The following is a 118,756-nucleotide window of genomic DNA, read 5'->3' on the forward strand; positions in this document are numbered from 1 at the left end:
AGGAAATGCAGAGCGTCCATACACACAAGCTCTCCCTGTCGAAATAAGGGGTCAGCAAAGCCCCAAGCTGCTCCCTTAAAGGGCCCCTCCCAGACACACTTGGCCTGCACAGCACGAGATCCACAGACCCGACAACTGGTTGCAGACCCTGCGCACTCAGCATGGACCCCCAGCTGCAGCAGCAGCAGCAGCCTCCAGAAGCCCTGAGCTAAGGGCTGCTGCACGTGGTGACCATAGAGCCCTGCAGGGGCTGGATGGAGCATCTCTCAACCCCTCAGCTGATGGCCGCCATGGAGGACCCCACTATTTTGAAATAGCGGGATGTGGATCATCTACACACACCCTACTTCGACGTTGAACGTCAAAGTAGGGCGCTATTCCCATCTTCAGATGGGAATAGCGATTTCGACGTCTTGTCGCTTAACGTCGATTTCAAAGTTGAAATAGCACACGGCATGTGTAGACATGACGCGTGCTATTTCGACTTTGTGCCGGCTACTTCGAAGTAGCTGGCTAGTGTAGATGCACCCTTGATGTATACTACCGATGATGGGCCATTTCCACCCGACTGAATAGACCTTGTCAGCTCTAGCCCTTCCCTTTACTGAGACCTCCCCCTTTAAACCCTCCTCTGAACTCCTCCCACTCATGGATCTGATGAAGTAGGTCTTTGCCCATGAACGCTTATGCTCCAAGATATCTGTTAGTCTGTAAGGTGCCACAGGACTTCTTGTTTTTCCTTTCCAGGCTGCCATCTCCCCTGCCTGGGCCACAGGTGTAGCCCCCCGCAGCTCGGTGTGCTCTGACGAGTGGACAGGCTTGTTTTGTTGTGTGTGTGAATTGGCAGGACCTGTGGTGGAAGGAGCAGCAGGATTGTCGCCAGGTGTGGGAAACTGCCCATCTTGGGGGAAGTTTTCACTTTCCATTGCTGCCCCGCTTGCTTCCCTGACCTTCATTCGCAATTGCCCTTACCCCCAGACCAGTGCTCCAATAGGTTCTTGGAGGGCTGGTCTTGTCTCCAGAGAAAGCAGGGCAAGCAGAAGGCCCGGGATCAGCACGTCCCCCTCAGTGTGGTGTGTGAGGGACCCCTGTAAGGCCAGGAGGGACCATTGTTACTGAGCACCCATTCATACTTCTGCTAGGGCACAACCACTAGAGCTGGCTGGGAAAATGGTGGCTGCCATGCAGGGAGAGAGAAGTGGCATATCACCCCTGCTCAGGAGTCCCTCCATGAGGGGTCCTCAGATGATGTCCCCCACCTCCTTGTCACCTACATCCCCCATCAGCAGCAAGGTGAATACTGATTTGGTTGCTAGTGGGGAGGATCCTGGTGTAGCTGGTGGGGATTTCTGCTTCACCTTTTGAGAAGACCAAGGCTGTGGGTCTGACCCCAGTCATCCAGGGGAAGGATGATCTTCTGCCAGTAGTCCTCGATCTAGGTGGTAAACCCTCCAGATTGCCCCCTCCTTTCCTCTTTTCCCTTCCCCCTGCTGAGAAACAGTGACTACAGTGTCCCTGCTTTTATTCCTGGAGTGCCCCTAAACTCATCCACCTGCCCAGCCCCACTGATGGCACTTGGCTCACCGCCACCAAGTCTGCTGAAGCAATGGCCAGTGCCAGATGCCTGGGCCCTGAGCCATTTGGTGCAACCCCATTGATGCAGGGCGGCTGCTCTTTCTTTTGGTTGGGGCCCTACTATTGACATCCTGTGTCCTGATACCATGACTGCAGATCTCCACATGGAGAGAAGTCCTACGTGATGGGCTCCAGCATTTTGAATTCGCCACCAAAAAGCTGAGGTGGACAAGAGACATGGGAGCAAGGAGAGATGGGCTTTCAGTCATGGTCAACAGCCTCCTGCCCTACCTGGAACCATCTGTCCCCCCTGTAAGAGACCTTGTGGTTCAAGGATAGGCCTTATCAGCCGCCTGAAGAGCCACACCTCCCATGGAAGATGATCACGCTTGACAATGAGTGATGGCCATCAGACTGCAGGTGCTCAATCTGGTATGGTGTAACCCATGTATCTAATAGGGAGAAGTCTCTGTGATAGCCCCACGGGCAAGGGTAGGATTAAGTTGTCTGGATCATTGTTGCTGGGCAGATTTAGCACTTCACACCCAGAACCTTCTGGAATTGGGTGTGGCAGTTTGGGGTCTGCTCCAATAGGTTCTGCCTGTGTTGCTGGGGTCAGACTCCATGAGGACAAGCAGTAAGGCCAGCTGCTTTTAAGAACATAAGAATGGCCATACTGGGTCAGACCAAAGGTCTATCTAGCCCAGTATCCCGTCTGCCGACAGTGGCCAACGCCAGGTGTCCCAGAGGGACTGAACCAAACAGGTAACGATCTCTGAGGGCCATGTGCTCTGTGTGAGCTGGAAAAAGCTGAGCTCAAGATCATACAATAGGCTGGTGTCCCTCAGCCTGAAGCACTGTGCAACATGTCAGTGATGTTGTTAACTCTGTAACAGGGAACATGGGCAGTGCTGATCATAGCAAGGGGAAACAGGGAGGGAAAAATAACATCTGCTTTAATTTCATGCTTTAACTATTGTTTTGATTTTACCCAGATGGTTTTAGTTAACTTTATCAGCTGGTGTGATTCATCAACTTGTCTTTACATGTAATAATGGAGAAAGGGTCATTTCTATTTTGTTATTTTCAGTTTTTGTATTTCCATGTAACAGGGTTTCTTTAAATTTGTGTACTTGTGACTTAAGTGGGGCAGGTCTACACTAGACCTTAAAGTCAATCATAGATACTCTACGCAATTCCAGTTACAACAATTGAGAAGTTGGAATCAACACATCTACGATTGACTTATCTGGCTGCCCTCACTGTGGGAGGTTGACTCCTCATGAGAATGAGGAGCATGGGGTCAACTGTCAAACTTGATAGTTTTATTTTGAGTCCCCAGTAGGCATGCAAGATCAATCCCCGGAAGATTGACCCCGACCAGTTTGATCTCTCGGGTAGTGTCGATGAACCCTGAGTGACTGGTGAATCTGTTCACTGGCTGTCTAGCAGTGATCCACAGTAGAGGAAAAGTTTCATGGATTCTGACTGAAGATTCCAACAAGCAAATAGATTTGGTGATCAAAGACACTAACTGTGACTTAGGTGGACTAAACCGAAGCTTCTGGAATCTCTCCTTTTCTTCTTACTGTGTTTTGTGTGCTCTGAATTGTTCACATTGTACTTGTTTTTCCTCTTTACTTCAGATTATTATAACTGAAGACAATATCTGTGAGTTATAAAAGTTATTTTTGAATTTTTTCAAATTGTTTCCCTGTGATCTAGTCACTGTTCCTGTCTCCTAATGTGTTCTGTAACCTGTTCTAATTTTCCTTCATTTTGTTTACCAATTCAGTAAAAATACTGCTTGCTACTTCTCTGTCCTGGGCACTTACTTTTCCTGTTCTGACAGGCACGAGTCTAGGTCTCAGTTTAACTGGAACCTGGCTTTTATTAATGGTTGTGGTTGGAGAGGAATGCAGTGGACCCTGTATCATCTTTTCAGTTTGCCTAGGTCACCTTTTTCCATTTCTGTCTCCATTCTTCTGAAGCCTGTTGTTGACCACCAGTATATTGTAATGGGATGGCAGGTGTCTGATTTGTAGGTTTCTTACAGGTGTGTCCTGTGTTTACCGCTGTTCTTGTGCTTGCTGTCTCTGGATTGCTTGCTGCCCTGTTAGGCAAGCAGGAGCATTCCAGGGCTCTATTATTTTCCTTGATGCTTTTAACTCTCTTTGTTTCTGTTACTTGAGAGGCTAGCAGCATGACATGCAGCTTAAGCCATCTTTCTGCCAGAGGTCTTAGTGGCAGAGTTCTAGATTTTTGCTTTTATTTCTATTCCTTGGAACTTCAGTTTCTATCTCCTAGCTTTACAAATCCCAGTCCATATTTCCCCACTCCATTTATTAAAATTCAAGTGGACGCCCTTTACTGGCAATTTGAGAGGTCTGTGCTTCATAACGCTCCATGGGGATTTGAAGGGAGGGGATAAGGAGGTTCCCTAACATCACTTTCTGTCATCTTCAATTGTGATTCCAACAGAGGCACAGCTTGCTTGCTTAGCAGATCAGTGGTCGGGATCAGCCAGTGGTTTCAGGCCCTCATCCCCCTGCAGACGGTCGAAGCTTGGATCACCAAATTCGGTATGCGTCTTCCTCTTATCATAACTTAAGGCTCAGAAAAGGTTTGGATGTGCCAGGAAATGGGAGGTGCTCAGAATGGGATTGCTTATCATTGAACCATACAGAAAAGAGAGACTCACCAGGCAGGTGAAGGAGCTGGCTGGGGGCAACCCTCTACCCTACCCAGGACTGCCTCAGCCCTGAGCCACAAGGAAAAGTGCAGCATTTGCTGAATTCCTCACTCTGACTAATGAGCTCAGGGAACAGGTGAACCTGGACCTGCCCCAGCTGGGCCGGTCATACACTCCTTCCTGGGTTGTGCCCACTGGAGCTGGAGCACCTCTGGAGAGGCACCTCTCACCTGGCCCCAAGCTGCTGTCGTGTGAGATTGCTGAGATAGTCTTGTCTCCCTAGGGTAACCTGCATCCTGACCCCCTCATACCCACCTGAAAGCAATGATTTGAATAAACTAAACCAAAAAGTAACCAAGTTAAGGACTCGAGCAATGCTGGGTAATCTAATATAGGCAATTGAAAAGATTATTTTCCTCTGTAAGTATATCACAAAGAGGTCTGATCCCTGCCCCTTGAGCTGAAGTCACACCCGCAGAACCAGAACTTGTACAGCAGCATTTCCATGGATGGCCTACCCTTCTCATGGTATGAACTGCCATCCGCGAAACCAGCCTCCTTTTTTCTCAAGTCAAAATGCTTCATCTCCTGACAGTGCTTTTCCAACTAATTTCAGTTCAGTTTTTGGCACTGGACATTCATGTTTTTCTTTTCTCCTTCCATGAGGAGGCTTGTGTGGTGATGTCATTGCTCATTTGTTATTCTCATAAGCAACTCTGCTAGTTTATGTCAGGGTCCGATGGGACTTTCTGATACTTGAAACGCCCTTCTCCTGAAGTTTTCTTGATGACTTCAGGGAAGAGTGAGGGGTCTGTTTTACCATAAGGGCTGTGCCAGAAGTTTAAGCAAAAGCTGCAATGGCCCACACAGCAGCTAAGCTTTCTCTTTCACACATCCCAAACTGTACATGTATGCCACCCATATTGACCTTCTCTGTCAGTTTCCTGCATTAAATCTGCCGCAAGTCATTGTTGGGACATTCCCAATTTAATCATAAACTTAGTGTCAACAGTACGCCCTTGGGAATCTGGATGCTCTGCAGGTTGTGTTGACAAAACAGCCATTGTGTTAACAAACCCTCTAGTATAGACATAGCCTCTGGGTACAGCTATTTCTGTTAAATGATGCTTCTTTCCTGACACTCCTTCTCCAGTAAAGGATGCAGCTGTAATGATCTCAGACACATATTGAGTAAGCTCACAACTTTTATTTGTAATGTTTCCAGCAGCCCCACTATCCAGTATGGCATCTTTAGGACCGTTGTCCCCCAGAATGACAGTTATTCTAGGTCTCTGTCATAGATCATAGGGCTGGAAGGGACCTCAGAAGGTCATCTAGTCCAGCCCCCTGCTTCAAGCAGGATCAACCCCCGCCAAGTCATCCCAGCCAGGACCTTGTCCAGCCGGGACTTAAAAACCTCAAGGGGTAGAGAATCCACCACCTCTCTAGGCAATGCATTCCAATGCTTCACCACCCTCCTGGTGAAGTAGTTTTTCCTAATATCTAACCTACACCTCTCCTTCTTCAACTTCAGACCATTACTCCTTGTTCTGCAGTCTGACACCACTGAGAACAGTTTCTCACCCTCCTCTTTAGAGCTCCCCTTCAGGAAGTTGAGGGCTGCTATTAAATCACCTCTAAGTCTTCTCTTCCATAAACTAAACAATCTCAAATCCTTCAGCCTATCCTCTTAGGTCTTGTGCTCCAGCCCCTTAATAATTTTTGTTGCCCTCCGCTGAACCTGCTCCAGCAAATCCACATCCTTTTTATACTGGGGGGCCCAAAACTGGACACAATAGTCAAGATGTGGCCTTACCAGTGCTCAATAGAGGGGAATAACTACTTCTCTAGATCTGCTCAAAATGCTCCTCCTAATGCACTCTGGTATGTCGTTAGCCTTCTTGGCTACAAGGGCACACTGTTTACTCACTGTTTATCCCTAGGTCCCTTTCCATCGTACTGCTGCTGAGCCAGTTAGTTCCCAGCCTGTAACAATGCATGGGATTCTTCCACCCAGGTGCAGGACTCGACACTTCTCCTTGTTGAACTGCATCAGATTTCTTTTGGTCCAGTCCTGCAATTTATCCAGGTCATTCTGGATTCTCTCTCTACCCTCCAACGTATCTACCTCTCCCCCTCGTTTTGTGTCATCTGCAGACTTGCTCAGGGTGCAATCCAGTCCCTCATCCAAGTCATTAATAAAGATGTTGAATAACACTGGCCCCAGAATCAAGCCTTGCGACACTCTGCTTGAAACCGACCGCCATCCAGATTTTGAGCCATTTACCACTACCCGTTGGGCCTGACCCTCAAGCCAGCTTTCTATCCCTCTTATAGTCCAAGGATCCAATCCATATTTCCTCAACTTATGGACAAGAATGTTGTGGGAGACCGTATCAAAACTCTTGCTGAAGTCAAGGTATATCACAGCCACTGACTCCCCCATGACCACAAAGTTTGTTACCTCATGAAAGAATGCCTGCCTGTAAAGGGTTAAACCCAAAGGTAGTGGGTTCTCTGTTGGCAAGCAGCCGGGTGAACCAGCGGGCCAGAGGAGAAAGTCACAGAGATGATTTAAATCTGAACGAAGCTTGGAGGATTTCAGTAAACATCCAGGCCTCAAGGAAATCTGGGCATACAGATATGTAAGTAGAAAGGAACTGTTTAGTTAGATGTGATTAGATTATTGTTTATTTTGTGTTTGGTGTGGGACTTCTCAGGCTGGCTGATGTACCACCCGGTACACTAACTTTTAAACTGAATCCCAGGGAATTAATTCTCTGTGATTTAATCTACCTTCGTGTTGCATATTGTTTTTAGGTGCTCTGTTACATGTAGAAGCCAAGTATGCTTTATCACATACATCTTTTGTTTTGTTAATAAATTACCTTTTTGTAATGCAGTTATTTGATTCCTGCTGATTGTGAGTGGGGAGTGAAGGCTGACTTCTGCTACTGCTTCCACCAGTCGCATTAGTCTCCATTTTGTACCATCTGAGGTAGGGGACTTAGGGAAGGAGGCAGGGAGGGGATGAGAGAGGGCCTGGGGTAGAGTGGTCAATGTCCCAGCCCACCACTAGGTTAGGGGTGTCACAGGGAGGAGTCATGAGGGCAAGTCATGTGACCAGTGCCCCCTCCCTAGTATGTCCTTCCTGCCCAGTTGCCCCTGCCCATTTCCTCAGGGTTGCTGTGGTTTTCTGTCACCAACTGTAAGAATCACTCGCAATCAAGTTGTTAGATTACAAATTAACTCTCTCGTTCCTACCACTAGATTTATCTAATTTGCCTTCGTCTTTTCTCTTTCCAGCACTCTCTTTTCCAAGTCCCTGTTTTGTTTTCCTGTTTCTTCTGATGGAATTGGCACCATCTGGGCCTGCCTCATTTGAACTCTCTTGTAATGGTTCAAGCTTGGTACACATTTCCCCCTCACATGCAGCCACCTTCCTTTCAACCTGCCGCAGTAGCCACGCTATGGACATTTGCATTCAACTGACATTAGGCTTGTACAGCTCCACATATTTCTCAAACGTGTATTCTCTGGTATCAAATGTTACACCAGGTTTCACTGCACCCGCTATCCAAGGGCATGTCCCAAATGCAATATTTTCCTTTTCTAACAGAGACGAACTATCTTTTTAGCTCACTGGGGTCCTTTCTCAGTCCCTTTACTCTTCTTCTTAAACAGCGTTATAAACATAGTTACAGTAACACCACGTGGTATCTTTCATCACATACTCACTGATACTTATGGTAACTAGTTCTCCATGTGGTATGTCCCCACACATTTTTTTTCCTTCATTAATTCCACAATGAGGAGTCATCCTTCCTCAGTTAAAGAAGGACTTCCCCCTCATGGCAAGATCCAGTCTCAAAATCTGACACTCCTGAATACCACCCCTACCCCCAGAATTCTCTATAGCAGGAGCCTCTCTCCAGAAATGGGGACCAGGCAGATACCAGATGCAGTGCTGGTATATAATATCCTACAGGACTCCTTATTGCTTATAGAACGAACCTCATGCACTCCACATTCATATCCCAAATTGTACTATACTAAGGTCTTCGGTCAGCGGTCCAGCTGGTCAGAGGCTCAGTCCCATGAAAAGGTGCGGGGAGTCTGCAAATACCACCCCATAGCCACACCGGGCTTTGGATTACCGAAAAAGTCCATGTTGCAAAAGTGTGTGGCCTCCATTTATAACCCATTTTGTGACATTGTGAGTCTTTTCTCCCTGTGGTCTGGGCCTTCACCCGCCTTCACACCAAAGAGACAGTCCTACATTGGCCACTGTGATCCAAGGCATGCCATTTCCTCCAGTTCCAATACAATTTCTTGCAGTCCCACCTGGTGTTTTCATAGCTGCTCATTTTTCCTATCTTCCGGAGACAAAACAAAGTTGTTTTTGTACAAATAGCTCTTGACTGCTTGAAATCTTGTCCTCATCTTGGTTGACAACACTCAACGCACACACTCATGTCCAAACACACTTCAGCCACACTAGTCCCCATGGCCTATAGCATTTGACATGGTTGTTTGGATTATATAGTACAAATGCCAGCAGCAAGAGCTACTGGAACTTTCCTCTGAGTGTAATTCTGGGTATGGAAAGGTAAAACTTTCCGTGAAACTTCTACGTCCTCCACGTACAGATTCTCCACTCCGGTGCAGGACATTCCTCAGTTCCTGAAGTGGTGTAACTGGATGTCTCACAGGTTCACCAAATGATACTAGTATATATCAAGGGGGTGAAAGAGTCAACAAAATTCAAGTGACCCAAGCAGTGTTGATCAACCAAATGTTAATCAGTGCCCACCAGAAGAGGCTGGGTCTCTTGAATTTATTATGCCAATGTAATTTTAGGCAGAGGTGCAGGAATGGCATCCCTGGGCTATTGCCTCTCTGTTTTAACCTAGAGATTACTATGGCACAGGCAGTAGGTATGACACTGCCTTATCTTGTCCCTAAACAATCGCCATATGTAAAGGCGTTTCCTCTTCATTCTAACATAGAGAAGATCTCCTCCCTCTTTGCTCTGCTTGTCACTGGTTTCCCCTTCTGAGAGGACACTTGACTCCACCTCCTGCTCAGCTACTCTGGGACCTTCCTGTTCTATCTGCAGACAGCTGCTACTTCACTGTGGGTGTCCTCTTCTAGCTCTCCTGCAGTTCCTGAGGCTCAGTCTCTGACTCCACTCCTGAAGGCGCTGTGTCAGCTTCAGCCTGAGGTAACTCTCTCACCCTGCTTCTAGTTATTAGCCCCACAGGTTGCTCTCTGTCAGCTCCACCATGCCAATGCAGATGGGAACCAACGCTCAGTCCTCCTCTAAGGTGACCCTGTCTCGATGTCAATCTGTGTCGTACCTCTTCACTTGCTCTTCCTCACAGGGAACTTGTGGTAGGAGACATTTCTGCAGCCAGGGCCGTCCTGAGGCATACGCAACTGCACAGGCCCCACTAATTTGGAACCAGCACTGCTGAAATGGGATGTGTAAGAAGCAGGTAAGAACAGAGTTGGTCAAGCTGAAGGTGTTGGCATGGCACATTCTGAAGGAGGGTACTGGTGGGTTGGTGTCTCTCTCTCTGGGAATGGTTGGGTGGGGAAACTCTCTCCCTGCCACCAGGATGAGGTGAAGAGGGCCAGGCAGCTCCAGCTTTGATGATAGTGTTCCCTGTATGCTGAGCGCTTGGGTGGCCACCCAGGAGAGAGTCAGGTTCCCAGCTGATTAGCAGAGCGCCCATTGTCAGCAGCCCATGTTTGTATTGGTGGTGCACATTCTCGTGTGCCTTGGTGCACATAACAATGTATTCTGCCCATGGAAGGAGGAAATCAGAGGGATGCCTCTTCCCCATGGGAAGTAACAGGGAGGTGCTTTTTTTCTCCCCCAGTCCTGCTAAGTGGAGCTCACCTGCCCCTGCCTCCCAGTGCCGCCATAGCCCCACAGATGGCCCTACTGCCAGGAAATGGGGAGCTAGGAGATGGCTGGCTGCCCACTGAGAAAGTGAGTGACTCCCTTTCATGGCAGCCAGCTTGAGTGCCTCCAGCCATCTGCTCCACCTGACTCACTGGCTCTCAGCTGCCTGAAAGCAGATCAGAGAGCAGCACGTATGGCAATGGATGAGGGAGTCAGGGACTCCACCTGCCCTGCTCTGAGTGCCACCCCTTGGAGAGCAGCCACCCTCCTGCCTCCTACGGGGGATGCAGGAGGGCACCAGTTTTATTGTACTGTGTACAGCAGCATAACTCCTTAGTCCTTAGCTTACACTATTTACCCCTTCTCCCTCTGTGTCTAATGCATCACAAACCCTTTCCAACTCCAGACCACCCGGAGATCTAAAACTGGCAACTGCTCATTCTTGCTCCATTTTCTCCCCTGCTTTCTGTACCTGATACTGTCTCTGTTATAACTTTGTCTCTAACTCATGCGTCTTTTAGAAAGTAACTAACCATGCTTCTGGCAATACATGTCGCTGATTTGTTAACTCATGAATGGCTTTTCCTTTTTCCACTACAGTGTGCTGGGCTTTCTTGAGTAACTAATTTCTCACTCAGCTTTATCCCCAAAGCCCCACGGCCTGTGAACAGAAAGTCGACTGTGATTCCTTTTCCCAGTTGAGACTCTTTTCTTCTGTTCTGCTTCCAGATCAAAGAAACTGTCTCACAAAATTTCATCTCCCTATCTCTTAGTCCTAGTAACTTTCTCAGTGTTTCTGAATGTGTTTTCTGGCAAAGTTTTCCAAACTCATACTGAGAACAAGACTCACAGATGCTATTGTTGCCTTTTTCCATTCATCTGAACACTTAAAGTTCTTGCATAAATTATAAAATAAAAAACTTAACTTAACCCACTGGTTGGCCTAAGTTATAAAAATACAGAAAGTTTCTGTTCAAAGAAACGCAAAGAAAATAAGACCCCGGACCAATTTTCATGTCAAGCAAGTCCCTAGGAAAAAACAGAGGGATGGGGCAAGTTCCGCTCTCTTCCCTCGATGGCTACTGTGTTCTTAGACGATGGAGAGGTCTCTTTCCCCTGTCAGGGCCTAGCAAACTATTGGTGTACGCTGAGGCAGACAACTCAGGTGTTCACTGGGAGAACTAATGGGACTGAACTGCTGTGGCCTTTCTGGCAATTTAACAACAGCTTAGATCAAGGACTCCTGGTGCTATGGATTCCTCTGTTATTGGACCTCATGCTGCTGTTGAACTGGTTAAGCTCAAAAGACCCTTCACAGAGGTGTATCACTTTAAACAGTCCTACAAGATGAAATAAAGCTCTGGAAAAAGAAAATAAGTCAAACACAAGTCAAGCTCAAAAAATAAATGGCACTCCAGAAAAGGAGGTGCTGGGACCACTGGCAAGAAGCAGTTACAGGAAATCACATTTCTTATGCTCTACTCAGCTAGACACACACAGCTTTTTCTTCTTTTGCTTCCTATAATTTAAACTGTTTAATTTTTGCCTCAGGTGAGTAACCTAGGTGTCTAAAACTGCCTTGAACATTCTCCTGTCATACACTCTGAGCCTCCTGGTTGGCTTGCCAGTCTGTTCTTGATTTTTAGGAGGTTCAATACTATTATTGAAGAGAATGTTGATTCTAGGCCAACCAGTTAATCTGATCAGAAGGCAATAAGGTTCTTGTCCCAGAATCAGTCTACACACAGTTTGCACTGGGACCTTCAGGATATATAAAGACTTTTATTGAGACAATTAGAATGGTAATGGAATAGTAATCAAGTGGTCAAATAATCACTTACGAAGGCAATAATATATTGTTTTAGAGAGAAGTGTGGTATTATATACCATAAAGCTTTTAATTAACATACTTACACCCTTCCTTGATAAACTGATGGTTAGAGACAAAGGGTCAGCCTTATCTTTGGCATGCCAAGAGAGTTCAGGTCCAGGTACCTCAGCTCTTCAGTGGGTGGTGCAGAGCTTGGGAGAAATTAAAATGCTACCAGCTATAAAAGACTAAAGAAGTTAAGTAAAATTCTACAATTAACTGACTTAACACTTACCGTTACGAATGTATAGACTCATAGATAAAAGAAAAAAAATTAAAAGTTAAAAAACCTTGAAGCTTCCTTGGCATGGTGGGCTGCCCCTTCTTACTGAGTTTGAGTACCTGAGCCCTCCTTTCCACTCCAAACTTAGTTTCCTCACCCACAAAATGTCTGGGTGCACTTACTCTTCAGGCTGGCATGTTTGTCCCTCTTGGTGATCTATATGTACATACTAATAACACTGGCTCAGTCTCACATCCGTTATTTCTGTCCCAGCTGACATTTCAGTTCTTTCTTTGTGGTGTACCACTGAAGTTTAAAACAGGGTGTGAACTTAGATAGTTACCCTATATCATCAAATTTCAACAAATCCTTTATTTACTGACAGATATCCACGAATTCCAGACCTCAAATAAATTTGGGGGACAACTAAATAGAAAAAGAAGCACGGCAGTAGAGGTCATAGAGCCAAAATGAGGGAGCTGGAAGGGGACAGTGAGCAGAGAGCACTGGATGGCACACGCTGCTCCCTGAAGATATGGAGGGAGCCATTGGACACTGCCCAAAGGAACACTGCTTGGGTGAAGGGAGCAAGGAACGAAAGTAGGCCCCACAGTTGCAGTCCCCCTCCTCAGCCAGCCTCCAGTGACAGGGAGAAGGTGAACCGTGCCAAGTCTAGGCCCATGTTCACCACTCCATGGAGGATAGGAGAGTGGTGGAAAGCAGGTACATTGGCCTCAGACTAAACAACTCCCTGTTTCCCCTGGTAAATGAACAGAGACTACAATCATGTGGTGGAAACTCAGGGCTGGGGCAGAGGCTAGGGGTGCAAAAGCTTTGGCTGTGGTTGAGCTCTGAGATGGGGTTTGGGATGACAGGTTTGGGGTGTCACTGGGGGGTGCTGGCTGTGGGCTTTGGGGTGGGACCAGGGATGAGGGCTTTGCGATGCAGGAGGGGGCTCAGGGCTGAGGAGACATCCCCAGCAGCTCCAAGGCTTGAGGGGAGGCATCTCCACTACAGCTCTGAGCCCTGGTGTGGGGCTTATTGGGAACCTGCAGAGCCATACAGCTTAAGGGGAATTTAAATCATGACCCATTTCTCCCTTTCCCACAGCCCAAAGTCTGTTACTGATGTCCTGCAACAAGATGTGTTATTTCAAACGTGTTCATGGCGCTATCGAATCCCAGCCCTGCTCTACATACAGCAGCACAGCACCATCCTGGCATTTGCCGAGGAGCGGGAAGGTGGGAGGGATGAAACGGCCAAGGTGATAGTAATGCGCAGAGGCACGTATGATGGGGACAAGTGCAGAGTTGAGGTAATGTGTGTTTCAGTAAAGCTACTTTGCTTGGTTCGGTTTTTACTTGGGAGGCTTTCAACTGGGTACAGGGCTGGGACGGGACCAGAGAGATGAGTTGCAGCAGGCTTGCTGGGGCAGCCCCACTGTGCTTCCAAAGCCAGCTAAAGAGAAACAGGGGAAGAGGGTCTGCTGGCAGGATCCAGAGATCAAAGACAGAAAGTGGAAGGCTGGCAGGTAAACCTAATGGGAGGTGGTGACAAAGGAGGCAGGGTAAATAAGAGCTTTTCATTCTGGCAAAACAGATGGCTAGTTTTAGAAATTGATGCAAATCTCTATGGTCCCCAAGAATGTTTGGATTGGTTCATGTATTAAGCTCATCAAGGTGAACTGGTAACTTGGAGTACGTCTACACTCGGGAATAAAGTTGAATTTAGGCCTGGTCTACACTGGGAGATTAAGTCGACTTTAAGGCACCATGGTCAATTTTATAAACTATCTTGTCTACAACCCAAGCATGCAATAAATTGATCTTAAGGAGCTGTTACACCAACTTCTGTACTGCTGACTTCCCCTCAGAGTAACTTGAGAAGTTGAATTTGCAATGTCGATTATACCAGTGAAGTAGTAACAGTAATAGCTGTGTTAGTCTGTATACTATCAAAACAAAAGAGCAGTCCAGTAGCACTTTAAAGTAACAAAATAATTTATTAGGTGGTGAGCTTTCAAGGGATAGACCCACTTCTTCAGACCATAGCCATACCAGAACAGTAATATTGAGTCTGTTCTGGTATGGCTATGGTCTGAAGAAGTGGGTCTATCCCATGAAACCTCACCACTTCATAAATTATTTTGTTAAACCAGGGGAGATTAACCATGATTAAAATCAATTTTATTAGCCTCCATAACTGTCCCACAATGCCCCGCAATGCACGCTTTCTTGTCATCACTCCACCCTGGCTGCTCTACAGGTCGGCCAGAAGCAGGTGATAGCAAATGCTTGGGAATTTTGATTAGACTTTTTTTCCTCTCTGGCTAGTGTGGTGAGCAGACATGTATATCACATCTCTGTAGCACACCTAGCACAGCTTCTAGCCATGAATTTCCAGTGTTGTAAATGGGGCCCAGCATGGAGCCATCAGGTGATCTTGGAACTCATTTCAGTGTGGGACAAAAAAGACATTGTGAGCCACCTGAAATGCAGCAAAAGGAATGCTGATATTTTTGAAAAATATTGGAAGGCATGATCAAGAAAGGGTGCAGCAGGAACACTTAACAGTTACATGTGAAGATGAAGGAGCTGAGGCAGAATTACCATAAATGCAAGACAGCCATCTTCTCAGAAATGCCAATACTACGAGGAACTTGACACTATTCTGGCAAGAGACACAATCTCTTCCCCCCAGAAGGTGACTAGACTCCTCCAATCAGAGTTCCTCGAAAGGATGAGGAAATGCATCCTGATGTGGAAGATTTGAATGACAGCGGAGTACAGCCGAGTGCAGAAGCAGATCCTGAAAGCCAGGAGCTTTCTCTCAACTTGGTCCCCATCTTCTTAACTCAGGATGCAGCTTTGGGGCAAACCTGGATCCTGGATAGAGCACTTCTGGAGAGTATGCTTCTTTTCTACTGTATGGTGTAATTGTGGGGTGGGGGGTCTATGCCTCTTTCCCTTAGGACATCTTGTTAATATTTCTGGGGACCAAGCACTGATCCTGTTTGCATGCAAAGCTGAAGGTCTTAGACAGGCACTTTTGGATTCTCCTCATAAGATTTTTGGGAAGACTTGACTTGGTCCTTCTTCCATGGTCAGACACCTTACCGCGCCAAGGCACCAGTAAGTGATCTGGAAGCATGGCTCCACAGAGCATTCTTGCAAATTTACCAACATGGTACCAGGACAGAACAAGCAATCTTTCCTTATCTCTTTTTGTTCATTTGAGGAAGCTAATGTCTCGTTTGGCCACTTACAATGCATGGGAAGTTTTACAAGTCACTAATGATTTTTTCTCTGTGACCTACCTGCTGCAGAGTCAAACTCATGTATCTACTGCAGTGGCTGTGTTAAAATCCGCTGCTTCATTGCCCCATAAAATCAGTGCCCACCAGAAGGCTAACCTTTGACTAACCATGGCCTCATTATCCATTTTTTGTCTAGACCCACTACTCTTCCATTTGTGCCCCCCAAAAATAAAAATGTTATTTTTTGGAAACGGAGCTTCATTTGTTCGTTAACATGCTGTGGTGTTGTGTGTGTGGTGATGACTGTCTTGCAGTTGATGGGGTTTTCATAAAGGGCAAGAAAACAGCATGGCTGGGGAAGGAAGCCAGTTAGCATCCTAAATACTCATGCACAAACTTGGTTTTCAAGGCATCCCTGATTTTCAATGCCTCCTTCTGGGCTTTCCTGCTTTCCCAAGGAGTTGGTTGCTGAAAATTTCTTGCCAGGATCTCTGCCTCAGCCCCCAGCTTAGGCATGAAACTTTTCTCCCCTTGACTCGCAAATATTATGAAGAATACAGCAGGCTTCAATGGCAAGGGCAGTTTTTTCTTCAATGCATTCTAAGTGGGTCAAAAAAGCACCTGAACTTGGCTTTTGAATGGCCAAAGGCATGTTCCACTGCCATTTGCCAGCTGCTGAGACTGTAGCTAAAGAGCTCCTTTCTGGAGTCCAGGGCACCTGTGTAGGGCTTCATGAGCCAAGAGAACCATGGGTAAGCAAGGTCACCCAAAATCACTATGGGCATATCCGCACCCTCAATGTTAATTTTCCGGTCTCTGAAGAAAGCTACACTCTGGAGTGTTGTAAACAGACCAGAATTCTTAGAGTTTCATACGTCGTGCACCCCTTCCCAACCACCCCACGCTGATGTCAGTGAAATGACCTTTGTGATACACCAAACCCTGCAACACCATAGAGAACTACCCATTGCGATTAATGTATTCTGAGGCCTGGTGGTCTGGTGCCAGGATGGGGATGTGCAATCCATCTATGGCCCCACCACAGTTAGGGAACCCTAGGGCAGCAAATCAGTTCACTATCTCCTGCACATTCCCCAGAGGCACTGTCTTCTCTGGGAGAAGCATGTTGATTGCCTTGGCTACCTGTATGACAGCAGCTCCCACCATAGATTGGCCACTCCAAATTGATTTTCCACTGACCAGTAGCTCTTCTGGCATTGCAAACTTCCAAAGAGCAATTGCGACACTCTTCCTGACTGCCATAGCAAGTCTCATTCTGGTATTGCTGTGCTTCAGGGCGAGAGACAGCACTACACAAATTTCCTTGAAATTACGGCTGCAGACGTATTGAAGCCACTGCTGGTCATCCCCTGCCTGCAAAACTATGTGATCCCACCAGTCTGCGCTGGTTTTGTAGCTCCAGAACCATCGCTCAACACTGTACATTGACTTTAGTGCTGCCAGAAACTGAAGTTCTTCTCTCCAGAGATTCATGTCCCTCAATGTCCCCAAAAACAATGAGCTCATACTGAGTGGGCATTAGGTTTACAAGATACTTCATCGTTGTGTGGAAACTGAGCACAAAACACTACAGCAAACTTTGAAATGTATCAGATCCATCTTAATGCTTGAAATGGCAGCTGGCAATCAAGAAGAAAAACGGCACAAAAATGCCTTCATTTTTCTAGTCGGAAAGGAGGAGGTGCAGGAAATGCATTCTGGGAGGATGTCATCAGAAACTCAGAATCACTTGTGGTGACATTTTTCCCATAAGACACTGACACAAACTCCCAAAATGCAACAGGACTGCGGGAAATGTGAGATAGGTGCCCAGAATGCACTGCTTCCACAGTCAGACTCAGTCCTTGTTGGGGACACACTAAATCGACTTTCTGAGCTGCGCAGGACAATAGACCTCAACTTTATAAAATCTAGTGTTAAGTGTGGACATCCTTATTAAAGTCAATTTTTAACACTAGATTTTATAAAGTTAAAGTTGAGTGTCCACACCTTCTCACAAACTCCACTTAGTGTGTCCCCATTAAGCTTGACTGTGGCAGCAGTGCTTTGTGGGCACCTCTTCCACAGTTCCTGCAGTCCTGTTGCATTTTGGGTTTCTGTTCCAGTGTCTTGTGTGGGGAAAAAAAAATCACCACAAGTGGTTTTAGGTGTGTGATGTCATCATCCCAGAGTGCATTTCTCTCATTTCCCACTTTCCATGAAAAAACAGCGAAAGGAATTTTTGTGCCTCTTTTACCTTGCCTGCCACATGCCATTACAAAGGACAACATGGATCCACAGAGGCTTCAATCTTTTGCAGTGTTTCCTTTTGTCTTCCCACAATGTGCTTCAGTATCTTCTAAATCAGTGTTTCCCAAATTAATTTGACCACGGAACACTTTTGGGCTTGGAATATATTGACGGAACGCATATATGATGATGGGGGGTGGATTTCGTGCTGAAAAATTGCTACACGTAATACTCAAAAGTTGATTTAAAAGAGTTAGTTTTTCTTCGAGTGATTGCTCATGTCCATTCCAAGTTGGATGTGTGCAAGCACACACCCAGTCTCTGGAAGCTTTTTGCCCTAGCCAGTACCCATAGGGTCGGTGTGATGCCCTGGAATGGCACCAATATATGCATTGCCCAACACCCCTCCCACCTCCCTGCTCAGTTCCTTCTTGCCGTGTTGGAGCTCTTGCTTTCTCTGCTCAAATCTTTAGCTAGTAGCTTATGTCCTCAGCGCCCATGGCATTGGTGCTGACTCTGATGGCCCCGCTGTGGTCATCTGCTTCTGAATTGGCATCAGAATCCCACCCCTTCTATTCAAGCTCCAGACAGAGCAGGAGCTTGAAAAGGTGGCACCATAGTCATTGCTCAGACAATAGAGGTTGGCTGCTGGCTTCACAGGTGCTGTCAGCAGTGGCCCTTCTGGACCCTGTGGGCATTTCACCAGGTGCAGGGCCAGGATGTTGAAGTGCCTTTAACAGTGCTGGGGGCCCTGCGGATCCCACGCTTGGCACCGTCGGCATCACTGGGCACCCCACCACTGGAACAAAGACAGGAAGCAACGATCATCGTGGAGCCACCTGCTTCTACCTCGTCAGCATCAACCTTGGCACTGGCCTCGTTGCAGGGGGACTGGACCCCTTCGGTGCCAGCGCCATCTGTAATTGTACCTCCGGTGTGAATAAGTCAGGTACCAGCCCAGGCACCGGCACCGATTCAAGTGCATGGAGTGGTAACAGTGCCGTCTATGCTTCCTGTGGCGGGGTTTTGGGGCCAGCCAGTGCTTTTGCCAGCTCGGCCTACAGTGCCCCCCAGATTGCCCATAATTTCCATGGGAGCCCTAGCTCCTGAACAGGTCACTACTGCCCTTTCCCTCCAAATGGAGGCACAGGGGCTATCATCGTCTTCCTCCCCGGATGAGGTGGTGGCAGGCTCGTAGGCCTCATCTGTTGTGGAGGATGGCAGGCTTTTTCAACAGTTCCTTAGGAGAGTGGCCTAAACCTTGAGGGCACAAGCGGAGGAGGTCTGGGATGAAATGGACCCTGTCATGGACATCTTGTCCTCCATGGGCCCTCCCGTGGTGGCTCTGCCCGTAATCAAAACAATTGCCATTACGGCTAAAACGGTCTGGCAGACTGCTGCTTCCGCCCTTCCTACGGCCAATAGGAATGAGAAACCATACTTTGTCCCATCCCAGGGCAATGAACATTTGTTCATACACACCCCCACTGGACTCCTTGGTAATGGACACCGCTAAGCATAGAGAGCTTAGCTCTGTTACTACTTCACTGGTAATTTATGAAGTTCTATTCAATGGGATGGTTGCAATTAAGAATACCTGGTTAGTAGGAATGCCTATAATACAGTCAGTGCCCTGTCTAGGTTCTCTGAAATGGTGCCACCTGAAGCCAAGCAGAATTTCACAGTCATGGTGGAGGAAAACAAATTGATTTCAAGGGCGGCCCTGCAGACAGCATTGGATGCTGTGGATGCTGCCATGAGTGTTATGGCGTCCAGAGTGCCAATGCGCTGTGGGGGCTTGGTTGCAGGTTTCTGGCTTGCCTCATGAGGTCCAGCAGACAATCCAGGACCTCCCCTTTGGTGACCCTACCCTATTTTCAGATAAGACAGACAAAAGACTGCATAGTCTGAAAGACTCGAGGGCCACCTTCCACTTCTTGGGTCTGCATACTCCTGCCAACCAACACAGGCATTTTAACCTCCGTCCTCAGCAAAGACAGTTTCCGCAGCCACTAAGGGATGGCAGTAGAATGCGGAACAGGACGGGCAGGCACCAGTCAGGCCAACAACCTCAGGGTCACCAGAAGGGCCTACAGGACCCAAGCCACAGTTTTGATGACACGGCTGGGAGAACTGAATTGATCTCACCCACTCCAGCATGCCCACTGTTTTTGTTCCGTCTGTCCCCTTTTTACCATATAAGGTGCAGGATCACCACAGACCCGTGAGTCCAGCATACTGTAAAGAGGGGATACATCAGTTCTCTTCATACCCCTCTTCCCACCCCCCTTCCCTGCCCCTCTTCAGGGACCCCTCTCACAGGATTCTGTTGCAGCAGGAATTACAATCCCTTCTGGGTTCTGGGGCCTTAGAAGAAGTTTCGTTTAGGGGACAGGGGGTTTTATTCCCAGCATTTCCTAAATCCAAAACCAAAGAGAAGCCTGAGACCCATCCTGGACTTAAGAGATCTTAATGAGTTTGTGAAAAAGATAAAATTTCATATGATATCCCTGGGTCTCATACCTCAGTGTTGTAGGAGGGGGATTGGTTCATGGCTCTTGACTTACAGGACACATATTTCAATCTACCTTCCTCACAGGAAGTTTCTCAGGTTCATGGCTGAGGAGAACCATTATCAGTTCAAAGTCCTGCCTTTTGGTCTGTCTGTGGCCCCAAGTGTCTTCACCAAATGTGTGGCACTAGTAGCAGCGCACCTACGAAGGCAAGGGGTGCAGGTGTTCCCATACCTGGATGACTGGCTAGTCCAGGGAGCAGGTGATTCAGCATGTACAGTTGATCCATCAAACCTCTGTAAGCCTCGGTCTCTTGATCAACGAGGCAAAGTCAGTATTGGTCCCACCTCAGTCAACAGAGTTTGTAGGGGCATGACTGGACACCAGAGCCGTGTCTACACGTGCACGCTACTTCGAAGTAGCGGCACTAACTTCGAAATAGTGCCCGTCACGGCTACACGTGGCGAGCGCTATTTTGAAGTTGAAATCGACGTTAGGTGGCAAGATGTCGAAGCCGCTAACCCCATGAAGGGATGGGAATAGCGCCCTACTTCGACGTTCAACGTTGAAGTAGGGCACGTGTAGACGATCCGCGTCCCGCAACATCGAAATAGTGGGGTCCGCCATGGCAGCCATCAGCTGAGGGGTTGAGAGACGCTCTCTCTCCAGCCTCTGCGGTGCTCTATGGTCACTGTGTGCAGCAGCCCTTAGCCCAGGGCTTCTGGCTGCTGCTGCTGCAGCTGGGGATCCATGCTGCATGCACAGGGTCTGCAACCAGTTGTCGGCTCTGTGGATCTTGTGTTGTATAGTGCAACTGTGTCTGGGAGGGGCCCTTTAAGGGAGCGACGTGCTGTTGAGTCTGCCCTGTGACCCTGTCTGCAGCTGTTCCTGGCACCCTTATTTCGATGTGTGCTACTTTGGCATGTAGATGTTCCCTCGCAGTGCCTATTTCGATGTGCTGCTGCCCAACGTCGAAGTTGAACGTCGACGTTGCCAGCCCTGGAGGATGTGTAGACATTATTCATCGAAATAGACTATTTCGATGTCGCTACATCTATGGTCACCGTGTGCAGCAGCCCTTAGCCCAGGGCTTCTGGCTGCTGCTGCTGCAGCTGGGGATCCATGCTGCATGCACAGGGTCTGCAACCAGTTGTCATAAGCTATTTCGATGTAGCGTGCACGTGTAGACGTAGCCCAGGTGTGCAGGGGTGTTCCTGCCAGACAACAGGTTCAGGTCTATGGGGGCCGTCATCCGAGACATCCTGGCAGTTCCCATCACGACAGACAAGTGCTGCCTGTGTTTACTGGGTCACATGGCAGTGTGCACCTTCATGGTACAGCATTCCAGGTTAAGGATGCACCCTCTACCTATGGTTCTCCTGGGTGTATTGCCCTGTAAGAGACTGTTTAGACTTGATGGTTATGATGCTGACATGGATTTGGTCAAACCTACACTGGTGGTTGTACGAGGGGGTTGCCCTCACAGGAGTCCCCTTTGCCCCTCAGCAGCCCTCACTTTCCCTAGTAATGGATGCTTTGGACCTGGGGTGGGCAACACACCTGGGTCAGCTACAAACACAGGCTCTTTGGAGTGTGTCAGACCTTTGGCTCCACATAAACATGAGGGAGCTCAGGGCCATCACACTAGCATGTGTGACTTTCTAGGCCAATTTGGCAGGACATTGCTTGTCAGTCAGTACAGCAACATCTCAGAGTATGCGAAATCAGAGTAGGAACCCCGCTCTTATGCATCTGACCCTGCCCCACCCCTCGGCCTGGTTTAAACCACCTGCAAACAGCTCGGGTTCAAGCTGCTCCTGCCACCCCGCATGGCTCCAGTGTGCCCCCCCGCCAGCTCATTAGCTGCCCGGCCACTCCCCCACTGTGAGGCTCCAGTGCAACCCCCACTGCCAGCTCACCACCCAGGCACAGCGCTGGTTCCGGCTCAGCTCCTCACCCACCCCTCCCACAGCCCAGCTCCACCCTTCACGTCCCGGCACTCCTAACCCACCCCAGTCTTAGCCCCCCCACCCGCATTCCACAGCCCCAACCCACCACCAGGCTTAACCCTCCCCAACGACCACCCCCAGCCCAGGACTTACCTTCTCTGCTTCCCTGGATGCAGAATGTGTTCTACTGTGGAAAAAGCTGAACCCCAACTTGCGCGAAATCCGGGTTTACGCGAGGGCGCGTGGAAGGGAACCCTTACATACTCTGAGACCTTACTATACAGACAACACAGCAGCAATGGACTATATCAACACACAGGGGGCTGCACACTCCTCTCCCGTGTTATGAGGCCAGGATGCTCTGGGATTTCTGCAAACAGCACAACATCATGCTGTAGGACCTTATCTGCCAGGTATGCACAATTCGCGGGCAAACCAACTCAGCAGGTCCTTTACAGATCACAAGTTGTCTCTCCACCCAGAAGTCATTCATTCTGTTTTCCAGAAGTGGGGATATTCCCAGGTGAACCTGTTTACCTCCCACCTCAGTGTGAAATGCGGGAAGTTTTGCTCCTACCACAATTAGAGCCCAGGGTCCAGGGCAGACGCCTTCAGTGTCTTGTGGTTGGGCAGGATGATGTACGCGTTCCCTCCGATCCCGCTAATTCACAGGGTCCTCCTCAAGATTCTCTCTTAAGGGGCGTTGATCACCTTGGTGGTACCAGCATGGGCCCGTCAGCGCTGGTACTCGACAAGGGAGTGAGGACTTGTGAGATTTGTATCACAGGTCTGCTTCTGACTTGCTGTGTCACTTCAGGTGAGTCACCAAGCCGAGGTTTTCCATAGGGGTGACTAAAGCCAAGTATCTGATTCCATATTCAGGCAACACAGTGACTTCAGTGCGCTTCCTGAGTGTTTCGTACCTGTGAAAATCAGTCTTCTGGTTTAGCTCTCCGAGTAACACAGTTAATCAGTGGCAGCACTGGGACATAAGCCATCGGCTTCCAGTTCCTTGCTCCAATCACCAGATTTGTTTCTTGTGCCTCTCATTTCTGGTTTGTATGTTTAACACAAATATCCGTCCTCTGTAATACTGATTTATTTGAATTCTTTGTTTTGTTCCCTCATCCCCTTTGCACTCCCAAATGGCAGTGGGACCTCATGAAGAAAATTGTCGAAGCTCAGCTGCAAGGCTACCGCTCCATGAGCCCATGTCCTGTGTATGATGAAGTAGATAAAAAAGTCATCCTATTCTTCATAGCTGTTAAGGGAAACATCTCTGAAGGACAGCAGATCAAAGAGAGGAAAAACAGGGCACGTCTCTGCCAGGTCACCAGCAATGACTGTGGACGCTCCTGGAGCGGTGTGAAGACTCTTACTGAAGAAGCATCCCAGGAATGGGTCACCTTTGCAGTGGGACCAGGCCACGGTTTACAGTTAAATAATGAGACTCGGAGTCTAGTGATTCCAGCAAATGCCTATTGGCTACTTGATGATAAGAATGACCCCTCCCAGCACCCCTTCTGCTTTGTTAGTGATGACCATGGGCAGACCTGCACATGGGGGAAATATTTGGCCAAGGAGGTTGCTGGGGAATGCCAGGTGGCTGAATTGAGCAGTGGAAAAAAGAGAATGCTGTATTGCAATGCTAGAAGCCAAGGGCCATACAGAATCCAGGCAGTGAGTGACAATGATGGGAAGAATTTTGACAGTAGTCAAGAGATTAAGGAGCTGGTAGAACCTACAAAAGAAAATGGCTGTCAGGGGAGTATTATTGTCTTTCCAAGGGCTTCTAATATGATGTCAGATCAGGACAAGTGTATGCTCTATTCTCATCCCACAGGTAAGAAATGCCGGAGATGTTTAGGACTGTACCTCAACAAGGATCCCTCAAAGCCAGAAAAATGGTCAAAACCTGTTGTCATCTACAAGGGCTACTGTGCTTATTCAGATCTGCAACACATGGGGGTAGGCCCTGATAGCTCACCCCTGTTTGGCTGCCTTTTTGAGTTTGGCTGCCTATCACAATATGAGAAGATTATCTTCTGTATGTTCACTTTGAAACAAGTCTTTCCATGTGAGTGTTAAGCCTCAGAGGACAGGCTCTCAGTGTCCCTCTGAGAACTACCTTACCTGATACATCAGAGCCACATCTCACCTGACAGCAAATGGTTTCATAGCCTGCCTTTGTCCTGGCTGAAAGGTCATATTGAATGGATTGTTTTTCTTTGGCATAGCTTCTCCTCCACCTCTTCCCACCTTGCTCCCTTTTTCAGCACCAAATAACAAAAATGAATATTTGCACCTGAAAACCATTTTGCCCCAATCCCTCCCTTGTCCTGTCTCTGCTGAAATCCCTCTCTGGGCCATCAGCACTTTTGGTTCTAAAAATTGCACCTTTGTGCTGTCTCACCTCCTGCGGTGCAATTCTTCTTTCTCAGACTATGCACTATGCCACCCTCTGCTGTCAACGATGGCTTCTTAATCACTTCTAGCTCATAGAGTCATAGAACCTTAGTACTGGAAGGGACCTCAAGAGGTCATCTAGTCCAGTCCCCTGCAGTCATGGCAGGACCAAGTACCATCTAGCCCATCCCTGACAGGCATTTGTCTAACCTGCTCTGAAAAATCTCTAGCGATGGGAATTCCATGTGCTCAGCCACCCTGAGAGTTAAGAAGTTTTTCCTAATGCCCAAACTGCTCTTGCAGTTTAAGCCCATCGCTCCTCATTGTATCTTCAGAGGTTAAGGAGAACAATTTTTTTCACTCCCCCTTCTAATGATCTTTTACGTATTTGGAAACGGTTATGATGTCTTCTCTGTCCTCTTCTCTGTTCAAGACCACGCAAAGCCAGTTTCTGAAATGTGGCACGCAGAACTTGGCACAAGGCTCCAACTGAGGCAGAGTAGCGTAGACATATTACTTCTCATGTCTTCCTTACAACATTCCTGGATCCAGTTCAGGATTGCTCACCTACAATTCTAGACCTTCCATAGATTCACTCCAGCCTAGCTAATATCTACGAACTGCTTGCATAGGCTCCTGCAAATGTAGCCACCTCTCCTAGGTGGCTCATTCTCTGGCACTTCCCTGGCAGCTTCATTTCTCACTGCCAAGCAAGGCTCAGTCCCTCCCTCTCTCGTAATCACACACTGTCCAACCTGATTCCTTTCAGACTTGGGGGATCTTTCTTCAATAGCTGACATGCATGCAGAAGGCCAAGTCTTGAGGGATGGGCGGGGAAATTTTGCCTGCATCAGAACTACAGTGTGAGGCCCCCTAAGTACAGTCAGTAATGGGAACTTCACATTTACTTTGTAGGGAAGGGAGATGTGCGAATATCCTGTTAACACAAGAAGTGGGCCGTGACCCATTGGAATTGCAGTGTTTTCTGAGGATTCTAAAGGATACAGGCTGGAGACAGCTCTTTGGTCTCTGGAAAGCCCAGGTGGCGAGAGAGCCTCCTCGCAAAGCATCCTCTGCGTCCGTGGCACTGTAAAAGTGGAGCAGTGTGCCAATGGAGATAATGGGTCCCTGCCCCAATTGTCTCAGTAGCACAACGTGTAATACACACGCACAGTTGTGAGCCTGTCTTGCCAGAAAGGTGTGTGGAGTCGATGGATCTTTGGGAGTTTTTTGAAGAAGTCAGCCTGGCCTCAGGAGAAGCCTAGGTTTGGAAGGCTCAGAGGGACAGATGGGTTAGTCCAGGGATCAGTAACCCCCAGCATGGGTGCCAAGAGTGGCACGTGAGCCAATTTTCATCAGCACGTGAGATGGGAACTCAGCCCCGCCTCTCCTTCCCCATGCAGCTAGGAGCTTGCTCAAAGCCATGCTGCTTGTGGGTTAACAAAAGACCAACTAGTGCTACCAACCGCCACCTAAACTTTGTAAGTAGAGCTATTTGTGGCTTTAAGAGGTATCACTGGCACTCGGACCATACATACAAAAGGACAAATTTCAGCACTCCGCCTCAGAAAGATTGCTGACCCCTTGTGTAGCTGATAGAGCTAGTCTGCTTGCTTGCCTATATAGCTTTTCCAGTGAGTTTTTTTTAAATTTTCTTTTGGACTTGATTTGTTTAAGTATTAGACGTTCATAAACATACAATAGTATATTTAGTAGCCAGTATGGTTAGCATATGTTTTGGCTGTAACGCAAGGGACCTACAGGCCACATCCTGTATGTTGAGCTAAGGCTAAGTTAGCGTACATATCTTTGGGACCTTTCACTTAAGTAAGGGTGATGAGTTAAACCATAAGGGTCATATGTGGTTACCACATTTCACACAGATAAAGAATGGTGATGTGCAGGTGGTGGGTGGGGTTGGTCCCCTAAGTTTATAGACTCTTCAGATGTAGCAGGTACACCACTTAGAAACATGTAGGATAGAAGTAAGAGATGTGAGACTGAGACCATGTCATTCATATGTGTGCATATGTCATCAGTCAGGGGTGCAAAATTGGAGGGTTCTAAGTTTGCACATAGAAACAGGACTCAAGTGTTCCCATCACGCCCAGTAGCTCCAAAGATTCTGAGCTTCTCGGTTTCTTTGTTTTAGTTCTTTGTTCATTATCATTTTCTTTATTACTCTATTAGTCTGTTGGTTTTTAATTTTGTTTACATATGTTAGTTAAGTCAAGCTCTCTTAGCTTTAGGCTGGCAGAGCTCCTGTATGTTCGGCTTCTCATCAGCTCTGCACATCGCACTCATGAGCTGAGGGACGTGAACCTGGACTCTTGGCCTGTCAGAGGCAAGGGTGGTCCTTTGTTCCTTTCTACCAAGACAGAGTGTGCGTATATTAATCAAAAGCTTTATAGTATATGATTTCACATGTGTCTCTAGAACAGTATGATTCCCTTTGTAACTGATTATTTTGCCCTTTGATGACTTGTTTGATTATTGTTCCATTTATCTCAATAAAGTCTGTAAGCCTACCTTGGTCTCAGTGTAAGTGTCCTTGTCAAACACCTGAGGGTCCCTGAGAAAATTCTGTGTAGCCTTATTCTGGGACTAGAACATTATCTTCTGATCGGATCAACTGCTGAGCCGAAAGCCCATATTAGACACAGAGGTGCGGGAGGCTGATTAAGAAACCGGTTTCCAGATCCCACGTAATTTCCCTTGCTGTTCTAGTTCTGCCTGAAGGTATCTGGAGTAGGAAGGCCCAGTCCCTCTTCGGCACAGTCTGGGGAACATTAAGGGAACAAAGTATGAGAAGAGCTATGGAATCTCATGGCCATCCCAAAGAAATCTTCCATTTCCCCCTCCCCTGCCCTCCCCAGATTGCAGAGTAGCTGACAGGCTGGGCTGGAGTGGCTACTAAGTGAGGTATTTCGTTTGCTTATAACATAATGGCATTTGGCAGGTTCCTTTGCAGATCCAGGCCAGGGGCCAAAGCCCCCTTCTGTGGCCAACAGCGTGTTACTATTGCCTGGCCAGCTGGCCTCTGTTTTTAGACCCTGCCCTGGTTTGGAGTCTGCCCTTCAGTTTAACCTCTCTTGTCAGTAACATTATTAAATGCTTTCTGCTCTATGATGTGTAGGATCCTCTGTGGGCCCTTCCCATCCATCCATATTAGGCATGTAGCCCCTGAGAGCAGGTGTGAGGCCCTTGTTAGCAAACCACACAGTGTGTCTTCCCAGTGAGCGACACACAAGCCCCACTCTCATTCACCATGGTGGTAGGAGCTGAAGCAGCCCCACAGCCTCTGAACTGTGCCCCACTGCCCTCTCCCAGCTCACTAAACCCTGCTTCTTTGCACAGCCAAGAACGGAGCACCCGAGCCCCAGGGTGTTCTGCTTCCTGCTGCCGCAGAGAAGCGGGTTTAGTGGGCTGGGAGGGCATTGCTGCAGAGTGGGGCAGGGCAGGGCAGGGCAGGGCAGGGCAGGGCACCTTCTGCACCATGTTATCTGAAGTCTGAGTGAGAGCAGTTCAGCTGTGCATCCCATGTGGGAAGTTTCTGGGGGCACCTCTAGCTGGACAGGGATCACCACACATTTGAAGGAAGAAGCAGCTCCGAGACTATCGACAGCTGACGTCTCACTGAAGTGACTGCAGGAGCTTTTACAGCCATAGATGAACATTAAAGACCACCGAACGTTTTGACTGAATCAGCGGGGCTGATGCCCTTTCAGGGAGTGTCACAGCGCTGAGAATTTAAAGTCTCTTATCACCTCGCATGAACTTCCAGGAAAGCAGAAGGAGCTGCATTGTAAACCAGCAAGAGTAACCTTGCCTGCTAGTTCCACTCACTCGGGCTCTGCTTGTGTGGTTACCGCACGGAAATCTCCTCCCAGCCGTGTCAAGCAGTGCTTTACCAAGGCTCTGACACTTGGAACTGTGCTGCTTCCTGCATGCAGCAGCTGTGTCTTGTCAGCCTAGCTGAAGGAGGCACGCCCAACCAGCAACTTCAGCAGTGACCTCCCCAAAGCCGCATCTGTTCCTTAAATGCGTTGCTTGCTCAGGATAATTAGGCAGGTGCATATATATTAAATATGGGGTATAAGTCAACAAGCAGGACTTGTGATTTAATTGCAGTGTCAGGCTACTCAGATGCCTTGCTGTCTCCACAGTGAAATGCAGTGCCAGAAAGTATAGGTGAGGCTCAAACCCTGGTACAGGCAAGAGTGCCTCAAGACACTGCCTTGTTACCATGGGAACTTACCTCACCTAGAAGTCTCTTTATGAGAAAATGCAGCAACCACAGCTTGGTGAGACCAAGGCAGGATCTCACCAAAGGCCTGTTCCCACAGCTGGCCTGCACGGGCCTCCCTCCCAGTCCTGCAACAGCTGCACCGCTCAGGGCCCCAGAAATGAGGGTGCAAGGTGTGATGGATGGAGGCCACAGGGAACTGCAAGGAGGACAAGCTTCAGGGACAGCCACTCTGCTCCTGTACAGTTCCTGCCCAGGGATGGCCTCCACACTGCTGGCAGCTGAGAAGAGGGAGCAGCACCACACTAGCTGAGCTCAGGGTTCCCTGCACAGCTGCTGGGCTGGTGACACTGGATCCCTGCAGACACAAGGTGCAGTGAGGGGACTGCGTTCCTAGCAGACCACACAGACACAGGACTGGCCTGATCATGCAGATGACTTAGGGGGACACCTAGGCTACGTCTACACGTGAAGCCTACTTCGAAGTAGCCTATGTCGATGTGGAGACATTGAAATAGGCTATTTCGATGAATAACGTCTACACGTCCTCCAGGGCTGGCGATGTCGATGTTCAACATCGACGTTGCGCAGCACCACATCGAAATAGGCGCAGCGAGGGAACGTCTACACGCCAAAGTAGCACACATCGAAATAGGGGTGCCAGGCACAGCTGCAGACAGGGTCACAGGGCGGTCAACAGCAAGCCGCTCCCTTAAAGGGCCCCTCCCAGATACACTTGCACTAAACAGCACAAGATACACAGAGCTGACAACGAGTTGCAGACCCTGTGCATGCAGCATGAATCCCCCGCTGCAGCAGCAGCAGCCAGAAGCCCTGGGCTAAGGGCTGCTGCACACAGTGACCATAGAGCCCCGCACGGTCTGGAGAGACAGCATCTCTCAACCCCCCAGCTGGTGGCCGCCATGGAGGACCCCACAATTTTGATGTTGCGGGACGCGCAACGACTACACGGTCCCTACTTCGACGTTGAACGTCGAAGCAGGGCGCTATTCCCATCCCCTCATGGGGTTAGCGGCTTCGACGTCTCGCCGCCTAACATCGATGTTAACATCGAAATAGCGCCCAACACGTGTAGCCGTGACGGGCACTATTTCGAAGTTAGTGCCGCTACTTCGAAGTAGCGTGCACGTGTAGACACGGCTCTAGAGTGTCAGGCTTTCAGGGACATCAACTAAAAGGGAAGTGAATTTTTTTCTCTACTTAAAAATATAGGGAATGTGGCAGAAGGAATGCAGTGCTGCTGAAGGCTGGGAGGAATGAATCTCCCAGAGGTCATCTGCATGAGAATGCAAAAGGTGTGCATGTGTGATACCTTTTCAGGCAAAGCCTAATGGGTAGCAAGTAAGCCATGAGATCTGGTCTATTGTAAACATGTAGTTGTAAAATCACAATTTAAGCTGACACTTAATGCGGGAGTTGTGAGATCTCACCAATGCTCTGGGTTGTTGGGGGGGACAGGGCAGTCGCCTTAGCTGTGTAAGACATTGATTACACAGGGCTCCCTGGTTTAAAGCATTGTGAGAGAGAGGGGAGGAGTAGTGGTTGAGCCAGCTTGCTGAGTGCCTTGGCCCTGCCTATGCCTTGGCCATATAGCTATAAGCCTGGCTTGACTAACCCTCCCCACCTGTTAAAAGATAGAGCTGGATACTAGGGTATTTGTGAAACCCCACACTAGAGATACCAAGAGCTGCAATCACAGAGTGGCAGCTGAGGCCGCACAGAGCTGAAATCACTGGGTTCTGCCTTAGGGCAGTCCCAGGCAGTGGGGTTAGGACTGGCGGACAACACCAGAACCAGCAGGCGGCCGTTGGGAGCGGCGGTAGATGATGGCGAGTGGCGGCAGCGGTAGATGACGGCGGGCGGCTGGCTGGTAGGAGCGGCAGCGGATGATGGCGACTGGCAGACGGCTGGTGACAGCAAGGGGAGGCTACAGACAAGTGGACAGCTAGTATTGCCCTGGTGATGTATCTCTGGGCTTTGAGTTTGGGACTGCACCGCAGAGGGTACACCCTGTAACTGTGTGTGTGTGGAAAAGGGCCAAGAGCCCCAGCAAAAGACTGGGTTCTACTGCATATGGGGATGGTATCTGGGTAAAAGGGGTTTTGTCTCTTCTGTGCTGAGATATACTGCATCTGTCGCTGTAACCCTGGGGTAGGTTACGGTCATTAAACAAGCCATTTCTATCTCAGACTCTGTGCTTGCGGGGGGGTGGGGGGGAGAACCGCCTTACAGGCACCCAGCACGGGAGTGAAATTGTCCCAGGCCACTGGGTGGGGGCTCGAGCCGGTTGGTTGTATCCTTGATAGGAAAACCCCACAAGAGTTGAACCCAGCCCTTCTGGCAGGCATCTGGCGTTAACAGAAGGGTTACAAAAATAAATCATTATCTTTAACAAACAAAAGTATCAAATGTTGTCCTTGTAAAACAATGCATCATTGCCATGTCTGAAACTGAATTATGCAGTAGTAGTGCAGTAGGCATCCTTCAGTCTGCACAGCCTATGGATCGTGCCCTTTAAAGTTTCAATTGAAGACTTCATTTACAGCGTCTATTGTGACTATAAAGACCCACACAAGAGTGACAGTCCTTGCTTCATCTTTGGCAGATGTAGTGGGTGCCTGGCAAGTCCTTATTGTGCTTTCTGTGTGCTCGCTTCTCCTCTGCTAGCTGTCTGATCTTCAACTCGCCTTTCTGAAGGCCCTTGTGTAAGCCCTGCCTCCATCTGCCGCGGTCGTCTGCTAGTTCTTTCCAGTTGTCCAGCTCGATGTCTACCTCTCTGAGGTCTCTCTTGGAGACATCTTTGTAACGCAACTGGGGGCATCCGGGGGGTCTTTTGCCAGAGGCTAGCTCACCATACATGATGTCTTTTGGAATCCTTCCATCATTCATCCTGTGGACGTGGCCAAGCCAGCGGAGCCAACGCTGCCTGAGGAGGGTGTGCATAGTTGGGATTCCAGCTTGCTCGAGGACGGCTGTGTTGGTAACTCTGTCCTTCCATGATATTCCAAGGATGCGCCTGAGGCAGCGCAAGTGGAAGATGTTCAGCCTCTTTTCCTGGCGGGCATACAGGGTCCAAGTCTCACTGCCATAAAGGAGGGTGCTGAGGGTGCAGGCTCTATAGACTTGCATTTTGGTGTGCGTATACAGCTTTTTGTTATTCCACACTCTCCTGCTGAGTCTGGACAGAGTTGTGGCCGCTTTTCCGATCCTCCTATTTAGCTCAGTGTCCAACGACAGGGTGTCAGTGATGGTGGACCCGAGGTAAACGAACTCGTGGACAACCTCTAACGTATAGTTGTCAATGCTGATTGATGGGGATTCAGCAACATCTTGACTGAGTACATTTGTCTTCCTTAGGCTGATGGTAAGCCCAAAGTCCTTGCACGCTTTGGAGAACCAATTATTCTGCATTGTGGAGCCTGCCCGTGTACGTAAATAAAGCGGTGTCACGGCATAGCTTCAAAAGAGCACCACCTGCTTTTGCTGCCTGGGAGCAGAGTCTGGCAGTTGTCATTTTCAGCAGCCCAGTGCTGGCCAGTCATTCAGCTGAATCGCTGTTGCTCACTGCTTAGTGAAGGCCAGTAAGTAATGGGCAACAGCTCTTCTGACATTTTAGGAGCCGTGATCCTGAAGAACACTTTGCCCATCAGGCATTTATGTTGTGTTGGATTTGAAAAAATGGGTAAGAGGTTATAACAAAATTGTAAGAGGAGAATCAGAAGTATTTGTAAAATTAAGATGGTGCATTTGTTGTAGACTGTTACAGTTCAAGTAATAATATAGTCCTGACTTTTGAAGAACTGACTACTAATGTTAACAAATTCCACTTAACACATACATTCCTTTCCTTCCGAATAGCAAAACTGTTTGCTAATACTAGAAATTCAGGCCTTCCATGCTGAAAGAGAGACTTGTTGGGCTGGCCACAATCTCTCCAGAACATAATATAGGTTCAAAACTTTGTCTGCCAGAATTTATTGCCCAATTTGAGAAAGCATGTTTTTAAGGGGGTGAAATTCGCATCACCCAGACAAGGCCCAGATCTGTAATGAAAAGAAGTTGCAAATATTAACACAAATCAGTGGCCCTGTGCAAAGGAATTATAACTCAAAACCAGACTTCATTCAATGTCAAGGAATAAGGATTTTCATCCCTTCCTTTGATGGGGTTGCACTGGGCCTGCATGGGTTAACCCTGGTTACCTGGCTGAGAAGACCCTGCCCCCTCGGCCCTGGTGGGCATGCTCCAGCTGGATGCCAGCTCTGAAGACCTGTGGAATAGCTCAGCTGGGGCTGCTGGACACTGGAGAAGGAGGGGAGGTGCTGTTGGAGTTCCTGAGGAAGAGCTGTGGATGGACCAAATTGCAGGGGTTGAGTCTGTGAGGACTGGCTGGAAATGTCCCTGTCTGGAGAAAAGTGGTAAGAAGACTGCAATGGTGAGTCTGGTATGAAGTAGCCCAGGGCAGGCAGTTACCTTCCCCGACAGCTCGACTTGTTCCGAGTGGATTCCAGTTCATACTAATGGTAGGTCACTCCACCGCTACGGAGCCCTGGGTTGGGATCCAAAACAAAGTTTGCCTCAAAGGCTGATTTGCAAACTGTGCCCAGCCTGCATGGGAACAAGTCCCACGTGACACCCAGCTAGATTGTCCAGTCAGACTGTACTGAAGATTGAAGCCCCAATACAGCAGATAAGAAAGGCACACTGAGGCCAGCAAGCCTAATGCTAATAAGCTTGTTGTTTATTCTCCTAGCGGTTGGAGCCCTGGGTGGGTAAGAAGGGATATAACGATCTCTAGTTCTTACACAGCACGTTTCGTCAGTAGATCTGAAAGTGCTTCACAGCCTTCAATGTATTTATCTTCCTGTATCATCGACAGGTGGAACCCAACCTGAGACTGCTGGAGCTTAGTGAAGGAGCCCCTCCCTCGTGATGCAGCTGCCTCTCAGCTGAGGCTGTAGAGGAGACTCAGTCTTTCTCTCTGTAAGTGGGCTGAGTGACCCTACCTGGGGCCCAGTAGGCGTGTGGGTGACATACTTCCCCTGGCTGAGGAAGCGCATCCGGAGTGTCAGAGACCCAGCTGAAATCGCAGACAAGCCTGTTCCCTCCCCCCAGTATAACCCTCCTGCCAGGTGAAGCCAGCAGCAGCCAAGGCCAGGTTCAGTATCAAGGGGTTTTTCTCCATCCCTCCCACACAGAACTGGCTTGAGGCCCTACCCACTAACCTGAGAAATTCACGTACCACCCCTGGGCACAATGCTTCCCCACTCACAAGCACAGAATTTGGGTTCAGCAAAGAAACTTAAAAAAAGGGAGGGAATTAACTTTGCATTTGTTTGGGAAGACACCACAAAGTGAGTTCTGAAACAAACCACGAGTACTCGTCCTGAGGAAAGGGAGTGTCGGTAATGACTCTGGCCATTAGTCCCAATTACTCTGCAAGAAGTGTGTGTGAGACAATGCTTCCCCACTCACAAGCACAGAGTTTGGGTTCAGAAAAGAAACCTAATAAAATGGGAGGGACTTAATTTAGCAGTACTTCGGGAAGACACCACAAAGAGAGTTCATAAACAGACCATGAGTGCTGATCATAGCAAGGGGAGACGGAGGGAAAAATAACATCTGCTTTAATTTCATGCTTTAACTATTGTTTTGATTTTATCTAGATTGTTTAAGTTAACTTTATCAGCTGGTGTGATTCATCAACTTTTTTTACATGTAATAATAGAGAAAGAGTCATTTCTGTTTTGTTATTTTCAGTTTTTGTATTTCCATGTAACAGGGTTTCCTTTAAATTTGTGTACTTGTGATTTAACTGAGGGCATGTCTACACTAGACCTTAAAGTCAATTGTAGATACTGTACGCAATTCCAGTTACAGCTGTTGAGTTATTGGAATCGACACATCTACGATTGACTTATCTGGCTGCCCTCACTGTGGGAGGTTGTTTCCTCATGAGAATGAGGAGCATGGGGTCAACTGTCAACCTTGATAGTTTTATTTTGAGTCCCCAGTAGGCATGCAAGATCAATCCCCGGAAGATTGACCCCGACCAGTTTGATCTCTCGGGTAGTGTAGATGAACCCGGAATGACTAGTTAATCTGTTCACTGGCTGTCTAGCAGTGGTCCACAGTTGAGGAAAACCTTCATGAGTTCTGACTGAAGATTCCAACAAGCAAATAGATTTGGTGATCAAAGACACTAACTGTGACTTAGGTGGACTAAACCGAAGCTTCTGGAATCTCTCCTTTTCTTCTTACTGTGTTTTGTGTGCTCTGAATTGTTCACATTGTACTTGTTTTTCCTCTTTACTTCAGATTATTGTAACTGAAGACAATATCTGTGAGTTATAAAAGTTATTTCTGAATATTTTCAAATTGTTTCCCTGTGATCTAGTCACTGTTCCTGTCTCCTAATGTGTTCTGTAACCTGTTCTAATTTTCCTTCATTTTGTTTACCAATTCAGTAAAAATACTGCTTGCTACTTCTCTGTCCTGGGCACTTACTTTTCCTGTTCTGACAGGCACGAGTCTAGGTCTCAGTTTAACTGGAGCCTGGTTTTTTTAATGGTTGTGGTTGGAAGGGAATGCAGTGAACGCTGTATCATCTTTTCAGTTTGCCTAGGTCACCTTTTTCCATTTCTGTCTCCATTCTTCTGAAGCCTGTTGCTAACCACCAGTATATTGTAATGGGATGGCAGGTGTCTGATTTGTAGGTTTCTTACAGGTGTGTCCTGTGTTTACCGCTGTTCTTGTGCTTGCTGTCTCTGGATTGCTTGCTGCCCTGCTAGGCAAGCAGAAGCATTCCAGGGCTCTATTATTTTCCTTGATGCTTTTAACTCTCTTTGTTTCTGTTACTTGAGAGGCTAGCAGCATGACATGCAGCTTAAGCCATCTTTCTGCCAGAGGTCTTAGTGGCAGAGTTCTAGATTTTTGCTTTTATTTCTATTCCTTGGAACTTCAGTTTCTATCTCCTAGCTTTACAAATCCCAGTCCATATTTCCCCACTCCATTTATTAAAATTCAAGTGGACGCCCTTTACTGGCAATTTGAGAGGTCTGTGCTTCATAACGCTCCATGGGGATTTGAAGGGAGGGGATAAGGAGGTTCCCTAACATCACTTTCTGTCATCTTCAATTGTGATTCCAACAGAGGCACAGCTTGCTTGCTTAGCAGATCAGTGGTCGGGATCAGCCTGTGGTTTCAGGCCCTCATCCCCCTGCAGACGGTTGAAGCTTGGATCACCAAATTCAGTATGCGTCTTCCTCTTATTATAACTTAAGGCTAGGTAAATGTTTGCATGTGCCAGGAAATGGGAGGTGCTCAGAATGGGATTGCTTTCATTAAGCCATACAGAAAAGAGAGACTCACCAGGCAGGTGAAGGAGCTGGCTGGGGGCAACCCTCTACCCCACCCAGGACTGCGTCAGCCCTGAGCCACAAGGAAAAGTGCTGCATTTGCTGAATTCTTCACTCTGACTGATGAGCTCAGGGAGCAGGTGAACCTGGACCTGCCCCAGCCGGGCAGGTCATACACTCCTTCCTGGGTTGTGCCCACTGGAGCTGGAGCACCTCTGGAGAGGCACCTCTCACCTGGCCCCAAGCTGCTGTAGTGTGAGATTGCTGAGATAGTCTTGTCTCCCTAGGGTAACCTGCATCCTGACCCCCCCATACCCACCTGAAAGCAATGATTTGAATAAACTAAACCAAAAAGTAACCAAGTTAAGGACTCGAGCAATGCTGGGTAAATCTAATATAGGCAATTGAAAAGATTATTTTTCTCTTCAAGTATATCACAAAGAGGTCTGATCTCTGCCCCTTGTGCTGAAGTCACACCCACAGAACCAGAACTTGTACAGCAGCATTTCCATGGATGGCCTACCCTTCTCATGGTATGAACTGCCATCCGCGAAACCAGCCTCCTTTTTTCTCAAGTCAAAATGCTTCATCTCCTGACAGTGCTTTTCCAACTAATTTCAGTTCAGCTTTTGGCAGTGGACCTCATGTTTTGCTCTTCTGCTTCTATCAGGAGGTCCACGTGGTGATGTCATTCCTCATTTGTTGTTCTCATAAGCAACATCTCTGCTAGTTTATGTCAGGGTCCGATGGGACTTTCTGATACTTGAAACGCCCTTCTCCTGAAGTTTTCTTGATGACTTCAGGGAAGAGTGGGGGGTCTGTTTTACCATAAGGGATGTGCCAGAAGTTTAAGCAAAAGCTGCAATGGCCCACACAGCAGCTAAGCTTTCTCTTTCACATATCCCAAACTGTACATGTATGCCAACCATATTGACCTTCTCTGTCAGTTTCCTGCATCAAATCTGCCGCAAGTCCTTGTTGGGGCATTCCCAATTTAATCATAAACTTAGTGTCAACAGTACGCCCTTGGGAATCTCGATGCTCATCACTCTCGTTTAGATATAGCCTTTGGGTACAGCTATTTGTGTTAAATGACGCTTCTTTCCTGACACTCCTTCTCCAGTAAAGGATGCTGCTGTAATCATCTCAGACACATATCGAGTCAGCTCACAACTTTCACTTGTAATGTTTTCAGCAGCCCCACTATCCAGTATGGCAGCTTTAGGACCATTGTCCCCCAGAATGACAGTTCTCCTAAGTCTCTGTCATGAAAGCATACCTGTAAAGGGTTAAACCCAGAGATAGTGGATTCTCTGTTGGCAAGCAGCCCAGTGAACCAGAAGAGAGAGTCAAAGAGATGATTTAAATCTGCACGAAGCTTGGAGGATTTCAGTAAATATCCAGGCCTCAAGGAAATCTGGGCATACAGATATGTAAGTAGAAAGGAACTGTTTAGTTAGATGTGATTAGGTTATTGTTTCTTTTGTGTTTGGTGTGGGACTTCTCAGGCTGGCTGATGTACCACCCGGTACACTAACTTTTAAACTGAATCCCAGGGAATGAATTCTCTGTGCTTTAATCTACCTTCTTGTTGCATTTTATTTTTTGGAGCTTTGTTACATGTAGCAGCCAAGTATGCTTTATCACATACATCTTTTGTTTTGTTAATAAATTACCTTTTGTAATGCAGTGATTTGATTCCTGCTGATTGTGAGTGGGGAGTGGAGGCTGACTTCTGCTACTGCTTCCACCAGTCGCATTAGTCTCCATTTTGTACCACCTGAGGTAGGGGACTTAGGGAAGGAGGCAGGGAGGGGGTGGGAGAGGGCCTGGGGTAGAGTGGTCAATGTCCCAGCCCTCTGCTAGGTTAGGGTTGTCACAGGGAGGAGTCATGAGGGTGGGTCATGTGGCCAGTGCCCCCCGCAATATGTCCTTCCTGCCCCGTTGCCCCTGCCCGTTTCCTCAGGGTTGCTGTGGTTTTCTGGCACCGACTGTAAGAATCACTCGCAATCATGTCGTTAGATTACAAATTAACTCTCTCGTTCCTACCACTAGATTTATCTAATTTGCCTTCGTCTTTTCTCTTTCCAGCACTCTCTTTTCCAAGTCCCTGTTTTGTTTTCCTGTTTCTTCTGATCAAATTGGCCCTGTCTCGGCCTGCCTCATTTGAACTCTCTTGTAATGGTTCAAGCTTGGTACACATTTCCCCCTCACATGCAACCACCTTCCTTACAACCTGCTGCAGTAGCCACACTATGGCCATTTGCATTCAACTGGCATTAGGCTTGTACAGCTCTACGTATTTCTCAAACGTGTTTTCTCTAGTATCAAATGTTACACCTGGTTCCACTGCACCCTCTATCTAAGGCCATATCCCAAATGCAATATTTTCCATCTCTAGCAAAGAGGAGCTTTCTTTTGAGCCCAGTGGGTCCTTTCTCCGTCCCTTCACTCTTCTTCTTAAACAGCATTCTATACACAGGTATGGTAACACCACGTATTATCTTTCTTCACATACTCAATGATATTTACTGTAACTAGTTCTCCACGTGATATGTCCCCACACAATCTTTTTTCCCTTTATTAATTCCACAATGAGGAGTCATCCTTCCTCAGTTAAAGAAGGACTTCCCCCTCATTGCAAGATCCAGTCTCAAAATCTGACACTCCTGAATACCACCCCTACCCCCAGAATTCTCCATAGCAGGAGCCTCTCTCCAGAAATGGGGACCAGGCAGATACCAGATGTAGTAAGTACAGGCCCAGTATGAGGCCTTAAGCCTGAACCAAAGTAATGGTGAAAACTTTGCTAACAGAAAGCAAAGTGCGGCTGTGAGCTAAAGGAATGCATTGCTCACAGAAGTTGGCAAAAAGAGGGTTGATGTTGCATAAACATATCTGCCTAGCATATTGAAATAGAAACATGGTACCAGAACACCCGACCCTGGAACATGCCACAGATAAGAAAGAACAGGCCGACCCATCCCAATGACAGGGGCAGAAGGGTAATATGATGGATAGAGTTGTTTTGTTCGAACCAACATGTACAAGGTGAGAGGCGGCACCTGATTACGTAGAAGGGTTGTACCTCAATACGTCAGGAGTGTTGTGTAAGTTGTTTGTACCTGTGTATAAGAATGTACTTCTGGGATGTGGTCTGGGTCAGGCTGAGGGGGCAGTGGAAAGTCCTGCCACTGACTGAGCCGAGTCCATTGACCGTGGGTGCATATTTGTAGTATGCCCTGACTTAGACTAAGAAATCTACAGGGAACTACTATTGTATCCAATACGGCAATAAACCTGGCCGACGTGCCTTCGCACCCTACTAGACTCTGTGGTCATTGGGGGTTCTCCTCGGGTCTGCTGTGTCAGCTATCTGCAGAGCTGGGGCAGCACAGAGAGGGAACACACGCACGCAGCCGAGTGATACCAGCATTGGAGAGAGCAGAGCACCACACTGGTGGCATCTGACAACACTGGTGACCCCGACCGCTGAGCTGGTGAGTAAGCGAGCTGCCTGCTGTTGGAATCGCGATCTAACATGGCAGAAAACCTCGAGCTAGGGAACCCCCTGATCCCTTCCCTTATGATCTCCACGGAGTTTGATAACTCTTGGACCCTCTGGATTGCCAGTAAAGGGGGCCCATACGAATTTAAAAAAGAGAGTGGGGAAACATGGACTGGCATATGTAGAGCGATAGCAGAAACCGAGTCTCTGAAAAATAGTAATAAAAGTAAAAAAGCAAGAACTTTGCAACTTATGTCTATGGCCGTAAGATGGCTTCGACAGCATGCTGGCCTGCTGGCCAAACAAGTAATAGAAAAAACAGGGGAAGTAGAAGAGTTAACCCAGGCAGTCGAGCACTGGAAAGCCCAAGCTCTTTTAGCAGGGCAGCAGGCAATCCAGACTCATGATATGCTCTGCCGTCAGAGTTGCCACCAGCGTGGTGCTCTGCTCTCTCCAATGTATCACTTGGCTGCGTGCGTGTGTTCCCTCTGTGTGCTGCCCCAGCTCTGCAGATAGCTGACACAGCAGACCCGAGGAGAACCCCCAATGACCACAGAGTCTAGTAAGGTGCAAAGGCACGTCGGCCAGGTTTATTGCTGTACTGGATACAATAGTAGTTCCCTGTAGATTTCTTAAGTCAGGGCATACTACAAATATGCACCCACGGTAAATGGACTCGGCTCAGTCAGTGGCGGGACTTTCCACTGCCCCCTCAGCCTGACCCAGACCACACCCCAGGAGTACATTCTTATACACAGGTACAAACAACTTACACATCACTCCTGACGTATTGAGGTACAACCGTTCTACGTAATCAGGTGCCACCTCTCACCTTGTACATGTTGGTTCGAACAAAACAACTCTATCCATCATATTACCCTTCTGCCCCTGTCATTGGGATGGGTCGGCCTGTTCTTTCTTATCTGTGGCATGTTCCAGGGTCGGGTGTTCTGGTACCGTGTTCCTATTTCAATATGCTAGGTAGATATGTTTATGCAACATCAGCCCTCTTTTTGCCAACTTCTGTGAGCAATGCATTCCTTTAGCTCACAGCTGCACTTTGCTTTCTGTTAGCAAAGTTTTCACCATTACTTTGGTTCAGGCCTAAGGCCTCATACTAGGCCTGTACTTACTACATGCTCGAGCAAGTAAAGCAGGAAAATAAACAATTGGAAACAGCTGTAGAAAACCTGCAGAAGCAAAAAGTGCTGTCCCCTGGTATGCAAAGTAATTCAGGTGCTGTTACAGTGCCTGAGGAATGGGGACAGAAATGGAAACAGGTGGCTCTTACCAAATTATGAGATGGAACTTGGGACAGCTGGGATGGGCGTTGCACTGGGGACCTGTGGAATGGCCCTGGTGACCCACCCTTTTGTGACCCGTGGGCAGGGGCTACCGCACCACAACCGCCACCTTATGATGTAAGCCAGGTTTTGGATAAGCCCTCCCCAAAACCTAGATCAATTCCTTTAAAAACAAGAGAAATGGGTGAAAATGGGGAAGAAATGGTACCCGATGCTACCCCGCGGTCACAGACCCCCCTGCATTAAAGTTATGGGATGAAGTGGAAAATGTAACTAAAAACTTAACTGAGCATTTGAGGAAGCCCTGGCCCCGCCGTAACTATCCAGACAGGGAAAGAGATCAGGAACCCATCGCCCATCCCCCACGTGTGAGCGGCTCTGCAGCCAGGCTCGACGCTTTAAAGATTAATGAACTAACTGCGCTAGCTGGAGCTGTTGGACCTCCCCCCTCTGAACATTTCAGTGAGTTTCTGGCATGGCTCCCTAGAGGCTCTCGCAGTTACTCAAAGCAGTCGGGATTGACATGCTGCAGGAACCAATCTTGGTGCAAACCCTGTTGGGACCCCTGAACTGTCACACCCTCAGTTTTGATGATGATGTGGCACAAATGCTTAAACGTGTGGTTCAGAAGCACTTTAAGTTGTCCAGTGAGTTAGCTACTCTCAGAGGAATTGCAAGATCACTGGGGGAGGCTCCAGCCAAACTGGCAGACAGAATTCAAACGTATCTCAGATTAACAGCAGGGTCTGCTAACGTGGAAGATTTGAAGCAAATTGTTTTGGAGGTGCTGCCTCCCAGTGTGTTAGACTGGATGAACGCTTGGTGTAAGAATGGAGGTAAAGAGGTACCCTGGGACGAATGGATTGCAAAGGTGGAGACGGCAATTAAGCAGCAGGAAGGAACTCCTGTTAATGAGCTGCGTACTCAGGACAATGGAAGACAGAGGGTCCTGGATACTCTCCCCATGGTCGTGGCCGGGGTTGGAGAGGTCATGGACCAAGTAGAATTAGAGGAGGTGATAGAGAGAGTTTGTGGGTACCTCCTGGAGTTCTGAAACAGGAAAACTTGAATCTGAAAGGAGAGATTGAGAGGCTGCAGGCACAGCTGCAGGCATGTATGACTGGCAAGGAGTCTCAACAGGAAAAAGATAAGACAGGGACGAAGGTAGCCAGGGTGACGGTCCTAACATCAGGACTGAACGACCCAATCGCTACTCATATTGTAGCATAGGACAGCCCTATCCTCGACTCAGAATGCATCTTTCAGCAACCCATGACAGTAGATGTATGGGGACACCCCCATTTAAGCATTCGAGTTGGGGAAGGGCTAGTAGATTTTCTATTGGATACGGGGGCTGGAATTCCTATAGTAAAAGACAGTTTTGATGCATATCCAGTTGGAGAGTCTGTGCAAATACAGGGAATATCTGGAACTAACCAAACGTATAATGTTAAAACCCTTCCCCTCCAGTTTGGGATGCATACCGTTCATGAGAAGTGCGCTATTGCAGGGAGAGAGAATCTAATTGGGGCAGAAACCATTAAACGACTGGGATTAATTCTGGATTTCCCAAACATGTGTATTAGACAAACTCTCACTGTAATGCAAAGTACAACTGATACCAATCTCATCCCTATGGGACTGGCTACACAGACAGTAAAAGCAATAAAGCCTAAACAACCGCCTCCCACACCAAAAGGCTGGGAGAGCTGGTGGACTGAAATTCAGACCGTCTGGGCAGCAGACTCCCTACAGATGGGTAAAATGCAGACCTCTGTTACATTGGAGGGAGATACACCCCCATTTATAAAGCAGTACCCAATACCTCAGGAAGCAAAGGACTCACTAAGGCAAGTAATAACAGAATTGGAAAAACGAAATTTAATCAGGTGGTGTTCAGCGCCTAACGCAGCACCAATTTGGCCAGTCAAAAAACCTGATGGTACATGGAGAGTAACTATTGACTATCGGGGGTTAAACAAGACTGCAAAACAGGGGGCTCCTGTGGTGGCAGCTCACTCCGAACTGTTGGAGGTGGTCACCCCTGACATGAAGTGGTTCTCAGTACTTGATGTGGCAAGCAGCTTTTGGAGTCCACCTTTAGACCCAGAGTCTCAGTATCGAACAGCTTTTGTATTCCAAGGTATGCAATACTGCTGGAATGTTTTGCCAATGGGGTGCTGTGACACACCAACTATTTTCCATACAGCAGTGAGAAATATGCTGGAGACAGAGGGGCTATTACAAACGGGAAGAATTGTTCAGTATGTAGATGACATATTAATAGTCAGTAAAACAGAGCAAGAGCATGAAGAGTTACTGAAACGGCTGTTGCCTAGCTGCCAAGTTTACGGCTTAAAACTTAACCCCTCGAAGTCTCAGATTAAACAGAGAGAAATGCAGTATCTTGGAATTCGACTCAGTTCTGGGGTAGGATCTTACTCTAACATGCATTATACAACCACACTTGCTTCAAACCAATACAGTATATCTGGATTGGTTTCGAGCAGTAAGCCCAGTAATCAAAGGACAGGTAAAAACATATGGGGATTGGCTAAATAGGGTGGAATTTACAAATGTGCAAAATAAGTGGAGTGCATCTATTCGCATTCGCAATATACAATTAAGGGATGCAGGTACATACACAGGGACTTGGTCTATAACCCCGAGTACCAGTAAATGTATTTACCATGTGCAGGTCTGTGAGGCCTGTCCTACAACAGCCCCAACACCATCCCCTTCCCCACCTCCACACATTAGCCGCGTCTACACGTGCACGCTACTTGGAAGTAGCGGCGCCAACTTCGAAATAGCACCCGTCACATCTACACATGTTGGGCGCTATTTCGAAGTTAACATCGACGTTAGGCGGTGAGACGTTGAAGTCGCTAACCCCATGAGGGGATGGGAATAGCGCCCTACTTCGACGTTCAATGTCGAAGTAGGGAACGTGTAGATGATCCACGTCCCGCAACATCGAAATTGCGGGGTCCTCCATGGCGGCCATCAGCTGAGGGGTTGAGAGACGCTCTCTCCAGCCCCTGAGCTCGATGGTGGCCGTGTGGAGTGGCCCCTTAAAGCTCCCCGCCCCCTCCCTTCCTGTGCAGGAAGCTGAGAGAACGTGCAGGCAGCAGCCCAGACATGCGGCCAGCCTGCATGTCCCTCAGCCGCCACAGGCACACCCCCCCAGCTGTGATGGCCGCACGCCAGCCCCCTAAGCGCCCCCAGGGGACCCCCCAAGGGGAGCCAGGGCTCCCACCCCAGCAGCCAGGCGGGGAAGCAGCATCAGGGCCCCTCCTGGGCGGAGGCCGAGCTTCGGGACGTGCTGGGGCTCTGGAGCGAGGAGGAGGTGCTCCAGGTAATGGGGAGCAAGAGGCGGAATGCAGATGCGTTCGCTCGGCTGGCCGAGGGCCTGGCCGCCCGGGGTCACCCTGCCCGCACTCCGGATCATGTCCGGAGTAAAGTGAAGGAGCTGCGGCAGGGTTACGCCTGGGCCCGGGATGCGGCCGGCTGATCTGGGGCCGCCTCTGTCACTTGCCCCTTTTACAGGGAGGTCAGGGACATCCTGGGCCCCCGGCACACCTCCTCCCCTCCGGCCACTCTTGATACCTCGGCCAAGGAGCTCCAGCAGGCCCTGGAGGTGGAGTCCGCCCCGGCGGCAAGCCCCACACCCCAGGGGCCTCCCCAGGAGCCCACCCCCGGGGCACCGGAGGAGGAGGAGGAGGAGGAGGGGGAGTCCTCCTCCAGCGACGCCGGCCTGAGGATCGCCATCCCATCGCGGAGTTCCAGCCGGACATCCGCCCCCCGGGTGTCCCCCGAACGTGGGAGTGGACCGTTAGGTATGTACCCCCCCCGGTGCTCACCCCCGGGGTTGAGGGGCGGGGGTAATAGATATGACCAGGGCCCTCCACATGCCCAGATGACCATGGCCCCAAGGACAGCGGTGGCACGTCCCTCAGAAGAGTGCATCAGCCCCTGCCCACGCCCCCCCCAGCACGACAGTCCCATGCCCATCCCCGGGGCCGGGGGGAAGGGGTGGGACACCCAGCAGCAGCAGCAGCAGCAGCAGCATGTGATGGAGTGGGTGGGGGGAGTGCAAATGCGAGACTCAGGCTAGATATGAGAAACAAGCTGAATAGCTCCCAGTGGCTAAGGATGACCCTGGGGCTACAACTGGCAGGTTACACCTCTGCCTTGAACAAAGAGGAGGGAGGAGCCGAGCTGGGTTTGAATCGGGGGGCGGCAGTTAGAGGCTAGGGGAAGGGAGAGCTAGAAGGCAGCCAGCCCGAGGAGGGGGAAAGCTACACCCCAGAGGGGCACCCCTCGGGGTCTTCTCCCCAGGACGGATTGGAAGGACTGTCTCTGACTGCTGTACTGATGCTTCTGTGAGAAACTGGGCATCTGTTGCCTAATAAACCTCCTGTTGTACCTGCTGAGTGAGTGAGAGTCACTCCTGCCAGCGGACAGGGTGCAGTGCAGGGGGACCCCTGAACCCCATCACAGCAGCATCTCACGGGGATGGGGACCTGCAGCAGAAGGGTGGGGGGACAAGGGCCACGGCTCGGGGCCCACACTAACGCCTGTCTCCACTCTTCTTCCCCCCCTCCTGTGTTCCGCAGCTGCACCATTGGAAGGACCAGAGAGTGCCAGCGAGGTGTCAGTGGTCCCGGACAGCCCTCGGGGCCATCACTCCAGGCCAGTCCCTCGGTGGAGGACCGACCAGCCCCACGGCGGGGAAGACGGCGGACCCAGCACCACCAGCCGACGGCGACGGACCCCCAGCTGCTGGCCCTCCACCGTCGGCAGCTGGAGGTCGCCAAGCAGCGGCTGCGAGTGGAGGAACACCTTCTCCAGCTGCAGGAGCGGGCGCTGGCCTGGCGCCAGCAGGCATGGGGGGCCTTCATGCGCACCTTCAACCGTATTGCGGACTACCTGGCCCCCCCATGCTGCGCCGGCTGCCACTGCGCCCACCCTGCCTGCTCCACCTGCTGCTCCAGCCGCTGCGCCGTCCACCGTCGCACTGCCACCTGCCACCGAGGGCCCTTCCGCCGAGGGGGACCTGGGGCCAGCTGACACTCGCCAGCCGTATCTCCCGGTCCGCCCGGCCAGCCAGCCCCGGGCAGGGCTGAGGCCGAGGTGGGGATCCCGGCCGCCCACTCCCAGCACTGGACTTAAGGGGTGTGGGGCCCAGGACGTGGCCCCCCCACCCTTTGTATATATTCCCCCCAGCTTTAAGTTAGTTTGTTGTAAATAGTTTGTATATTTGACCCGTTACAATGCTGATCCTTACCCCCCCATGTAAATAGTTCTCCCCTTCCTTGTCTTCCCCTTTCATCTTATTCCTATTTATAATATATATATATATATATAAGTTAGATTTTCCCTGTAGCTAGTCAGTCTTTTGTTGATAATAATAATAAGTGTTCTAAAGATATTTGAGTTGACAAACAACTGTCTGCTTTTATTTACAAGAAAAGTGGGGTGTGTGCTCTTGGGTGCTCTGTGGTGTGGGCGTAGGGGCAGGGAGTGTTGTGGAGGATGGGGGGGCAGTGTGTGGGGGGGCGGGTGTCTGCCAGCGTTCACCCCACGGCCTCATCGAACTGGGCCCGCAGGGCCTCCCGGACCCGGGTCCCTTCGGGGTCCACCTGGTGACTGGGGGCAGCGGGTGGCTGCACATCGGCCCTGCCGGCCTCCACAGCCCAGCCCTGAAAGAAGGCCTCCCCCTTGCTCTCCCTGAGGTTGTGTAGGGCGCTGCACGCGCCCACAATCTGGGGGATGTTGGTGGGGCCCGTGTCAAGGTGGGTGAGGAGACACCTCCAGCGCCCTTTGAGGTGGCCAACTGTGCGCTGCACCACCTGGCGCGCGTGGTTCAGGCGCTGGTTGAAGCGCTCCTGGCTGGCAGACAGATGGCCCATGTACAGGTGCATGAGCCAGGGCCGGAGGGGGTAGGCCGCATCTGCGATGATGCAGAGGGGCATGGTGGTGTCCCCCACAGGGATCTCCCGCTGGGGGGTGTAGGTCCCCGCCTCCAGCCGGCGGCACAGGCCCAAGTTCCGGAATACCCGGGCGTCGTGGGTGCTGCCAGGTCAGCCCACATAAATGTCCAGGAAACGGCCCTGGCTGTCCACCAAGGCCTGGAGGACCACTGAGTGGTAGCCCTTCCTGTTTAAGTAGCGTCCTCCACTGTGTTCTGGGGTGCGGATGGGGATGTGAGTCCCATCCAGAGCCCTGAAACAACTGGGGAAGCCCAGGGTGGCAAAGCCCACGATGGCGGCATCCGGGTCCCCAAGCCTCACGAGCCTGTGGAGGAGCAGGGTGTTGATGGCGCGGACGACCTGCAGGGGAAGCACATGGGAGAGCACCAATGAGGGATGTGCAGGGTGTGTGGGGCCCTCCCCTGCCAGGGCCCCCCTCCCCCCTCACCAGGGCTGTCTCCCCCTCCCCCTGTGGGTCCTCTTACCTCCATGAGGACAGCCCCGACGGTGGCCTGGCCGATGCCAAACTTCTGGCCCATGGATCGGTAGCTGTCTGGAGTGGCCAGCTTCCAGACAGCGATGCTGACCCGTTTCTCGACGCTGAGGGCACGCTGCATGAAGGTGTCCTGGTGCCTGAGTGCGGGGGTGAGCCACTGGCATAGCTCCAGAAATGTCTGCCGGCTCATGCAAAAGTTCTGGAGCCAGCGGTCGTCATCCCACTCGCCGAGCACCAGCCGCTCCCACCAGTCGGTGCTCGTGGGGTAGCTCCACAGCCGGCAGCGTGTGCGGTGGTGGGGGGAGGGGCGGGGTGCTGCAGGGTTGGGGGTTGTGTCCTCCTCCCCTGCGGGCAGCTCCTCCTCTGTGGCAAGGAGGTGCTCAGCTGCCTCCTGCATGGCATGGAGCAGGGCGAGCACTGCTCCTGCAGGGGTGGCTGGGTGGACCTCTGGCTGCTGCTGGGGGCCCATGACTGCGTCGCTCGAGGTGTGCGTGCCTATGGCTCTGCAGACCGTGTGCTGTGCAGGCTGCGTGTGTCTGGGAGGGGCCCTTTAAGGGAGTGGCTAGCTGTTGCCCCGGAAGCGCTAGTCTACCCTGTGACCCTGTCTGCAGCTGTTCCTGGCACCCTTATTTCGATGTGTGCTACTTTGGCGTGTAGACGTTCCCTCACTGCGCCTATTTCGATGTGGTGCTGTGCAACGTCAACGTTGCCAGCCCTGGAGGATGTGTAGACGTTATTCATCGAAGTAGCCTATTTCGATGTTGCTACATCGAAATAAGCTACTTCGATGTAGCATTCACATGTAGACGTAGCCATTGATACTACACCAAAGGAAGGATGCCCATTTACACAACCATGGCCCACATCAGGAACCTTCCTACACTCCACAATGGAATATATGGTGGAGAATGTAGGATGGCTGTATATGCCACTTAGACTGGATTTTGCAGGTATGGACATGCCAGGGCAATGTCCCAGCCATTATAAGGATTGGTTTAACACGGAGATGCAATTGCAACTACAACTTTGGAAGGGCTCCCAAAGTACCCCACAACAACATACAGACAGATGGGATATATTGGGAACAGCCCTGGGAGGGTCTAGCCTTGGCATGTCCCTATGGAACTCAGCAGATATTGAAAATCTCAATTTAAAAATCAACATTGTGGTGAATGGAATAGGCAAAGCAGTGAAAACTGGGGGAGGGATTAGTAGTCTACTGCTGGATCAGCATGCAATCACTATTGACAATATGCATTTAATTGCGCAAGGGTTTAAACACCTAAATGCTACTATTTTGTCTCTTATCAACAGCATACAAAACAATGACATTTCACTGGCAGTTGCCTGCAAAGCCTATGGCAATAGGGTAATAGAGATTGTACAGCAAAGTTTGCTACAGCTACAGCTTCAGAATTGGCCACGTATCTTAGACCAGGCCTCCATCATGAACCAAATATAACAACCGGGCATAAATCACATGAGGCCTATCTTTGTGCAATTTGCTAAATTTGACAAAATCCCAAGACAGAAGCATGAGGAGGACGAGAGTATAAACCTCATGATGGCAGTGCCTAGATGGGTACAAGAGCCAGTTAAGGTTTACAACGCGAATAGTGTAGGGACGTTGGTAAATAAGACATATGTGCAACATTACCCCACTGCGTGCTTGGTAACTGAAACTGGCTCAGAAGTTAATCAAGCGTGTTGCGAGAAACATAATGGATGGTGGTTGTGTGAGTGCTATGCCAAAATTGACATTAATGCCACTACAAAGGGCCGGGCACGATTAGTACAAAAGGAATTAGTTGCAGAGGTGGTGCGAATTCAAGACATGGCTTGTGCCAAAGGGTTTCATAATTTCTCCATAAATGGCAATATCTGCCCCACAAGTGAGGCAGGATTCTGTGTGCCTGTGACAAGCACCATTCAAACAGGAGCCCCTGCCTTTTGGCCAACAAGAAAGGGTAATGCTGTCAGTGAAATGATCATCCCACGTGAACGCTTACAAAACTTGTTAATTGACCCGTTTCCCCCCGTGAAGTTCTTACAGCTAGATATACATGACTTGGTTGCAAGATCTGAGGAATCTCTAATACCAATAGCCCAATTGATTCAACAACAGATAAATGAAATTGATGCGGTGCACCGAGAGGTGGAAACACCCTGGTGGGTGATTCCAGAGGATGTGACTCTACATCCAGTGGTCTGCACTCTAAGCGTATTCCTAATGGGGATCCAGGCACTAACTGTTGTTGTGTTGATAGGAATGTGCTGCTACATGATCCGTCAGACCAAGAAAGCTAAGTTACAAGGTCGGGTAAAAAAAGGAATGGAAATGGCAATCAACACTGCTGTGGTACACCCAAACACTCATTTCATGGAGTAAGAAGTTAAAGCATAATAACCTACATTGGTATATCACAATGTTATAAGACCTATATACTATATATTCCATATAAACATTTATTCTATAATACACATTTGTATCTTTGGGATAGTCCCTATATCCCCACGAAGCCCTCAGTAGGACAAAAGGTGCCTGACTCCCCCACCACGAACTCAAGGTCCCGGGCCTAACATTCCCAGGCCCACCATAAGGGACTAAAAAATAATTGGATAATAAAATCTGCCTAATAGTCGTACGAGGGAATGTGCAGACTAAAAGACAGATGGGGCATGAATGTATGGATGGTGTCATACTGGGTTATCTTTAGTCCATACATTATGCTTTTCCGGGACGATAGGTAAATATCCTCCCCATAAAAAGACAAAAAGTGGGGGAATGTAGTAAGTACAGGCCCAGTATGAGGCCTTAGGCCTGAACCAAAGTAATGGTGAAAACTTTGCTAACAGAAAGCAGTGTGCAGCTGTGAGCTAAAGGAATGCATTGCCCACAGAAGTTGGCAAGAAGAGGGTTGATGTTGCATAAACATATCTGCCTAGCATATTGAAATAGAAGCATGGTACCAGAACACCCGACCCTGGAACATTCCACAGATAAGAAAGAACAGGCCGACCCATCCCAATGACAGGGGCAGAAGGGTAATATGATGGATAGAGTTGTTTTGTTCGAACCAACATGTACAAGGTGAGAGGCGGCACCTGATTACGTAGAAGGGTTGTACCTCAATACGTCAGGAGTGATGTGTAAATTGTTTGTACCTGTGTATAAGAATGTACTTCTGGGATGTGGTCTGGGTCAGGCTGAGGGGGCAGTGGAAAGTCCTGCCACTGACTGAGCCGAGTCCATTGACCGTGGGTGCATATTTGTAGTATGCCCTGACTTAGACTAAGAAATCTACAGGGAACTACTATTGTATCCAATACGGCAATAAACCTGGCCAACGTGCCTTCGCACCCTACTAGACTCTGTGGTCATTGGGGGTTCTCCTCGGGTCTGCTGTGTCAGCTATCTGCAGAGCTGGGGCAGCACAGAGAGGGAACACACGCACGCAGCCGAGTGATACCAGCATTGGAGAGAGCAGAGCACCACACTGGTGGCATCTGACAACACCAGATGTAGTGCTGATATATAATACCCAACAGAACTCCTTATTGCTTACAGAACAAACTTCATGCACTCCACATTCATATCCCAAATTGTACTATACAAGGGTCTTCGGTCAGCGGTCCAGCTGGTCAGAGGCTCAGTCCCATGAAAAGGTGCAGGGAATCTGCAAATACCACCCCATAGCCACACCAGGCTTTGGATTATTGAAAAAGTCCATCTTGCAAAAGTGTGTGGCCTCCATTTATAACCCACTTTCTGATACTGTGAGTCTTTTCTCTCTGTGGTCGGGGCCTTCACCCGCCTTCACACCAAAGAGACAGTCCTACATTGGCCAGCGTGATCCAAGGCATGCCATTTCCTCCAGTTCCAATACAATTTCTTGCAGTCCCACCTGGTGTTTTCATAGCTGCTGATTTTTCATATTTTGCAGAGACAAAACAAAGTTGTTTTTGTACAAATAGCTCTTGACTGCTTGAAATCTTAGGTCCTTATCTCAGTTGACAACACTCAACGCACACACTCACGTCCAAACACACTTCAACCACACTAGTCCCCATGGCCTATAGCATTTGACATGGTTGTTTGGATTATATAGTACAAATGCCAGCAGCAAGAGCTACTGGAACTTTCCTCTGAGTGTAATTCTGGCTATGGAAGGGTAAAATTTCCCATAAAACCTCTACGTCCTCCACGTACAAATTCTCCAGTCTGGTGCAGGACATTCCTCAGTTCCTGAAGAGGTGTAACTGGGTGTCTCACAGGGACACCAAGTGATACCAGTATATATCAAGGGGGTGAAAGAGTCAACAAAATTCAAGTGACCCAAGCAGTGTTGATCAAACAGATGTCAATCAGTGCCCACCAGAAGGGGTTGGGTCTCTTGACATATATTATACCAATGTAATTTTAGGCAGAGGTGCAGGAATGGCATCCCTGGGCTATTGTCTCTCTGTTTTAACCTAGAGATTACTATGGCACAGGCAGTAGGTATGACACTGCCTTATCTAGTCCCTAAGCAATCACCATCTCTAAAGTCGTTTCCTCTGCATTCTAACAAACAGAAGATCTCCTCCCTCTTTGCTCTGCTTGTCACTGGTTTCCCCTTCTGAAAGGACACTTGACTCCACCTCCTGCTCAGCTACTCTGGGACCTTCCTGTTCTATCTGCAGACTGCTGGTAGCTGCTACTTCACTGTGGGTGTCCTCTTCTAGCTCTCCTGCAGTTCCTGAGGCTCAGTCTCTGACTCCACTCCTGAAGGCGCTGTGTCAGCTTCAGCATGAGGTAACTCTCTCACCCTGCTTCTAGTTATTAGCCCCACAGGTTGCTCTCTGTCAGCTCCACCATGCCAATGCAGATGGGAACCAATGCTCAGTCCTCCTCCAAAGTGACCCTGTCTCTATCTCAGTTTGTTCCGTACGTCTTCACTTGCTCTTCCTCACAGGGAACTTGTGGTAGGAGACATTTCTGTGGCACCACTAATTTGGAACCAGCACTGCTGAAATGGGATGTGTAGGAAGCAGGTAAGAACAGAGTTGGTCAAGCTGAAGGTGTTGGCATGGCACATTCTGAAGGAGGGTACTGGTGGGTTGGTGTCTCTCTCTCTGGGAATGGTTGGGTGGGGAAACTCTCTCCCTGCCACCAGGATGAGGTGAGGAGGGCCAGGCAGCTCCAGCTTCGATGGCCGTGTTCCCTGTATGCTGAGCGCTTGGGTGGCCACCCAGGAGAGAGTCAGGTTCCCAGCTGATTAGCAGAGCGCCCATTGTCAGCAGCCCATGTTTGTATTGGTGGTGCACATTCTCGTGTGCCTTGGTGCACACAACAGTGTATTCTGCCCATGGAAGGAGGAAATCAGAGTGATGCCTCTTCTCCACGGGAAGTAACAGGGAGGTGCTTTTCTTCTCCCCCAGTTCTGCTAAGTGGAGCTCACCTGCCCCTGCCTCCCAGTGCCGAGTGCAGCCACACCCCCACAGATGGCCCTACTGCCAGGAAATGGGGAGCTGGGAAATGGCTGGCTGCCCAATGAGAAAGTGAGTGACTCCCTTTCATGGCAGCCAGCTTGAGCGCCTCCAGCCATCTGCTCCACCTGACTCACTGGCTCTCAGCTGCCTGAAAGCAGATCAGAGAGCAGCACGTATGGCAATGGGTGAGGGAGTCCCTGACTCCCCCTGCCCTGCACTGAGTGCCACCCCTTGCAGAGCAGCCAGCCTCCTGCTTCCTCTCTCTCTAACGCATCACAAACCCTTTCCAACTCCAGACCATCCAAAGATCTAAAACTGGCAACTGCTCATTCCTGCTCCATTTTCTCCCCTGCTTCCTGTACCCGATACTGTCTCTGCTCTAACTTTGTCTCTAACTCGTGCGTCTTTTAGAAAGTAACTAACCATGCTTCTGGCAATACATGTCGCTGATTTGTTAACTCCTGAATGGCTTTTCCTTTTTCCACTACAGTGTGCTGGGCTTTCTTGAGTAACTAATTTCTCACTCAGCTTTATCCCCAGAGCCCCACAGCCTGTGAACAGAAAGTCGACTGTGATTCCTTTTCTCAGTTGAGACTCTTTTCTTCCGTTCTGCTTCCACATCAAAGAAACTGTCTCACAAATTTAATCTCCCTATCTCTTAGTCCTAGTAACTTTCTCCATGTTTCTGAATGTATTTTCCGGCAAAGTTTCCCAAACCCATACTGAGGACAAAACACACAGACACTATTGTTGCCTTTTCCATTTATCTGAACACTTGAAATTCTTAAATAAATTGTAAAGTAAAATACAGTGTTCTCGGTTTTCATGAGTAACTCTAATTTCTTACTCAGCTTTATCCCCAGAGCACCACAGCCTGTGAACAGAAGATCCTGAAAAGCAGTGGGGGGTGTCCTGTGGCACCTTATAGACTGACAGAAATGTATGAGCATAAGCTTTCGTGGGCAAAGACCCACTTCCTCACGTGCAGGTTCTGCATCTGCCGAAGTGGGTCTTCGCCCATGAAATCTGATGCTCATACATTTCAGTTAGTCTGTAAGGTGCCACAGGCCCCCTCATTGCTTTTTCTGGCAAAATTTTGCAAACACATACTGACGACAGCTCTCACAGACACTTTTTTTCCTTTTTCCATTTATCTGAACACTTAAAGTTCTTACATAAATTGTAAAATAAAAAACTTTACTTAACCCACTGGTTGGCCTATGTAATTAAAAAAACCAGAAAGTGTCTCTTCAAAGAAATGCAAAGAAAATAAGACCTCAGACCAATTTTCACATGGCAAGCAAGTCCCTAGGAAAAAGGAGAGGGTTGAGGCAAGTTCCCCTCTTTTCCTTTGATGGCTACTGTGTTCTTAGCTGATGGAGAGGTCTCTTTCCCCTGTCAGGACCTGGCAAACAATTGGTGTACACTGAGGCAGACAACTCAGGTGTTCACTGGGAGAACTAAGGGGACTGAACTGCTGTGGCCTTTCTGGCAATTTAACAAGAGCTTAGATCAAGTACTCCTGATGCCATGGATCCCTCCGTTATTGGACCTCATGCTGCTGTTAACTTGAACTGATTAAGCTCAAAAGACCCCTCACGCAGGTGTATCACTTCAAACAGTCCTAATCTTTATCCAACAAGATGAAATAAAGCTCTGGACAAAGAAAAAAAACCAAACACAAGTCAAGCTCAAACAATAAATGGCACGACAGAACAGGAAATGCTGGGACCACTGGCAAGAAGCAGTTACAGGAACTCATAATTCTTATGCTCTCCAAAGATAGACGCACACAGGTTTTTCTTCTTTTCCTCCCTGTAACTTCAACTGTTTAACTTTTGCCTCAGGTGAGTCACCTAGAACATTCTCCTGTCATATACTCTGAGCCTCCTGGCTGGCTTGCCTGTCTATTTCTTGATTTTTAGGAGGTTCAATATGACGAGTGAAGAGAATGTTGATTCTAGGCCCACCAGTTAATCTGATCAGAAGATAAGAAGGTTCTTGTCCCGGAATCAGGCTACACAGAGTTTGCACAAGGACCCTCAGGAAATATAAAGACTTTTATTGAGATAATTAGAGTGGTAATGGAATAGTAATCAAGTGGTCAAATAATCAGCTACCAAGACAATAACATATTGTTTTAGAGAAGTGTGGTATTAGATACCATAAAGCTTTTAATTAACATACTTACACCCTTTCTTGGTAACCTGATGGTGAGAGACAAAGGATCAGCCTTTTCTTTGGCATGCCAAGAGAGTTCAGATCCAGGTACCTCACTTCTTCAGTGGGTGGTGCAGAGTTTAGGAGAAATTAAAATGCTACCAGCTGACATTTCAGTTCTTTCTTTGTGGTGTACCACTGAAGTTTAAAAGAGGATGTGAACTTAGATAGCTACCCGATATCATCAAATTTCAACGAATCCTTTACCTACTGACAGATATCCACGAATTCCAGACCTCAAATAAATTTGGGGGACAACAAAATCGAAAAACAAGCACGGGAGTAGAGGTCATAGAGGTAAAATGAGGGAGCTGGAAGGGGACAGTGAGCAGAGAGCTCTGGATGGCACACGCTGCTCCCTGAAGATATGGAGGGAGCCAGTGGACACTGCCCAAAGGAACTCTGCTTGCGTGAAGGGAGCAAGGAACGAAAGTAGGCCCCACAGTTGCAGTCCCCCTCCTCAGCCAGCCTTCAGTGACAGGGAGAAGGTGAACCGTGCCAAGTCTAGGCCCATATTCACCACTCCATAGAGGATAGGAGAGTGGTGGAAAGCAGGTACATTGGCCCCAGGCTAAACAACTCCCTGTTTCCCCTGGTAAATGAACAGAGACTACATTCATGTGGTGGGAACTCAGGGCTGGGGCAGAGGCTAGGGGTGCAAAAGCTTTGGCTGTGGTTGAGCTCTGGGATGGGGTTTGGGATGACAGGTTTGGGGTGTCACTGGGGGGTGCTGGCTGTGGGCTTTGGGGTGGGACCAGGGAGGAGGGCTTTGGGGTTGAGTAGGGGGCTCAGGGCTGAGGAGACATCCCCAGCAGCTCCAAGGCTTGAGTGGAGGCATCTCCACTACAGCTCTGAGCCCTGGTGCGAGGCTTATTGGGAACCTGCAGAGCCATACAGCTTAAGGGGAATTTAAATCATGACCCATTTCTCCCTTTCCCACAGCCCAGAGTCTGTTACTGATGTCCTGCAACAAGTTGTGTTATTTCAAACGTGTTCATGGCGCTATCGAATCCCAGCCCTGCTCTACATTCAGCAGCACGGCACCATCCTGGCATTTGCCGAGGAGCGGGAAGGTGGGAGGGATGAAACGGCCAAGGTGATAGTAATGCGCAGAGGCACGTATGATGGGGACAAGTGCAGAGCTGAGGTAATGTGTGTTTCAGTAAAGCTACTTTGTGTGGTTCGGTTTTTACTTGGGAGGCTTTCAACTGGGTACAGGGCTGGGAGGGGACCAGAGAGATGAGTGTGTATCAGGCTTGCTGGGGCAGCCCCCCTGTGCTTCATAAAGCCAGCTGAAGACGGTCTGCTGGCAGGATCCAGACATGAAAGGCAGAAAGCAGAAAGCTGGCAGGTAAACCTAATGGCAGGTGATGACAAAGGGGGCAGCGTAAATAACAACTTTTCATTCTGGCAAAACAAATGTCTAGTTTTAGAAATTGTTGCAAATCTCTATGGTCCCCAAGAATGTTTGGATTGGTTCATGTGTTAAGCTCATCAAGGTGAACTGGTAACCTGGATAGTAACAGAGAGGAAGCCGTGCTAGTCTATACACTATCAAAACAAAAAGCAATCAAGTAGCACTTTAAAGACTAGCAAAATAGTTTATTAGGTGAGCTTTCGTGGGACAGACCCACTTCTTCAGACCATAGCCAGACCAGAACAGACTCAATATTTAAGACACAGAGAACCAAAAACAGTAAGCAAGGAGGACAAATCAGAAAAAGATAATCAAGGTGAGCAAATCAGAGAGTGGAGGGGTGGGGGGAAGATCAAGATTATGTCTACACTCAGGAATAAAGTTGAATTTAGGCCTGGTCTACCCAAGGAGATTAAATCGACTTTAAGACTCCATGGTCAATTTTATGAGCTATCTTGTCTACAATCCGAGCATGGAATAAATTGATCGTAAGGAGCTGTTACACCAACTTCTGTACTGCTCACTTCCCCTCAGAGTAACTTGAGAAGCAATGTTGATTATACCAGTGGAGTAGTAACAGAGAGATAGCTGTGTTAGTCTGTACACTATCAAAACAAAAGAGCAGTCCAGCAGCGCTCTAAAGTAAGAAAATAGGTGGTGAGCTTTCGTGGGACAGACCCACTTCTTCAGACCATAGCCATACCAGAACAGTAATATTGAGTCTGTTCTGGTATGGCTATGGTCTGAAGAAGTGGGTCTATCCCATGAAACCTCACCACTTCATAAATCATTTTGTTAAACCAGGGGAGATTAACCATGATTAAAATCAATTTTATTAGCCTCCATAACTGTCCCACAATGCCCCTCAAGGCACACTTTCTTGTCATCGCTCCATCCCCACTGCTCCACAGGTCGGCCAGAAGCAGGTGATAGTAAATGCCTGGGAATTTTGATTAGACTTTTGTTCCTCTCTGGCTAGTGTGGTGAGCAGACATGTATATCACGTCTGTGTAGCACACCTAGCGCAGCTTATAGCCATGAATTTCCAGTGTCATAAATGGGCCCCAGCCTGGAGCCATCAGGAGATCTTGGAACGTATTTCAGTGTGGGGCAAAAAAGACATTGTGAGCCACCTCAAATGCAGCAAAAGGAAGCTGATATTTATGCAAAAATATTGCAAGGCATGATCAAGAAAGGGTGCAGCAGGAACACTTAACAGTTACGTGTGAAGATGAAGGAGCTGAGGCAGAATTACTGTAGATGCAAGACAGCCATCTTCTCAGAAATGCCAATACTACGAGGAGCTTCTGGCAACAGACACAAGCTCTTCCCCCCAGAAGGTGACTAGACTCCTCCAATCAGAGTTCCTCGAAAGGATGAGGAAATGCATCCTGATGTGGAAGATTTGAATGACAGCGGAGTCCAGCCGAGTGCAGAAGCAGATCCTGAAAGCCAGGAGCTTTCTCTCAACTTGGTCCCCATCCTCTTAACTCAGGATGCAGCTTTGGGGCAAACCTGGATCCTGGATAGAGCACTTCTGGAGAGTATGCTTCTTTTCTACTGTATGGTGTAATTGTGGGGTGGGGGGTCTATGCCTCTTTCCCTTAGGACATCTTGTTAATATTTCTGGGGACCAAGCACTGATCCTGTTTGCATGCAAAGCTGAAGGTCTTAGACAGGCACTTTTGGATCCTCCTCCTAAGATTTTTGCGAAGACCTGACTTGGTCCTTCTTCCATGGTCAGACACCTTACCGCGCCAAGGCACCAGTAAGTGATCTGGAAGCATGGCTCCACAGACCATTCTTGCAAATTTACCAACATGGTACCAGGAAGGAACAAGCAATCTTTCCTTATCTCTTTTTGTTAATTTGATGAAGCTAATGTCTTGCTTGGCCACTTACAATGCATGGGAAGTTTTGCAAGTCACCAATGATTTTTTCTCTGTGACCTACCTGCTGCAGAGTCAAACTCATGTATCTACTGCAGTGGCTGTTTTAAAAACCGCTCACTTCTTTAAGCAGCCCCTCCTCTCTCAGTTTGGTGTGCTTCAAGATTGCCACGATGGGAGGAAGACCCTGGACAGCCCTGCTTCATAGCGCCATAAAATGAATGCTCACCAAAAGGCTAACATTTGACTAACCATGGCCTCATTATCCATTTTTTGTCTAGACCCACTACTCTTCCATTAGTGCCCCCCAAAACTAAAAATAGTATTTTTTGGAAACAGAGCTTCATTTATTGGTAACATGCTGTGGTGTTGTATGGATGGTGATGACTGTCTTGCGGTTGATGAGGGTTTCATTAAGGGCGAGGAAACAGCATGGCTGGGGAAGGAAGCCAGTTAACACCCTTACTGCTCATGCACAAGCTTGGTTTACAAGGCATCCCTGATTTTCAATGCCTCCTTCTGGGCTTTCCTGCTTTCCTGAGGGGTCGGTTGCTGAAAATTTCTTGCCAGGATCTCTGCCTCAGCCCCCAACTCAGGCATGAAACTTTTCCCCCCTCAACTCGCAAATATTATGAAGAATACAGCAGGCCTCCATGACAAGGGTAGTTTTTTCTTCACTGCAGTCTAAGTGGGTCAAAAAAGCACCTGAACTTGGCTTTTGAATGGCCAAAGGCATGTTCCACTGCCATTTGGCACCTGCTCAGACTGTAGCTAAAGAACCCCTTACTGGAGTCCAGGGCACCTTCACCTGCACCTTCACGAGCCAAGACAGCCATGGGTAAGCAGGGTCGCCCAAAATCACTATGGGCATTTCCACACCCTCAATGTTAATTTTCTGATCTGGGAAGAAAGTTCCACTCTGGGACCTTATAAACAGACCAGAATTCTTAGAGATTCATACGTTGTGCACGACCCCCCACACTGATGTTGCTGAAATGACCCTTGTGATCCACCAAACCCTGCAACACCATAGAGAAGTACCCCTTGCGATTAATGTATTCTGAGGTCCAGTGGTCTGATGCCAGGATGGGGATGTGCAATCCATCTATGGCCCCACTGCAGTTAGGGAACCCCAGGGCAGCAAATTAGTTCACTATCTCCTTCACATTCCCTAGAGGCACTGTCTTCCCTGGGAGAAGCATGTTGATTGCCTTGGCTACCTGTATGACAACATCCCCCATCATAGATTGGCCACTCCAAATTGATTTGCCACTGATCAGTAGCTGTCTTGCATTGCAAACTTCCAAAGAGCAACTGCCAGGCTCTTCCTGACTGCCAAAGCGAGTCTCATTCTGGTATTGCTGTGCTTCAGCGCGAGAGACAGCACTACGCAAAGTTCCTTGAAAGTGGCTTTACACCTGCAGACGTATTGCAGCCACTGCTGGTCATCCCCTGCCTGCAAAACTATGTGATCCCACCAGTCTGTGCTGGTTTTGCAGCTCCAGAACCATCGCTCAACACTGTACATTGACTTCAGTGCTGCCAGAAATTTTGCAGTTCTTCTCTACAGAGATTCATGTCCCTCAAGGTCCCCGAAAACAACAAGCTCATACTGAATGGGCATTAGGTTCAGAAGATACTTCAGCGTCGTGTGGAAACTGAGCACAGAACACTACAGCAAACTTTGAAACGTATCGGGATCCATCTTAATGCTTCCAACGGCAGCTGGCAATCAAGAAGAAAAATTGTGCAAAAAAATGCCTTCATTTATCCAGTCGGAAAGGAGGAGATGAAATGCATTGGGGGAGTCCTGGCAACAGGACTGTGGAAAATGTGAGATAGGTGCCCAGAATGCACTGCTTCCACAGTCAGACTCAGTCCTTGTTGGGGACACACTAAATTGACTTTCTGAGCTGTGTAGGACATTAGACCTCGACTTTATAAAATCTAGTGTTCAGTGTGGACATCCTTATTAAAGTCAATTTTTAACATGAGATTTTATAAAGTTAAAGCTGAGTGTCCACTCCTGCTACAAACTCCACGTAGTGTGTCCCCATTAACCTCAACTGTGGCAGCAGTGCATTGTGCGCATTTGGTAATTTCTGTCTGTATTCTGAGGTTTATTAAAATAAAAACATTCAAATCCCACAAAGCAGATAATAGTTAAAAAATTCAAAGTAAAGGCAAGAGCTAAAAATCATCAACCAGCAAATCAGGGTATCAGCATTCATACAGATAACCTTATTAGAAAATCATGCAGCTTCTCTAGCCATTTCATTCCCAACTAGATGGCTGTACTTGCACTGCAGGTGCTACAAAGACTAGGTGACTTTTGCAATCTCTTCTAATGCTCTGATTTGACAGCCATCCTTGGTGCTATTAAATATAAACAAAAGACAAGGGAGTGAGGACTTGTGGGATTTGTACCACAGGTCTGCTTCTGACTTGCTGTGTCACTTCAGAGCTGTGTCTACACGTGCACGCTACTTCGAAGTAGCTGCACTAACTTCGAAATAGCGCCCATCGCGGCTACACGCGTCGGGCGCTATTTCGAAGTTAACTTCGACGTTAGGCGGCGAGACGTCGAAGTCGCTAACCTCATGAGGGGATCGGAATAGCGCCCTACTTCGACGTTCAATGTCGAAGTAGGGACCGTGTAGACGATCCGCGTCCCGCAACGTCGAAATTGCCGGGTCCTCCATGGCGGCCATCAGCTGGGGGGTTGAGAGATGCTCTCTCTCCAGCCCCTGCGGGGCTCTATGGTCACCGTGGGCAGCAGCCCTTAGCCCAGGGCTTCTGGCTGCTGCTGCGGCAGCTGGGGATCCATGCTGCAGGCACAGGGTCTGCAACCAGTTGTCGGCTCTGTGGATCTTGTGGTGTTTAGTGCAACTGTGTCTGGGAGGGGCCCTTTAAGGGAGCGGCTTCCTGTTGAGTCCGCCCTGTGACCTTGTCTGCAGCTGTGCCTGGCACCCTTATTTCGATGTGTGCTACTTTGGCGTGTAGACGTACCCTCGCAGCGCCTATTTCGATGTGGTGCCGCGCAACGTCGAAGTTGAACATCGACGTTGCCAGCCCTGGAGGACGTGTAGACGTTATTCATCGAAATAGCCTATTTTGATGTTGCTACATCGAAATAAGCTATTTCGATGTTGGCTTCACGTGTAGACGTAGCCCAGGTGAGTCACCAAGCCGAGGTTTTCCATAGGGGTGACTAAAGCCAAGTACCTGATTCCATATTCAGGCAATGCAGTGACTTCAGTGCGCTTCCTGGGTGTTTCATACCTGTGAAAATCAGTCTTCTGGTTTAGCTCTCCGAGTAACACAGTTAATCAGTGGCAGCACTGGGACATAAGCCATCGGCTTCCAGTTCCTTTCTCCAATTACCAGATTTGCTTCTTGTGCCTCTCATTTCTGGTTTGTATGTTTAACACAAATATCTGTTCTCTGTAATACTGATTTATTTTGATTCTTTATTTTTTTCCCTCATCCCCTTTGCACTCCCAAATGGCAGTGGGACCTCATGAAGAAAATTGTCGAAGCTCAGCTGCAAGGCTACCGCTCCATGAGCCCATGTCCTGTGTATGATGAAGTAGATAAAAAAGTCATCCTATTCTTCATAGCTGTTAAGGGAAACATCTCTGAAGGACAGCAGATCAAAGAGAGGAAAAACAGGGCACGTCTCTGCCAGGTCACCAGCACTGACTGTGGATGCTCCTGGAGCAGTGTGACGACTCTTACTGAAGAAGCATCCAAGGAATGGGCCACCTTTGCAGTGGGACCAGGCCACGGTTTACAGTTAAATAATGAGACTCAGAGTCTAGTGATTCCAGCAAATGCCTATTGGATACTTGATGCTAAGAATGACCCCTCCCAGCACCCCTTCTGCTTTGTTAGTGATGACCATGGGCAGACCTGCACATGGGGGAAATATCTGGCCAAGGAGGTTGCTGGGGAATGCCAGGTGGCTGAATTGAGCAGTGGAGAAAAGAGAGTACTGTATTGCAATGCTAGGAGCCAAGGGCCATACAGAATCCAGGCAGTGAGTAACGATGATGGGAAGAATTTTCACAGTAGTCAAGAGATTAAGGAGCTGGTAGAACCTACAAAAGAAAATGGCTGTCAGGGGAGTATTATTGTCTTTCCAAGGGCTCCTAATGTGCCATCAGATCAGAAGTGGATGCTCTATTCTCATCCCACAGATAACGAATGGCAGAAATATTTTGGGGTGTACCTCAACAAGGATCCCTTAAAGCCAGAAGAATGGTCAAAACCTGTTGTCCTCTACAAGGGCAAGTGTGCTTATTCAGATCTGCAATACATGGGGGTAGGCCCTGATAGCTCACCCCTGTTTGGCTGCCTTTTTGAGCATGACTACCAAACAGAAAATGAGAAGATTGTCTTCTGTATGTTCACCTTGAAACAAGTTTTTCCATCTGAGTTTAAAGCCTCAGAGGACAGGTTCTCAGAGTCCGTCTGAGACCTAAGTTACGTGATACATCAGTGCCACGTCTCACCTGATAGCAAATGGCTTTTATAGCCTGCCTTTGTCCTGACCAAAAGGTCATATTGAATGGATTGTTTTTCTTTGGCATAGCTTCTCCTGCACCTCTTCCCACCTTGCTCCCTTTTTCAGCACCAAATAACAAAAGTGAATGTTTGTACCTGAAAACCATTTTGCCCCAATCCCTCCCTTGTCCTGTCTCTGTTGAAATCCGTCTCCGGGCCATCAGTAATTTTGGTTCTGAAAACTGCACCTCCGTGCTCTCTCAACTCCTGCGGAGCCAGGATGCTGTGGCCAATTCTTCTTTCTCAGACGATGCCACCCTCTGCTGTCCACCATTGCTTCTTAATCACTTCTAGCTCATAGAGTCATAGAACCTTAGTACTGGAAGGGACCTCGAGAGGTCATCTAGTCCAGTCCCCTGCAGTCATGGCAGGACCAACTACCATCTAGCCCATCCCTGACAGGTATTTGTCTAACCTGCTCTGAAAAATCTCTAGCGATGGGAATTCCATGTGCTCAGCCACCCTGAGAGTTAAGAAGTTTTTCCTAATGCCCAAACTTCTCTTGCAGTTTAAGCCCATCGCTCCTCATTGTATCTTCAGTGGTTAAGGAGAACAATTTTTTTCATTCCCCCTTCTAATGATCTTTTACGTATTTGAAAACAGTTATGGTGTCTTCTCTGTCCTCTTCTCTTTTCAAGACCACTCAAAACCAGTTTCTGAAATGTGGCACGCAGAACTTGGCACAAGGCTCCAAATGAGGCAGAGTAGCGTAGACATATTACTTCTCATGTCTTCCTTACAACATTCCTGGATCCAGTTCAGGATTGCTCACCTACAATTCCAGACCTTCCATAGATTCACTCCAGCCTAGCTAATATCTACCAACTCCTTGCACAGGCTCCGACAAATGGAGCCACCTCTCCTAGGTGGCTCGTTCTCTGGCACTTCCCCAGCAGCTTGATTTCTCACTGCCAAGCAAGGCTCAGTCCCTCCCTCTCTCGTAATCACACACTGTCCAACCTGATTCCTTTCAGACTTGGGGGATCTTTCTTCAATAGCTGACATGCATGCAGAAGGCCAAGTCTTGAGGGATGGGCGGGGAAATTTTGCCTGCATCAGAACTACAGTGTGAGGCCCCCTAAGTACAGTCAGTAATGGGAACTTCACATTTACTTTGTAGGGAAGGGAGATGTGCGAATATCCTGTTAACACAAGAAGTGGGCCGTGACCCATTGGAATTGCAGTGTTTTCTGAGGATTCTAAAGGATACAGGCTGGAGACAGCTCTTTGGTCTCTGGAAAGCCCAGGTGGCGAGAGAGCCTCCTCGCAAAGCATCCTCTGCGTCCGTGGCACTGTAAAAGTGGTGCAGTGTGCCAATGGAGATAATGGGTCCCTGCCCCAATTGTCTCAGTAGCACAACGTGTAATACAAACGCACAGTTGTGAGCCTGTCTTGCCAGAAAGGTGTGTGGAGTCGATGGATCTTTGGGAGTTTTTTGAAGAAGTCAGCCTGGCCTCAGGAGAAGCCTAGGTTTGGAAGGCTCAGAGGGACAGATGGGTTAGTCCAGGGATCAGTAACCCCCAGCATGGGTGCCAAAAGTGGCACGTGAGCCAATTTTCATCAGCACGTGAGATGGGAACTCAGCCCCGCCTCTCCTTCCCCATGCAGCTAGGAGCTTGCTCAAAGCCATGCTGCTTGTGGGTTAACAAAAGACCAACTAGTGCTACCAACCGCCACCTAAACTTTGTAAGTAGAGCTATTTGTGGCTTTAAGAGGTATCACTGGCACTCGGACCATACATACAAAAGGACAAATTTCAGCACTCCGCCTCAGAAAGATTGCTGACCCCTTGTGTACCCGATAGAGCAAGTCTGCTTGCTTGCCTATATAGCTTTTCCAGTGAGGTTTTTTTAAATTTTCTTTTGGACTTGATTTGTTTAAGTATTAGACGTTCATAAACATACAATAGTATATTTAGTAGCCAGTATGGTTAGCATATGTTTTGGCTGTAACGCAAGGGACCTACAGGCCACATCCTGTATGTTGAGCTTAGGCTAAGTTAGCATACATATCTTTGGGACCTTTCACTTAAGTAAGGGTGATGAGTTAAACCATAAGGGTCATATGTGGTTACCACATTTCACACAGATAAAGAATGGTGATGTGCAGGTGGTGGGTGGGGTTGGTCCCCTAAGTTTATAGACTCTTCAGATGTAGCAGGTACACCACTTAGAAACATGTAGGATAGAAGTAAGAGATGTGAGACTGAGACCATGTCATTCATATGTGTGCATATGTCATCAGTCAGGGGTGCAAAATTGGAGGGTTCTAAGTTTGCACATAGAAACAGGACTCAAGTGTTCCCATCACGCCCAGTAGCTCCAAAGATTCTGAGCTTCTCGGTTTCTTTGTTTTAGTTCTTTGTTCATTATCATTTTCTTTATTACTCTATTAGTCTGTTGGTTTTTAATTTTGTTTACATATGTTAGTTAAGTCAAGCTCTCTTAGCTTTAGGCTGGCAGAGCTCTTGTATGTTGGGCTTCTCATAAGCTCTGCACATCGCACTCATGAGCTGAGGGACGTGAACCTGGACTCTTGGCCTGTCAGAGGCAAGGGTGGTCCTTTGTTCCTTTCTACCAAGACAGAGTGTGCGTATATTAATCAAAAGCTTTATAGTATATGATTTCACATGTGTCTCTAGAACAGTATGATTCCCTTTGTAACTGATTATTTTGCCCTTTGATGACTGGTTTGATTATTGTTCCATTTATCTCAATAAAGTCTGTAAGCCTACCTTGGTCTCAGTGTAAGTGTCCTTGTCAAACACCTGAGGGTCCCTGAGAAAATTCTGTGTAGCCTTATTCTGGGACTAGAACATTATCTTCTGATCGGATCAACTGCTGAGCCGAAAGCCCATATTAGACACAGAGGTGCGGGAGGCTGATTAAGAAACCGGTTTCCAGATCCCACGTAATTTCCCTTGCTGTTCTAGTTCTGCCTGAAGGTATCTGGAGTAGGAAGGTCCAGTCCCTCTTCGGCACAGTCTGGGGAACATTAAGGGAACAAAGTATGAGAAGAGCTATGGAATCTCATGGCCATCCCAAAGAAATCTTCCATTTCCCCCTCCCCTGCCCTCCCCAGATTGCAGAGTAGCTGACAGGCTGGGCTGGAGTGGCTACTAAGTGAGGTATTTCGTTTGCTTATAACATAATGGCACTTGGCAGGTTCCTTTGCAGATCCAGGCCAGGGGCCAAAGCCCCCTTCTGTGGCCAACAGCGTGTTACTATTGCCTGGCCAGCTGGCCTCTGTTTTTAGACCCTGCCCTGGTTTGGAGTCTGCCCTTCAGTCTAACCTCTCTTGTCAATAACATTATTAAATGCTTTCTGCTCTATGATGTGTAGGATCCTCTGTGGGCCCTTCCCATCCATCCATATTAGGCATGTAGCCCCTGAGAGCAGGTGTGAGGCCCTTGTTAGCAAACCACACAGTGTGTCTTCCCAGTGAGCGACACACAAGCCCCACTCTCATTCACCATGGTGGTAGGAGCTGGAGCAGCCCCACAGCCTCTGAACTGTGCCCCACTGCCCTCTCCCAGCTCACTAAACCCTGCTTCTTTGCACAGCCAAGAACGGAGCACCCGAGCCCCAGGGTGTTCTGCTTCCTGCTGCCGCAGAGAAGCGGGTTTAGTGGGCTGGGAGGGCATTGCTGCAGAGTGGGGCAGGGCAGGGCAGGGCAGGGCAGAGCACCTCTGCACCATGTTATCTGAAGTCTGAGTGAGAGCAGTTCAGCTGTGCATCCCATGTGGGAAGTTTCTGGGGGCACCTCTAGCTGGACAGGGATCACCACACATTTGAAGGAAGAAGCAGCTCCGAGACTATCGACAGCTGACGTCTCACTGAAGTGACTGCAGGAGCTTTTACAGCCATAGATGAACATTAAAGACCACCGAACGTTTTGACTGAATCAGCGGGGCTGATGCCCTTTCAGGGCGTGTCACAGCGCTGAGAATTTAAAGTCTCTTATCACCTCGCATGAACTTCCAGGAAAGCAGAAGGAGCTGCATTGTAAACCAGCAAGAGTAACCTTGCCTGCTAGTTCCACTCACTCGGGCTCTGCTTGTGTGGTTACCGCACGGAAATCTCCTCCCAGCCGTGTCAAGCAGTGCTTTACCAAGGCTCTGACACTTGGAACTGTGCTGCTTCCTGCATGCAGCAGCTGTGTCTTGTCAGCCTAGCTGAAGGAGGCACGCCCAACCAGCAACTTCAGCAGTGACCTCCCCAAAGCCGCATCTGTTCCTTAAATGCGTTGCTTGCTCAGGATAATTAGGCAGGTGCATATATATTAAATATGGGGTATAAGTCAACAAGCAGGACTTGTGATTTAATTGCAGTGTCAGGCTACTCAGATGCCTTGCTGTCTCCACAGTGAAATGCAGTGCCAGAAAGTATAGGTGAGGCTCAAACCCTGGTACAGGCAAGAGTGCCTCAAGACACTGCCTTGTTACCATGGGAACTTACCTCACCTAGAAGTCTCTTTATGAGAAAATGCAGCAACCACAGCTTGGTGAGACCAAGGCAGGATCTCACCAAAGGCCTGTTCCCACAGCTGGCCTGCACGGGCCTCCCTCCCAGTCCTGCAACAGCTGCACCGCTCAGGGCCCCAGAAATGAGGGTGCAAGGTGTGATGGATGGAGGCCACAGGGAACTGCAAGGAGGACAAGCTTCAGGGACAGCCACTCTGCTCCTGTACAGTTCCTGCCCAGGGATGGCCTCCACACTGCTGGCAGCTGAGAAGAGGGAGCAGCACCACACTAGCTGAGCTCAGGGTTCCCTGCACAGCTGCTGGGCTGGTGACACTGGATCCCTGCAGACACAAGGTGCAGTGAGGGGACTGCGTTCCTAGCAGACCACACAGACACAGGACTGGCCTGATCATGCAGATGACTTAGGGGGACACCTAGGCTACGTCTACACGTGAAGCCTACTTCGAAGTAGCCTATGTCGATGTGGAGACATTGAAATAGGCTATTTCGATGAATAACGTCTACACGTCCTCCAGGGCTGGCGATGTCGATGTTCAACATCGACGTTGCGCAGCACCACATCGAAATAGGCGCAGCGAGGGAACGTCTACACGCCAAAGTAGCACACATCGAAATAGGGGTGCCAGGCACAGCTGCAGACAGGGTCACAGGGCGGTCAACAGCAAGCCGCTCCCTTAAAGGGCCCCTCCCAGATACACTTGCACTAAACAGCACAAGATACACAGAGCTGACAACGAGTTGCAGACCCTGTGCATGCAGCATGAATCCCCCGCTGCAGCAGCAGCAGCCAGAAGCCCTGGGCTAAGGGCTGCTGCACACAGTGACCATAGAGCCCCGCACGGTCTGGAGAGACAGCATCTCTCAACCCCCCAGCTGGTGGCCGCCATGGAGGACCCCACAATTTTGATGTTGCGGGACGCGCAACGACTACACGGTCCCTACTTCGACGTTGAACGTCGAAGCAGGGCGCTATTCCCATCCCCTCATGGGGTTAGCGGCTTCGACGTCTCGCCGCCTAACATCGATGTTAACATCGAAATAGCGCCCAACACGTGTAGCCGTGACGGGCACTATTTCGAAGTTAGTGCCGCTACTTCGAAGTAGCGTGCACGTGTAGACACGGCTCTAGAGTGTCAGGCTTTCAGGGACATCAACTAAAAGGGAAGTGAATTTTTTTCTCTACTTAAAAATATAGGGAATGTGGCAGAAGGAATGCAGTGCTGCTGAAGGCTGGGAGGAATGAATCTCCCAGAGGTCATCTGCATGAGAATGCAAAAGGTGTGCATGTGTGATACCTTTTCAGGCAAAGCCTAATGGGTAGCAAGTAAGCCATGAGATCTGGTCTATTGTAAACATGTAGTTGTAAAATCACAATTTAAGCTGACACTTAATGCGGGAGTTGTGAGATCTCACCAATGCTCTGGGTTGTTGGGGGGGACAGGGCAGTCGCCTTAGCTGTGTAAGACATTGATTACACAGGGCTCCCTGGTTTAAAGCATTGTGAGAGAGAGGGGAGGAGTAGTGGTTGAGCCAGCTTGCTGAGTGCCTTGGCCCTGCCTATGCCTTGGCCATATAGCTATAAGCCTGGCTTGACTAACCCTCCCCACCTGTTAAAAGATAGAGCTGGATACTAGGGTATTTGTGAAACCCCACACTAGAGATACCAAGAGCTGCAATCACAGAGTGGCAGCTGAGGCCGCACAGAGCTGAAATCACTGGGTTCTGCCTTAGGGCAGTCCCAGGCAGTGGGGTTAGGACTGGCGGACAACACCAGAACCAGCAGGCGGCCGTTGGGAGCGGCGGTAGATGATGGCGAGTGGCGGCAGCGGTAGATGACGGCGGGCGGCTGGCTGGTAGGAGCGGCAGCGGATGATGGCGACTGGCAGACGGCTGGTGACAGCAAGGGGAGGCTACAGACAAGTGGACAGCTAGTATTGCCCTGGTGATGTATCTCTGGGCTTTGAGTTTGGGACTGCACCGCAGAGGGTACACCCTGTAACTGTGTGTGTGTGGAAAAGGGCCAAGAGCCCCAGCAAAAGACTGGGTTCTACTGCATATGGGGATGGTATCTGGGTAAAAGGGGTTTTGTCTCTTCTGTGCTGAGATATACTGCATCTGTCGCTGTAACCCTGGGGTAGGTTACGGTCATTAAACAAGCCATTTCTATCTCAGACTCTGTGCTTGCGGGGGGGTGGGGGGGAGAACCGCCTTACAGGCACCCAGCACGGGAGTGAAATTGTCCCAGGCCACTGGGTGGGGGCTCGAGCCGGTTGGTTGTATCCTTGATAGGAAAACCCCACAAGAGTTGAACCCAGCCCTTCTGGCAGGCATCTGGCGTTAACAGAAGGGTTACAAAAATAAATCATTATCTTTAACAAACAAAAGTATCAAATGTTGTCCTTGTAAAACAATGCATCATTGCCATGTCTGAAACTGAATTATGCAGTAGTAGTGCAGTAGGCATCCTTCAGTCTGCACAGCCTATGGATCGTGCCCTTTAAAGTTTCAATTGAAGACTTCATTTACAGCGTCTATTGTGACTATAAAGACCCACACAAGAGTGACAGTCCTTGCTTCATCTTTGGCAGATGTAGTGGGTGCCTGGCAAGTCCTTATTGTGCTTTCTGTGTGCTCGCTTCTCCTCTGCTAGCTGTCTGATCTTCAACTCGCCTTTCTGAAGGCCCTTGTGTAAGCCCTGCCTCCATCTGCCGCGGTCGTCTGCTAGTTCTTTCCAGTTGTCCAGCTCGATGTCTACCTCTCTGAGGTCTCTCTTGGAGACATCTTTGTAACGCAACTGGGGGCATCCGGGGGGTCTTTTGCCAGAGGCTAGCTCACCATACATGATGTCTTTTGGAATCCTTCCATCATTCATCCTGTGGACGTGGCCAAGCCAGCGGAGCCAACGCTGCCTGAGGAGGGTGTGCATAGTTGGGATTCCAGCTTGCTCGAGGACGGCTGTGTTGGTAACTCTGTCCTTCCATGATATTCCAAGGATGCGCCTGAGGCAGCGCAAGTGGAAGACGTTCAGCCTCTTTTCCTGGCGGGCATACAGGGTCCAAGTCTCACTGCCATAAAGGAGGGTGCTGAGGGTGCAGGCTCTATAGACTTGCATTTTGGTGTGCGTATACAGCTTTTTGTTATTCCACACTCTCCTGCTGAGTCTGGACAGAGTTGTGGCCGCTTTTCCGATCCTCCTATTTAGCTCAGTGTCCAACGACAGGGTGTCAGTGATGGTGGACCCGAGGTAAACGAACTCGTGGACAACCTCTAACGTATAGTTGTCAATGCTGATTGATGGGGATTCAGCAACATCTTGACTGAGTACATTTGTCTTCCTTAGGCTGATGGTAAGCCCAAAGTCCTTGCACGCTTTGGAGAACCGATTATTCTGCATTGTGGAGCCTGCCCGTGTACGTAAATAAAGCGGTGTCACGGCATAGCTTCAAAAGAGCACCACCTGCTTTTGCTGCCTGGGAGCAGAGTCTGGCAGTTGTCATTTTCAGCAGCCCAGTGCTGGCCAGTCATTCAGCTGAATCGCTGTTGCTCACTGCTTAGTGAAGGCCAGTAAGTAATGGGCAACAGCTCTTCTGACATTTTAGGAGCCGTGATCCTGAAGAACACTTTGCCCATCAGGCATTTATGTTGTGTTGGATTTGAAAAAATGGGTAAGAGGTTATAACAAAATTGTAAGAGGAGAATCAGAAGTATTTGTAAAATTAAGATGGTGCATTTGTTGTAGACTGTTACAGTTCAAGTAATAATATAGTCCTGACTTTTGAAGAACTGACTACTAATGTTAACAAATTCCACTTAACACATACATTCCTTTCCTTCCGAATAGCAAAACTGTTTGCTAATACTAGAAATTCAGGCCTTCCATGCTGAAAGAGAGACTTGTTGGGCTGGCCACAATCTCTCCAGAACATAATATAGGTTCAAAACTTTGTCTGCCAGAATTTATTGCCCAATTTGAGAAAGCATGTTTTTAAGGGGGTGAAATTCGCATCACCCAGACAAGGCCCAGATCTGTAATGAAAAGAAGTTGCAAATATTAACACAAATCAGTGGCCCTGTGCAAAGGAATTATAACTCAAAACCAGACTTCATTCAATGTCAAGGAATAAGGATTTCCATCCCTTCCTTTGATGGGGTTGCACTGGGCCTGCATGGGTTAACCCTGGTTACCTGGCTGAGAAGACCCTGCCCCCTCGGCCCTGGTGGGCATGCTCCAGCTGGATGCCAGCTCTGAAGACCTGTGGAATAGCTCAGCTGGGGCTGCTGGACACTGGAGAAGGAGGGGAGGTGCTGTTGGAGTTCCTGAGGAAGAGCTGTGGATGGACCAAATTGCAGGGGTTGAGTCTGTGAGGACTGGCTGGAAATGTCCCTGTCTGGAGAAAAGTGGTAAGAAGACTGCAATGGTGAGTCTGGTATGAAGTAGCCCAGGGCAGGCAGTTACCTTCCCCGACAGCTCGACTTGTTCCGAGTGGATTCCAGTTCATACTAATGGTAGGTCACTCCACTGCTACGGAGCCCTGGGTTGGGATCCAAAACAAAGTTTGCCTCAAAGGCTGATTTGCAAACTGTGCCCAGCCTGCATGGGAACAAGTCCCACGTGACACCCAGCTAGATTGTCCAGTCAGACTGTACTGAAGATTGAAGCCCCAATACAGCAGATAAGAAAGGCACACTGAGGCCAGCAAGCCTAATGCTAATAAGCTTGTTGTTTATTCTCCTAGCGGTTGGAGCCCTGGGTGGGTAAGAAGGGATATAACGATCTCTAGTTCTTACACAGCACGTTTCGTCAGTAGATCTGAAAGTGCTTCACAGCCTTCAATGTATTTATCTTCCTGTATCATCGACAGGTGGAACCCAACCTGAGACTGCTGGAGCTTAGTGAAGGAGCCCCTCCCTCGTGATGCAGCTGCCTCTCAGCTGAGGCTGTAGAGGAGACTCAGTCTTTCTCTCTGTAAGTGGGCTGAGTGACCCTACCTGGGGCCCAGTAGGCGTGTGGGTGACATACTTCCCCTGGCTGAGGAAGCGCATCCGGAGTGTCAGAGACCCAGCTGAAATCGCAGACAAGCCTGTTCCCTCCCCCCAGTATAACCCTCCTGCCAGGTGAAGCCAGCAGCAGCCAAGGCCAGGTTCAGTATCAAGGGGTTTTTCTCCATCCCTCCCACACAGAACTGGCTTGAGGCCCTACCCACTAACCTGAGAAATTCACGTACCACCCCTGGGCACAATGCTTCCCCACTCACAAGCACAGAATTTGGGTTCAGCAAAGAAACTTAAAAAAAGGGAGGGAATTAACTTTGCATTTGTTTGGGAAGACACCACAAAGTGAGTTCTGAAACAAACCACGAGTACTCGTCCTGAGGAAAGGGAGTGTCGGTAATGACTCTGGCCATTAGTCCCAATTACTCTGCAAGAAGTGTGTGTGAGACAATGCTTCCCCACTCACAAGCACAGAGTTTGGGTTCAGAAAAGAAACCTAATAAAATGGGAGGGACTTAATTTAGCAGTACTTCGGGAAGACACCACAAAGAGAGTTCATAAACAGACCATGAGTGCTGATCATAGCAAGGGGAGACGGAGGGAAAAATAACATCTGCTTTAATTTCATGCTTTAACTATTGTTTTGATTTTATCTAGATTGTTTAAGTTAACTTTATCAGCTGGTGTGATTCATCAACTTTTTTTACATGTAATAATAGAGAAAGAGTCATTTCTGTTTTGTTATTTTCAGTTTTTGTATTTCCATGTAACAGGGTTTCCTTTAAATTTGTGTACTTGTGATTTAACTGAGGGCATGTCTACACTAGACCTTAAAGTCAATTGTAGATACTGTACGCAATTCCAGTTACAGCTGTTGAGTTATTGGAATCGACACATCTACGATTGACTTATCTGGCTGCCCTCACTGTGGGAGGTTGATTCCTCATGAGAATGAGGATGATGGGGTCAACTGTCAACCTTGATAGTTTTATTTTGAGTCCCCAGTAGGCATGCAAGATCAATCCCCGGAAGATTGACCCCGACCAGTTTGATCTCTCGGGTAGTGTAGATGAACCCGGAATGACTAGTTAATCTGTTCACTGGCTGTCTAGCAGTGGTCCACAGTTGAGGAAAACCTTCATGAGTTCTGACTGAAGATTCCAACAAGCAAATAGATTTGGTGATCAAAGACACTAACTGTGACTTAGGTGGACTAAACCGAAGCTTCTGGAATCTCTCCTTTTCTTCTTACTGTGTTTTGTGTGCTCTGAATTGTTCACATTGTACTTGTTTTTCCTCTTTACTTCAGATTATTGTAACTGAAGACAATATCTGTGAGTTATAAAAGTTATTTCTGAATATTTTCAAATTGTTTCCCTGTGATCTAGTCACTGTTCCTGTCTCCTAATGTGTTCTGTAACCTGTTCTAATTTTCCTTCATTTTGTTTACCAATTCAGTAAAAATACTGCTTGCTACTTCTCTGTCCTGGGCACTTACTTTTCCTGTTCTGACAGGCACGAGTCTAGGTCTCAGTTTAACTGGAGCCTGGTTTTTTTAATGGTTGTGGTTGGAAGGGAATGCAGTGAACGCTGCTGTATCATCTTTTCAGTTTGCCTAGGCCACCTTTTTCCATTTCTGTCTCCATTCTTCTGAAGCCTGTTGCTAACCACCAGTATATTGTAATGGGATGGCAGGTGTCTGATTTGTAGGTTTCTTACAGGTGTGTCCTGTGTTTACCGCTGTTCTTGTGCTTGCTGTCTCTGGATTGCTTGCTGCCCTGCTAGGCAAGCAGAAGCATTCCAGGGCTCTATTATTTTCCTTGATGCTTTTAACTCTCTTTGTTTCTGTTACTTGAGAGGCTAGCAGCATGACATGCAGCTTAAGCCATCTTTCTGCCAGAGGTCTTAGTGGCAGAGTTCTAGATTTTTGCTTTTATTTCTATTCCTTGGAACTTCAGTTTCTATCTCCTAGCTTTACAAATCCCAGTCCATATTTCCCCACTCCATTTATTAAAATTCAAGTGGACGCCCTTTACTGGCAATTTGAGAGGTCTGTGCTTCATAACGCTCCATGGGGATTTGAAGGGAGGGGATAAGGAGGTTCCCTAACATCACTTTCTGTCATCTTCAATTGTGATTCCAACAGAGGCACAGCTTGCTTGCTTAGCAGATCAGTGGTCGGGATCAGCCTGTGGTTTCAGGCCCTCATCCCCCTGCAGACGGTTGAAGCTTGGATCACCAAATTCAGTATGCGTCTTCCTCTTATTATAACTTAAGGCTAGGTAAATGTTTGCATGTGCCAGGAAATGGGAGGTGCTCAGAATGGGATTGCTTTCATTAAGCCATACAGAAAAGAGAGACTCACCAGGCAGGTGAAGGAGCTGGCTGGGGGCAACCCTCTACCCCACCCAGGACTGCGTCAGCCCTGAGCCACAAGGAAAAGTGCTGCATTTGCTGAATTCTTCACTCTGACTGATGAGCTCAGGGAGCAGGTGAACCTGGACCTGCCCCAGCCGGGCAGGTCATACACTCCTTCCTGGGTTGTGCCCACTGGAGCTGGAGCACCTCTGGAGAGGCACCTCTCACCTGGCCCCAAGCTGCTGTAGTGTGAGATTGCTGAGATAGTCTTGTCTCCCTAGGGTAACCTGCATCCTGACCCCCCCATACCCACCTGAAAGCAATGATTTGAATAAACTAAACCAAAAAGTAACCAAGTTAAGGACTCGAGCAATGCTGGGTAAATCTAATATAGGCAATTGAAAAGATTATTTTTCTCTTCAAGTATATCACAAAGAGGTCTGATCTCTGCCCCTTGTGCTGAAGTCACACCCACAGAACCAGAACTTGTACAGCAGCATTTCCATGGATGGCCTACCCTTCTCATGGTATGAACTGCCATCCGCGAAACCAGCCTCCTTTTTTCTCAAGTCAAAATGCTTCATCTCCTGACAGTGCTTTTCCAACTAATTTCAGTTCAGCTTTTGGCAGTGGACCTCATGTTTTGCTCTTCTGCTTCTATCAGGAGGTCCACGTGGTGATGTCATTCCTCATTTGTTGTTCTCATAAGCAACATCTCTGCTAGTTTATGTCAGGGTCCGATGGGACTTTCTGATACTTGAAACGCCCTTCTCCTGAAGTTTTCTTGATGACTTCAGGGAAGAGTGGGGGGTCTGTTTTACCATAAGGGATGTGCCAGAAGTTTAAGCAAAAGCTGCAATGGCCCACACAGCAGCTAAGCTTTCTCTTTCACATATCCCAAACTGTACATGTATGCCAACCATATTGACCTTCTCTGTCAGTTTCCTGCATCAAATCTGCCGCAAGTCCTTGTTGGGGCATTCCCAATTTAATCATAAACTTAGTGTCAACAGTACGCCCTTGGGAATCTCGATGCTCATCACTCTCGTTTAGATATAGCCTTTGGGTACAGCTATTTGTGTTAAATGACGCTTCTTTCCTGACACTCCTTCTCCAGTAAAGGATGCTGCTGTAATCATCTCAGACACATATCGAGTCAGCTCACAACTTTCACTTGTAATGTTTTCAGCAGCCCCACTATCCAGTATGGCAGCTTTAGGACCATTGTCCCCCAGAATGACAGTTCTCCTAAGTCTCTGTCATGAAAGCATACCTGTAAAGGGTTAAACCCAGAGATAGTGGATTCTCTGTTGGCAAGCAGCCCAGTGAACCAGAAGAGAGAGTCAAAGAGATGATTTAAATCTGCACGAAGCTTGGAGGATTTCAGTAAATATCCAGGCCTCAAGGAAATCTGGGCATACAGATATGTAAGTAGAAAGGAACTGTTTAGTTAGATGTGATTAGGTTATTGTTTCTTTTGTGTTTGGTGTGGGACTTCTCAGGCTGGCTGATGTACCACCCGGTACACTAACTTTTAAACTGAATCCCAGGGAATGAATTCTCTGTGCTTTAATCTACCTTCTTGTTGCATTTTATTTTTTGGAGCTTTGTTACATGTAGCAGCCAAGTATGCTTTATCACATACATCTTTTGTTTTGTTAATAAATTACCTTTTGTAATGCAGTGATTTGATTCCTGCTGATTGTGAGTGGGGAGTGGAGGCTGACTTCTGCTACTGCTTCCACCAGTCGCATTAGTCTCCATTTTGTACCACCTGAGGTAGGGGACTTAGGGAAGGAGGCAGGGAGGGGGTGGGAGAGGGCCTGGGGTAGAGTGGTCAATGTCCCAGCCCTCTGCTAGGTTAGGGTTGTCACAGGGAGGAGTCATGAGGGTGGGTCATGTGGCCAGTGCCCCCCGCAATATGTCCTTCCTGCCCCGTTGCCCCTGCCCGTTTCCTCAGGGTTGCTGTGGTTTTCTGGCACCGACTGTAAGAATCACTCGCAATCATGTCGTTAGATTACAAATTAACTCTCTCGTTCCTACCACTAGATTTATCTAATTTGCCTTCGTCTTTTCTCTTTCCAGCACTCTCTTTTCCAAGTCCCTGTTTTGTTTTCCTGTTTCTTCTGATCAAATTGGCCCTGTCTCGGCCTGCCTCATTTGAACTCTCTTGTAATGGTTCAAGCTTGGTACACATTTCCCCCTCACATGCAACCACCTTCCTTACAACCTGCTGCAGTAGCCACACTATGGCCATTTGCATTCAACTGGCATTAGGCTTGTACAGCTCTACGTATTTCTCAAACGTGTTTTCTCTAGTATCAAATGTTACACCTGGTTCCACTGCACCCTCTATCTAAGGCCATATCCCAAATGCAATATTTTCCATCTCTAGCAAGGAGGAGCTTTCTTTTGAGCCCAGTGGGTCCTTTCTCCGTCCCTTCACTCTTCTTCTTAAACAGCATTCTATACACAGGTATGGTAACACCACGTATTATCTTTCTTCACATACTCAATGATATTTACTGTAACTAGTTCTCCACGTGATATGTCCCCACACAATCTTTTTTCCCTTTATTAATTCCACAATGAGGAGTCATCCTTCCTCAGTTAAAGAAGGACTTCCCCCTCATTGCAAGATCCAGTCTCAAAATCTGACACTCCTGAATACCACCCCTACCCCCAGAATTCTCCATAGCAGGAGCCTCTCTCCAGAAATGGGGACCAGGCAGATACCAGATGTAGTAAGTACAGGCCCAGTATGAGGCCTTAAGCCTGAACCAAAGTAATGGTGAAAACTTTGCTAACAGAAAGCAAAGTGCGGCTGTGAGCTAAAGGAATGCATTGCTCACAGAAGTTGGCAAAAAGAGGGTTGATGTTGCATAAACATATCTGCCTAGCATATTGAAATAGAAACATGGTACCAGAACACCCGACCCTGGAACATGCCACAGATAAGAAAGAACAGGCCGACCCATCCCAATGACAGGGGCAGAAGGGTAATATGATGGATAGAGTTGTTTTGTTCGAACCAACATGTACAAGGTGAGAGGCGGCACCTGATTACGTAGAAGGGTTGTACCTCAATACGTCAGGAGTGTTGTGTAAGTTGTTTGTACCTGTGTATAAGAATGTACTTCTGGGATGTGGTCTGGGTCAGGCTGAGGGGGCAGTGGAAAGTCCTGCCACTGACTGAGCCGAGTCCATTGACCGTGGGTGCATATTTGTAGTATGCCCTGACTTAGACTAAGAAATCTACAGGGAACTACTATTGTATCCAATACGGCAATAAACCTGGCCGACGTGCCTTCGCACCCTACTAGACTCTGTGGTCATTGGGGGTTCTCCTCGGGTCTGCTGTGTCAGCTATCTGCAGAGCTGGGGCAGCACAGAGAGGGAACACACGCACGCAGCCGAGTGATACCAGCATTGGAGAGAGCAGAGCACCACACTGGTGGCATCTGACAACACTGGTGACCCCGACCGCTGAGCTGGTGAGTAAGCGAGCTGCCTGCTGTTGGAATCGCGATCTAACATGGCAGAAAACCTCGAGCTAGGGAACCCCCTGATCCCTTCCCTTATGATCTCCACGGAGTTTGATAACTCTTGGACCCTCTGGATTGCCAGTAAAGGGGGCCCATACGAATTTAAAAAAGAGAGTGGGGAAACATGGACTGGCATATGTAGAGCGATAGCAGAAACCGAGTCTCTGAAAAATAGTAATAAAAGTAAAAAAGCAAGAACTTTGCAACTTATGTCTATGGCCGTAAGATGGCTTCGACAGCATGCTGGCCTGCTGGCCAAACAAGTAATAGAAAAAACAGGGGAAGTAGAAGAGTTAACCCAGGCAGTCGAGCACTGGAAAGCCCAAGCTCTTTTAGCAGGGCAGCAGGCAATCCAGACTCATGATATGCTCTGCCGTCAGAGTTGCCACCAGCGTGGTGCTCTGCTCTCTCCAATGTATCACTTGGCTGCGTGCGTGTGTTCCCTCTGTGTGCTGCCCCAGCTCTGCAGATAGCTGACACAGCAGACCCGAGGAGAACCCCCAATGACCACAGAGTCTAGTAAGGTGCAAAGGCACGTCGGCCAGGTTTATTGCTGTACTGGATACAATAGTAGTTCCCTGTAGATTTCTTAAGTCAGGGCATACTACAAATATGCACCCACGGTAAATGGACTCGGCTCAGTCAGTGGCGGGACTTTCCACTGCCCCCTCAGCCTGACCCAGACCACACCCCAGGAGTACATTCTTATACACAGGTACAAACAACTTACACATCACTCCTGACGTATTGAGGTACAACCGTTCTACGTAATCAGGTGCCACCTCTCACCTTGTACATGTTGGTTCGAACAAAACAACTCTATCCATCATATTACCCTTCTGCCCCTGTCATTGGGATGGGTCGGCCTGTTCTTTCTTATCTGTGGCATGTTCCAGGGTCGGGTGTTCTGGTACCGTGTTCCTATTTCAATATGCTAGGTAGATATGTTTATGCAACATCAGCCCTCTTTTTGCCAACTTCTGTGAGCAATGCATTCCTTTAGCTCACAGCTGCACTTTGCTTTCTGTTAGCAAAGTTTTCACCATTACTTTGGTTCAGGCCTAAGGCCTCATACTAGGCCTGTACTTACTACATGCTCGAGCAAGTAAAGCAGGAAAATAAACAATTGGAAACAGCTGTAGAAAACCTGCAGAAGCAAAAAGTGCTGTCCCCTGGTATGCAAAGTAATTCAGGTGCTGTTACAGTGCCTGAGGAATGGGGACAGAAATGGAAACAGGTGGCTCTTACCAAATTATGAGATGGAACTTGGGACAGCTGGGATGGGCGTTGCACTGGGGACCTGTGGAATGGCCCTGGTGACCCACCCTTTTGTGACCCGTGGGCAGGGGCTACCGCACCACAACCGCCACCTTATGATGTAAGCCAGGTTTTGGATAAGCCCTCCCCAAAACCTAGATCAATTCCTTTAAAAACAAGAGAAATGGGTGAAAATGGGGAAGAAATGGTACCCGATGCTACCCCGCGGTCACAGACCCCCCTGCATTAAAGTTATGGGATGAAGTGGAAAATGTAACTAAAAACTTAACTGAGCATTTGAGGAAGCCCTGGCCCCGCCGTAACTATCCAGACAGGGAAAGAGATCAGGAACCCATCGCCCATCCCCCACGTGTGAGCGGCTCTGCAGCCAGGCTCGACGCTTTAAAGATTAATGAACTAACTGCGCTAGCTGGAGCTGTTGGACCTCCCCCCTCTGAACATTTCAGTGAGTTTCTGGCATGGCTCCCTAGAGGCTCTCGCAGTTACTCAAAGCAGTCGGGATTGACATGCTGCAGGAACCAATCTTGGTGCAAACCCTGTTGGGACCCCTGAACTGTCACACCCTCAGTTTTGATGATGATGTGGCACAAATGCTTAAACGTGTGGTTCAGAAGCACTTTAAGTTGTCCAGTGAGTTAGCTACTCTCAGAGGAATTGCAAGATCACTGGGGGAGGCTCCAGCCAAACTGGCAGACAGAATTCAAACGTATCTCAGATTAACAGCAGGGTCTGCTAACGTGGAAGATTTGAAGCAAATTGTTTTGGAGGTGCTGCCTCCCAGTGTGTTAGACTGGATGAACGCTTGGTGTAAGAATGGAGGTAAAGAGGTACCCTGGGACGAATGGATTGCAAAGGTGGAGACGGCAATTAAGCAGCAGGAAGGAACTCCTGTTAATGAGCTGCGTACTCAGGACAATGGAAGACAGAGGGTCCTGGATACTCTCCCCATGGTCGTGGCCGGGGTTGGAGAGGTCATGGACCAAGTAGAATTAGAGGAGGTGATAGAGAGAGTTTGTGGGTACCTCCTGGAGTTCTGAAACAGGAAAACTTGAATCTGAAAGGAGAGATTGAGAGGCTGCAGGCACAGCTGCAGGCATGTATGACTGGCAAGGAGTCTCAACAGGAAAAAGATAAGACAGGGACGAAGGTAGCCAGGGCGACGGTCCTAACATCAGGACTGAACGACCCAATCGCTACTCATATTGTAGCATAGGACAGCCCTATCCTCGACTCAGAATGCATCTTTCAGCAACCCATGACAGTAGATGTATGGGGACACCCCCATTTAAGCATTCGAGTTGGGGAAGGGCTAGTAGATTTTCTATTGGATACGGGGGCTGGAATTCCTATAGTAAAAGACAGTTTTGATGCATATCCAGTTGGAGAGTCTGTGCAAATACAGGGAATATCTGGAACTAACCAAACGTATAATGTTAAAACCCTTCCCCTCCAGTTTGGGATGCATACCGTTCATGAGAAGTGCGCTATTGCAGGGAGAGAGAATCTAATTGGGGCAGAAACCATTAAACGACTGGGATTAATTCTGGATTTCCCAAACATGTGTATTAGACAAACTCTCACTGTAATGCAAAGTACAACTGATACCAATCTCATCCCTATGGGACTGGCTACACAGACAGTAAAAGCAATAAAGCCTAAACAACCGCCTCCCACACCAAAAGGCTGGGAGAGCTGGTGGACTGAAATTCAGACCGTCTGGGCAGCAGACTCCCTACAGATGGGTAAAATGCAGACCTCTGTTACATTGGAGGGAGATACACCCCCATTTATAAAGCAGTACCCAATACCTCAGGAAGCAAAGGACTCACTAAGGCAAGTAATAACAGAATTGGAAAAACGAAATTTAATCAGGTGGTGTTCAGCGCCTAACGCAGCACCAATTTGGCCAGTCAAAAAACCTGATGGTACATGGAGAGTAACTATTGACTATCGGGGGTTAAACAAGACTGCAAAACAGGGGGCTCCTGTGGTGGCAGCTCACTCCGAACTGTTGGAGGTGGTCACCCCTGACATGAAGTGGTTCTCAGTACTTGATGTGGCAAGCAGCTTTTGGAGTCCACCTTTAGACCCAGAGTCTCAGTATCGAACAGCTTTTGTATTCCAAGGTATGCAATACTGCTGGAATGTTTTGCCAATGGGGTGCTGTGACACACCAACTATTTTCCATACAGCAGTGAGAAATATGCTGGAGACAGAGGGGCTATTACAAACGGGAAGAATTGTTCAGTATGTAGATGACATATTAATAGTCAGTAAAACAGAGCAAGAGCATGAAGAGTTACTGAAACGGCTGTTGCCTAGCTGCCAAGTTTACGGCTTAAAACTTAACCCCTCGAAGTCTCAGATTAAACAGAGAGAAATGCAGTATCTTGGAATTCGACTCAGTTCTGGGGTAGGATCTTACTCTAACATGCATTATACAACCACACTTGCTTCAAACCAATACAGTATATCTGGATTGGTTTCGAGCAGTAAGCCCAGTAATCAAAGGACAGGTAAAAACATATGGGGATTGGCTAAATAGGGTGGAATTTACAAATGTGCAAAATAAGTGGAGTGCATCTATTCGCATTCGCAATATACAATTAAGGGATGCAGGTACATACACAGGGACTTGGTCTATAACCCCGAGTACCAGTAAATGTATTTACCATGTGCAGGTCTGTGAGGCCTGTCCTACAACAGCCCCAACACCATCCCCTTCCCCACCTCCACACATTAGCCACGTCTACACGTGCACGCTACTTGGAAGTAGCGGCGCCAACTTCGAAATAGCACCCGTCACATCTACACATGTTGGGCGCTATTTCGAAGTTAACATCGACGTTAGGCGGTGAGACGTTGAAGTCGCTAACCCCATGAGGGGATGGGAATAGCGCCCTACTTCGACGTTCAATGTCGAAGTAGGGAACGTGTAGATGATCCACGTCCCGCAACATCGAAATTGCGGGGTCCTCCATGGCGGCCATCAGCTGAGGGGTTGAGAGACGCTCTCTCCAGCCCCTGAGCTCGATGGTGGCCGTGTGGAGTGGCCCCTTAAAGCTCCCCGCCCCCTCCCTTCCTGTGCAGGAAGCTGAGAGAACGTGCAGGCAGCAGCCCAGACATGCGGCCAGCCTGCATGTCCCTCAGCCGCCACAGGCACACCCCCCCAGCTGTGATGGCCGCACGCCAGCCCCCTAAGCGCCCCCAGGGGACCCCCCAAGGGGAGCCAGGGCTCCCACCCCAGCAGCCAGGCGGGGAAGCAGCATCAGGGCCCCTCCTGGGCGGAGGCCGAGCTTCGGGACGTGCTGGGGCTCTGGAGCGAGGAGGAGGTGCTCCAGGTAATGGGGAGCAAGAGGCGGAATGCAGATGCGTTCGCTCGGCTGGCCGAGGGCCTGGCCGCCCGGGGTCACCCTGCCCGCACTCCGGATCATGTCCGGAGTAAAGTGAAGGAGCTGCGGCAGGGTTACGCCTGGGCCCGGGATGCGGCCGGCTGATCTGGGGCCGCCCCTGTCACTTGCCCCTTTTACAGGGAGGTCAGGGACATCCTGGGCCCCCGGCACACCTCCTCCCCTCCGGCCACTCTTGATACCTCGGCCAAGGAGCTCCAGCAGGCCCTGGAGGTGGAGTCCGCCCCGGCGGCAAGCCCCACACCCCAGGGGCCTCCCCAGGAGCCCACCCCCGGGGCACCGGAGGAGGAGGAGGAGGAGGGGGAGTCCTCCTCCAGCGACGCCGGCCTGAGGATCGCCATCCCATCGCGGAGTTCCAGCCGGACATCCGCCCCCCGGGTGTCCCCCGAACGTGGGAGTGGACCGTTAGGTATGTACCCCCCCCGGTGCTCACCCCCGGGGTTGAGGGGCGGGGGTAATAGATATGACCAGGGCCCTCCACATGCCCAGATGACCATGGCCCCAAGGACAGCGGTGGCACGTCCCTCAGAAGAGTGCATCAGCCCCTGCCCACGCCCCCCCCAGCACGACAGTCCCATGCCCATCCCCGGGGCCGGGGGGAAGGGGTGGGACACCCAGCAGCAGCAGCAGCAGCAGCAGCATGTGATGGAGTGGGTGGGGGGAGTGCAAATGCGAGACTCAGGCTAGATATGAGAAACAAGCTGAATAGCTCCCAGTGGCTAAGGATGACCCTGGGGCTACAACTGGCAGGTTACACCTCTGCCTTGAACAAAGAGGAGGGAGGAGCCGAGCTGGGTTTGAATCGGGGGGCGGCAGTTAGAGGCTAGGGGAAGGGAGAGCTAGAAGGCAGCCAGCCCGAGGAGGGGGAAAGCTACACCCCAGAGGGGCACCCCTCGGGGTCTTCTCCCCAGGACGGATTGGAAGGACTGTCTCTGACTGCTGTACTGATGCTTCTGTGAGAAACTGGGCATCTGTTGCCTAATAAACCTCCTGTTGTACCTGCTGAGTGAGTGAGAGTCACTCCTGCCAGCGGACAGGGTGCAGTGCAGGGGGACCCCTGAACCCCATCACAGCAGCATCTCACGGGGATGGGGACCTGCAGCAGAAGGGTGGGGGGACAAGGGCCACGGCTCGGGGCCCACACTAACGCCTGTCTCCACTCTTCTTCCCCCCCTCCTGTGTTCCGCAGCTGCACCATTGGAAGGACCAGAGAGTGCCAGCGAGGTGTCAGTGGTCCCGGACAGCCCTCGGGGCCATCACTCCAGGCCAGTCCCTCGGTGGAGGACCGACCAGCCCCACGGCGGGGAAGACGGCGGACCCAGCACCACCAGCCGACGGCGACGGACCCCCAGCTGCTGGCCCTCCACCGTCGGCAGCTGGAGGTCGCCAAGCAGCGGCTGCGAGTGGAGGAACACCTTCTCCAGCTGCAGGAGCGGGCGCTGGCCTGGCGCCAGCAGGCATGGGGGGCCTTCATGCGCACCTTCAACCGTATTGCGGACTACCTGGCCCCCCCATGCTGCGCCGGCTGCCACTGCGCCCACCCTGCCTGCTCCACCTGCTGCTCCAGCCGCTGCGCCGTCCACCGTCGCACTGCCACCCGCCACCGAGGGCCCTTCCGCCGAGGGGGACCTGGGGCCAGCTGACACTCGCCAGCCGTATCTCCCGGTCCGCCCGGCCAGCCAGCCCCGGGCAGGGCTGAGGCCGAGGTGGGGATCCCGGCCGCCCACTCCCAGCACTGGACTTAAGGGGTGTGGGGCCCAGGACGTGGCCCCCCCACCCTTTGTATATATTCCCCCCAGCTTTAAGTTAGTTTGTTGTAAATAGTTTGTATATTTGACCCGTTACAATGCTGATCCTTACCCCCCCATGTAAATAGTTCTCCCCTTCCTTGTCTTCCCCTTTCATCTTATTCCTATTTATAATATATATATATATATATAAGTTAGATTTTCCCTGTAGCTAGTCAGTCTTTTGTTGATAATAATAATAAGTGTTCTAAAGATATTTGAGTTGACAAACAACTGTCTGCTTTTATTTACAAGAAAAGTGGGGTGTGTGCTCTTGGGTGCTCTGTGGTGTGGGCGTAGGGGCAGGGGGTGTTGTGGAGGATGGGGGGGCAGTGTGTGGGGGGGGGGTGTCTGCCAGCGTTCACCCCACGGCCTCATCGAACTGGGCCCGCAGGGCCTCCCGGACCCGGGTCCCTTCGGGGTCCACCTGGTGACTGGGGGCAGCGGGTGGCTGCACATCAGCCCTGCCGGCCTCCACAGCCCAGCCCTGAAAGAAGGCCTCCCCCTTGCTCTCCCTGAGGTTGTGTAGGGCGCTGCACGCGCCCACAATCTGGGGGATGTTGGTGGGGCCCGTGTCAAGGTGGGTGAGGAGACACCTCCAGCGCCCTTTGAGGTGGCCAACTGTGCGCTGCACCACCTGGCGCGCGTGGTTCAGGCGCTGGTTGAAGCGCTCCTGGCTGGCAGACAGATGGCCCATGTACAGGTGCATGAGCCAGGGCCGGAGGGGGTAGGCCGCATCTGCGATGATGCAGAGGGGCATGGTGGTGTCCCCCACAGGGATCTCCCGCTGGGGGGTGTAGGTCCCCGCCTCCAGCCGGCGGCACAGGCCCAAGTTCCGGAATACCCGGGCGTCGTGGGTGCTGCCAGGTCAGCCCACATAAATGTCCAGGAAACGGCCCTGGCTGTCCACCAAGGCCTGGAGGACCACTGAGTGGTAGCCCTTCCTGTTTAAGTAGCGTCCTCCACTGTGTTCTGGGGTGCGGATGGGGATGTGAGTCCCATCCAGAGCCCTGAAACAACTGGGGAAGCCCAGGGTGGCAAAGCCCACGATGGCGGCATCCGGGTCCCCAAGCCTCACGAGCCTGTGGAGGAGCAGGGTGTTGATGGCGCGGACGACCTGCAGGGGAAGCACATGGGAGAGCACCAATGAGGGATGTGCAGGGTGTGTGGGGCCCTCCCCTGCCAGGGCCCCCCTCCCCCCTCACCAGGGCTGTCTCCCCCTCCCCCTGTGGGTCCTCTTACCTCCATGAGGACAGCCCCGACGGTGGCCTGGCCGATGCCAAACTTCTGGCCCATGGATCGGTAGCTGTCTGGAGTGGCCAGCTTCCAGACAGCGATGCTGACCCGTTTCTCGACGCTGAGGGCACGCTGCATGAAGGTGTCCTGGTGCCTGAGTGCGGGGGTGAGCCACTGGCATAGCTCCAGAAATGTCTGCCGGCTCATGCAAAAGTTCTGGAGCCAGCGGTCGTCATCCCACTCGCCGAGCACCAGCCGCTCCCACCAGTCGGTGCTCGTGGGGTAGCTCCACAGCCGGCAGCGTGTGCGGTGGTGGGGGGAGGGGCGGGGTGCTGCAGGGTTGGGGGTTGTGTCCTCCTCCCCTGCGGGCAGCTCCTCCTCTGTGGCAAGGAGGTGCTCAGCTGCCTCCTGCATGGCATGGAGCAGGGCGAGCACTGCTCCTGCAGGGGTGGCTGGGTGGACCTCTGGCTGCTGCTGGGGGCCCATGACTGCGTCGCTCGAGGTGTGCGTGCCTATGGCTCTGCAGACCGTGTGCTGTGCAGGCTGCGTGTGTCTGGGAGGGGCCCTTTAAGGGAGTGGCTAGCTGTTGCCCCGGAAGCGCTAGTCTACCCTGTGACCCTGTCTGCAGCTGTTCCTGGCACCCTTATTTCGATGTGTGCTACTTTGGCGTGTAGACGTTCCCTCACTGCGCCTATTTCGATGTGGTGCTGTGCAACGTCAACGTTGCCAGCCCTGGAGGATGTGTAGACGTTATTCATCGAAGTAGCCTATTTCGATGTTGCTACATCGAAATAAGCTACTTCGATGTAGCATTCACATGTAGACGTAGCCATTGATACTACACCAAAGGAAGGATGCCCATTTACACAACCATGGCCCACATCAGGAACCTTCCTACACTCCACAATGGAATATATGGTGGAGAATGTAGGATGGCTGTATATGCCACTTAGACTGGATTTTGCAGGTATGGACATGCCAGGGCAATGTCCCAGCCATTATAAGGATTGGTTTAACACGGAGATGCAATTGCAACTACAACTTTGGAAGGGCTCCCAAAGTACCCCACAACAACATACAGACAGATGGGATATATTGGGAACAGCCCTGGGAGGGTCTAGCCTTGGCATGTCCCTATGGAACTCAGCAGATATTGAAAATCTCAATTTAAAAATCAACATTGTGGTGAATGGAATAGGCAAAGCAGTGAAAACTGGGGGAGGGATTAGTAGTCTACTGCTGGATCAGCATGCAATCACTATTGACAATATGCATTTAATTGCGCAAGGGTTTAAACACCTAAATGCTACTATTTTGTCTCTTATCAACAGCATACAAAACAATGACATTTCACTGGCAGTTGCCTGCAAAGCCTATGGCAATAGGGTAATAGAGATTGTACAGCAAAGTTTGCTACAGCTACAGCTTCAGAATTGGCCACGTATCTTAGACCAGGCCTCCATCATGAACCAAATATAACAACCGGGCATAAATCACATGAGGCCTATCTTTGTGCAATTTGCTAAATTTGACAAAATCCCAAGACAGAAGCATGAGGAGGACGAGAGTATAAACCTCATGATGGCAGTGCCTAGATGGGTACAAGAGCCAGTTAAGGTTTACAACGCGAATAGTGTAGGGACGTTGGTAAATAAGACATATGTGCAACATTACCCCACTGCGTGCTTGGTAACTGAAACTGGCTCAGAAGTTAATCAAGCGTGTTGCGAGAAACATAATGGATGGTGGTTGTGTGAGTGCTATGCCAAAATTGACATTAATGCCACTACAAAGGGCCGGGCACGATTAGTACAAAAGGAATTAGTTGCAGAGGTGGTGCGAATTCAAGACATGGCTTGTGCCAAAGGGTTTCATAATTTCTCCATAAATGGCAATATCTGCCCCACAAGTGAGGCAGGATTCTGTGTGCCTGTGACAAGCACCATTCAAACAGGAGCCCCTGCCTTTTGGCCAACAAGAAAGGGTAATGCTGTCAGTGAAATGATCATCCCACGTGAACGCTTACAAAACTTGTTAATTGACCCGTTTCCCCCCGTGAAGTTCTTACAGCTAGATATACATGACTTGGTTGCAAGATCTGAGGAATCTCTAATACCAATAGCCCAATTGATTCAACAACAGATAAATGAAATTGATGCGGTGCACCGAGAGGTGGAAACACCCTGGTGGGTGATTCCAGAGGATGTGACTCTACATCCAGTGGTCTGCACTCTAAGCGTATTCCTAATGGGGATCCAGGCACTAACTGTTGTTGTGTTGATAGGAATGTGCTGCTACATGATCCGTCAGACCAAGAAAGCTAAGTTACAAGGTCGGGTAAAAAAAGGAATGGAAATGGCAATCAACACTGCTGTGGTACACCCAAACACTCATTTCATGGAGTAAGAAGTTAAAGCATAATAACCTACATTGGTATATCACAATGTTATAAGACCTATATACTATATATTCCATATAAACATTTATTCTATAATACACATTTGTATCTTTGGGATAGTCCCTATATCCCCACGAAGCCCTCAGTAGGACAAAAGGTGCCTGACTCCCCCACCACGAACTCAAGGTCCCGGGCCTAACATTCCCAGGCCCACCATAAGGGACTAAAAAATAATTGGATAATAAAATCTGCCTAATAGTCGTACGAGGGAATGTGCAGACTAAAAGACAGATGGGGCATGAATGTATGGATGGTGTCATACTGGGTTATCTTTAGTCCATACATTATGCTTTTCCGGGACGATAGGTAAATATCCTCCCCATAAAAAGACAAAAAGTGGGGGAATGTAGTAAGTACAGGCCCAGTATGAGGCCTTAGGCCTGAACCAAAGTAATGGTGAAAACTTTGCTAACAGAAAGCAGTGTGCAGCTGTGAGCTAAAGGAATGCATTGCCCACAGAAGTTGGCAAGAAGAGGGTTGATGTTGCATAAACATATCTGCCTAGCATATTGAAATAGAAGCATGGTACCAGAACACCCGACCCTGGAACATTCCACAGATAAGAAAGAACAGGCCGACCCATCCCAATGACAGGGGCAGAAGGGTAATATGATGGATAGAGTTGTTTTGTTCGAACCAACATGTACAAGGTGAGAGGCGGCACCTGATTACGTAGAAGGGTTGTACCTCAATACGTCAGGAGTGATGTGTAAATTGTTTGTACCTGTGTATAAGAATGTACTTCTGGGATGTGGTCTGGGTCAGGCTGAGGGGGCAGTGGAAAGTCCTGCCACTGACTGAGCCGAGTCCATTGACCGTGGGTGCATATTTGTAGTATGCCCTGACTTAGACTAAGAAATCTACAGGGAACTACTATTGTATCCAATACGGCAATAAACCTGGCCGACGTGCCTTCGCACCCTACTAGACTCTGTGGTCATTGGGGGTTCTCCTCGGGTCTGCTGTGTCAGCTATCTGCAGAGCTGGGGCAGCACAGAGAGGGAACACACGCACGCAGCCGAGTGATACCAGCATTGGAGAGAGCAGAGCACCACACTGGTGGCATCTGACAACACCAGATGTAGTGCTGATATATAATACCCAACAGAACTCCTTATTGCTTACAGAACAAACTTCATGCACTCCACATTCATATCCCAAATTGTACTATACAAGGGTCTTCGGTCAGCGGTCCAGCTGGTCAGAGGCTCAGTCCCATGAAAAGGTGCAGGGAATCTGCAAATACCACCCCATAGCCACACCAGGCTTTGGATTATTGAAAAAGTCCATCTTGCAAAAGTGTGTGGCCTCCATTTATAACCCACTTTCTGATACTGTGAGTCTTTTCTCTCTGTGGTCGGGGCCTTTACCCGCCTTCACACCAAAGAGACAGTCCTACATTGGCCAGCGTGATCCAAGGCATGCCATTTCCTCCAGTTCCAATACAATTTCTTGCAGTCCCACCTGGTGTTTTCATAGCTGCTGATTTTTCATATTTTGCAGAGACAAAACAAAGTTGTTTTTGTACAAATAGCTCTTGACTGCTTGAAATCTTAGGTCCTTATCTCAGTTGACAACACTCAACGCACACACTCACGTCCAAACACACTTCAACCACACTAGTCCCCATGGCCTATAGCATTTGACATGGTTGTTTGGATTATATAGTACAAATGCCAGCAGCAAGAGCTACTGGAACTTTCCTCTGAGTGTAATGCTGGCTATGGAAGGGTAAAATTTCCCATAAAACCTCTACGTCCTCCACGTACAAATTCTCCAGTCTGGTGCAGGACATTCCTCAGTTCCTGAAGAGGTGTAACTGGGTGTCTCACAGGGACACCAAGTGATACCAGTATATATCAAGGGGGTGAAAGAGTCAACAAAATTCAAGTGACCCAAGCAGTGTTGATCAAACAGATGTCAATCAGTGCCCACCAGAAGGGGTTGGGTCTCTTGACATATATTATACCAATGTAATTTTAGGCAGAGGTGCAGGAATGGCATCCCTGGGCTATTGTCTCTCTGTTTTAACCTAGAGATTACTATGGCACAGGCAGTAGGTATGACACTGCCTTATCTAGTCCCTAAGCAATCACCATCTCTAAAGTCGTTTCCTCTGCATTCTAACAAACAGAAGATCTCCTCCCTCTTTGCTCTGCTTGTCACTGGTTTCCCCTTCTGAAAGGACACTTGACTCCACCTCCTGCTCAGCTACTCTGGGACCTTCCTGTTCTATCTGCAGACTGCTGGTAGCTGCTACTTCACTGTGGGTGTCCTCTTCTAGCTCTCCTGCAGTTCCTGAGGCTCAGTCTCTGACTCCACTCCTGAAGGCGCTGTGTCAGCTTCAGCATGAGGTAACTCTCTCACCCTGCTTCTAGTTATTAGCCCCACAGGTTGCTCTCTGTCAGCTCCACCATGCCAATGCAGATGGGAACCAATGCTCAGTCCTCCTCCAAAGTGACCCTGTCTCTATCTCAGTTTGTTCCGTACGTCTTCACTTGCTCTTCCTCACAGGGAACTTGTGGTAGGAGACATTTCTGTGGCACCACTAATTTGGAACCAGCACTGCTGAAATGGGATGTGTAGGAAGCAGGTAAGAACAGAGTTGGTCAAGCTGAAGGTGTTGGCATGGCACATTCTGAAGGAGGGTACTGGTGGGTTGGTGTCTCTCTCTCTGGGAATGGTTGGGTGGGGAAACTCTCTCCCTGCCACCAGGATGAGGTGAGGAGGGCCAGGCAGCTCCAGCTTCGATGGCCGTGTTCCCTGTATGCTGAGCGCTTGGGTGGCCACCCAGGAGAGAGTCAGGTTCCCAGCTGATTAGCAGAGCGCCCATTGTCAGCAGCCCATGTTTGTATTGGTGGTGCACATTCTCGTGTGCCTTGGTGCACACAACAGTGTATTCTGCCCATGGAAGGAGGAAATCAGAGTGATGCCTCTTCTCCACGGGAAGTAACAGGGAGGTGCTTTTCTTCTCCCCCAGTTCTGCTAAGTGGAGCTCACCTGCCCCTGCCTCCCAGTGCCGAGTGCAGCCACACCCCCACAGATGGCCCTACTGCCAGGAAATGGGGAGCTGGGAAATGGCTGGCTGCCCAATGAGAAAGTGAGTGACTCCCTTTCATGGCAGCCAGCTTGAGCGCCTCCAGCCATCTGCTCCACCTGACTCACTGGCTCTCAGCTGCCTGAAAGCAGATCAGAGAGCAGCACGTATGGCAATGGGTGAGGGAGTCCCTGACTCCCCCTGCCCTGCACTGAGTGCCACCCCTTGCAGAGCAGCCAGCCTCCTGCTTCCTCTCTCTCTAACGCATCACAAACCCTTTCCAACTCCAGACCATCCAAAGATCTAAAACTGGCAACTGCTCATTCCTGCTCCATTTTCTCCCCTGCTTCCTGTACCCGATACTGTCTCTGCTCTAACTTTGTCTCTAACTCGTGCGTCTTTTAGAAAGTAACTAACCATGCTTCTGGCAATACATGTCGCTGATTTGTTAACTCCTGAATGGCTTTTCCTTTTTCCACTACAGTGTGCTGGGCTTTCTTGAGTAACTAATTTCTCACTCAGCTTTATCCCCAGAGCCCCACAGCCTGTGAACAGAAAGTCGACTGTGATTCCTTTTCTCAGTTGAGACTCTTTTCTTCCGTTCTGCTTCCACATCAAAGAAACTGTCTCACAAATTTAATCTCCCTATCTCTTAGTCCTAGTAACTTTCTCCATGTTTCTGAATGTATTTTCCGGCAAAGTTTCCCAAACCCATACTGAGGACAAAACACACAGACACTATTGTTGCCTTTTCCATTTATCTGAACACTTGAAATTCTTAAATAAATTGTAAAGTAAAATACAGTGTTCTCGGTTTTCATGAGTAACTCTAATTTCTTACTCAGCTTTATCCCCAGAGCACCACAGCCTGTGAACAGAAGATCCTGAAAAGCAGTGGGGGGTGTCCTGTGGCACCTTATAGACTGACAGAAATGTATGAGCATAAGCTTTCGTGGGCAAAGACCCACTTCCTCACGTGCAGGTTCTGCATCTGCCGAAGTGGGTCTTCGCCCATGAAATCTGATGCTCATACATTTCAGTTAGTCTGTAAGGTGCCACAGGCCCCCTCATTGCTTTTTCTGGCAAAATTTTGCAAACACATACTGACGACAGCTCTCACAGACACTTTTTTTCCTTTTTCCATTTATCTGAACACTTAAAGTTCTTACATAAATTGTAAAATAAAAAACTTTACTTAACCCACTGGTTGGCCTATGTAATTAAAAAAACCAGAAAGTGTCTCTTCAAAGAAATGCAAAGAAAATAAGACCTCAGACCAATTTTCACATGGCAAGCAAGTCCCTAGGAAAAAGGAGAGGGTTGAGGCAAGTTCCCCTCTTTTCCTTTGATGGCTACTGTGTTCTTAGCTGATGGAGAGGTCTCTTTCCCCTGTCAGGACCTGGCAAACAATTGGTGTACACTGAGGCAGACAACTCAGGTGTTCACTGGGAGAACTAAGGGGACTGAACTGCTGTGGCCTTTCTGGCAATTTAACAAGAGCTTAGATCAAGTACTCCTGATGCCATGGATCCCTCCGTTATTGGACCTCATGCTGCTGTTAACTTGAACTGATTAAGCTCAAAAGACCCCTCACGCAGGTGTATCACTTCAAACAGTCCTAATCTTTATCCAACAAGATGAAATAAAGCTCTGGACAAAGAAAAAAAACCAAACACAAGTCAAGCTCAAACAATAAATGGCACGACAGAACAGGAAATGCTGGGACCACTGGCAAGAAGCAGTTACAGGAACTCATAATTCTTATGCTCTCCAAAGATAGACGCACACAGGTTTTTCTTCTTTTCCTCCCTGTAACTTCAACTGTTTAACTTTTGCCTCAGGTGAGTCACCTAGAACATTCTCCTGTCATATACTCTGAGCCTCCTGGCTGGCTTGCCTGTCTATTTCTTGATTTTTAGGAGGTTCAATATGACGAGTGAAGAGAATGTTGATTCTAGGCCCACCAGTTAATCTGATCAGAAGATAAGAAGGTTCTTGTCCCGGAATCAGGCTACACAGAGTTTGCACAAGGACCCTCAGGAAATATAAAGACTTTTATTGAGATAATTAGAGTGGTAATGGAATAGTAATCAAGTGGTCAAATAATCAGCTACCAAGACAATAACATATTGTTTTAGAGAAGTGTGGTATTAGATACCATAAAGCTTTTAATTAACATACTTACACCCTTTCTTGGTAACCTGATGGTGAGAGACAAAGGATCAGCCTTTTCTTTGGCATGCCAAGAGAGTTCAGATCCAGGTACCTCACTTCTTCAGTGGGTGGTGCAGAGTTTAGGAGAAATTAAAATGCTACCAGCTGACATTTCAGTTCTTTCTTTGTGGTGTACCACTGAAGTTTAAAAGAGGATGTGAACTTAGATAGCTACCCGATATCATCAAATTTCAACGAATCCTTTACCTACTGACAGATATCCACGAATTCCAGACCTCAAATAAATTTGGGGGACAACAAAATCGAAAAACAAGCACGGGAGTAGAGGTCATAGAGGTAAAATGAGGGAGCTGGAAGGGGACAGTGAGCAGAGAGCTCTGGATGGCACACGCTGCTCCCTGAAGATATGGAGGGAGCCAGTGGACACTGCCCAAAGGAACTCTGCTTGCGTGAAGGGAGCAAGGAACGAAAGTAGGCCCCACAGTTGCAGTCCCCCTCCTCAGCCAGCCTTCAGTGACAGGGAGAAGGTGAACCGTGCCAAGTCTAGGCCCATATTCACCACTCCATAGAGGATAGGAGAGTGGTGGAAAGCAGGTACATTGGCCCCAGGCTAAACAACTCCCTGTTTCCCCTGGTAAATGAACAGAGACTACATTCATGTGGTGGGAACTCAGGGCTGGGGCAGAGGCTAGGGGTGCAAAAGCTTTGGCTGTGGTTGAGCTCTGGGATGGGGTTTGGGATGACAGGTTTGGGGTGTCACTGGGGGGTGCTGGCTGTGGGCTTTGGGGTGGGACCAGGGAGGAGGGCTTTGGGGTTGAGTAGGGGGCTCAGGGCTGAGGAGACATCCCCAGCAGCTCCAAGGCTTGAGTGGAGGCATCTCCACTACAGCTCTGAGCCCTGGTGCGAGGCTTATTGGGAACCTGCAGAGCCATACAGCTTAAGGGGAATTTAAATCATGACCCATTTCTCCCTTTCCCACAGCCCAGAGTCTGTTACTGATGTCCTGCAACAAGTTGTGTTATTTCAAACGTGTTCATGGCGCTATCGAATCCCAGCCCTGCTCTACATTCAGCAGCACGGCACCATCCTGGCATTTGCCGAGGAGCGGGAAGGTGGGAGGGATGAAACGGCCAAGGTGATAGTAATGCGCAGAGGCACGTATGATGGGGACAAGTGCAGAGCTGAGGTAATGTGTGTTTCAGTAAAGCTACTTTGTGTGGTTCGGTTTTTACTTGGGAGGCTTTCAACTGGGTACAGGGCTGGGAGGGGACCAGAGAGATGAGTGTGTATCAGGCTTGCTGGGGCAGCCCCCCTGTGCTTCATAAAGCCAGCTGAAGACGGTCTGCTGGCAGGATCCAGACATGAAAGGCAGAAAGCAGAAAGCTGGCAGGTAAACCTAATGGCAGGTGATGACAAAGGGGGCAGCGTAAATAACAACTTTTCATTCTGGCAAAACAAATGTCTAGTTTTAGAAATTGTTGCAAATCTCTATGGTCCCCAAGAATGTTTGGATTGGTTCATGTGTTAAGCTCATCAAGGTGAACTGGTAACCTGGATAGTAACAGAGAGGAAGCCGTGCTAGTCTATACACTATCAAAACAAAAAGCAATCAAGTAGCACTTTAAAGACTAGCAAAATAGTTTATTAGGTGAGCTTTCGTGGGACAGACCCACTTCTTCAGACCATAGCCAGACCAGAACAGACTCAATATTTAAGACACAGAGAACCAAAAACAGTAAGCAAGGAGGACAAATCAGAAAAAGATAATCAAGGTGAGCAAATCAGAGAGTGGAGGGGTGGGGGGAAGATCAAGATTATGTCTACACTCAGGAATAAAGTTGAATTTAGGCCTGGTCTACCCAAGGAGATTAAATCGACTTTAAGACTCCATGGTCAATTTTATGAGCTATCTTGTCTACAATCCGAGCATGGAATAAATTGATCGTAAGGAGCTGTTACACCAACTTCTGTACTGCTCACTTCCCCTCAGAGTAACTTGAGAAGCAATGTTGATTATACCAGTGGAGTAGTAACAGAGAGATAGCTGTGTTAGTCTGTACACTATCAAAACAAAAGAGCAGTCCAGCAGCGCTCTAAAGTAAGAAAATAGGTGGTGAGCTTTCGTGGGACAGACCCACTTCTTTAGACCATAGCCATACCAGAACAGTAATATTGAGTCTGTTCTGGTATGGCTATGGTCTGAAGAAGTGGGTCTATCCCATGAAACCTCACCACTTCATAAATCATTTTGTTAAACCAGGGGAGATTAACCATGATTAAAATCAATTTTATTAGCCTCCATAACTGTCCCACAATGCCCCTCAAGGCACGCTTTCTTGTCATCGCTCCATCCCCACTGCTCCACAGGTCGGCCAGAAGCAGGTGATAGTAAATGCCTGGGAATTTTGATTAGACTTTTGTTCCTCTCTGGCTAGTGTGGTGAGCAGACATGTATATCACGTCTGTGTAGCACACCTAGCGCAGCTTATAGCCATGAATTTCCAGTGTCATAAATGGGCCCCAGCCTGGAGCCATCAGGAGATCTTGGAACGTATTTCAGTGTGGGGCAAAAAAGACATTGTGAGCCACCTCAAATGCAGCAAAAGGAAGCTGATATTTATGCAAAAATATTGGAAGGCATGATCAAGAAAGGGTGCAGCAGGAACACTTAACAGTTACGTGTGAAGATGAAGGAGCTGAGGCAGAATTACTGTAGATGCAAGACAGCCATCTTCTCAGAAATGCCAATACTACGAGGAGCTTCTGGCAACAGACACAAGCTCTTCCCCCCAGAAGGTGACTAGACTCCTCCAATCAGAGTTCCTCGAAAGGATGAGGAAATGCATCCTGATGTGGAAGATTTGAATGACAGCGGAGTCCAGCCGAGTGCAGAAGCAGATCCTGAAAGCCAGGAGCTTTCTCTCAACTTGGTCCCCATCCTCTTAACTCAGGATGCAGCTTTGGGGCAAACCTGGATCCTGGATAGAGCACTTCTGGAGAGTATGCTTCTTTTCTACTGTATGGTGTAATTGTGGGGTGGGGGGTCTATGCCTCTTTCCCTTAGGACATCTTGTTAATATTTCTGGGGACCAAGCACTGATCCTGTTTGCATGCAAAGCTGAAGGTCTTAGACAGGCACTTTTGGATCCTCCTCCTAAGATTTTTGCGAAGACCTGACTTGGTCCTTCTTCCATGGTCAGACACCTTACTGCGCCAAGGCACCAGTAAGTGATCTGGAAGCATGGCTCCACACACCATTCTTGCAAATTTACCAACATGGTACCAGGAAGGAACAAGCAATCTTTCCTTATCTCTTTTTGTTAATTTGATGAAGCTAATGTCTTGCTTGGCCACTTACAATGCATGGGAAGTTTTGCAAGTCACCAATGATTTTTTCTCTGTGACCTACCTGCTGCAGAGTCAAACTCATGTATCTACTGCAGTGGCTGTTTTAAAAACCGCTCACTTCTTTAAGCAGCCCCTCCTCTCTCAGTTTGGTGTGCTTCAAGATTGCCACGATGGGAGGAAGACCCTGGACAGCCCTGCTTCATAGCGCCATAAAATGAATGCTCACCAAAAGGCTAACATTTGACTAACCATGGCCTCATTATCCATTTTTTGTCTAGACCCACTACTCTTCCATTAGTGCCCCCCAAAACTAAAAATAGTATTTTTTGGAAACAGAGCTTCATTTATTGGTAACATGCTGTGGTGTTGTATGGATGGTGATGACTGTCTTGCGGTTGATGAGGGTTTCATTAAGGGCGAGGAAACAGCATGGCTGGGGAAGGAAGCCAGTTAACACCCTTACTGCTCATGCACAAGCTTGGTTTACAAGGCATCCCTGATTTTCAATGCCTCCTTCTGGGCTTTCCTGCTTTCCTGAGGGGTCGGTTGCTGAAAATTTCTTGCCAGGATCTCTGCCTCAGCCCCCAACTCAGGCATGAAACTTTTCCCCCCTCAACTCGCAAATATTATGAAGAATACAGCAGGCCTCCATGACAAGGGTAGTTTTTTCTTCACTGCAGTCTAAGTGGGTCAAAAAAGCACCTGAACTTGGCTTTTGAATGGCCAAAGGCATGTTCCACTGCCATTTGGCACCTGCTCAGACTGTAGCTAAAGAACCCCTTACTGGAGTCCAGGGCACCTTCACCTGCACCTTCACGAGCCAAGACAGCCATGGGTAAGCAGGGTCGCCCAAAATCACTATGGGCATTTCCACACCCTCAATGTTAATTTTCTGATCTGGGAAGAAAGTTCCACTCTGGGACCTTATAAACAGACCAGAATTCTTAGAGATTCATACGTTGTGCACGACCCCCCACACTGATGTTGCTGAAATGACCCTTGTGATCCACCAAACCCTGCAACACCATAGAGAAGTACCCCTTGCGATTAATGTATTCTGAGGTCCAGTGGTCTGATGCCAGGATGGGGATGTGCAATCCATCTATGGCCCCACTGCAGTTAGGGAACCCCAGGGCAGCAAATTAGTTCACTATCTCCTTCACATTCCCTAGAGGCACTGTCTTCCCTGGGAGAAGCATGTTGATTGCCTTGGCTACCTGTATGACAACATCCCCCATCATAGATTGGCCACTCCAAATTGATTTGCCACTGATCAGTAGCTGTCTTGCATTGCAAACTTCCAAAGAGCAACTGCCAGGCTCTTCCTGACTGCCAAAGCGAGTCTCATTCTGGTATTGCTGTGCTTCAGCGCGAGAGACAGCACTACGCAAAGTTCCTTGAAAGTGGCTTTACACCTGCAGACGTATTGCAGCCACTGCTGGTCATCCCCTGCCTGCAAAACTATGTGATCCCACCAGTCTGTGCTGGTTTTGCAGCTCCAGAACCATCGCTCAACACTGTACATTGACTTCAGTGCTGCCAGAAATTTTGCAGTTCTTCTCTACAGAGATTCATGTCCCTCAAGGTCCCCGAAAACAACAAGCTCATACTGAATGGGCATTAGGTTCAGAAGATACTTCAGCGTCGTGTGGAAACTGAGCACAGAACACTACAGCAAACTTTGAAACGTATCGGGATCCATCTTAATGCTTCCAACGGCAGCTGGCAATCAAGAAGAAAAATTGTGCAAAAAAATGCCTTCATTTATCCAGTCGGAAAGGAGGAGATGAAATGCATTGGGGGAGTCCTGGCAACAGGACTGTGGAAAATGTGCGATAGGTGCCCAGAATGCACTGCTTCCACAGTCAGACTCAGTCCTTGTTGGGGACACACTAAATTGACTTTCTGAGCTGTGTAGGACATTAGACCTCGACTTTATAAAATCTAGTGTTCAGTGTGGACATCCTTATTAAAGTCAATTTTTAACATGAGATTTTATAAAGTTAAAGCTGAGTGTCCACTCCTGCTACAAACTCCACGTAGTGTGTCCCCATTAACCTCAACTGTGGCAGCAGTGCATTGTGCGCATTTGGTAATTTCTGTCTGTATTCTGAGGTTTATTAAAATAAAAACATTCAAATCCCACAAAGCAGATAATAGTTAAAAAATTCAAAGTAAAGGCAAGAGCTAAAAATCATCAACCAGCAAATCAGGGTATCAGCATTCATACAGATAACCTTATTAGAAAATCATGCAGCTTCTCTAGCCATTTCATTCCCAACTAGATGGCTGTACTTGCACTGCAGGTGCTACAAAGACTAGGTGACTTTTGCAATCTCTTCTAATGCTCTGATTTGACAGCCATCCTTGGTGCTATTAAATATAAACAAAAGACAAGGGAGTGAGGACTTGTGGGATTTGTACCACAGGTCTGCTTCTGACTTGCTGTGTCACTTCAGAGCTGTGTCTACACGTGCACGCTACTTCGAAGTAGCTGCACTAACTTCGAAATAGCGCCCATCGCGGCTACACGCGTCGGGCGCTATTTCGAAGTTAACTTCGACGTTAGGCGGCGAGACGTCGAAGTCGCTAACCTCATGAGGGGATCGGAATAGCGCCCTACTTCGACGTTCAATGTCGAAGTAGGGACCGTGTAGACGATCCGCGTCCCGCAACGTCGAAATTGCCGGGTCCTCCATGGCGGCCATCAGCTGGGGGGTTGAGAGATGCTCTCTCTCCAGCCCCTGCGGGGCTCTATGGTCACCGTGGGCAGCAGCCCTTAGCCCAGGGCTTCTGGCTGCTGCTGCGGCAGCTGGGGATCCATGCTGCAGGCACAGGGTCTGCAACCAGTTGTCGGCTCTGTGGATCTTGTGGTGTTTAGTGCAACTGTGTCTGGGAGGGGCCCTTTAAGGGAGCGGCTTCCTGTTGAGTCCGCCCTGTGACCTTGTCTGCAGCTGTGCCTGGCACCCTTATTTCGATGTGTGCTACTTTGGCGTGTAGACGTACCCTCGCAGCGCCTATTTCGATGTGGTGCCGCGCAACGTCGAAGTTGAACATCGACGTTGCCAGCCCTGGAGGACGTGTAGACGTTATTCATCGAAATAGCCTATTTTGATGTTGCTACATCGAAATAAGCTATTTCGATGTTGGCTTCACGTGTAGACGTAGCCCAGGTGAGTCACCAAGCCGAGGTTTTCCATAGGGGTGACTAAAGCCAAGTACCTGATTCCATATTCAGGCAATGCAGTGACTTCAGTGCGCTTCCTGGGTGTTTCATACCTGTGAAAATCAGTCTTCTGGTTTAGCTCTCCGAGTAACACAGTTAATCAGTGGCAGCACTGGGACATAAGCCATCGGCTTCCAGTTCCTTTCTCCAATTACCAGATTTGCTTCTTGTGCCTCTCATTTCTGGTTTGTATGTTTAACACAAATATCTGTTCTCTGTAATACTGATTTATTTTGATTCTTTATTTTTTTCCCTCATCCCCTTTGCACTCCCAAATGGCAGTGGGACCTCATGAAGAAAATTGTCGAAGCTCAGCTGCAAGGCTACCGCTCCATGAGCCCATGTCCTGTGTATGATGAAGTAGATAAAAAAGTCATCCTATTCTTCATAGCTGTTAAGGGAAACATCTCTGAAGGACAGCAGATCAAAGAGAGGAAAAACAGGGCACGTCTCTGCCAGGTCACCAGCACTGACTGTGGATGCTCCTGGAGCAGTGTGACGACTCTTACTGAAGAAGCATCCAAGGAATGGGCCACCTTTGCAGTGGGACCAGGCCACGGTTTACAGTTAAATAATGAGACTCAGAGTCTAGTGATTCCAGCAAATGCCTATTGGATACTTGATGCTAAGAATGACCCCTCCCAGCACCCCTTCTGCTTTGTTAGTGATGACCATGGGCAGACCTGCACATGGGGGAAATATCTGGCCAAGGAGGTTGCTGGGGAATGCCAGGTGGCTGAATTGAGCAGTGGAGAAAAGAGAGTACTGTATTGCAATGCTAGGAGCCAAGGGCCATACAGAATCCAGGCAGTGAGTAACGATGATGGGAAGAATTTTCACAGTAGTCAAGAGATTAAGGAGCTGGTAGAACCTACAAAAGAAAATGGCTGTCAGGGGAGTATTATTGTCTTTCCAAGGGCTCCTAATGTGCCATCAGATCAGAAGTGGATGCTCTATTCTCATCCCACAGATAACGAATGGCAGAAATATTTTGGGGTGTACCTCAACAAGGATCCCTTAAAGCCAGAAGAATGGTCAAAACCTGTTGTCCTCTACAAGGGCAAGTGTGCTTATTCAGATCTGCAATACATGGGGGTAGGCCCTGATAGCTCACCCCTGTTTGGCTGCCTTTTTGAGCATGACTACCAAACAGAAAATGAGAAGATTGTCTTCTGTATGTTCACCTTGAAACAAGTTTTTCCATCTGAGTTTAAAGCCTCAGAGGACAGGTTCTCAGAGTCCGTCTGAGACCTAAGTTACGTGATACATCAGTGCCACGTCTCACCTGATAGCAAATGGCTTTTATAGCCTGCCTTTGTCCTGACCAAAAGGTCATATTGAATGGATTGTTTTTCTTTGGCATAGCTTCTCCTGCACCTCTTCCCACCTTGCTCCCTTTTTCAGCACCAAATAACAAAAGTGAATGTTTGTACCTGAAAACCATTTTGCCCCAATCCCTCCCTTGTCCTGTCTCTGTTGAAATCCGTCTCCGGGCCATCAGTAATTTTGGTTCTGAAAACTGCACCTCCGTGCTCTCTCAACTCCTGCGGAGCCAGGATGCTGTGGCCAATTCTTCTTTCTCAGACGATGCCACCCTCTGCTGTCCACCATTGCTTCTTAATCACTTCTAGCTCATAGAGTCATAGAACCTTAGTACTGGAAGGGACCTCGAGAGGTCATCTAGTCCAGTCCCCTGCAGTCATGGCAGGACCAACTACCATCTAGCCCATCCCTGACAGGTATTTGTCTAACCTGCTCTGAAAAATCTCTAGCGATGGGAATTCCATGTGCTCAGCCACCCTGAGAGTTAAGAAGTTTTTCCTAATGCCCAAACTTCTCTTGCAGTTTAAGCCCATCGCTCCTCATTGTATCTTCAGTGGTTAAGGAGAACAATTTTTTTCATTCCCCCTTCTAATGATCTTTTACGTATTTGAAAACAGTTATGGTGTCTTCTCTGTCCTCTTCTCTTTTCAAGACCACTCAAAACCAGTTTCTGAAATGTGGCACGCAGAACTTGGCACAAGGCTCCAAATGAGGCAGAGTAGCGTAGACATATTACTTCTCATGTCTTCCTTACAACATTCCTGGATCCAGTTCAGGATTGCTCACCTACAATTCCAGACCTTCCATAGATTCACTCCAGCCTAGCTAATATCTACCAACTCCTTGCACAGGCTCCGACAAATGGAGCCACCTCTCCTAGGTGGCTCGTTCTCTGGCACTTCCCCAGCAGCTTGATTTCTCACTGCCAAGCAAGGCTCAGTCCCTCCCTCTCTCGTAATCACACACTGTCCAACCTGATTCCTTTCAGACTTGGGGGATCTTTCTTCAATAGCTGACATGCATGCAGAAGGCCAAGTCTTGAGGGATGGGCGGGGAAATTTTGCCTGCATCAGAACTACAGTGTGAGGCCCCCTAAGTACAGTCAGTAATGGGAACTTCACATTTACTTTGTAGGGAAGGGAGATGTGCGAATATCCTGTTAACACAAGAAGTGGGCCGTGACCCATTGGAATTGCAGTGTTTTCTGAGGATTCTAAAGGATACAGGCTGGAGACAGCTCTTTGATCTCTGGAAAGCCCAGGTGGCGAGAGAGCCTCCTCGCAAAGCATCCTCTGCGTCCGTGGCACTGTAAAAGTGGTGCAGTGTGCCAATGGAGATAATGGGTCCCTGCCCCAATTGTCTCAGTAGCACAACGTGTAATACAAACGCACAGTTGTGAGCCTGTCTTGCCAGAAAGGTGTGTGGAGTCGATGGATCTTTGGGAGTTTTTTGAAGTCAGCCTGGCCTCAGGAGAAGCCTAGGTTTGGAAGGCTCAGAGGGACAGATGGGTTAGTCCAGGGATCAGTAACCCCCAGCATGGGTGCCAAGAGTGGCACGTGAGCCAATTTTCATCAGCACATGAGGTGGGAACTCAGCCCCGCCTCTCCTTCCCCATGCAGCTAGGAGCTTGCTCAAAGCCATGCTGCTTGTGGGTTAACAAAAGACCAACTAGTGCTACCAACCACCACCTAAACTGTTGTAAGTAGAGCTATTTGTGGCTTTAAGAGGTATCACTGGCACTCGGACCATACATACAAAAGGACAAATTTCAGCACTCCGCCTCAGAAAGATTGCTGACCCCTTGTGTACCCGATAGAGCTAGTCTGCTTGCTTGCCTATATAGCTTTTCCAGTGAGGTTTTTTTTAATTTTCTTTTGGACTTGATTTGTTTAAGTATTAGACGTTCATAAACATACAATAGTATATTTAGTAGCCAGTATGGTTAGCATATGTTTTGGCTGTAACGCAAGGGACCTACAGGCCACATCCTGTATGTTGAGCTTAGGCTAAGTTAGCATACATATCTTTGGGACCTTTCACTTAAGTAGGGGTGATGAGTTAAACCATAAGGGTCATATGTGGTTACCATATTTCACACAGATAAAGAATGGTGATGTGCAGGTGGTGGGTGGGGTTGGTCCCCTAAGTTTATAGACTCTTCAGATGTAGCAGGTACACCACTTAGAAACATGTAGGATAGAAGTAAGAGATGTGAGACTGAGACCATGTCATTCATATGTGTGCATATGTCATCAGTCAGGGGTGCAAAATTGGAGGGTTCTAAGTTTGCACATAGAAACAGGACTCAAGTGTTCCCATCACGCCCAGTAGCTCCAAAGATTCTGAGCTTCTCGGTTTCTTTGTTTTAGTTCTTTGTTCATTATCATTTTCTTTATTACTCTATTAGTCTGTTGGTTTTTAATTTTGTTTACATATGTTAGTTAAGTCAAGCTCTCTTAGCTTTAGGCTGGCAGAGCTCTTGTATGTTGGGCTTCTCATAAGCTCTGCACATCGCACTCATGAGCTGAGGGACGTGAACCTGGACTCTTGGCCTGTCAGAGGCAAGGGTGGTCCTTTGTTCCTTTCTACCAAGACAGAGTGTGCGTATATTAATCAAAAGCTTTATAGTATATGATTTCACATGTGTCTCTAGAACAGTATGATTCCCTTTGTAACTGATTATTTTGCCCTTTGATGACTGGTTTGATTATTGTTCCATTTATCTCAATAAAGTCTGTAAGCCTACCTTGGTCTCAGTGTAAGTGTCCTTGTCAAACACCTGAGGGTCCCTGAGAAAATTCTGTGTAGCCTTATTCTGGGACTAGAACATTATCTTCTGATCGGATCAACTGCTGAGCCGAAAGCCCATATTAGACACAGAGGTGCGGGAGGCTGATTAAGAAACCGGTTTCCAGATCCCACGTAATTTCCCTTGCTGTTCTAGTTCTGCCTGAAGGTATCTGGAGTAGGAAGGTCCAGTCCCTCTTCGGCACAGTCTGGGGAACATTAAGGGAACAAAGTATGAGAAGAGCTATGGAATCTCATGGCCATCCCAAAGAAATCTTCCATTTCCCCCTCCCCTGCCCTCCCCAGATTGCAGAGTAGCTGACAGGCTGGGCTGGAGTGGCTACTAAGTGAGGTATTTCGTTTGCTTATAACATAATGGCACTTGGCAGGTTCCTTTGCAGATCCAGGCCAGGGGCCAAAGCCCCCTTCTGTGGCCAACAGCGTGTTACTATTGCCTGGCCAGCTGGCCTCTGTTTTTAGACCCTGCCCTGGTTTGGAGTCTGCCCTTCAGTCTAACCTCTCTTGTCAATAACATTATTAAATGCTTTCTGCTCTATGATGTGTAGGATCCTCTGTGGGCCCTTCCCATCCATCCATATTAGGCATGTAGCCCCTGAGAGCAGGTGTGAGGCCCTTGTTAGCAAACCACACAGTGTGTCTTCCCAGTGAGCGACACACAAGCCCCACTCTCATTCACCATGGTGGTAGGAGCTGGAGCAGCCCCACAGCCTCTGAACTGTGCCCCACTGCCCTCTCCCAGCTCACTAAACCCTGCTTCTTTGCACAGCCAAGAACGGAGCACCCGAGCCCCAGGGTGTTCTGCTTCCTGCTGCCGCAGAGAAGCGGGTTTAGTGGGCTGGGAGGGCATTGCTGCAGAGTGGGGCAGGGCAGGGCAGGGCAGGGCAGAGCACCTCTGCACCATGTTATCTGAAGTCTGAGTGAGAGCAGTTCAGCTGTGCATCCCATGTGGGAAGTTTCTGGGGGCACCTCTAGCTGGACAGGGATTACCACACATTTGAAGGAAGAAGCAGCTCCGAGACTATCGACAGCTGACGTCTCACTGAAGTGACTGCAGGAGCTTTTACAGCCATAGATGAACATTAAAGACCACCGAACGTTTTGACTGAATCAGCGGGGCTGATGCCCTTTCAGGGCGTGTCACAGCGCTGAGAATTTAAAGTCTCTTATCACCTCGCATGAACTTCCAGGAAAGCAGAAGGAGCTGCATTGTAAACCAGCAAGAGTAACCTTGCCTGCTAGTTCCACTCACTCGGGCTCTGCTTGTGTGGTTACCGCACGGAAATCTCCTCCCAGCCGTGTCAAGCAGTGCTTTACCAAGGCTCTGACACTTGGAACTGTGCTGCTTCCTGCATGCAGCAGCTGTGTCTTGTCAGCCTAGCTGAAGGAGGCACGCCCAACCAGCAACTTCAGCAGTGACCTCCCCAAAGCCGCATCTGTTCCTTAAATGCGTTGCTTGCTCAGGATAATTAGGCAGGTGCATATATATTAAATACGGGGTATAAGTCAACAAGCAGGACTTGTGATTTAATTGCAGTGTCAGGCTACTCAGATGCCTTGCCATCTCTGCAGTGAAATGCAGTGCCAGAAAGTATAGGTGAGGCTCAAACCCTGGTACAGGCAAGAGTGCCTCAATAAACTGCCTTGTTACCATGGCAACTTACCTCACCTAGAAGTCTCTTTATGAGAAAATGCAGCAACCACAGCTTGGTGAGACCAAGGCAGGATCTCACCAAAGGCCTGTTCCCACAGCTGGCCTGCACGGGCCTCCCTCCCAGTCCTGCAACAGCTGCACCGCTCAGGGCCCCAGAAATGAGGGTGCAAGGTGTGATGGATGGAGGCCACAGGGAACTGCAAGGAGGACAAGCTTCAGGGACAGCCACTCTGCTCCTGTACAGTTCCTGCCCAGGGATGGCCTCCACACTGCTGGCAGCTGAGAAGAGGGAGCAGCACCACACTAGCTGAGCTCAGGGTTCCCTGCACAGCTGCTGGGCTGGTGACACTGGATCCCTGCAGACACAAGGTGCAGTGAGGGGACTGCGTTCCTAGCAGACCACACAGACACAGGACTGGCCTGATCATGCAGATGACTTAGGGGGACACCTAGGCTACGTCTACACGTGAAGCCTACTTCGAAGTAGCCTATGTCGATGTGGAGACATTGAAATAGGCTATTTCGATGAATAACGTCTACACGTCCTCCAGGGCTGGCGATGTCGATGTTCAACATCGACGTTGCGCAGCACCACATCGAAATAGGCGCAGCGAGGGAACGTCTACACGCCAAAGTAGCACACATCGAAATAGGGGTGCCAGGCACAGCTGCAGACAGGGTCACAGGGCGGTCAACAGCAAGCCGCTCCCTTAAAGGGCCCCTCCCAGATACACTTGCACTAAACAGCACAAGATACACAGAGCTGACAACGAGTTGCAGACCCTGTGCATGCAGCATGAATCCCCCGCTGCAGCAGCAGCAGCCAGAAGCCCTGGGCTAAGGGCTGCTGCACACAGTGACCATAGAGCCCCGCACGGTCTGGAGAGACAGCATCTCTCAACCCCCCAGCTGGTGGCCGCCATGGAGGACCCCACAATTTTGATGTTGCGGGACGCGCAACGACTACACGGTCCCTACTTCGACGTTGAACGTCGAAGCAGGGCGCTATTCCCATCCCCTCATGGGGTTAGCGGCTTCGACGTCTCGCCGCCTAACATCGATGTTAACATCGAAATAGCGCCCAACACGTGTAGCCGTGACGGGCACTATTTCGAAGTTAGTGCCGCTACTTCGAAGTAGCGTGCACGTGTAGACACGGCTCTAGAGTGTCAGGCTTTCAGGGACATCAACTAAAAGGGAAGTGAATTTTTTTCTCTACTTAAAAATATAGGGAATGTGGCAGAAGGAATGCAGTGCTGCTGAAGGCTGGGAGGAATGAATCTCCCAGAGGTCATCTGCATGAGAATGCAAAAGGTGTGCATGTGTGATACCTTTTCAGGCAAAGCCTAATGGGTAGCAAGTAAGCCATGAGATCTGGTCTATTGTAAACATGTAGTTGTAAAATCACAATTTAAGCTGACACTTAATGCGGGAGTTGTGAGATCTCACCAATGCTCTGGGTTGTTGGGGGGGACAGGGCAGTCGCCTTAGCTGTGTAAGACATTGATTACACAGGGCTCCCTGGTTTAAAGCATTGTGAGAGAGAGGGGAGGAGTAGTGGTTGAGTCAGCTTGCTGAGTGCCTTGGCCCTGCCTATGCCTTGGCCATATAGCTATAAGCCTGGCTTGACTAACCCTCCCCACCTGTTAAAAGATAGAGCTGGATACTAGGGTATTTGTGAAACCCCACACTAGAGATACCAAGAGCTGCAATCACAGAGTGGCAGCTGAGGCCGCACAGAGCTGAAATCACTGGGTTCTGCCTTAGGGCAGTCCCAAGCAGTGGGGTTAGGACTGGCGGACAACACCAGAACCAGCAGGCGGCCGTTGGGAGTGGCGGTAGATGATGGCGAGTGGCGGCAGCGGTAGATGACGGCGGGCGGCTGGCTGGTAGGAGCGGCGGCGGATGATGGCGACTGGCAGACAGCTGGTGACAGCAAGGGGAGGCTACAGACAAGTGGACAGCTAGTATTGCCCTGGTGATGTATCTCTGGGCTTTGAGTTTGGGACTGCACCGCAGAGGGTACACCCTGTAACTGTGTGTGTGTGGAAAAGGGCCAAGAGCCCCAGCAAGAGACTGGGTTCTACTGCATATGGGGATGGTATCTGGGTAAAAGGGGTTTTGTCTCTTCTGTGCTGAGATATACTGCATCTGTCGCTGTAACCCTGGGGTAGGTTACGGTCATTAAACAAGCCATTTCTATCTCAGACTCTGTGCTTGCGGGGGGGTGGGGGGGAGAACCGCCTTACAGGCACCCAGCACGGGAGTGAAATTGTCCCAGGCCACTGGGTGGGGGCTCGAGCCGGTTGGTTGTATCCTTGATAGGAAAACCCCACAAGAGTTGAACCCAGCCCTTCTGGCAGGCATCTGGCGTTAACAGAAGGGTTACAAAAAAAAATCATTATCTTTAACAAACAAAAGTATCAAATGTTGTCCTTGTAAAACAATGCATCATTGCCATGTCTGAAACTGAATTATGCAGTAGTAGTGCAGTAGGCATCCTTCAGTCTGCACAGCCTATGGATCGTGCCCTTTAAAGTTTCAATTGAAGACTTCATTTACAGCGTCTATTGTGACTATAAAGACCCACACAAGAGTGACAGTCCTTGCTTCATCTTTGGCAGATGTAGTGGGTGCCTGGCAAGTCCTTATTGTGCTTTCTGTGTGCTCGCTTCTCCTCTGGTAGCTGTCTGATCTTCAACTCGCCTTTCTGAAGGCCCTTGTGTAAGCCCTGCCTCCATCTGCCGCGGTCGTCTGCTAGTTCTTTCCAGTTGTCCAGCTCGATGTCTACCTCTCTGAGGTCTCTCTTGGAGACATCTTTGTAACGCAACTGGGGGCATCCGGGGGGTCTTTTGCCAGAGGCTAGCTCACCATACATGATGTCTTTTGGAATCCTTCCATCATTCATCCTGTGGACGTGGCCAAGCCAGCGGAGCCAACGCTGCCTGAGGAGGGTGTGCATAGTTGGGATTCCAGCTTGCTCGAGGACGGCTGTGTTGGTAACTCTGTCCTTCCATGATATTCCAAGGATGCGCCTGAGGCAGCGCAAGTGGAAGACGTTCAGCCTCTTTTCCTGGCGGGCATACAGGGTCCAAGTCTCACTGCCATAAAGGAGGGTGCTGAGGGTGCAGGCTCTATAGACTTGCATTTTGGTGTGCGTATACAGCTTTTTGTTATTCCACACTCTCCTGCTGAGTCTGGACAGAGTTGTGGCCGCTTTTCCGATCCTCCTATTTAGCTCAGTGTCCAACGACAGGGTGTCAGTGATGGTGGACCCGAGGTAAACGAACTCGTGGACAACCTCTAACGTATAGTTGTCAATGCTGATTGATGGGGATTCAGCAACATCTTGACTGAGTACATTTGTCTTCCTTAGGCTGATGGTAAGCCCAAAGTCCTTGCACGCTTTGGAGAACCGATTATTCTGCATTGTGGAGCCTGCCCGTGTACGTAAATAAAGCGGTGTCACGGCATAGCTTCAAAAGAGCACCACCTGCTTTTGCTGCCTGGGAGCAGAGTCTGGCAGTTGTCATTTTCAGCAGCCCAGTGCTGGCCAGTCATTCAGCTGAATCGCTGTTGCTCACTGCTTAGTGAAGGCCAGTAAGTAATGGGCAACAGCTCTTCTGACGTTTTAGGAGCCGTGATCCTGAAGAACACTTTGCCCATCAGGCATTTATGTTGTGTTGGATTTGAAAAAATGGGTAAGAGGTTATAACAAAATTGTAAGAGGAGAATCAGAAGTATTTGTAAAATTAAGATGGTGCATTTGTTGTAGACTGTTACAGTTCAAGTAATAATATAGTCCTGACTTTTGAAGAACTGACTACTAATGTTAACAAATTCCACTTAACACATACATTCCTTTCCTTCCGAATAGCAAAACTGTTTGCTAATACTAGAAATTCAGGCCTTCCATGCTGAAAGAGAGACTTGTTGGGCTGGCCACAATCTCTCCAGAACATAATATAGGTTCAAAACTTTGTCTGCCAGAATTTATTGCCCAATTTGAGAAAGCATGTTTTTAAGGGGGTGAAATTCGCATCACCCAGACAAGGCCCAGATCTGTAATGAAAAGAAGTTGCAAATATTAACACAAATCAGTGGCCCTGTGCAAAGGAATTATAACTCAAAACCAGACTTCATTCAATGTCAAGGAATAAGGATTTTCATCCCTTCCTTTGATGGGGTTGCACTGGGCCTGCATGGGTTAACCCTGGTTACCTGGCTGAGAAGACCCTGCCCCCTCGGCCCTGGTGGGCATGCTCCAGCTGGATGCCAGCTCTGAAGACCTGTGGAATAGCTCAGCTGGGGCTGCTGGACACTGGAGAAGGAGGGGAGGTGCTGTTGGAGTTCCTGAGGAAGAGCTGTGGATGGACCAAATTGCAGGGGTTGAGTCTGTGAGGACTGGCTGGAAATGTCCCTGTCTGGAGAAAAGTGGTAAGAAGACTGCAATGGTGAGTCTGGTATGAAGTAGCCCAGGGCAGGCAGTTACCTTCCCCGACAGCTCGACTTGTTCCGAGTGGATTCCAGTTCATACTAATGGTAGGTCACTCCACTGCTACGGAGCCCTGGGTTGGGATCCAAAACAAAGTTTGCCTCAAAGGCTGATTTGCAAACTGTGCCCAGCCTGCATGGGAACAAGTCCCACGTGACACCCAGCTAGATTGTCCAGTCAGACTGTACTGAAGATTGAAGCCCCCATACAGCAGATAAGAAAGGCACACTGAGGCCAGCAAGCCTAATGCTAATAAGCTTGTTGTTTATTCTCCTAGCGGTTGGAGCCCTGGGTGGGTAAGAAGGGATATAACGATCTCTAGTTCTTACACAGCACGTTTCGTCAGTAGATCTGAAAGTGCTTCACAGCCTTCAATGTATTTATCTTCCTGTATCATCGACAGGTGGAACCCAACCTGAGACTGCTGGAGCTTAGTGAAGGAGCCCCTCCCTCGTGATGCAGCTGCCTCTCAGCTGAGGCTGTAGAGGAGACTCAGTCTTTCTCTCTGTAAGTGGGCTGAGTGACCCTACCTGGGGCCCAGTAGGCGTGTGGGTGACATACTTCCCCTGGCTGAGGAATCGCATCCGGAGTGTCAGAGACCCAGCTGAAATCGCAGACAAGCCTGTTCCCTCCCCCCAGTATAACCCTCCTGCCAGGTGAAGCCAGCAGCAGCCAAGGCCAGGTTCAGTATCAAGGGGTTTTTCTCCATCCCTCCCACACAGAACTGGCTTGAGGCCCTACCCACTAACCTGAGAAATTCACGTACCACCCCTGGGCACAATGCTTCCCCACTCACAAGCACAGAATTTGGGTTCAGCAAAGAAACTTAAAAAAAGGGAGGGAATTAACTTTGCATTTGTTTGGGAAGACACCACAAAGTGAGTTCTGAAACAAACCACGAGTACTCGTCCTGAGGAAAGGGAGTGTCGGTAATGACTCTGGCCATTAGTCCCAATTACTCTGCAAGAAGTGTGTGTTCTTGTGGACTATGGCTGCTAGGCCAGACTGTCTCACAGAGACAAGGTGTGTGTTTTGGCCCTGGACCATTGGAACTGATATGCATGCAGGGGGGGAGCATTCTTTAAGAGGTCTCAGAGGCCTCAAACCCTACTCCTGAGGGGAACAGGTGTGCCCAATGAAGCAATTCACAGCTCGAAATACAACTGCTTATAATACTGACCAGAGAGGCTGTGTACAACTCAAGAGTTAAAAATCTACCAGGAGGTTACCCTATGTAGTATTATTGTGTTGTGGTTAATGAAAAGTAGAAAAAATCAATTTTTAAACATTTGATATTGTTAATTTTGGATGCCACGTTACTGAAGGTAAAACTTCATTCTAGACTTCTCATTTTTCTTCTGTATTCCGCACGGGGGCAGGGGGCGCCAAAGTCCTAGTTTGCCTCAGCCACCAGAAACCCTTGGGCCGCCTTGCACATACACCCCCAGCCAGGAGTGCAAGGAGGAGGATATATATTGGAATTTGTGAGACTGTGATACATGCCTCGCTTATTAACGTCACCAGCCACCACTGCCACGTAGGGAAACTACAGCAGTGGGGCACTCACAGGCCCTGAGAACCTGACCAGCGCTGTGGCTAGCAGGATGCTGCTCTGTGCAACTGATTGTAATATCCCCTGTTTGCACTCAGGCACTCTGCACCAGGCAGAAAAGTGCTGACGGCTCCCCTAAACCCTGTGAGTCACCATTGCTGCATAGTACCTGAGGTGACACACTGGGGACAGTGGTGCCTGGGACAAGGGCTTTCATACAGTTCCTGCTGAAGCAGTGCAGTCTACAGTAATTATTCCTCACCATGGACAGGAAACTACAGCATAGGGGAAAAAACTCCGAAGCCCTGAGCTCAATAGCCGTGCAGGACCCTATGGAGGCTCTGAATGCACTGGTACAACCACAGCTTTCAGAAACATAAGGTCAGGTTCTGGGCCAAGCTGCCTTAATTTTCTTCCCTCCAAAGCACTGTCCTGTCCAGTGCAACTCTAGGCTTGCTCTGTTACATTCCGCTGTGCTTGCCCTAAGAGTCTGCTCCGGCAGGGGATCACCAGCACTCAGGCTACATCTACACTATGGCAGTGTCTACACTTGCATTCCTCTTTCAAGGCATGCAAATGAAGGAAATCAAAAATGCAAATCATATCCCAGATATGTAAATCAGTGACTCAGTTGCATAATCTCTTTTTGAAAGAGCTCCTTTCGAAGGAAAGAAAGAAGTGTAGATGGGGGGTCTTTCGAAAATAAACCCTATCTTCGAAAGAGCCCTGTCTACGCTGCTTTCTTTCGAAAGGAGCTCTTTTGAAAGAATATGCAAATGAGGCACCAGATATGTAAATCTGCTCTTCATTTGCATTTTTGATTTGCCTCATCTGCATGCCTATTTTGAAAGAGGAATGCAAGTGTAGACACAGCCTACAAGAAATTTGAATTTATTAAAAATTGATTTTTATAAAGCTGTTCTTTATTTGATTTTGAGTAGTTTCACTTCCCACCGGCTCCCAACTAATTTGACATATTGCTTCCACGCTGAAATCACCAAACATCAAACGCTGCAGCACTGCAATCTGTCCCACAGTTCCCTCAGCCGCGCGTTCTGAGGCTGGAGCCCGGTGCAGCAGTGCTGTCAGTTTCCCAGGTCTCTGCAGCTTGGGGGGACCTGAGAAACTGACAACACGTAGAAGCCCTGCTCAAGTTCCTGGCTTCCCCAAGCTGCGGGACCTGGGAAATCGACAGTGCAGCTGCCCTGGTCAGTTTCCTGGCTCCTGCTAGTAGCCAGGTGCAGCGTGTAGCTTTATGGGATACAAATGGGACACTTGTGGAGGCGAATAAATTTGAATGAAGGATGTGGCGCTTCCACACTAGCCTTTATTCGACATTTTAAACGTGAGATCGACAATATACCTGTCCATTAATATTGACCTTTTGTTATCGACATTAGGGCAGACTAAATTGAGCTAATGACATTTACAGTGAAGAGAGGGACATTTTAATGTTGAGCCAACTCTTTAAATTAGATTTGATCTTGCATTTTAGATGCAGCCTCAGTGACACTCCAACCTTGTAGCACATCTGCCATGCTCCACCCAGCACCCGGAGGGGGGATGGGAAGAGCTGACACCGGCTCTGCAGAGTAGGGGGGGACTCCCCATGTTAGCAGAGTCGGGAGCTGGCCAGTTGTGCGGTCTCTCCAACCACTTTGAATTGGGGGCAAAGTATGCACATGTCAGAATAGTTCTGTCAATCATAGTGCCTGTGAATACAGGTGAGACAACCAATGCATCATGTAATCAGCCCCCTGTTCCTGCAATGTTTTGCTTGCTGTAGATAACACCCTCGGTTGTCATGTTTGCAGCCTGGAAGATCAGCACGGAGCATGCCATGGAATGAGCCCAGGGTCAGGACAGGAATCTAAGGACGCCATGTACAGCCAAAGAAAGGGGAAGTGAAAGCACCAGCCTCCCTCTCCTTTTGTAGACTGCCATAGCAATTCCATTCCTTCCCACCTGGGGCACTCAGAGTCTGACTTACCGTTAAATATGACTGACACTGTGCCACAGAGGGAGATGTGTAGTCACTGGTTCCCAGAACAAAGTCTGCCCTTAAGCTTGACTGGCAAACTGTGCCCAGCCTGCATGGAAACAAGTCCCACGTGACACCCAGCTGGATTTTCCAGTCAGACTGTACTGAAGATTGAAGCCCCAATACAGCAGATAAGAAAGGCACACTGAGGCCAGCAAGCCTAATGCTAATAAGCTTGTTTATTCTCCTAGCGGTTGGAGCCCTGGGTGGGTAAGAAGGGATATAACGATCTCTAGTTCTTACACAGCACGTTTCGTCAGTAGATCTGAAAGTGCTTCACAGCCTTCAGTGTATTTATCTTCCTGTATCATCGACAGGTGGAACCCAACCTGAGACTGCTGGAGCTTAGTGAAGGAGCCCCTCCCTCGTGATGCAGCTGCCTCTCAGCTGAGGCTGTAGAGGAGACTCAGTCTTTCTCTCTGTAAGTGGGCTGAGTGACCCTACCTGGGGCCCAGTAGGCGTGTGGGTGACATACTTCCCCTGGCTGAGGAATCGCATCCGGAGTGTCAGAGACCCAGCTGAAATCGCAGACAAGCCTCTTCCCTCCCCCAGTATAACCCTTCTGCCAGGTGAAGCCAGCAGCAGCCAAGGCCAGGTTCAGTATCAAGGGGGTTTTCTCCATCCCTCCCACACAGAACTGGCTTGAGGCCCTACCCACTAACCTGAGAAATTCACGTACCACCCCTGGGCACCTCTGTGAGACAATGCTTCCCCACTCACAAGCTGAGTTCAGAAAAGAAACTTAATAAAAGGGAGGGAATTAACTTAGCATTAATCTGGGAAGTCACCACAAAGAGAGTTCTTAAACAAACCATGAGTAAAAGTCCAACCCCAAATAGGTTGTCCAATGTCTTTTTTTTCCTCTCCCATCCTGACTGAGCGCGTGTGTGTGATGAAGCATCTTATTCCGCTGGTCACTCACAATCCACCTGCTCATGGCTCTCTGCTGCTGCCCTGGTCACCCATTGTTGGGCCACCACCACGCTGCTGGCTGCTCATGGCATCTCTCTGCTGCCATAGATCCAGGGGTTGTCTCACCTGTATTCACAGGCACTGTGTTTGACAGAACCATTCTGACGTGCATCTTTTGCCCCAACTCAAAGTGGTTGGAGAGACCGCACAATTGGCCAGCTCCAGATTCTGCTTACATGGGGAGTCTCTGCAACTGTGCAGAGCCGGTGTCAGCTCCACCCAACCTCCATCCCAGGGCTTGAGGAAGTGGGGCAGCTGTGCTACAAGGTTGGGGTGTCTCTGAGTGCCGGTGATCCCACAGAATCACAGGGCTGGAAGGGACCTCAGGAGGTCATCTAGTCCAGCCTCCTGCTTCAAGCAGGATCAACCCCCACTAAGTTAACCCAGCCAGGACCTTATCAAACTGGGACTTAAAAACCTCAAGGGATGGAGAATCCACCACCTCTCTAGGCAGCGCATTCCAATGCTTCACCACCCGCCTGGTGAAGTAGTTTTTCCTAATATCTAACCTACACCTCTCCCTCTTCAGACCATTACTCTTTGTTCTGCCATCTGACACCACTGAGAACAGTTTCTCACCCTCTTCTTTAGAGGTCCCCTTCAGGAAGTTGAAGGCTGCTATTAAATCACCTCTAAGTCTTCTCTTCTGTAAACTAAACAAGCCCTCAGCCTATCCTCATAGGTCTTGTGCTCCAGCCCCTTAATCATTTTTGTTGCCCTTCGCTGAACCTGCTCCAGCAAATCCACATCCTTTTTCTACTGGGGGGCCCAAAACTGGACACAATATTCCAGATGTGGCCTCACCAGTGCCGAACAGAGTGGAACAACAACCTCTCTAGATCTGCTTGAAATGCTCCTCCTAATGCACCCTAATGTGCCATTAGCCTTCTTGGCTACAAGGGCCCACTGTTTACTCATATCCAGCCTTTCATCCACCGTAACCCCTAAGCCCCTTTCCATCGTACTGCTGCTGAGCCAGTTGGTCCCCAGCCAAAGCAGACTCTTGGAGTAAGTGGGATGTAACAGAGCAAGCCTGGGGTTGCACTGGACTGGATATGGTCTGAAGAAGTGGGTCTGTCCCACGAAAGCTCACCTAATAAACTATTTTGCTAGTCTTTAAAGTGCTACTTGACTGCTTTTTGTTTGGACACATCAGAGCTTCGAAGGGAAGAAAATTAAGGCAGCGTGGCCCAGAATCTGACCTTGTGTTCCTGAAAGCTGTGGTTGTACCAGTACATTCAGAGCCTCCATAGGATCCTGCACGGCTATTGAGCTCAGGGCTTTGGAGTTATTTCTATAGTGAGGGCTCTCTGTTGTAGTTTCCTGTCCATGGTGAGGAATAACTACTGTGGACAGCACTGCTACAGGTGGCCATCAGTCACCATCCACTGCTTCGCTGTGACTTCTGCCCATCAATCTCAAATCTTTTCAGCTCCCAGTAATTTCAGTTCTTGGCAAGCAGAGTAGAAGAAACACAACTCCAGCACAAATTAACATAAGAAAAGAGGCACTTAATGGGGCTATTGAGCTCTGTTCTTTTTAAGTGTGTGTGTGTGTGTGTGTGTGTGCTGGGGGTGGGAGGGGGAAATGGTGGGGAGAGAAACAAGTCAAACCAGTCTAGGCAGGGGAAGCAATTATAGCCTCCCTACCAGAGTGACCTTCCCTCACCCCTTCCCCTCATAGGCTCTGAAGGTTGAGCCCCTGCATTTGCAAGATCCTTTCTAGTAACTGTGAGCCCTTTCCTTTGGAGCAATTTAGCACAATCCTACTGTCCTGTATTCCCACAAAATTACAAACACTGGTAACCCTGTTTAAGCTATCCCTGCATTTAATACAATCATAACTGGCATTGGGTCACAAATTAAGCTGATTGCTATGAGCAAACTACTGCTCCATCTGGTACAAAACAAAAAAGTCCTGTAGCTCTTCAGAGACTAACAAAATAATTTGTTGGATGATGAGCTTTCGTGGGACAGACCCGCTTCTTCAGATCTGGAAAATCCCCTGGCGTGCTCACTCCCTCATTAGCCTACCTACCCTGTCAAACAGGCTGACTTGGGGCATTGGCCTCTTCCCATTGTTCCTGGGCACTGTCGGTCTCAGGGTCTGGATTTCTCATTGCCTCTCAGCCCCCATCCTCTCCCGCTCCAAAAAACAAAACAAAAGGAAAACAAAAACACATAAAAAACCCACCGAGTTTTAGTGAGGGGCTAACATTCGCCTTACAGAAGTATTCCTTTAGATCCCGTTTACATCCTCCTCCCAGCTGAGAATTTGTTTCCAGGGAAATCACGCTCCTTATTATAGCAACTATGTGAGTGTTTCTCAAAGGTTCTGAGAAAATCCTGTGAGCTAAGTGCATTATGTCCTCATTAACCAGGCTAGGTGTACCATAAGTTAGCCTGTTTACTGCCCTTATGATTCTGTCATGACAACTGAGAGTGGGCACAGCAAGGGCTGTGGAGACTTCTTCTGGGGATGGGGTACTGAGGACTCTCATGAAGGTACCCCCTCTCTGGGCACAAACCCTTGCATCTCTTGCTCTGGTACTGGGATGGCCAGGGTATCAGGGACTCCTTCCATTGTACATTTCCCCTTCACCAGTCTGTTTTTCTTCCAGGAGGTCAGGAAATGTGGGTGGGACATGTTCATTGTCCCAAGTTGGTCTGGTCGTGGATGGGGGGTTGCCAACTAGGCTATGTCTAGGTGGCAGACACTATGTCGGGATAGGGTGGTATCCTGAAATAGCTGGCCGTGTCTATGTAACGCGCCCATTGTATCGAAAGCATTTTTGAGATAACGGGTGTGCTATTCCAGCACCCCTGTACTCCTCAGCACATGAGAAATACAGGGATGCCTCAAAATATGGCTTTATTTTGGCATGTGATGCTGTCTAGACAGTGCCACTTGCCGAAATAGCCTATTTCAAAATCTACTCAAAGTAAACTACACAATTTGCATAGCAGAAGTTACATAGCTTATTTTGAGCTTACAGCGCTGTGTAGATATAGCCCCACAGGCCTAAATACTTCTGCCATGGGATTTAGAGCTGAAGAATTGGAGCTTTCCGTGTGTTCAGCTGATGGAGTCTGATATCTTGTCTCCATTCTAGGATACTCCATGGGAGCATCCTCCTCTTCAGATTTGCTCTCAGATGTGCTGGATAAGGGTAAATTAGTCCCACAGGGCCCACTGTACATACTGGGTGGTGGATTTGACATAGCATTTCTTTTTTGCCCAGGTCCCATGTCACAGTCCATTTCGTAAAGGGTGCTTACCAATTCTTCCATAGGCATAGCCAAGTCTGTGCTGGGGGTTAGATTGACCAAACTGTGGTGCTCAGAGAGTGAAATTTTTCACATCTCTGAGTGAATCTAGTTTTCAAGTGCCAGCTAGGCCTAAGTGATTTGCACAAGGATACCCAGGAAGTCTGTGGCACAGCTGGGAACTGAATCCATGTCTCC

The 118,756-nt window shown here is 48.9% G+C and overlaps 5 protein-coding genes across 10 annotated transcripts; all 5 read left to right on the forward strand.

Annotated features, from left to right (window-relative positions):
- The first annotated feature begins 2,237 nt into the window (after nucleotides 1–2,237).
- On the forward strand, nucleotides 2,238–27,167 carry LOC142018551 (sialidase-2-like). Of its 4 annotated transcripts, XM_075004454.1 has the most exons (5): nucleotides 2,238–2,340; nucleotides 4,057–4,157; nucleotides 9,652–9,765; nucleotides 13,382–13,586; nucleotides 23,392–27,167. In XM_075004454.1, the coding sequence occupies exons 3-5, from the start codon at nucleotides 9,746–9,748 to the stop codon at nucleotides 24,325–24,327; spliced, it is 1,161 nt and encodes a 386-aa protein (XP_074860555.1). In that variant the 5' UTR covers nucleotides 2,238–2,340; nucleotides 4,057–4,157; nucleotides 9,652–9,745; the 3' UTR covers nucleotides 24,328–27,167. The 4 variants fall into 4 exon arrangements, with proteins under 4 accessions (XP_074860555.1, XP_074860559.1, XP_074860558.1 ...); XM_075004458.1 differs by lacking the exons at nucleotides 2,238–2,340; nucleotides 4,057–4,157 and adding an exon at nucleotides 6,124–7,265; XM_075004457.1 differs by lacking the exons at nucleotides 2,238–2,340; nucleotides 4,057–4,157 and adding an exon at nucleotides 9,115–9,491.
- Nucleotides 27,168–39,811: 12,644 nt separating this feature from the next.
- LOC142018635 (uncharacterized) lies at nucleotides 39,812–46,459 on the forward strand. The gene is made up of 4 exons (XM_075004593.1): nucleotides 39,812–39,902; nucleotides 40,416–40,536; nucleotides 44,632–44,921; nucleotides 45,702–46,459. The coding sequence occupies exons 1-4, from the start codon at nucleotides 39,812–39,814 to the stop codon at nucleotides 46,334–46,336; spliced, it is 1,137 nt and encodes a 378-aa protein (XP_074860694.1). The 3' UTR covers nucleotides 46,337–46,459.
- Nucleotides 46,460–52,248: 5,789 nt separating this feature from the next.
- LOC142018320 (sialidase-2-like) lies at nucleotides 52,249–65,844 on the forward strand. Of its 2 annotated transcripts, none has more exons than XM_075004034.1 (3): nucleotides 52,249–52,348; nucleotides 56,188–56,392; nucleotides 62,063–65,844. In XM_075004034.1, exons 1-3 carry the CDS (start codon nucleotides 52,344–52,346, stop codon nucleotides 63,026–63,028), a joined length of 1,176 nt encoding a protein of 391 aa, XP_074860135.1. In that variant the 5' UTR covers nucleotides 52,249–52,343; the 3' UTR covers nucleotides 63,029–65,844. The 2 variants fall into 2 exon arrangements, with proteins under 2 accessions (XP_074860135.1, XP_074860134.1); XM_075004033.1 differs by lacking the exon at nucleotides 52,249–52,348 and adding an exon at nucleotides 52,535–52,587.
- Nucleotides 65,845–78,485: 12,641 nt separating this feature from the next.
- LOC142018636 (uncharacterized) lies at nucleotides 78,486–85,130 on the forward strand. The gene is made up of 4 exons (XM_075004594.1): nucleotides 78,486–78,576; nucleotides 79,090–79,210; nucleotides 83,306–83,592; nucleotides 84,373–85,130. Exons 1-4 carry the CDS (start codon nucleotides 78,486–78,488, stop codon nucleotides 85,005–85,007), a joined length of 1,134 nt encoding a protein of 377 aa, XP_074860695.1. The 3' UTR covers nucleotides 85,008–85,130.
- A 5,788-nt stretch (nucleotides 85,131–90,918) lies between these two features.
- Nucleotides 90,919–104,512, forward strand: LOC142018328 (sialidase-2-like). Of its 2 annotated transcripts, none has more exons than XM_075004056.1 (3): nucleotides 90,919–91,018; nucleotides 94,858–95,062; nucleotides 100,733–104,512. In XM_075004056.1, exons 1-3 carry the CDS (start codon nucleotides 91,014–91,016, stop codon nucleotides 101,696–101,698), a joined length of 1,176 nt encoding a protein of 391 aa, XP_074860157.1. In that variant the 5' UTR covers nucleotides 90,919–91,013; the 3' UTR covers nucleotides 101,699–104,512. The 2 variants fall into 2 exon arrangements, with proteins under 2 accessions (XP_074860157.1, XP_074860156.1); XM_075004055.1 differs by lacking the exon at nucleotides 90,919–91,018 and adding an exon at nucleotides 91,205–91,257.
- Nucleotides 104,513–118,756: the final 14,244 nt, after the last annotated feature.

The sequence above is a fragment of the Carettochelys insculpta genome, chromosome 10, assembly GCF_033958435.1.
Source record: "Carettochelys insculpta isolate YL-2023 chromosome 10, ASM3395843v1, whole genome shotgun sequence".
Classification (NCBI taxonomy): Eukaryota; Metazoa; Chordata; order Testudines; family Carettochelyidae; genus Carettochelys; species Carettochelys insculpta.

What these genes read in the sequence shown, in the direction of transcription:
- LOC142018320 (XM_075004033.1), top strand. Translation starts at nt 52,568, where the DNA reads ATGGGATGTGTAGGAAGCAG. An exon ending in ATGGGATGTGTAGGAAGCAG is followed by an intron (nt 52,588 to 56,187) that starts GTAAGAACAGAG and finishes CCTTTCCCACAG; the next exon opens with CCCAGAGTCTGTTACTGATG. An exon ending in GGGACAAGTGCAGAGCTGAG is followed by an intron (nt 56,393 to 62,062) that starts GTAATGTGTGTT and finishes CCCAAATGGCAG; the next exon opens with TGGGACCTCATGAAGAAAAT.
- LOC142018328 (XM_075004055.1), top strand. Translation starts at nt 91,238, where the DNA reads ATGGGATGTGTAGGAAGCAG. An exon ending in ATGGGATGTGTAGGAAGCAG is followed by an intron (nt 91,258 to 94,857) that starts GTAAGAACAGAG and finishes CCTTTCCCACAG; the next exon opens with CCCAGAGTCTGTTACTGATG. An exon ending in GGGACAAGTGCAGAGCTGAG is followed by an intron (nt 95,063 to 100,732) that starts GTAATGTGTGTT and finishes CCCAAATGGCAG; the next exon opens with TGGGACCTCATGAAGAAAAT.
- LOC142018635 (XM_075004593.1), top strand. Translation starts at nt 39,812, where the DNA reads ATGGCAGAAAACCTCGAGCTAGGGAACCCCCTGATCCCTTCCCTTATG. An exon ending in TTGGACCCTCTGGATTGCCA is followed by an intron (nt 39,903 to 40,415) that starts GTAAAGGGGGCC and finishes AGATTTCTTAAG; the next exon opens with TCAGGGCATACTACAAATAT. An exon ending in GAGTACATTCTTATACACAG is followed by an intron (nt 40,537 to 44,631) that starts GTACAAACAACT and finishes CCCCTTTTACAG; the next exon opens with GGAGGTCAGGGACATCCTGG.
- LOC142018636 (XM_075004594.1), top strand. Translation starts at nt 78,486, where the DNA reads ATGGCAGAAAACCTCGAGCTAGGGAACCCCCTGATCCCTTCCCTTATG. An exon ending in TTGGACCCTCTGGATTGCCA is followed by an intron (nt 78,577 to 79,089) that starts GTAAAGGGGGCC and finishes AGATTTCTTAAG; the next exon opens with TCAGGGCATACTACAAATAT. An exon ending in GAGTACATTCTTATACACAG is followed by an intron (nt 79,211 to 83,305) that starts GTACAAACAACT and finishes CCCCTTTTACAG; the next exon opens with GGAGGTCAGGGACATCCTGG.
- LOC142018551 (XM_075004453.1), top strand. Translation starts at nt 12,966, where the DNA reads ATGGAGGATAGGAGAGTGGTGGAAAGCAG. An exon ending in AGGAGAGTGGTGGAAAGCAG is followed by an intron (nt 12,995 to 13,381) that starts GTACATTGGCCT and finishes CCTTTCCCACAG; the next exon opens with CCCAAAGTCTGTTACTGATG. An exon ending in GGGACAAGTGCAGAGTTGAG is followed by an intron (nt 13,587 to 23,391) that starts GTAATGTGTGTT and finishes CCCAAATGGCAG; the next exon opens with TGGGACCTCATGAAGAAAAT.